General features: G+C 43.6%; 1 pseudogene; it reads left to right on the plus strand.

The window, feature by feature from the left end:
- Positions 1–51,487: 51,487 nt before the first annotated feature.
- LOC111187061 (mevalonate kinase pseudogene) lies at positions 51,488–52,696 on the plus strand (annotated as a pseudogene).
- The last annotated feature ends 91,483 nt before the right edge of the window (positions 52,697–144,179 follow it).

The following is a 144,179-nucleotide window of genomic DNA, read 5'->3' on the forward strand; positions in this document are numbered from 1 at the left end:
GACACAAATGAAAAAAACAACTCAGGCAGTATGGCTGGGAGACCTAAGAGACTCAATTGAACCCCATTACTGCACAATGTGGGTGGCTTGTTTCTGGCAAGGCTGCCACCATGCTAAATTCACCATGACAAGCTGTTGGCTGCGCTGTGCTGTGGTTCTTAGAAACAGCTGGAGGAGTGGAATGGACATGTCTAAATCAAAGATTCTGTCTCCCTACAAGCTGCAGAAGCCACACGTCACAGGACTTGGGGTTCTAAATTTGGTCCCTAATCCTCCACTGACCAACAAGGGGAGTGAAGACAGAACAAATGGCAAAGGAAGAAGAGCTTCAGACCAGAGGCATGCTGCTTTATATGAAAGCGTCAGAAACAGTGTTTCTACCCCAGTGGGGATGGCTTTAGCTGGACTTAGAGAATAAGGAGATGCAAGCACATTGAATGAGGGTAGAGGGATGTGGTGGCCTATCGTGCAAACTGAGTATCTAACAATCAGCAGCTGGAAAAATAAATGACAGTTCATGTTGTCAAGGGATTACCATGTAATCATTAAAACTAGTATCGTGGAACTACATGAATTGGCATGGAGAGAGGTTTATGATGGGTTCAGTGGGAAAAGCAGATTATAAAATGATCCGGGGGGACCTTCAAGATGGCAGAGGAATAAGACGTGGAGATCACCTTTCTCCCCACAGATACATCAAAAATACATCTACATGTGGAACAACTCCTACAGAACACCTATTGAATGCTGGCAGAAGACCTCAGACTTCCCAAAAGGCAAGAAACTCCCCACATACCTGCGTAGGGCAAAAGAAAAAAGGAAAAACAGAGACAAAAGAATAGGGACAGGACCTGCACCTCTGGAAGGGAGCTGTGAAGGAGGGAAAGTTTCCACACACTAGGAAGCCCCTTCACTGGTGGAGATGGGGGGTGGGCAGGGGGGGAGCTTCAGAGCCATGGAGGAGAGGGCAGCAACAAGGGTGCAAGGGCAAAGTGGAGACATTGCTGCACAGAGGATCAGTGCCCACCAGCACTCACCAGCCGGAGAGGCTTGTCTGCTCACCTGCGGGGGCAGGTGGGGGCTGAGAGCTGAGGCTCGGGCTTCAGAGGTCAGACCCCAGGGAGAGGACTGGGGTTGGCTGCGTGAACACAGCCTGAAGGGAGCTAGTGCACCACAGCTAGCCGGGAGGGAGTCCAGGAAAAAGTCTGGAACTGCCTAAGAGGCAAGGGACCATTGTTTCAGGGTGCGCGAGGAGAGGGGATTCAGAGCACCACCTAAACGAGCTCCAGAGATGGGCGCGAGCCGCGGTTACCAGTGTGGACACCAGAGATGGGCATGAGATGCCATTACTGCTGCTGCAGCCACCAAGAAGCCTGTGTGCAAGCACAGGTCACTATCCACACCTCCCTTCCCAGGAGGCTGTGCAGCCGCCACGGCCAGGGTCCCATGATCCAGGGGACAACTTCCCCGGGAGAACACAAGGCGTGCCTCAGGATGGTACAATGTCATGCTGGCATCTGCTGCCACAGGCTTCCCCCGCATTCTGTACCCCTCCCTCCCCCTGTCCTGAGTGAGCGAGACCCCCCAGTCAGCTGCTACTTTAACCCCCTCCTGTCGGGGGGGAACAGATGCCCTCAGGTGACCTACATGCAGAGGTGGGGCCAAATCCAAAGCTGAACCCCAGGAGCTGTGCGAACAAAGAAGAGAAAGGGAAATCTCTCCCCGCAGCCTCAGGAGCAGCGGATTAAATCCCCACAATGAACTTTATGTACCCTGCATCTGTGGAATACCTGAATCAACAATGAATCATCCCAAAACAGGCGGTGGACTTTGGGAACTACTGTAGACTTGGGGTTTCTTTCTGCATCTAGTTTGTTTCTAGCTTTATGTTTATTTTAGTTTATTATTTAGAGCTTATTATCATTGGTAGATTTGTTTATAGATTTGGTTGCTCTCTTCTTTTTTTATATATATATTTTTTTCCTTTTTCTCCTTTTGTGAGTGTGTATGTGTATGCTTCTCTGTGTGATTTTGTCTGTATAGCTTTGCTTTTACCATTTGTCCTAGGGTTCTGTCTGTCTGTTTTTTTGCTTTTTTTTTTTTCTGTGTGTAGTTTTTAGCACTTGTTATCATTGGTGGATTTGTTTTTTTGTTTGGTTGCTCTCTTCTTTCTTTGTTTTTATGACTTTTTAATTTTTTTATTTTTAATAGCATTATTTTAATTTTAATAACTTTTTTATTTTATTCTTTCTTTGTTTCTTTTTTTCCCTCCCTTTTCTTCTGAGCCAAGTGGCTGACAGGGTCTTGGTGCTCCGACTGGGTGTCAGGCCTGAGCCTCTGAGGTAGGAGAGCCAAGTTCAGGACAGTGGTCCACCAGAGACCTCCTAGCCCCATGTAATATTAAACGGCGAAAGCTCTCCCAGAGATCTCCATCACAATGCTAAGATCCGGCTCCACTCAACAGCCAGCAAGCTACAGTGCTGGACACCCTATGCAAAACAACTAGCAAGAGAGGAACACAACCCCACCCATTAGCAGAGAGGCTGCCTAAAGTCACACTAAGTTCACAGACACTCCAAAACACACCACTGGACATGGTCCTGCCCACCAGAAAGACAAGATTCAGCCTCATCCACCAGAACACAGGCACCAGTCTCCCCGCACCAGGACCTACACAATGCAGTGAACCAAACTTACCCACTGGGGGCAGACACCAAAAACAATAGGAACTACAAACCTGCAGCCTGTGAAAAGGGGACCCCAAACACAGTAAGTTAAGCAAAATGAGAAGACACAGAAACACACAGCAGATGAAGGAGCAAGGTAAAAACCCACCAGACCAAACAAATGAAGAGGAAATAGGCAGCCTACCTGAAAAAGAATTCAGAGTAATGATAGTAAAGATGATCCAAGATCTTGGAAATAGAATGGAGAAAATACAAGAAACATTTAACAAGGAACTAGAAGAACTAAAGAGCAAACAAACAATAATGAAAAACACAATAAATGAAATTAAAAATTCTCTAGAAGGAATCAATAGCAGAATAACTGAGGCAAAAAAACGGTAAGTGACATGGAAGATAAAATAGTGGATGTAACTACTGTAGAGCAGAATAAAGAAAAAACAATGAAAAGAACAGAGGAGAGTCTCAGAGACCTCTGGGACAACATTAAACACACCAACATTCACATTATAGGGGTACCAGAAGAAGAGAAAAAGAAAGGGACTGAGAAAATATTTGAAGAGATTATGTTGAAAACTTCTCTAATATGGGAAAGGAAATAGTCAATAAGTCCAGGAACCAGAGAGTCCCATACAGGATAAATCCAAGGAGAAACACACCAAGATACATATTTATCAAAGTATCAGAAATTAAATACAAAGAAAAAAATATTAAAAGCAGCAAGGGAAAAGCAAGAAATAACAGATAAGGGAATTCCCACAAGGTTAACAGCTGATCTTTCAGCAGAAACTTTGCAAGCCAGAAGGGACTGGCAAGACATATATAAAGTGATGAAAGCGAAAAACCTACAGCCAAGATTACTCTACCCAGCAAAGATCTCGATCAGATTTGATGGAGGAATTAAAACCTTTACAGACAAGCAAAAGCTAAGAGAATTCAGCCCCTCCAAAACAGCTTTACAACAAATGCTAAAGGAACTTCTCAAGAAGGAAACACAAGAGAAGGAAAAGACCTACGATAACAAACCCAAAACAATTAAGAAAAGGGTAAAAGGAACATACATATCAATAATTACCTTAAATGTAAGGATTACATGCTCCAACCAAAAGACACGGAGTGGCTGAATGGATACAAAAACAAGACCCACATATATGCTGTCTACAAGAGACCTAGGGACACATCCAAATACAGACTGAAAGTGGGGGGATGGAAAAAGATATTTCATGCAAATGGAAATCAAAAGAAAGCTGGAGTAGCAATTCTCATATCAGACAAAATAGACTTTAAAATAAACACTATTACAAGAGACAAAGAAGGACACTGCATAATGATCAAGGGATCAATCCAAGAAGAAGATATAACAATTGTAAATATTTATGCACCCAACATAGGAGCACCTCAATACATAAGGCAAATGCTAACAGCCATAAAAGGGGAAATCGACAATAACACAATCATAGTAGGGGACTATAACACCTCACTTTCACCAATGGACAGATCATCCAAAATGAAAATAAATAAGGAAACACAAGCTTGAAATGATACATTAAACAAGATGGACTTAATTGACACTTATAGGACATTCCATCCAAAAATAACAGAATACACTTTCTTCTCAAGTGCTCATGGAACATTCTCCAGGGTAGATCGTATCTTAGGTCACAAATCAAGCCTTGGTAAATTTGAGAAAAATTCAAATAATATCAAGTCACTTTTCCACCCACAACATGAAGAGACTAGATATCAATTACAGGAAAAAATCTGTAAAAAATACAAACACATGGAGGCTAAACAATACACTATTAAATAACCAAGAGATCACTGAAGAAATCAAAGAGGACATCAAAAAATACCCAGAAACAAATGACAATGAAAACACAACGACCCAAAACCTAAGGGATAGAGCAAAAGCAGTTCTAAGAGGGAAGTTTATAGCAATACAATTCTACCTCAAGAAACGAGAAACATCTCAAATAGACAACCTAACCTTACACCTAAAGGAATTAGAGAAAGAAGAAGAAAAAGAAAAGTTAGCAGAAGGAAAGAAATCATAAAGATCAGATCAGAAATAAATGAAAAAGAAATGAAGGAAACAGTAGCAAAGATCAATAAAACTAAAAGCTGGTTCTTTCTGAAGATAAACAAAACTGATAGACCATTAGCCAAACTCATCAAGAAAAAAAGGGAGAAGACTCAAATCAATAGAATTAGAAATGAAAAAGGAGAACTAACAACTGGCACTGCAGAAACACAAAGGATCATGAGAGATTACTACAAGCAACTCTACGCCAATAAAATGGACAACCTGGAAGAAATGGACAAATTCATAGAAAAGCACAAACTTCCAAAATGGAACCAGGAAGAAACAGAAAATACAAACAGACCAATTACAAGCACTGAAATTGAAACTGTGATTAAAAACCTTCTGACAAACAAAAGTCCAGGACCAGATGGCTTCACAGGTGAATTCTATCAAACATTTAGAGAAAAGCTAACACTTATCCTTCTCAAATTTTTCCAAAATATAGCAGAGGGAGAAGCACTCCCAAACTCATTCCACGAAGCCACCACCACCCTGATACCAGAACCAGACAAAGATGTCACAAAAAAAGAAAACTATAGGTCAATATCACTGATGAACATAGATGTAAAAATCCCCAACAAAATACTACCAAACAGAATCCAGCAGCACATTAAAGGTATCATACACCATACACCATGATCAAGTGGGGTTTATCCCATGAATGCAAGGATTCTTCAATATACGCAAATCAATCAATGTGATACACCATATTAACAAGTTGAAGAAGAAAAACCATATGATCATCTCAATAGATGCAGAAAAAGGTTTTGACAAAATTCAACACCTATTTTTCATAAACACCCTCCAGAAAGTAGGCATAGGGGAAACTTACCTCAACATAATAAAGGCCATATATGACAAACCCACAGCCAGCATGCTTCTCGATGGTGAAAACCTGAAACCACTTCCACTAAGATCAGGAACAAGACAAGGTTTCCCACTCTCACCACTATTATTCAACATAATTTTGGAAGTTTTAGCCACAGCAATCAGAGAAGAAAAAGAAGTAAAAGGAATCCAAATCGGAAAAGAAGAAGTAAAACTGTCACTGTTTGCAGATGACATGATACTATACATAGAGAATCCTAAAGTCGCTACCAGAAAACTACTAGAGCTAATCAATGAATTTTGTAAAGCCAAAAAGTTTTGGCATTTTTCACAGAACTGGAACAAAAAATTTCACAATTTGTATGGAAACACAAAAGGCCCCGAATACCAAAAGCAATCTTGAGAAAGAAAAATGGAGCTGGAGGAATCATACTCCCTGACTTCAGATTATATTACAAAGCTACAGTAATCAAGACAGTATGGTACTGGCACAAAAACAGAAATATAGATCAATGGAATAGGATAGAAAGCCCAGAGATAAACCCACGCACTTATGGTCACCTTATCTTTGATAAAGGTGGCAAGAATATACAATGGAGAAAAGACAGCCTCTTTAATAAGTGGTGCTGGGAAAACTGGACAGCTACACTTAAAAGAATGAAATTAGAACACTCCCTAACACCATACACAAAAATAAACTCAAAATGGATTAAAGACCTAAATGTAAGGCCAGACACTATAAAACTTTTAGAGAAGAAAAGCGTCGGCAGAACACTCTATGACATAAATCATAGCAAGATCCTTTTGACCCACCTCCTAGAGAAATGGAAATAAAAATAAACAAATGGGACCTAATGAAACTTCAAAGCTTTTGCACAGCCAAGGAAACCATAAACAAGACAAAAAGACAACCCTCAGAATGGCAGAAAATAGTTGCTAATGAAGCAACTGACAAAGGATTAATCTCCAAAATATACAAGCAGCACATGCAACTCAATATCAAAAAACAAACAACCCAATTCAAAAATGGGCAGAAGACCTAAACAGACATTTCTCCAAAGAAGACATACAGATTGCCAACAAACACGTGAAAGGATGTTCAACATCACTAATCATTAGAGAAATGCAAATCAAAACTACAACGAGGTATCACCTCACACCAGTCAGAATGGCCATCATCAAAAAATCTACAAACAATAAATGCTGGAGAGGGTGTGGAAAAAAGGGAACCCTCTTGCACTGTTGGTGGGAATGTAAATCGATACAGCCACTATGCAGAACAGTATGGAGGTTCCTTAAAGAACTAAAAACAGAACTACCATATGACCCAGCAATCCCACCACTGCTCATATACCCTGAGAAAACCATAATTCAAGAAGAGTCATGTATCACAAGGTTCACTGCAGCACTATTTACAATAGCCAGGACATGGAAGCAACCTAAGTGTCCATTGACAGATGCGTGGATAAAGAAGATGTGGCACATATATACAATGGAATATTAGCCATAAAAAGAAACGAAATTGAGTAATTTGCAGTGCGGTGGATGGACCTAGAGACTGTCATACAGAGTGAAGTAAGTCAGAAAGAGAAAAACAAATACCATATGCTAACACATATATATGGAATCTAAAAAAAAAAAAAAATGGTTCTGAAGAACCTAGGATCAGGACAGGAATAAAGACGCAGATGTAGAGAATGGACTTGAGGACACAGGGAGGGGAAGAGTAAGCTGGGACGAAGTGAGAGAGTGGCATAGACATATATACACTACCAAATGTAAAATAGACAGCTAGTGGGAAGCAGCCACATGGCACAGGGAGATCAGCTCGGTGCTTTGTGTCCACCTGGAGGGTTGGGACAGGGAGGATGGGAGGAAGACACAAGAGGGAGGAGAAATGGGAATATATGTATATATATAGCTGATTCACTTTGTTATAAAGCAGAAACTAACACACCGTTGTAAAGCAATTATACTCCAATAAAGATGTTTTAAAAATAAATAAATAAAATAAAATGATCCATACTATGTGATCCTATATTTGTTCAGAAAACATGTGTATATAAACAACAGACCCCCAAAGATTAACAGTAGTTACCTTCAGTTGATGGGGTTATAGGCAATTCACACACCTATTTTACTGTATTTTCTAAATATCCTACCACATGTATAATTTTGTCAAAAAGAGTCCAACATTCAGATATTAGGTTAATACGTGGAATGAAACCTACCCATGCATGGAACACACGTGGACCAGTGTGCTCAAACATGCAAACCCTCCACTCACTGCAGCACAGCCTGAACCACAATGAGCCTGGAGAGCCACATGCTCTGACCTCTGGAGCTGAGTTAGTACCTCTCAATAAAGGTCTTGCCCTTCCCAGCTTCCTTCCTCCCACCCCAAACTGCTGAAATCTCCATATGCCTTGGACCTGAGGCCACCCATGTTGGGACAGAAACCCCCCTGTCCAGCTCAGCTTCTTCTCCACCATGCCAAACTTCAGTTATCCCAAAGGCATACTTTTGTGCCTCCTCTCCTTTGCATGTGCTGGTTCCCTTGCCAGGGATGCTCCTTCCTTCCAAAGTTTACCTAGAAAACTCCTCTTCTTGCAACAAAACTCAGGTCAAATGATGCCTCCTCTATGAAGCCTTCCCAGATTCTCTCAGAGAAACACTTCCTAAGACCTTTGTAAATATTTATTTCTAGCCAAAGTGGACCTCAGACAGGCTGAAGCCTGAGCTTGCTGAGGGATGCTCCTAGGAAATGGTTTCCCTGCATCTCACAGTAAATATATTGGAGGTTTTTTGTCAGAAGATATTTGCATCTGATGAGTGAGCAGACACATAGCCAGAAACCTAGCTGTGGGGACAGGGGGTGAATAAGAGAGTCCAAAAGTCCCCATAAGAATAGCAGAAGAAACTTCTCACATCTGGCCAAATCCTTGCTTTGGGGCAGGTGATTTATCTTCAGCTATAAGTCCACAGGGGCATTAGGAAGACCTGGGTAGCTGTCTGTCCCTCCATCCAGGAGCACTCTGCGTTATTTCTGAAACCATGGCCTTTGGCATTAAAGAAACTGTACACCCTCAAATGCTGTCTTTGGCAAATTTTTGTCAATCACGACACAATTCCATGGTGGCAACCACGGACGCCGACAGCAGCAGGCTGTTGCTCTATCTGCCCTTCCATCAGACTAGGACCTCTTGCGAGACCAGAGATGCAGTTACACCTCCCGGTGTCACTGTAGAAGGAGCAAAAGAAGGTGTGTGTTGCGGGCGAAGGGGAATGCCAGGACGTTCTTTATAACTTTGTCAGGGCTCAGCCTGCAGGTATAAGAGGAAGAAACTTAAGATTGCTGTCTCTCTGTCATCTCTCACCTAATGAAAGCTTTAACAGAGCCTTATCATGCCCCCCACCCCCACCGCATGCTGCTCCCTGTAAGTGCTGAGGGCACAGAGCCTTCCCCCATCTTTGTCACCTGCCCAATAGGTGCCATTGGGGATGTCACCACAAGGCCAACTCTGCCTTCAGAACTTAATGCTTCAGACCAGTCCTTACTGGGTGAAGAAAGGGCAGCAAGCCAGGCCTCATCCCTTAATTACACAGAGCAGGCTGATAATCAAGGGGTAAATTGGATTGATGGCACTCTGTATTCTGATCAGGCACTAAATGCAACCAGTGAACGGTGAACTCTCTCTTCTGGCTGTGTTTTAACTCCACCAGTGGTAATCTGTAGCATTACGTATATAATCTAGGGGAAAAAAATAAACGCATCAAAGCCCGTCGACCAACAGCAACGACCACTAGAATGTTCAAACCCAGCACATTTAATTCGGAGTGTAAATGGCAAACGCCTTGTCAGTTGAAAAACAAAGAAGCAAATCGTCCGTGACCCAGCTCTGCACCTTTGAATCATGCCATTTGTTAAGTATACTCTGCACGCATAGAATTAATCCAATTTGGCTCCATGGAAAAGAAATCGTTTCCCTTAATGGTGCAATATTAGAATTAACCAATTCGGTCCTTATTTCACAGTCTCTCATTGCAGTCAGGCTGGATGAAGTCTCCCAGGAGCTCTCAGAAAGTTTTTGCAAAAGCACCGGGGTGGGGTGGGGCATGGGGGAGAAAAGGTTAGCTAAAAGGAAACACCCACATGGCTCCTGCTACATTTAAATTAGCTCGTGATCATGTACATTTCTTTTCCCTTTTGTGGTGTGAGTCCAGGTCTAGCTTTGCCATTATGTCCAGACACCTGATATAGGTTGTTTGGAAAATCAAGGCAAAAAGGAGCATTTATCTATTAGTCAGACAGGAGATTTATATTTAGATGACATTCTTAGTGGAGCTAATAACTCCATTCAGCAATCAGAGGCACACAATGGAAACACAGCCTTGCTGGGCCCAACGTCACTCCAGGTCAGGTTTTCCATGCTCATCCCCCTAAGTGAATCGCCCTGCCTGGATGGAAGAGAAAATCTGCTAGTTCCAGCTCCAGTGAAGAGTGAGCTGGGTTAATAGAGAACTAAACACTGCTTCCCAGGTTTACTACCCTTTACAAATTCTGAGTCTCCCTTGCGTGTGTTTGAGGAATGAAGAAGTAATGAGAAACTGCTTTTGCTAGGAGAGGATTTCAATTTCATCTGCTTTGCTTGACTTGGGCTTCTGGAAGCTCTGCCATGGCTGCTGTGATTAGGTATTAATCTAAACTTCCCAGCAGGCTGGGGAGAACTTGTGTGCTTCAAATTGCCTTCCAGTGGCTCTCCGTAGATTACACAATAAAATCGCAAGCTCTTTGGCAAGGCTTTTCACCAGCCTGTTTTAACAGCCTTATCCAGTATCTAACTTGGTACTTGCACAGCCAGGAGAAGGTGACCCCTGTAGCTCAGTCAGTTGGTGGGAAGGAATCAAGTCCTCAGTGTCAACAGAGCTGCCTTACTGTCTCCAGGAATTACACAGCATCCTCCATCCCTGGTTTGTGGAATTCAGAGCCTCTGCCACTTTGATTCCTGACCCCACTGGTCACCTAGCTGTGTATTCCCAGCGTTACCTCTCAGGTTAGAGACAAAATCAGTTGCCCATCTTGGCTCTCAAGTCCTGTCCTCTCCCACCTCTGGTTTTACTCATCCTCCCTCTGTAATCCTCCCCGTCCCTGGTTTCTCTTTTGGCTTTGTCTTGTGTTACTGGGCTTGTTTCCCCCTCTGATACGTTAGTGGCCCCAGGGGATTCTGAACAGTATGACATCTTCTGTGAAGTTCTTCCATTCATTCAACAAACGTCTTCATGTGCCAGGCACAGTGCTAGGCAGTGGGGAGGCTCAGGGTGGAGGTCCAGATGTGAGATAACACACAGCCCCTGGGGAGACTGCAAGTTGCTCGGTACACCCGGGGTGCAGAAAGCAGGGAAAGCAGGACGATGTGGTTAAAAGTCGAGGGCCGGGAGTCACACTGCCCCTGTCTGAAGCCGATCCAGCTCCAATTAGAGTTGTTGAGAGGATCCAACGAGATGATCCCCATAACGCATTTGGCACTTTGCATATGCTCAGTAAATGTCAGTTCTCATCATTATCAAGTTCACGGATATTTTCACTATCATTTCAAGCACGGGGGCAGAACACACAGGAGGCACATACACATTAAGGAGTTAGGGCGACATCAGGGAGGCACTGAGAGTCCATTGAAGGCGTCGAGCAGGGGTGGGATGGGGGATAACTATGATGGAAATTCAAAACAATCACTATGGTGGCAGCATGAAGAACAGATTGGAAATGGGCCAGACTGAGAGAGAGGGACAAGTTCAGGAGGCTGGGGCAGTGATTTCAGCAAGAGACAAGGAGAGGGCTTCCCTGGTGGCGCAGTGGTTGGGAGTCCGCCTGCCGATGCAGGGGACACGGGTTCACGCCCCGGTCTGGGAAGATCCCACATGCCGCGGAGCGGCTGCTCCCGTGAGCCATGGCCGCTGAGCCTGCGCGTCCGGAGCCTGTGCTCGGCAACAGGAGAGGCCCGCGTACCGCACAAAAAAAGAAAAAAGAAAAAGAAAAAGAAGAGACAAGGGGAGTCTGAGCTCATGGTGGGGATGGACAGAGGCTGGTGGACTCTATAGGCACGAAGGAGACAGAATGTGGGCAGTGTAGGCACAGGGGCTAAGAGCACAGGCTCTGGGTTTGAACCCTGACCCTGCCATCCCTATTCTATGTGAACTTGAGCAAGTAATTTGATCTTCTTATGCCTCCATGTTCCTATCTATGTCCTGAGAAGAATAAGGAATGTTATCAGCCTCACAGGGTTGATGTCAAAGTTAAGTTTGATATTGCATGCAATGCACTTAGGATGGTGTCAAACACTGAGAAAGCGCTCAACAAATGTGGTTTATCATTCTAAAAAATGACAAGACTTGGTGACCCATTAGACAGGCCAGAGAGGAGGAGTCTAAGAAGACCCCAAGGGAGTAGCAGGTTGGGCAGACCAAGGGAATAGAAGGTATCAATGATCATTAAGGACCACCAGCCATCAGATGTAATATACACGTTCCCAAGTTGGGAAATAATTTTGTTTGGAGAAAAAAGTTCGGCCCAGCAGTTCCCAGAGATGTTAGGTGTACAAAAGCGGTTTTGTTAAATAAGGACACCAAGTTTCTTTAGATTTTTCTCTCAATCTCAGAGACTCAAGAATTCCACTCTGTCAACGACACCCAGGAAGGAAGGCAAGCCTCACACCTGCTCCTTCATCCGACGTCTAAGCTGCCAATCCGCGTGCCCTTGAAGCAGAGTATCGAGAAACTTTCAGCAGTTCTTGAAATAAAAGTAGTGTTGAGAAATCAGCCACAATATCAAAACTACAACACGGGATGCATTGCCATGACAACCCAACTCCGTTATTTTCAAATCCTATAGCAAAAATCTAGCCGGCAACAGAACTGAAAGGAAAGCTCTCTGCCTTTTATTCTCAGGAAGGAAGACTGCATGTCCTAAAATGTATCTTCTCATTTTTCTTGAAAATTAGACAAGGCCAAAGCGGCATCTTCCCCATGCATTTCCAGAACAAAGAAAACCATTCTCTCTGCCTACACGAGATAATGAATTACGTCAGTACTGGTCACCTGCAAAATCCTCACTGAGCATCCTTCATCTGGCCAGAACTAGCCACTCTGTAAGAATCGGCTCATGAAGCCTCATTATGAGGAAGGAAACAAATTATTTGTTCTGGGAATCCTCCCTGTACTACTGATCAATTCTTTCTTTGCATATAATTATATCAACATAGAACCTTATTGAAGTCCACTTACTGATATACACGTGGTATTTGGACATACCTCTTCAGGTGCCTCCAAACCAACCCTATGAAGTAAATGACTAGTAATTACAAATAGATTATAAGCAAATAGTATTCAAGCCCTCCAATTAGGAGGGTTACAAGTTGGCACGCCAGGTAGCATGGAAAAGTCCTACAAATGGCTTTTCAACCAATTCCTGACATATCTATGAGGAAGGAAGGTATCACGTCTATTTTGAAGTCAGGAGAAAAAGCAGGCACAAAATAGATTAGAGGCTTGTATAAAGACATAAAGAAATCCGGGACCTTAAAATAAATATTCATTAACTGCCTACGGTGCAGCAGTTGCTGGGTCAAGAGGCAGAGCTGCTGGTTTAGAGGAGATCGTAAATTCAATTTTCCTGCATACATAAAACAGGTAGGTCCCCTTATACTTGTAAAACCTGCAAAGGCATTTTTTAGCATCCTGTCCTTAAATCTTTAGTAACTTGTGGCACCCTCATTCCTGCAATTCTTTACCCTAGTAATAAACACCCATCTGCCCAAGCTGGAGGAGAAGCAGTTACAACTCCAGGAAAATGGATAAACTGAGAGGTGTGTGCATGTGTGTGCACATGCCATGTAGATGTTGTTGGGTTTTTTTTTTTTCTTACTTTCTATCCCAAAACAAACCTTTGTAAACTACAGATAGGAGCAACCTTTGACAAAGGAAATATTTGAAGATAAATATATTTGAAGATAAATATTTGAAGAAATATTTGAAGATAAATGTCTTTAGTGACTGTAAAAAGTCAAAAGGGGTCTCCACAAATCAATAGCAGAAATGATAAACCTGTTTTGCTCTTTAACAAAACCCCAATGATAAAGAAGGGGGTCATGTCCCAGCTCTAATCTAGGTGGGCTTTGGGCAAACTCTCCTCTCAATCCCCAGAGCCTAACACAGAGGCAAGCCTGTGCAAGAATGCAGCTGGTCAACATCCAGCTGGCTGGCTGGACGTGCAGGGGGAGGTGATTAGATGGTAGACAAATTGGAGCTCCAGGATCCACCAGGATATAACACATCGTATCTAGGGCTGCAACGTGAGTAGGTCTCCGGCACACCCAGTCTGAAAAGCGCAATACTGGATCACTGGTAGAAACCTGTGCATAGCCATCAACCTTCCCATAGCTCCACCTCCTGCCAGAATGAAGCAGTGTGAGCGGCACTCACCTATGTGCAGTTTCCCAGACACCAGTTTTTACCATAAATAAAGAGTTGGGCCCCAAAGCTTGGAGAAAGACACCAGTACATGCTAAAAAGCTGTGCAAAGAGAGTTTGGGGAAAGAGAAGCTGCTCCAATGAGATTAGCAAGGCACACACTAAGCTTGGCAGTACCCTTGGCAGTACCCATGCCCCTCCAGGGAGCGCAGATTCTAGGAACATAATCTCATTTGGAGGAACCAGCTTTCCCACCATCTCCACAAAGACAGGAAATAAAGACAGGCAAAAACTGGCTCATTTGGGGTCCAGTGGAACTCACTGGTGCGTTCAACGTTTCTCTGTAAGTACCTCTTGGGAACCATGGTTCCTGGAATGAGGACTCAAAATTGCCTAGTCATCACTAGCCTTAGAGAGAGATGATTGGTATTGGGAAAAAAAAGATTGAAAAAAGGGAGATATTCAACACAATTAGTTGCATTAGCAGCCACTGCTTTTCCTTCTAGTATTTTGGTTACATATTTTAGTTTTAAAAATCCAAATGGTTATAATTATAAGTTAACTATCTGACAAGACAGCTGACTGTAGACTCGTGAAAAGCAATTATTTTGACACTGATTCCTTTCTACATAGGAGCAGAGTATTGTAATTGCAGTTTGCTAGAAGCTATTGCAACCTTCTCTGATGGGCTCCCAATTTGGCTGGAGTTAATTAATGGGTGTTGGGGGGAGGGGAGGGTGAAGCCAGCATGCAGCTTAACATACAAATTAATTGACATGAAATAAATTAATATGTTTAATTTAAATGTTATTAATTTACCGAACAGAGAGAAACAGGCACAGGGTTTGGGGAGCTACGGCATTAGCATCAGCTACAGAGGGATGTCACCGGGTTACCACGGCAACTGCCTCATTAGGCTTCCACGGGACGCCAGTGCATTGCATGGGGCTGAGGAGCAGTGGGCAGAGGATTCCAAACATCAAACGGGAAATCAGAAATACCAACTAGAACCAAGCAGTGCTTTGAGGATGGGATTCAGGGTAAGCTGTTTATCTGCAGGTGACCTGGGCTCCAGCCTGCAGACAAGAAAAGACAGCATTTGAAACCCAACACGCCATCCTTTAGATACGGTATTTGCCCTGGGAGAAGCAGGTGCACCATAGGATGTCAAGACATCCCCAGATGCCCCATCCTTGCTTGAGCCTCCCATTCTTTGCACATGCTGTTCCTTCTTCCTGGAATGCCCTTCCATTACTTCCTTTATCTACCTCACCTCCTATGCACTTCCTCCAGGAAGTGACAGTTGGCTGTCCCTTCACAAGCCCTACAGCACCTACTGTATCCTATCGGAGTAACTGTCACTCTGCAATGTCACTGTGAACTCCCTCCCCTCCACCCCCTGACTATGAGCTCCCTGACAGCAGGGCTGTGCTGCCCACCCTCCAACTGCTATTCTTGGACCAGTGGCCTTGGCATCTCCAGGAAGCTGGTTAGAAATGCAGGACCTCAGGCCCCACCTTAGACCTACTGAATCAGAATTTGCATTTTAACAAGATCCAAGCACATTAAAGGTGATGAAACACTGCTACATACCACTGCTTCCCTAGAGTGTGGCAAATGGCAGGCATTCAACAAATATTTTAAAATCAAGCCTTCCCTTTATATCGAAACTCTGCTCCTGCCTCAAGTAGCAGAGGTGAATCCAGGAGAAGCAGCAGATGGACCATCATTTATTAATGTGGTCAAACAGGCTGGGTATCCATGCATGATGCTGAGAGGGGATTTGGAGCCTCCACTGCAGGGGCTTAAATCCTTGCCCTGTCACTCTATGGCCTCAGGAAAATTACTTAACTGCTTTGTGCCTCAATTTTGTCATCTCTAAAATGGGGATAATAGTTCATCCATTTAACTGTTACTTAAGTATCTGCTGTGCGCCATTCACTGCCCCAAACGCTTGGGAATCAACAGTGGCCAAGAAGACAAAAACCTCTACCTTCTTGCTTTGAGGATTAAGTGAAATTGTGAATATAAAGAACTTAGCCTGGGACGTGGAGAAGGTTTAATACTTTATCATTCTTATTCTCTAAAGCTCTTTAAATATCCTTTTCCTCCATACAAACACTTTTCCTTGCTTGCTCAAATAGAGTTTTATAGTCATAATTGTGGGCTGTCTTGCTGGCATAAGCTGAGGGTGAACTCAGCTGGGGGGAGAGCGTGAGAATGGAGATCACTCCTCCCATAGTATAGCTCCACACTCTTTGCACCCAGGTGAAGAGTATAACTAAAGGGTGATTTGTTTCTTTCATTTCTTCCTTTTTTTCCTTCTTTCCTTCCTTCCTCCCTTCCTTTCCTTTCCTTTCTTCTTTTTTTGGAAATACAAGTAACCATAATGCAGAGGGTCCATTGGAGAGGTAAGATGAACCCAATTTTTAGAAGGATTTACAGCCATCCAGTATGGTAGCCATTGGTCATATATTAGCCATATGGGATATTTAAATTTAATATGATTAAATTTAAAATTCAGTTCCTCAGTCACACTAGCCACATTTCAAATGCTCGATGGCCATATGTGGCTAGCAGCTACCATATTGAACAGTACAGATATAGAAATTTCCATCATTGCAGAAAGTTTTATCGGATAGCACTGGTCTATAGCTGTGTTTCTCCAACTTTAATGTGCCTATGAAAATCCCGAGATCCTGTTAACATGCAGATTCTGATTGAGTAGGTTTGCAGGGGAGCCCAGAATTTTGCATTTCTGCTCCTACGTGATTGCTGCACTCTGAGTAGACAGGGTGAAGCCAGAGAGTCAGAAAGATCAGGAATTTCCAAATCTTACTGAGACAGGTCTGATTAGGGGTCCCTCATAGACTGTGACTTATTGGGCACTTGACCAGTGATCTTCTGTTGAGAAGTGGCGGAAACCAGGGTCTTCAGAGGAGCAGTAAGAATCTAATGATGACTGCTGAGTGAGATACATAATATTCATTTCTGGACCACCCCAATCTCTCCAAATTTAAATCCAGCCAATCTCTTCCCCTGTGGGCCAACTCACCAGTGGCCTGCTCTGCTCAGAATTCTGGAAGGAACTAAAGAAAATTTAGTGGAAGGACAGGGAAGTTATTCCAAATGATGTTAAACCTAAGACAAAGAGGATACGCTTTGATCTGACTTAATTTTCTTTTACTACGTCACCAAAATTCTCACTTGGGATATTTTCAAAGGTTATTATTTCCCTCTTTGGATCCTTGGCTTCAACCTCAGGTGTATATTTAATTATCTGGAAACACTGTTAAAAATATGCATTCCTCTGGGGGCATCCCTGGTGGCGCAGTGGTTGACAGTCTGCCTGCCGATGCAGGGGACACAGGTTCGTGCCCCAGTCCGGGAAGATCCCACATGCCGCGGAGAGGCTGGGCCCGTGAGCCATGGCCGCTGAGCCTGCGCGTCCGGAGCCTGTGCTCCGCAATGGGAGAGGCCACAACAGTGAGAGGCCGCATACCGAAAAAAAAAAAAAAAAGCATTCCTCTGGATAAAGAAGATGTGGTATATATACAATGGAATACTACTCAGCCATAAAAAAAGAAATAATGCCATTTGCAGCAACATGGATGGTTCTAGAGATTGTCATAACTTATTTACAAAACAGAAACAGACTCATAGATGCAGAAAACAAATTTATGGTTACCAAAGGGGAAGTGGGGGAGGGATAAATTAGGAGTTTGAGATTAGCAGATACAAACTACTATATATAAAATGGATAAACAACACGGTCCTACTGTATAGCACAGGGAACTGTATTCAATACCTTGTAATAAACCACAATGGAAAAGAATATGAAAAAGTATATATATATAAAGAATATGAAAATGTATATATATAAATCAATATATATCTGAATCACTTTGCTGTACACCAGAAACTAATACAACATTGTAAATCAACTATACTTCAATTTAAAAAAAAGTCACGTGCAAAAGAATTTTTTTAATGCTTTCCTTGTTGCCACTCCCAGTGATTGATTTACTTGATCAGGAGGAGAGCCCAGGAATCTGTGTTTTTAAGCACTATCCAGGTTATTCCAATGGGCAGCCAGGGTGGAGATCCCCAACTTTGAATGGCCAGCTTCTTCATACAAATGAACTGCTCCCTCCCCTGGGTATATCCCACACCTTCACTCATGCTCTGCTACCCTCCACACTGACAGCCTGGGGTCTAACTTGCTTTGAGCTTCATGCCTGCTCCAGGAAAGCCCTCCAGTATTCACCTTCCAGTTCTGTGCACCCTGACACCTGGTGAAAACACCTTCCCCCATCCCTGCCCCTGCCAGGTAATCACTGTCACAGGGAGAAGGACTGAATACATCCCTTGATTTTTCTAAATTAATGAAACAGACATGATACAAACTGGATTATTTTTAAAAGAAATAAATTGTCAATATCTTGACCACAGCCAAGGAATCTGCTGGGTTTTTTTCTGTTTCTTCTTAGTTCTTATGCATGAATACATGGGACCTTTCAAATACTTTTGATATTTTGAAAGTTTTCTATTAGCAATATCTCCCATGATGCTACATAGTTTTCATGGCCACCACTTTAAATGTCTGTGTAAACTTTCACTGAAATGATTTAATCATAATTTATTTCCATGTTGTTGTGTGTTTGGGTTGCCTCTCATTTGTCACTGTTGATAAACAAAGCTGCAGTGAAAGTCTTTCTGCATCGAACTTTTTCTGGGCCATGGGCTTTGAGTTTCTCTCTTGTCAGCCCATGTGAATTTCCAGCTTCAGTCATGCCACGCTTTCTCTCTGTCACCTGATCTATATCTCTAACATGACAAGCCAAAGCAGAATTTCCATTGATGTTTTTCAGTGGGCCGCTCTAGGCATTCGGGTGGAATGATGCTGTACTGTATGAGATTTCCCTATATTCTGTAGGAAGTTTGGCATCCCTGTCTCATCCATGAGGTATCAATCATGTCCCTCAGTTACTATGACAACCCAAAGCCCCCCAGCGGCCTGAGAAGCCAGGGTTTGTTGACCTCTGCACATTGCCCATTGGTTTGTCTTGATTTATCAGACCCTGATCAGAGTCCCTTAGGGGAGAATCTCAACAGAAGAGGCTTTAAGAGTCAGCCACACATACAGGATCAGCTCTAATCCCTACCCAGGCAGGCACCCTCATCCTCAACTCACCTGCCTCTCTTCACAACATCTTTGAGTTTGGCTTCTTGGCCACGCCATTCTACCCATACTTGCTTACTGAGAAGACCCTTTTCTTTTTACCTTTCCTTAATTTTCCCTCCACTAACATCTCCTGCATCTTCTCTTATGAACTCCACATGCAGGACACTTTCCAGCCAGTATTCACACAAGAGACGCAGCACAGCCTGTGGGTTAAGATCACAAACTCAGAGCCAGACCCTTGGGTTTGAATCCCTCCTGGGCCACTTTCTAGTTTGTCACCCTAGGCCAGGAGGGTATTTGAGGCCCAGGGAGACACATTTCCTCATCTGTAAGATGGAATGATGATATTAATAAAAACCTCATGGGATTTGGTTGACGAGTCTGCTTAGAAGTCATCAAGTTACCTCACGGTGGAAATGGGATGTAAACCCTAGGCAATTACAAGCAAAACATCAGTATGTTTCCACCAAACCAGCCCACCTCTCTTTCAAGAACATCTGGAAAGCTTTATTATCTTACACTGTCATTAACTACCTAAGCCATTTGGAAGAAGAACATGCAAGAATGGAAATGGTACAATCTTGGGAAATGTAAAGAGAACAGCTCTGTGCTTACACTATCAGTAAGGAGTGCTTGAAGCCTTTGGTCTTTAGCTACAAATACAATAATACAGAAATGCTATATTGCATGACATTTGAAATCCGCAGTGTGTCTGTCTGTTGCTTTAAATAAAAGAAAGAGTGCTATAATCCACTCTGCTATTTTCGAGACCTGTACTCTGCATAGGTCAGAGACTTCTTAATAGTCAAGATTGCTATCATTCATTCTGTCCTTGCAATTCTCTTATAATTGTAGCCTTCGGGCTAACATTTATACAAAGCTTACAATGGATTTGCAAAGGTGAAGTTATCGAAAAAGATTTTAAGCCACTCAGATTAGATATAAACACCGTGACTGAATTTAATGAACTGGAGAAAAAGAAAAGTCAATTTTTGTCACGTATAAAGAAAAGGCTAGAAAGAATGTGCTTTCACACAAGACGCACACACACACACACACCAAGATCCTAGTCATTAAGCAGTCTCACCTACCCCCACCATCACTCAACAAGATACGAAATCAATTGTCATTCTCTCTCTATTTACCAGGTGCAGCATGGGAAGTCTGGCTGACACTGATCCTTATCCAACACAGAACAGACAAGCGCATTGCACCTGAGGAATCTTTACCCAAAAAAAAAAGCATGTTTATTCACATCCCATTTCCTCTTGGAGAATATCAACCCCAGAGAAAACCATCTCCAGTTTGCATCTCATGCTTGCAAATACTTCTTGAATTTCTATTTGGATTGCAGCCCTTGGAGCGACTGGCTTTCCCCAGGGAATGTGAAGTCTATCTCCACCAAAGCTTGAGATGTGATAAGATGCTGAACATCAGGATACCTTGCTTGGGTCCCTCAACATGATTACTGCATCTAAAATTTCCCCTCCAGAATTTTAAAATAATATCCAGGCACTAACCTCAGCACAGAAGCTGGTTTATTTTCTGATCTTGTGGGTTTTATGGCAATGAGTCTCAAATGTTGGTCAGTATCAGATCACCTGGGGAACCTGGAAAAAAATGCAAAGAGCCAGGCTCTCTCCTACTTCAATGAGCCTGGCATCTGTGTTCTTCATTAGCTGTCAAGGTGATTTTGATATACATAGAAGTTTGAGAACTACCACTTTAACTCATTGAACTACTAAACTCCTCAAACTGTTTTGTGTATACAAATCACCTGGGAATTGCGACAAACTACAGATTGTAGTTTTGATTTGCATTTTTCTAATGATTAGTGATGTTGAGCATCCTTTCATGTGTTTGTTGGCAATCTGTATATCTTCTTTGGAGAAATGTCTATTTAAAAGTGTCTGCACTTTTAATCCTGTTTAAAAGCAACTTTAAAAAGTGGGCCAGGGACTAGCATACATGGTAGTGGTCTAGAAATCTGTGATAATCACTGAAACCCTTCTGCATTGTGTATTTGATGTTGGAGTGAAGAAGTGTACGTCTCCCACGCCACCCCCACTAGCTGTGTACGGACCTTTTTAAAAATGGCTCTTTTTCTGATTCAGTACTGTGACCTCTCCAATACAGTTTAATCTTTGGGGATCTGTAATAAAGGTTTCAAAGGTCTTCTGTCCATTTCTGGATTGGGTTGTTTGTTTTTTGATATTGAACTGTTCGTGCTGCTTGTATATTTTGGAGGTTAATCCTTTGTCAGTTGCTTCGTTTGCAAATATTTTCTCCCATTCTGAGGGTTGTCTTTTCGTCTCGTTTATGGTTTCCTTTGCTGGGCAAAAGCTTTTAAGTTTCATTAGGTCCCATTTGTTTACTTTTGTTTTTATTTCCATTTCTCTAGGAGGTGGGTCAAAAAGGATCTTGCTGTGATTTATGTCATAGAGTGTTCTGCCTCTATTTTCCTCTAAGAGTTTTATAGTGTCTGGCCTTACATTTAGGTCTTTAATCCATTTTGAGTTTATTTTGGGTATGGTGTCAGGGAGTGTTCTAATCTCATTCTTTTACATGTAGCTGTCCAGGTGGATGGACCTAGAATCTGTCATACAAAGTGAAGTAAGTCAGAAAGAGAAAAACAAATACCGTATGCTCACACATATATATGGAATCTAAAAAAAAGTAAATGGTTCTGAAGAACCTAGGGGCAAGACAGGAATAAAGACGCAGAGGTAGAGAATGGACTTGAGGACACGGGGAGGGGGAAGGTAAGCTGGGATGAAGTGAGAAAGTGGCATTGACATATATACACTACCAAATGTAAAATAGATAGCTAGTGGGAAGCAGCCACATAGCACAGGGAGATCAGCTCGGTGCTTTGTGTCCACCTAGAGGGGTGGGATACGGAGGGTGTGAGGGAGATGCGAGAGGGAGGGGATATGGGGATATATGTGTATGTATAGCTGATTCACTTTGTTATACAGCAGAAACTAACACAGCAATGTAAAGCAATTATACTCCAATAAAGATGTTTTAAAAAAATGCAGATTGTGGTCCAGTAGTTCTGCAGTAGGATTCCAGAGTCTGGACTTCTAATCACTCATGGGGGATGCAATGCTGCTGACCCACGGTCCACGGAGTAGCAAGGCTCTGGGACAGTGGCTCTGAGCTGTGGATGATTTTGCCCCCCAGTGGACATTTGGCAATGTTTGGAGACATTTTGGGTTGTCAGAATTGGTGGGGAGACTGGCATCTAGTGGAGACAGTAGGGATGCTGCTAAACATCCTACAATGCACAGGACACACACACCCCAGCCCCCATCCTGCCTAACCAAGAACTATCCAGCCCAAAAGATCAACAGAGTCAAGATTAAGAAACCCTACTGTAGGACACACACATTTAAAAAAAAAAAAAAAAAAAGATGGTGAGAAACCTGGCTCATATAAGAGCGTTAGAATGGCTTTATTAGAAGAAATGGTAAAATGAACATCCTTCTCTCAGAGCTGCAGCCACAGAAGGATTTGTGATGTACAGAATATAAAAAGAAACCTACATGTTTGCCCCTCAGGTTCTGAAGTCTCAGACACCTAAAGGAAAAGTGACAAGTGCTGCCAACCACCGGTATTCTTACAAACGTCCTGTTTTCGGATTCCAGATGATCTACATTTTTTACTTTCCACCCAGATACTGCAAAATCATGCACACTCACAGAGGAAACAGTCTCTGGGAAATCAGATTTTGAATGGTCCTGCTGACTCAATTAAGTAAACCCAAAATCTAAGGAAGGATAGGGACATGAAGGTGAATTACCTTGCTGTTCCTGAATTGTCTTAAGAAATAAATTGGACCTTCACGGTGTACATCCAGCATAGTATACCCAGACTCCACCGCTAAATTTCACAAAACAGTTGACAAGTCACCTTGACACATTTAGTCTTACGGCAGTTTTAGGGGGTCTGGGCTCCTCAACTGTTTTACAAAGAAATGATACTTTCTGGTCAGCCTGTCCAAATGTGGAAATGGGCTTTGTCTTATACAGGTCTGGGGTGGCGTAAAGTGAGGTGGGGAGAAAGAGAGTGGATGTCCAGCCAAAGATGTTCCAAGGAGTTCGTGCCCAGGCTGGCAAGGAGCCCAGAGCAAGGGATGGGTATCGACAGCTTTAGGACATAACACTCTGCTCTTGCCCTCACCCTGCTAGAATAATCTGAAGAAAAGATTTCATGGCAGCAGAGAAGACTCTGGAAAATATCTCCTAGTCAAGAGTAACGCAACCTGTCACCAAGGGATCGACCAGAGTGGAGACCACATTCACCTGCTCAGTGGTCCACACAGGTGAAGAGCTCTGAAGGAGAGTTCTCAACTACTGTGTGATGGATACGTGCTTGGCACCACCCATTGGCTGGTGGAGATCATGCTGGATGAAGTCATGGTGATCATGGTGGAAGAAAGGGAACCTTGGCTGAGGTGTGTCTGTAGAAGCTTAGGGGTAAGATAGGTGGATAGTTAATGAAGGGAGAATGGTCAGGAGAAGAAGATATATCACAAATATCCCCAGATGTGCTGTGCTCAGCCTTCAGGACCTGGTTTGAATGTCTCTATCTCCAAGAAGCCCCTGCTTACTTTCCCAAGAAGAAAGATTGTTTCCTTATTTGTGTTCCCAACAGGTCTTGGTACATGGCTGGATCATAGAGCTTATTGCAAGTACTGAAATTGTGTGTGTGTGTGTGTGTGTGTGTGTGTGTGTGTGTGTGTGTGTACAGACTGTGAGCTCTGGGTGGGAAAGGCCTGTGCCTTTACTCACCTTTGAACCTACCCTGGCACCCATCTCAATGGCCAATGTCCTACAAATATTTCAACATGATGGATGTCTCAGAGATAGGGGAAGGGGAGGGAACAAAGGTACAGAATCAGTCAGATCCAAGGGTCTAGTGACCCCATGGAGAAGTCATTTGTTTTCCAAGCCCAGCAACTATTCCTTCTTCCCTCTGATAACCCCACTCCTTCCTTAATTTTCTCGAGGAGCACCCAGCTCTCAGTTGATGTGGCCCAGGAGGGGAACTCCTTTCTCTCTATTTCTGAGAAATGGGTACATGATCCAAGCCTGGCCAATCAGGGCATTCTGTCCCCCCAAGGCTCAGGGATTCTTCAAATGTGGACCCGTAATCCAAGTCGATCAGTGAGACTTAAATCTGGGTTTTTTGGAAGCCCTCTTTCCACTGGGGTTGCTGTCTATGAGGGTGTCACTATGAGAGGTCTCCTCTAAGGAGAACATGCTCAAAGATGAAGATGAAGCCAGCATGGAGCAGGTCAGAGCCAAGACTGTGGAGAAACCAAGTCCTTAAGGCATTGGTGAGTCCCTGAAAACCACTTGCTCTCTCCAGAGACTTCTACTTACATGAGCCAATAACTTTCCTTTGAGCTACACTTACAATTAATACATCCCCGAGTAATATACTCCAGTTCAATGGGGTGCTTCTAAAGGACCCCAAAACAATGCAAGGCCTGGTTATTCTTCTCTCGCCATTGGCTACAGACTGCCATCAAAACCCTGAGCTAGGGGTTTCCCTGGTGGTGCAGTGGTTGAGAGTCCGCCTGCCGGGCTTCCCTGGTGGCGCAGTGGTTGAGAGTCCGCCTGCCGGTGCAGGGGACACAGGTTCGTGCCCCGGTCCGGGAAGATCCCACATGCCGCAGAGCGGCTGGGCCCGTGAGCCATGGCCGCTGGGCCTGCGCGTCCGGAACCTGTGCTCCGCAACGGGAGAGGCCACAGCAGTGAGAGGCCCGCGTACCGCAAAAAACAACAACAACAACAACAAAAAAAACCCTGAGCTACATGCAAATCAGCCAGGGATGTATATAATACAGGCACAGCACATACCCCCACCAAGGCCTCACACTGTCGTCTAAGGGTTTAGGAGCAATCGCCACTCCCTGACACACCAAGCCACCGAGTGCAACAGGCTTGACAGTTTTCTCCACTTGGTTACGTACTCAACCTATATCATAAGCAGTGGGTTCAGATAAGAGAAGATCAGAACTACCAGTTCCAACCTACTGGGATTTTCTTTTGCTGATACACTTCATGCTTTTGGCCAAAACAGACACACAAAGGCACAGCTTCTAATATTATTAAAACAACAGGCAGCCATTATCAGGAGAGGTGGCTCTAATTACACCAACACATCCGGAATATGGCAGCTAATAAACTGTTTGGGGGTGTATGGTATTTTTCAAGCAGCCAATATAAATTTTAAAACATGTTAAATAAAACAAGTCATTTCTAAGCCATAAGTATGCAAGTGAGAGTTAAGTTTCTCTTGGCCTTTTGTGGGCCAGTACTAATTAATCCTATATATGAGAAAAAAGCTTTTTAAAGTTAAAATGTCCCATATGCGCAAATTATCGTGACTATCAAATTATAGCTGTTATTGTTAGCTCTATAGTGTCGCCCAGAAGGGCTAAGATCCTCAAGTTTACATTTGAAGATTAATAAGCTCTGTCTTTCTGTCTTTCTTTTGCTTGTCAGTAAGTTTTGCCTAGAAGCAAATATCATTACATCATAACATCAACTCACCCACTGTGTGTTGGGCCATAAGCTATTGAAATAAACTTCACACAGCAGATAGGCACTACAAAAACCGGGAATAAAAGCCTGTAGTACAGCTAGATCAGACACATTAAAAAGCTTTTGTTTTATTCTGATTCAGAGGAGTCTCCCCATCTGCACCAAATCAGAATCCCTCTATTCCACATTGGAATGAGAGATCATGTGTAAGAGTGTGTGTGTGTGTGGGAGTGTGCAGGGCTTAAGTGATGGAAAGAAAGAAGAGAGAGATTTATTGCCCCAACCTCCTCCACAGGTAGAATTTTGTTCCTTTGTTAATAACCTGGGTAAACTGTTCAAAATTGGGCTTATCTGTTGAAATGAGTCTTCTCATTAATCCTTGGGGAAAATCTTCCTATAAGGCATTCATCTGGGTGATGAAATGAACCCCTCCCAATAACATAGCCTGTTTTGTTGTTAAAGAAAAATCTTGCAAACATAAATGTCAATATATGGTTTAAGCAAGCTCGTTTAGTTTTGTTTAGAGAATTTTTATTAGTGTTTGTTTTTGAGGTACTTTTGCTAATCAGTCAAAATCAACTGACAGGTAAGAAAATACATATGATCAAAAGGGATAGAAACATCTGTTAGGAAAATGCATGGCATTTTCCAAACAAATGCCACAAATCCAAAGGTGTGGCAGCTTGGCCAAGGTTGATGAAGGGAGAAAGAGAAATGGTTGGGAAGAAAGCGGGAAAGGGGAATCAAGTCCGGAAAGTTTCCTAAGAAAAGTGTTTTTTTGTTTCTTGGCCTTTTTGGCAAAAGGGGAACAGCTCCTTCCTCTATATTCCCACTTTCCTTGCCTCGTCTGTAACCTTCCTTTCTACTTTGCACAGTTACTTGCATGAAATTTACCATAATGGAGTGGCATGCTTATTTGTTTTTCTGGTTTTGGGTTTTGGGTTTTTTAAAATTTTTTATTGATTTTATTTTTGGCTGTGTTGGGTCTTTGTTCCTGCACACGGGCTTTTCTCTGGTTGCGGCGAGCGGGGGCTACTCTTCGTTGCGGTGCACAGGCTTCTCATTGCAGTGGCTTCTCTTGTGGAGCACGGGCTCTAGGCATGCAGGCTTCAGTAGCTGTGGCACGCGGGCTCAGTAGTTGTGGCTCGCGGGCTCTAGAGCGCAGGCTCGGTAGTTGTGGCGCACAGGCTCAGTTGCTCCGTGGCATGTGGGATCTTCCTGGACCAGGGATTGAACCTGCGTCCCCTGCATTGGCAGGCAGATTCTTAACCACTGCACCACCAGGGAAGCCCTGGCAAGCTTATTTGGACAAAAAGTTCCTGGAGAGCTGGGACCATGGCCATGGGAAGTACTCAGTGGATAAGCAATCATGTTCCTCTAGGGAGGAGCCATCTGGTCTCTCTCTCCACCCAAATCTGATGCTGGTACATTTCCTCCACAGGGTTTCCCATCATTGGAATTATTCATTTGTTCATTCATGCAGACAGCTTGGGCCTACTGAGTGCCAGGCACTGAACTTGGCCCAGACAGTGCCCGTAAAGTCACAATTGTTCCAGATAGAGGCAGCCTTCTTGCCTCCTCCAGATGCCCAGGGACAATAGATCAGTTGAATCAATTGGCCAGGGATCAAACAAAAACATAGAGGTTCTGGAGAACAATCCAAGTCAGCTGGTGAGTGGCTTCTCTCCTGTCTCTGTTCTACATGACTTCATTAATTCCACACTATTTACGGAACACCAACTATGTCCCAAACCTCCTTCTAGGCAGTGGGGATACAAGAGTGAACAAAACAAAAGCAAACTCCAAAACCCTGCCTTCACAGAGCTTACCTTCTAGAGGGGGAGAGAGAGAGAAATAAGAAAAGTATAGAGCAACTACACATTAGCCAGTGATAAGTGCTAACAACTTCTCTGAGCCTCAGTTTCCTCATCTGCCAAATGGGGATAATAATGTGATCACAGGGATGTTTGAAGGACTAAATGAGTTAACTCACATACAGCATTTTGATCTGTGCCTGGGGCACATATGCTCAATAGATGTCAGCCATTATTATTGTGATCATTATACTGGCTAGCATTCAGGTGGCGATAGCTTAGCAACATCATGTGGCTTCCGTGGAGTGCTGGCAAGGGTCCTTGGCGCCCACGTACCCAGGCATGACAGCTCTGGGTGAAGATAAATCACTCTTTGTTTGGGCTCGACAAGCGGAAACAGAATACCAACACAGTCTTCTCCCACGCTGGAAAAATTCCACACAGCGTGTGCAATGCCCTTTCAAATTAGAGGGGGAAAGGATTAGAACACAATGAAGGATTTTAGTCAAGAGGGCAAGAGCTACATTTAATCCAATAGAGCCTCTGAACCCAGGTGAGGCATCAGGGCAAAACAGAATTCACTCTGTGGTCAGATAGGCCTGCTTTACATCTTAGTTTACCACTTACTTGGTAAAGTGACTTAGGCAAGTCATTTTTCCCCTCCAGCCTATACAATGCAGGGGACACGGGTTCTAAGATTCCCTGGCCAGGGAACTAAGATTCCCACATGCCGCAGGGCAACTAAGCCCATGCACCACAACTACTGAACTCATGTGCCTCAACTAGAGCACACGTGATGCAAACTACAGAGCCCACTCACTCTGGAACCCGTGCGCCACAACTACGGAGGAACCCATGTACCCTGGAGCCTGAGTGCCAAAACTAGAGAAGAGAAAACCTGCACACCACAACTAGAGAGAAGCCCACGCACTGCAACCAAAGATCCTGCATGCCTCAATGAAGATCCCGCACGGCACGACTAAGACCCAATGCAGCCAAAAATTAAATAAATAAACAAACAAACAAATAAATAAATAAATAATAGGCTAAGAGAATGCATAGGTTCATAGTGAAAACAAATGCATGTGTCTGGAATACAGAAAGTGCTCAATTAATGTAGGTTGCCTTTCCACCTCTCCTAAGAAGGAGAAATGGTCAGTTTCTACAGTGGAATTGTAAATGTTGTACAAGTTACTTTCTGAACCTAAACTTGAATCAGAAGGTAAATGTTTACAGACACACGTTTGAGGCTATGTAGTCTTCTGTAGAGAAATAAGAATGAAACTAAGGAGTAAAGACATAAAAGCAGGTGCAAGCATCTTAAGGATGGAATTTGCAATGGCAGATTTCCAGGAAACAGCCCAAAAAGGTCCCCAAGCCTTTGCCTCTGATTGGCCAAACATTCTTGAGAGAAAGAAGAGATGTGATCTATTTTTGAAAATATACTACCTACCTCTGAGAAGGAGAAGAGAAGACACATGTTCTACTTGCCTTCTGCCAGACTGACAAGAAACTGACCAGAACTGCTGCCAACTCATCTCAAGAAAACATTTTTTTTGAAGAAACTATAAGAGACAAGCTTGATCAAGCTAAGCTAGTTCCAAAACTCTGCCAAAGCAGCAAAGGCATTTTCATTTATGTTAACTGCCCTAGAATTAACCCAGAAAAGAAAATCCCAAATGCACACATAAAGATTACTGCATTTACTTTCTAATGCAATAAGAGCAACATGAAGGCAAACTCCAGTTTCTCTGTTTTCTTTCTGGATCCTCAAGGAAACAGTAGGTTTTTGTGAGTTTTGTAAAATACACCCACTCATCGATACGCCAGCTCTGAGAGGCTAATGGGAAATAAAGGCCATTAACACAAGGACAAAGGTCTAGGGGAAGCAAAACCACAATAAAATCTGTTTGGGGAATAGCTGATAGAAGCCCGTAAAAGGAAAGTAGGAAAATTCATGCCAAGGGAGATGTCCTGACAATTCACAGAGGGTCCACAGTGGGACATGTACAACCTCACCAGTGAGCCCCAAACATTGACCTTCTGGGAGTCAGGAAGCCTGAGTTACACATGCGCCTTTGATCTCAGTTATGGAACCCCAGGTACATTACTTTAGTTGGCTGCTCCTCAGTTTCCTCACCTGTGAAATGGGTATAATATTTAACCCTGAGGGGCTTACATAGGATATTGTTCATGGAAATGCTCTGTGAGCCAGAGTGCTGTGTGAGTGAGGGTTAGATCACGCACAGGCAGGGAGATGTGCTTACATTTTCCTTACTGTAACATGGAGTATGTGTGAAGGGTTTGATACATACAGCAACGGTTCATCTCAGAGCCCCGAATTATCCTTTTTATTTAACACCAGGCTTTGGCAACACTTCCTGCATTGGGAGAGAAGAGATATGAACACCCCACCCCAAGATGTTCAGAACTGAGATATGCTCTGAGTAGCGTGCCTGGATACCCAGCTAGCCTAGCAACAAGACTCAGAACTGTCACATTCTTAAAGGGACATGGAATGCTCAGGTTTAAGGGCATGCAGCCCTACGTTTCAGGCCTCAACGGTCCCCACATCTCTGGTCACGTGGAGGTACCTTCTGGGGAGGCCCGGTGTCCCAGAGTGGTGGAAAGATCATGGTGCCCTGGAATCAGATAGCAGGGTCTGACCTCTCACCACCTCACATGGCAGCTGCTGGAGCTTGGGGGATGTGTTTCAACTTGATGAGCTTAATTCTCCTCTGTAACATCCCACCATGAATCTCACCTACCTCCCAGGGTTACATAAAATCACAGATGTAATGCACTTGGCCTCATTAAATAATGTAGGACAATAAGGAACTGCTAAAGGGTGTTACCAGCGACACCTAGGCCTGCAGAGTAAATGCAGGTCTTCGTTCCAGGGAGCTTTACAAAGCCCTTCCCAATAGACAGGGCCCTCACCAGGGCATTCCTGGACTCTTTGGCCCTCCCTTTAAGACAAAAGAAGATTAAGGAGAGAGAAAAGTCTTGCAACTCAAAAATGCATTTTTCTCTATCGGCACACACATAATATTGGCCAGCAGTAGTAAAATATAATTATCATAATGCATTTCCTCAAAGGTCGGTTTTTATATCTTCAACTGGGTTAAAAAGTGAATTTTGTCCAAATCAAGAAATAACTTGAGAGGTGTAAAAAAGGGAAAGAGATTATAGTAAAATCGATATTAGCAAGAGTGAAATTGCAAGACTAGAGGCAATAGAAACCTCTCCTAAGCCAAGGAAAGAGATCTCATCGTAAAATTATAATAAATTACTTTAGTTTTATCTCTGGGTAAATTGCTTGAATATTAGTATCACTGAGGCTACATTTCCTTTCAACCAAAGAATGCAGTTCAGCCTTGGCTCCAGTACAAATCAGATTAGGGCAGCATCATCCTGACAATGTTATCTTATTAACTTGTAAGGAGCTCATTATTTTAAACATGGCTCCACTTTCTCGCCTTCTCAGGCTTTCCTCCAAGATATCATTTTTATTTAGATGCTGCATCCTAGTCCTTCCAACCAGACTATTTATGGATATTGATTGTTGAATTTCACATCATTTTCATGTGTTACACAATATTACTCTTCCTTTGATTTTTTTTCCCCAACCATTTAAAAATGTAAAAATCTTTCTTAGCTTGCAGGCTAAAAGAAATAGGCAGTGAGCTGGATTGGACGCACCGGCCAGAGTCTGACTTGCTTTAATTCTTCTGGAATGGTCGCTGCTCTGACCTTGCAGAAGCAACGAGAGCTAAGTGCCCAGGCATCCTTTCGCTGTAACCCTGGGTCCTGGGACAGCTCAGCATCCTCCCACATCTCTGACACTTTGACAGGTGATTCTCTCTTGTCTGACTCAGAATGGTAACACTTCCAAGCTGTTGGTCCCACACCCTTGTCTAGATGACTCTGAGGTTCCTCAGTGTCTCAGGTTGTCCAGAAAATCCCAGATTATGTGGAAAAACTATAGTAGTCACAACATAGCACCCAGCCTTCCTCTGCTGTAAAATGCTACCGTTTCACTGCAGTGTAGTGAAAAAGACGTAGATGGCTGGCTGGCAGGGTAGAGAGTTGTCACGAGAAAGAAATGGAAAAATTACAAAAGGTACGTATGAAATAACCTTTCAAAGTGAAGCTCCCTGGAGCTATTTAATGCAAGGGCAGACAACTCACATTCCTGAGGCCCCAAGGGAGCCCTGCTATCACTGCCTTTGCTGGGTTGCAGGTGCCACATTTGAACCAGAATTCACTGGACCAATCCCAGGTCGGTGAAAGGCCCTGAAAACTCCAAAACCAACATCGTCAAGTTCTAGAGGCTTCCAGCAAATGTGGTGCCTGGTCAAATCAGCATCTTGCCTCTCTGGAAGGGACTCCAGAGTGAGAGGCCCACACCTGGTGTTGGTCCCTTGGCACAAGCTCACTGAGGGGCTGCCTCTGTTTCATCCAAGACAACAGAGGGGTCAGCATGGTTTCTGTTTGATGATGGTGTCAGAAAAGTATGGCAAGGACAGAGACTTGGTACTAAGGGTTCACATTTCCTAGCTTATTTTCACCCAAAGCCTTCATCTTTGGGACCTTTCTCTACATCAGCACAAATTCCATGATTTTGGAGTTTCACGTCCTATGGAACATCCTCTGACAAATGATGGTGTAAACCTGGCAGCAAAGTTCCTGGTACTGCCAAGGATAAACAGAGTGACACAACAGAAAACCTCTGTGGGTTGTCTGTCCTGCCCGATGGAACTTCGCACATCGACTACGGCACATAAGGCCCAGCTCCAGATCCAACTTTGTTTCTGCATATTTGAAAACAATCCTGCATACTTGAAAAATTAGCTCACCAGATTCTGTTTAGTTGGTTTCCTTTTGAAAGTGGCATTTAGAGAAACCAGAATGAACTTGGAGAGGGGCAGCCAGGAGAATGAGGAATCTTGAAACCACATCTTTAGAGAAAGACTTGAAGGAACTGGGGATATATATTCTGGAAAAGTGAAGACACAGAGAGAGGTGAGCAGATGAATGCTGTCACCATCTTCAAATATCTGAAGAGTTGTCACAGGGAAGAGAAATTAGGAAGCTGACCTCAGATTAACTGAGAGGTACCACAGGGCAGGGATGCTCAAGTCTATCAGACTCAAAGTCCTCTTTATAAAACATACAGGCAGACCTCGGAGATACCGCAGGTACAGTTCCAAACCACTGCAGTAAAGTGAGTCGCATGACGTTTTTTGTTTCCCAGTGCATGTAAGTCATGTTTTCACTGTAGTCTAGTCTATTAAGTGTGCACTAGCGTTACATCTAAAAGAAATTCCTTATGTATGTTAACGTACATACCTTAATTAAAACATATTTTGTTGCTAAAAAAATGCTAACCATCATCTGAGCCTTCAGTGAGTTACAATCATTTTGCTGGTGGAGGATATTGTGAGAATTGCCAAAATATGACACAAAGACAATGCTAGAATTCCCCTTTTACTACTTTAATTATAAAGGAGGGATAAAGTGAAATAAATAAATGGCAAAAATAATGTATATTTCAAAAAGTAAGTTCTCAGGGGCTTCTCTGGTGGTGCAGTGGTTGAGAATCCGCCTGCCGATGCAGGGGACGCGGGTTCGTGCCCCGGTCCGGGAAGATCCCACATGCTGCGGAGCAGCTGGGCCCGTGAGCCATGGCTGCTGGGCCTGCGTGTCCCGGAGCCTGTACCCCACAATGGGAGAGGCCACAAGGCCCTGCCTTTTAATTATTGATTTGTAAGGGTCTTTATATGTTATGGAAATGAGTCCTTTGGCAAATATATGCATTGCAAACATCTTCTTTCATCTCATGGACTGTGTTTTCACTCCCTGTGTGGTATCTGTTGAAGAACAGAAGCTCTTAATTTTAACATAGTCCAATCTACCAATTTTATTTTCTTGCTGGTTGAAGCTTTGTGTACCCTACTTAAAATGATTTTGCCCATCCCAAAATCATGAAGCTGTTCTCCCACATTTTCTTCTAGGAGAGTTTTGGGTTTTGGGGGTTTTTTGTTTTGTTTTTGCTTGCATTGCCTTTCTTAATTAGGTCTACAATCCACCTGTCATCTTTTTTTTCACGTGAATCATCCAACTGACCCCACAACATTCATTTTAAAAAATCATTCCACCACCATATTGCAGTGTCACCTATAGGTCAAGTGACTGTATACGTGCGAGTCTAGTTCTGGGTTCTCTGTTTTGTTCCATGGGTCTTTTTTGTCCATCCAGGTGTCAGTACTACACTGTCTTAATTACTATAGGTTTTAATAGGTCTTGGTATGTAGTAGTATAAGCCCTTTACCTATTTTTGCTTCTTCTAGATTGCCTTAACTAATCTTAGCCCTTTCCATTTTCACATAGAGTTTTAGAATCATCTCATCAATTTCTACCCCCAAAAAGGTGAGGGGTTTTTTTTTTTTTTTTTTTTTTTTTTTTAAAACCAATTTATTTATTTATTTTTTAGTTTTTTTTTTTTTGCGGTACGCGGGCCTCTCACTGCTGTGGCCTCTCCCGTTGCGGAGCACGGGCTCCGGGCGCGCAGGCTCAGCGGCCATGGCTCACGGGCCCAGCCGCTCCGCGGCATGTGAGATCTTCCCGGACCGGGGCACGAACCCGTGTCCCCTGCATCGGCAGGCGGACTCTCAACCACTGCGCCACCAGGGAAGCCCAGGTGAGGGGTTTTGACTGAGACTGCATTGAATCTATAGATGTAGGAAAAGTTGACGTCTTTACAGTACTGTATATTCTGATCCACAAACATGATGCATCCATCCACTTGTCTTTTTAAATTTCTCTCATTAATGTTTCACATTTTCAGAAGAACTCCTGTTAGATCTATTCCTAAGTATTCCACTTTTTATGCTATTGTAAATGCATCTTTATTAACTCTTTACTTCCTGTTTTCTTGCTGCTAGCATATAAAAAAACATTTTTTGTAGTATAGTTGATTTACAATGTTGTGTTAATTCCTGCTGTACAGCAAAGTGACTCAGTTATACTTATATACACATCCTTTTTTATGTGCTTTTCCATTATGGTTTATCTCAGGACATTGAATATAGTTCCCTGTACTATACAGTAAGACCTTGTTGTCCATCCATTCTAAACGTAAGAGTTTGCATCTACTAACATCAAATTCCCACTCCATTCCTCCCCCACACTCCCTCCCCCTTGGCAACAACTAGTCTGCTCTCTATGTCTGTGAGTCTGTTTCTGCTTCATAGATAGGTTCATTTGTGTCATATTTTAGATTCTACATACAAGTGACATCATACAGTATTTGTCTTTCTCTTTCTGACTTACTTCACTTAGTATGATAATCTCTAGGTCCATCCATGTTGCTGCAAATGGCATAATTTCATTCTTTTTTATGGCTGAATAGTATTCCACTATATATATGTACCACATCTTCTTTACCCATTCATCTGTCGATGGACATTTAGGTTGCTTCCATGTCTTGGCTATTGTGAATAGTGCTGCCATGAACATAGGGGTGCATGTATCTTTTTCAATTATAGCTTTGTCAGGATATATGCCCAGGGATGGGAATCACTGGATCATATGGTAATTCTATTTTTCGTTTTCTGAGGAACCTCCATACTGTTCTCCATAGTGGCTGCACCAGCCTACATTCCCACTGGCAGTATAGGAGGATTCCCTTTTCTCCACACCCTCTCCAGCATTTTAAAACAAATTTTTCATAGTGCCCTTGTATCCAATAACCTTGCCAAGTTTGTATATTAGTTCTAATAATTCACGGGTAGATTCTTTTGGATTTTCTACCTAGACAATCGTTTTCACCTGCAAATAGTAACAGGTCTTCTTTTTCCTAATCACCATGATTTTTATTTCTTTTTCTATCCTTATGACACTGTCTAGGACTTACAAAAAGTAGTTATGAGGGAAATCCTTGTTTTATTCCTGGTCTCAAAGGGAAAGGCTTTCACTATTTCACCATGAAGTATGATACCTGCTATAGGTTTCCTGAGGATCTTTACTGTATGCAGTGAGTGCCTTTCTATTACTAGGAAGCATGTTCTTTTCTAAAAGAAAATTCAGTTGTGTCACTCCTTCCTTTGAAGTTCTCACTGTGCCCACGACTGAGTCCCTCCCCTTAGAAATGTTGTGTCCCTGGCCCTCGGCTCTTCAATCTCAATTACCTTCAATTTCTTGAGCACACCACACTCCCATCACCAGAGTTCCTTTGTAGGTGCTCTGCCCCCTGCCTTGGAGCATCCTCTTTACATGTCCTTCTCCTTGTTAAAACTTACTCCTCTTTCAGACCTCCGCTGGAGGGCCATCTCCTCAGGGAGTTCTTCCCTGGCCACTGCCCCCCCCAGACCAGATCAGGCTATTTGGGGATAAGCAGAACTCATAGAACTATCTGTCTTTCCTTCACAGCTCTCACCTCCCCTAGACTCTCCACACTGTAAACTTCCTAGGAACAAAGACTATTTGTTTTGACACAGTCGTGTCCTCTCTTATCATCACAGGGTCCAGCTCAGTGTCCAGCTCCAAGTGACTTGGTGCTCAGTGAGTATTTGTTGAATGAATGAATGAACGAACCAACTCAGACAATTCATATTAATCTCTTTTGGTCTTAGTTCCCACAACTGTAAAATGATGATCTTTGTGTCTTTTAATTTTGACATTTTCTAATTCTCGTTGGAGAGTAGCATGGTTGTAAAAGATATGGGTTAACTTTTGATGGATGTGACCATTCTTCTCTCCTTTTCTGGTTTTGTTAGCTTTGTTGAATTTGAAAACATAAAAGCTAGTTGGTGTGCTTTTGTGACTGTGACCATCAGTACTGTGAGCTCACCTTAGCCTCGTTGGAGGCAGGTGGCAGACTCTGTCCACAGGGGAGCCCTGCTATCAGAAAATGGAATGTCCTGGATCAGAGCTTCATAGAACACGTGGGTCTCACGTTCTGGAAACAAATTAAAGTTAAGTGAGGCTTCCCTGGTGGCACAGTGGTTGAGAGTCCGTCTGCCGATGCAGGGGGCATGGGTTTGTGCCCCGGTCCGGGAGGATCCCACATGCCGTGGAGTGGCTGGGCCCGCGAGCCATGGCTGCTGAGCCTGCGTGTCCGGGACAAAAAAAAAAAAAAAAAAAATTAAAGTTAACTGCCCTGCCACGGGGTTTCCCCGGTTACTTCAGAAACCAAGTCCTTCCCAATGCCATCCAGGAAGAGCTCTCTTCGACCTGGAATGGAGTCACTTTTTTATATAGATTTATTTTTTTTAATTTATTTATCTATCTATCTATCTGTCTATTTCTTTATGTATTTATGGCTGCTGCCCATTGCTGTGCATGGACTTTCTCTAGTTGCAGCAAGGGGTGGGGGGCTACTCTTCACTGCGGTGCGTGGGCTTCTCATTACGGTGGCTTCTCCTGTTGCGGATCACGGGCTCTAGGTGTGTGGGCTCAGTAGTTGTGGCGCACGGGCTTAGTTGCTCCGCGGCATGTGGGATCCTCCCGGACCAGGGATCAAACCCGTGTCCCCTGCACCGGCAGGCAGATTCTTAACCACTGCGCCACCAGGGAAGTCCCTGGAATGGAGTCATTTTATGGATAAGATTCAGACTGAACTTCAGACAAATTGGGTGAATGTTTACAACACAAAAAGAATCATTTGTAAAATAAAATGGTTCTCAGCTTTAAATTCTCCCCTTCTTTTGGTAAAGGGATTTATGTAAAACTGTGACTCCATTAAAAAGAAAAAAAAGTCATTTGTACCTATCAGTTCAATTTCTCTGTAGTGTAAAGAGAGATACATCCACATGATGAACCCAAATGTTCTCGAGTGGCCCCATGCCCTTCCCTTGCCCTCACAGTTACTCCCTATTACTTTACTCTGCTTTACTGCTCTCGTAATCTAATCACTTTCAAAAATCACCATGTTTATATTTGGTCCTTTATTTTGTTTTTACTTGCCTAACCCAACAAAAGTGAAGGCTCTATGAGGACCAGGACTTGTCTGTTCTGTCCAGCACCTAACACAGTGTTTGGATGAGAGTAGACACTTGATACACACTCATTCAAAGAATGACCAGATCGGGAATTCCCTGACAGTCCAGTGCTTAGAACTCTGTGCTTCCACTGCAGGGGGCAGAGGTTTGAACCCTGGCCAGGGAACTAAGATCCCACAAGCTATAAAATAGATAACTAATAAGGACCTACTGTATAGCCCAGGGAACTCTAGTCAATACCGTATAATGGCCTATATGAGAAAGGAATCTAAAAAAGAGTAAAGATATATATATATATATATATATATATATATATATATGTATAACTGGTTCATTTTGCTGTACACCTGAAACTAATACTACATTGTAAATCAACTATACTCCAATAAAATTTTTTTTAAAAAAAGATCCCACAAGCTGTGCGGAGCAACCAAAAAAAAAAGAAATGACCACATCACCACACCAACTATTAATCAACTTACCTTTAGAAACAGAAAAGATAATGCCAGGTTAGAGCTAATTCATCAAGTGGAAATGTTTATTTATTATATAATAATTAATCTATCTCTAAACTAAACACTGAATAAGTTAATGTTGACTAAAGCTTTTTTTTTTTTAAGTTCCTTCCCTTCCTTTCTTTAGGAAATCTGGTAATCTGGAAATTCCTTTAACTGACTCTGTGTATCAATCAGCCTAAGATAGGATTTGCTGCAGTAACAAACAACCCCCACATCACAGGCACTTACAAGCATAAGGATATCATTCTCATTTATGTCACATGTCACCCCTAGCTCAACAACAGCTCCATCCCACGCTGCCTTCAATCTGAGACCCAGGCTGATGGCACAGCCTTCATTTGGGACACTGGCCCCTAAACCTTGGGCTCTGACGTGGCACAAGTTACTTCTACTCACGTTGCCTTGACCAAAGCAAATCACACGGTCAGGCCTGACATCACTGGAGCAGAGGAGCACCTCAGGAAGGGAACTATAATATTTGGTAGGCCTGTTACAGACCCTATCACACTGTGGTTTCAGCTTTGGGAGCTGAGGAGAGAGAGAATGATGGAGAATTCCAGGTCCAAACTCAAAAAGAAAAATAAATAAAAACCATCCTCATTTGACCCTTGAAAACCACCTGAGGACCACATGCTGCCAGTTCTGAACTTATACAGAAGTACAGAGGAGATGAGCTGATTTTTCTCCTCCCACATGCTCAGGAGAAGGCCTCTGATGACCATTTTGCCCACCTCCAATCAGGAGGCAGCTTCAGCAAACTAACTGCTCATTACTTCCCTGTTCTTCACCTTCCCCAAGAGCTCAGAGTCCTTCCTGGAGGTTTTCCTTTTACCTATTTGGACAATTTGTCTCTAATAGAGAGGCATAATTCTGGAAACTGCAATCTTTTAATTCCCAGCGACGTTATCTTAAGGCAGGTTGATTTGGCTAACAGCAGCCAGCTTTCAGGAATAACCTTTCAGTGAAAGGTGTGCTTCTGAGCCACCACTTTCAGGAAGTTATCTCTCCCCTCCTATGTCTCACTACTGAAGGGAAGAGAATTTCTTTTCAGAGACTAAGAATTGATACCCAAAGAAGAGAGTAAAGATAGGAGATTTTTGAGACTCCCAATTTCAGGCTGTGTAAATTGGAATGGCAGAGGCAACTTGGGAAGAGAATAACCTTGGTGAGAAAAAAATATTCTCAAATTCGGCAGTATTTATGGATCTCCTACTGTGTACAGTGACATGCTGTACTATGCCCTAGAAACAATTAAAAAGGACACAACCCAAGTATTTGGGGGTGTCTACAGTCTACTAGAGAGACAACAAATATTTTCCATGGAGTGTAGAAAGTGGGCTTGTTCTGAAACAAAAGTCCAGGCTGGGACAATTGGGAAGTTATCCTATAGGTGCTAAATTCATAGGTAAGAATGAATAGAAGTTGGCTGGGGAGAGTAGGAGTTAGCTGGTTGGTAGTAGGGAGGGTGGATATAATGGAAAAAAGGCATCCAGGAAGAGAGGACAGCCTGAGTAAGGCACAGAGGGGTGGGAATGAGATACACTGCTATCCGTGCCCATGGCTCACGTTGGTTGGGGCTGAGAGTACACACAGGAAAAAAAAAACCGGAAAGAGAAACAAGTCAACCATGGTATTTGCTGAAGGAAATTGGGGGAGGGGAGTTCCAGAAGAGAAAGTATCCCCACTGTCCCAGGTGTAAGCAATTAGCCATCACCTTTTCTCAGCCAAACCCCAAGAACAACTAGAGTAAGAAACAGGGCTTCCCTGGTGCCGCAGTGGTTGAGAGTCTGCCTGCCGATGCAGGGGGCGCGGGTTCGTGCCCCGGTCCGGGGGCGTTACATTTGCCGCGGAGCGGCTGCGCCCGTGGGCCATGGCCGCTGAACCTGCGCGTCCGGAGCCTGCGCTCTGCGGCGGGAGGGGCCACAGTGGTGAGAGACCCGCGTACCGAAAAAAAAAAAAAAAAAAAGGAACAGCTGACCTCTCAAAGTACAGGGGGAAAGAATATTTGCTCCACAATAAACACAACAAAATTCATCTCCCTGAGATGCCCAGTTGTATCCTGCTACTAGCAGGATCAGATGGTCCATTCCAAAATAAAATGTGGTACCACTATGGTTTTCCACCTTTCCAGGTACATGCTGTCAAGAGGTTGAAGAAACTCCTGTGACATCATGAAAACACAATTTCCTGCCATGGTTTGCTGGAGCCGGCTCTTACCAGATTGTAATTATTACATGTCCAAGAATTCTGTGAGTCCATAGTTAAACATAATGATATAAACTTGCAGTTTAAGAAATTACATCAAAACAAAGGTAATACATACTCAAAATGTATTACTTCCTAACTATTTTACTACATGTTACTGTTATCTTTGTTCTCGAGGTTATTTATCAATACATTTATTTTATCTGCGTGGTAAAAATGCAATTTCCCGGGCTTCCCTGGTGGCACAGTGGTTGAGAGTCCGCCTGCCGATGCAGGGGACACGGGTTCGTGCCCCGGTCTGGGAAGATGCCACATGCCGCGGAGCGGCTAGGCCGCTGAGCCATGGCTGCTGAGCCTGCACGTCCAGAGCCTATACTCCGCAATGGGAGAGGCCACAACAGTCAGAGGCCCGCACACCGTAAAAAAAAAAAAAAAAAAAAAAAAAGCAATTTCCTGACCCCATGTTCAGCAACATCACACTGGTAGCATAAAATCCATCACAGTGAGAGTATTTACAGCATGGAAATTGGCAAATGTTACCATTCAGGCCCTCCTCCTTCCCTACCCCCACCACTTCTCCCACCAAGAGTTGGTTGTTAACATTTACCAGCACACCAGTGATTTCATAGGATGTGTTAAATAAGCACGTTAACTAGTCTTCCCTGTTCTTGCTTCTTTACTCCCTCCCCTCCCGCATATACCATGAACACATGTATAGACACAAACCACATCTACCTGAGTCTCCCTTGTTCACTGGCACAACTTTACTCTGGAACACACTCTGCTCTTCCCCCTTTCTTCATGAATAAACTCCAGGATGTACAATTCAAACCCTATGTTGCTGAGCTTCCAGTAGTAACTGTGCTTCAGTTTTCCCATCTGTAAAATGGGAGGGTTAGATAGGAAAATCTCAAAGGTACTATAAAGAATTGGAAACCCTTCGTTTTAATATACTACCCCCCAAAACACTTCATAGCATCAAAGTAGTTAAAATCTTCTTTTATTGAGAATAAGGCAGGTGCCAACTTTGCCCTCACTGCCCAACTCTACCATGCCTATGGAATCTTGGGTGAGCTACCCGGCCATTCTCTGCCTCAGTTTCCACCCTGGTGAATCCATCACTGTCATTGCCATTACACTGTCCTCAGTACAGTCCACTGACTCACCTCAATTTTGAAGTTAACAGTATTACTCATTTTAAAGACTTCAAAATGAAAGGGTCAGAAAAGCAGCAAAAATATACACGAAATGCTAATTAAATGGGTGGTAATTATTTCTGAAATGTGATTTACCTTAAATGCAATAAAATCAACATTAAACAGATTAACAGAAATTGTAAATAACGATTTAGCAGAATGGGCGTTAACTCTTTGAAAGAACCTGCTACCCTTAAAGGGCACATAGAAGCAAAACTGTACATTCACTCAAGCTGAAAAATATACATATGGACCTACGGTTCAAAGGCTGAAGCAAGCAGGTACCTCTGAGCCATCCCCTGGATTAAGGTAACTCCACTTCTGAAGACAGTTCCATGAGTAGAGGTACTATATACTTAGTGTCCAAACCATGACACTGGGGAGGGAAATAACACGCTCACACTGGAATAAGTACAAACCAGCACAGTCCCAGGCAAACCTGAAGGTAAGGTCCGAGCACCTCTAAGCTATCCTCCAGTGCTTTGGTCTGAAACCAAAACTTATTCTAAGCCATGAGCCTGGAATAAAGCACTAGTAATTCAAACAGGAAAATTCACTACCTGAAGAAAGGAAATGCCCCCAATGAGGCAACCCAACTAGAAAAGGCATGAATTGTGTCTGATTGTGATGCTGTTAACATACTCTGATATAAGCCATAGACCTAGGGCAGAGAATGTATAGCTGACCTATAGCAAAGATAAATAAAATTATATTTTACTCTTATTCAGAGAAGAATCCAAGTTTGTGTTGTGTGAAACATATATAACTTGGAGGCCTTTGAAGGAAAAAGAATTTAAAATTACAAATTCAAATGAGATTAACAGTAAATATTTGTTTAGAACGAAAAAAGAAACCATAATAATTACAAACATTCTCAAAAGCTGGCAAATAACACAAATGTCACAAAGTCAGAAAAATCTGAAAAATGACATGATAATACTGTTATCAACTAACTTCCTAACATACCTCCATAATCATTTCATCCTATAGAGTGTGACTACGTTCTCTTTGACTAACTCCACATTTGACAGTAGTCTTATACTATCTTCATAATGAGAACACAAAAATAACACAATCTGTCCTACAAAAGAGCTGGTCCAAAAAATGTTGGTAGATTCAAGATGGCTGTGAATTTTTGTCACTCCTCCCATTGGGTGGACTCTATTTTCCCTCCCCTTGAATCAGGACGCAGCAAAAATTTACACTGTTTTCCAATCCAGGCCTCCTTCCTCCAGGGACTTCCCACTTGGAACCCATACTGTGAGGAAGGTCAGGTAGCCAGTTGGAGAGGTCCACATGGGGAGAACCAAGGCTGAGCTCCCATCTGATGGCCAGCCCCAATATCAGATAAATGAGACTATCCTGGACCTTCCAGCCATCTCAATAACCCAGCCAACATCTCATGAAGCAGTATAAATAACCATCTGATCAAACCACAGAACTGTGAGGAGTAATCATTGTTTTAAGTCACCAAGTCTCTGAATGGTTTATTATTTAGCAATAATAGTTTTCTTTCCAAAATTTTATTATGAAAATATTCAAACATACAAGTTGAAAGGATTGTAAACACTCATATACCCACCTCTTTGATTCCAGAATTAACATTTTACTATACTTGCTTCATCACATATCTATCTGTTTGTCCATCCATCTCCCTATTTTTTACACACTTCAAAGTTGCAGACATCAGTACACTTTACTCCCAACACTTCAGTATGCATGTCGTTAACTTGAGTTAAGGCCTTGTTTTTTTCTTTTGAGGTAAAATGTACATAAAATGAAATACACAAATCTTAAGTTTACCATCCTGAGTTCTGACAAATGCACACATCTGTGAAACCCAAACCCCTAACAAGATATAGAACATTACCGACTCAGAAAGTTCTCTCCAGTCCCTTCTCATCAATCCCTGCCCCCACTTCTCCAGATTTGTGCCCCCACAACTCTTTGAACTTTTTTTCTACCACAGATGAGCTTCACCAGTCCAGAGCGCGATAAACAGCAAATCATACAGTACATTTTCCTTTGCATCTGGCTTTTTTTCACTCAGAATGTTTATGAGATTTATTCACATTGTTGTCTGCATCAGGGATGTGTTTCCTCTCAGTACTGAGAAGCATTCCTTTGTATAAATACACCACAATTTGTTTATCCATTCTCTTGTTGATGGACACCTGAGCTGTTTCCAATTTGTGGCTGTTATGAAAAAAGCTTCCATAAACATTCTTACTCAAGTCTTTTTTGTAGACACATGTTTTCATTTTACTTGAGTGGATACCTAAGAGTGGAATTTCTGGGTCAAAGAGTAGATGCATGCTTAGTTTTACAAGAAACTTCCAAGGCCTTCATCTGAAGTGAACTTTGTTTTTTATTAATGATAGTTTAGAAAAGTTCCTTTCAGCTTCACATCTCATTATTGGCAATGTCATATCTGTAATGCCCTCTCTGTAGTTTCTCATTTGAGTGGTTTTTCTTACCAGGGAAAAGCCTCAGATGGTTCCAGTCATTTGATCTGGCAAGGCATGCCCAGCTTAGGGCTGGCCCAGCTCTGCCAGGTCCTCTCCAAGGATGGTGGCCAAAGTGGTCATGAAGTCTAGGTCAGCCATACTGGCCTCTAAGTAGGCAGTGTTGCCTTCTAATCCTTCTCCTTGGAATCAAAGATGAGTCTAAATGCTTGATGAGTTCACCAGCGGTCTATGGTTACTGGGTGACTTAAACTTTTATTTCTTTACTAGTATCTCCCCCTGGAGCCCCTGTCTTCCCAACTACAATGTAAGCTTCCCTGAGAACAGAATCTTGCTTCTCCTATTCACTGCTTCATCCTAACCACTTAAAATAGTGCCCAGAATAGAGTAGGAACTGAATAAACAAAGAAATGGATGAATGAATGAATGGCTGGTCTCATTTCTACTTTGTAACCCAACCCTGAAGAACTGCTTCTATATTGATCTACAGCTATGTACACTGATGCCTGAAGCCTCTGCAGAGCAGTTAGCATACCTGGTCTAGGTGATATGTCTTTCTCTGATTCCACCTGAGGAATGAGAGCCCCTCTAGGTCAGGTACTTCATCTAGTTTAGCAGTATGACCCCACAATACCCAGAAATGTGCTTTGTACATAGTAGGTACTCAAGAAATATCAACTTGATCTCTGCTTACCACATATACTAAGGGCTCTTCACCTGGGGACCCCCAACTTGCAGGAGTAGCCTTAATTCCTGATGTTGTCTGCAAAATGTTTTCATAAGTATACTTTTTAGGGTGGGGAGTTTAACACATTCTCAAAGGGGCTGGTGACCCAAAACACGCTAAGAATCACTGCAGTATACTTTGACAAAAGCTACTTTTGCTTTCTTTTATGAATAAAGGACTTCTGGCAGAGCCTGGCTACATGCTTACCAAGCCCATTTCCTTGCCATTTTAGCCACACAGCTGGACTGCATTTCCCAGTCTTCCTTGAAATTAGAGACCATATGACTAAGTTCTAGCCAATGGAATGTAGGGAGAAGTGAGGTCCCAACTTCCTGACTTGAGCCCTGAAACCTCCTGGGTGATGCTCCATGTGCTTTCTCTTCTTTCACTGTCTGCACATGCAGGGGATCCAGGGAGGTCCTAGAAAGGATTGCCTTGGAGTGAGCAGAGCCATAAGATGAAAGAAGCCCAGGCCCTGCATGACCACTGGGAAAGCTGCCTGTTGAACACCTATTTGGACTCTTGATTTAAGCAAGAAATAAAATCTTCATGTGTTAAAGAACCATGACTTTGGAGCTGTATGTAACAGCAGCTAGCATTACTCACCCTGACTAATACAGCAGCAAAAGGCATTTTTATCTCTAGTATTTCCTGCTGAAATATGAATAATTTGGCAGTCTGGTCTTTCTCCCCCCATACAAGAAACGACAATGTCCTTTCTTGCCAAATGCTTATGACTGTGACATTGCAATCTGGACTACATTGATACAAAAGTCAATGTAATTCTGCCTGCTGAGTGCCCAAGCACCCTTCTGTTGAGAGAAATCCCTCAGGAGATAGGAGGCAGGGGCACACCTAAGGCTGTGGAAGAACACTTCCTTTCTTCTATAGGTCAGCGGGCGATAGTCCTCTCCTGGCTTCCCAGCAGTTGTGGCATGGGTATGTGACCTAAGCTTGGTCAACTGACTGCTCCCAGGGCTGAGGAAAAAACCAAAGGGACATTAATCACAGGGCTGTAGCAAATTCACAAGTCCCATGACATGGCAGCATGAGTCTGCATGGGGAGAAACCCAGTGTCCCAGCAGTGCTGTCCAGATGTGAGGGCCCCAGTGGCCCACACTTTCCTCCTCTGTGGCGTACTGGTTCTACCTTCCTCCTTGGCTCGTTCTCCTCAGCTTGGATCTCCAGCCTTCTGCAAACCAGTCGACAGCCTTCCAGCACATTCCTTCTCTGCTTAACCACAGTTGATTTCTATTGTTCGCAGCCAAGAACCTTGACTGCTGTACACCCCCAACTGAGTCACTGAATCCTCCGGTCAACCAAAAACAGGAGGAGATGAATGCAATTCAATGCAAGCAACCCATCCTCGAGACAGTTTTTCCTCCTCTCTGATACAACTTCCTACTGACCAACACCATTTTGTAAAATATTTTTTCTTATTTTAAAAAAGCAACATTTGTTCATGGCAGCACATTAGAACATGTGACTATTCCAATGAAAATTTTAATCACTCCTAATCTCATCAAACCAGAAATAACCTATTATATTTCGTACAAGCTTTCTTCCTAACACAAATTTATAAAAGAAAAAAAAATACAATTATAGTACCTTTTATAATTTTATATCATGATCAATTTTCCATATTATTGTTTTATTCAACAAATATTTAGCGTATGGCAAGGATGTGGAGAAATTGGGAACACTCATACATTGCTGCTGGGAATGTAAGATGGTCCGGCCACTTTGGAAAACAGTTTGGTATTTCCCAAAAGTTGAAACAGAGTTACTGTATAACCTAAGAATTCCACTCCTAAAAATATATTCCAAGAGAAATAAAAACACATGTCCATACAAAAACTTGTACATGAATGTTCATAGCAGCATCATTCATATTAGCCAAAAAGCAGAAACAATGTGATATTATTTGGCAATAAAAAGGAATGAAATACTGATTTATGGTACCACACAGATGAAGCCTGAACACATTATGCTAACTGAAAGAAGCTAGTCACAAAGGATCACATATTGAATCATCCCACTTATATTAAATGTCCAGGATAGGCAAATCTATAGAGACAAAAAGCAGATTAGTTGCCTAGAACTTGGCAGTTAAAGGGAAATGGGGAGTAACTCTTATTAACGGATATAGGGTTTCATTCTGGAGTGAGGGAAATGTTCTAAAAGTGATTACTGACTGTAACTATGAATATGCGAAAAACTGTTGTATTCTTTAAACGGGTAAATTGTATGGTGTATGAATTAGATCTCAATGAGACTTTTACCAAAAAAATGTTTATTGTAGGCTTATTATATGCCATGCATTGTGGTGGTCATTGTGCATAAAAATAAGACAGACTCTATCCCTTCCTCGTATTTCCTATTATATTTTCACCACAATTATGTAACAAACTCTCCATAGTTGAAAGGTCAGACTGCTTCCACACTGGGATGAACATCCTTGCAAAATTTTATTTATCCACCTCTCTCATTCCTTTCTTAGAAGACATTTCAAGAAGCGGAATTATTTAGGTAAACGATGAATTTATTAATGCTCAAGCTGCTGTGACATGCTTCCGTCCTTGACGTGTGAGAGAAATACTGCCATTTCTGTTGGTGAGTCCAGTAAAGGACAGCCCATCGCCCATTTTCTTGAGGCTTACTGGGCTACCTGATATATATATCAGGCAGCCCAGGACAAGTCATTTCTACCATCACTCCCAAAATTTACTGAGGTTGGACCAAGCTTGAGTTGATAAGTATAAGAGCTTCCCTCTCCTTGCCACCCCCATCTTCTGCCCCCATGTCTTAGATCCACACTCCCCTTGACGTTTTGTAAAGGAAAGAAAGGGTCCAAAAATGAAAATGTGTTGCTTTTGAAATAAAAAATGAAAAGGCATGAGTTTTGTAAGGGCTGAGACAAAAGATAAATGAGCGTGCCAAGGTGTCAAGAGAAGAAAAGAAGGTACCCGTGAGATGGGCAATCCAAAACAGCCTGCCCTTAGTGGAAGCACATGCACAATCACCTAAGCAGAGCCCAAGGCTCTCTCCCTTAACAGGAGTCAGCCCTGGTTCACTGGAGTCCGCCCTTGTTCACTGGAGTCCCTCCAGGCTTTGGGTCTTTGCACAGCAACAACTGAGGTCAATCAGTTATTAACGATTCCTCTAATTATTCTCCAAGACATGGGAATTCACATTGAAGTGGTAACCTAGCAAAGCAGGGTGACAGCTCTCTGCCTCTGTGTGTGACAACAGCCAAGCTGCTTTCATTCTCAAGGTCATTCTTCTGATTTGTAAAATAAAAATGTCCTACCCAACAATGTTTAAGACAGGGATATTTGGGTCAGCAATAATGATGACACAGTCACAAATGCAACGTGTCACAGCATCTCCCAGTGTCTGTAAAAACCTCCAGAGTTACTGTATCCTTTCACGTGGGCCCACTCTGGACCACAGGGCTAGCAGTGGAGACTCTTAGCTGCCCTGACTCCCTCCTTCTCCGTACATGGGAGGTGAGCATTCTCATGTGCTATAAACAAGACCTCTTGCTTTGTCACAGGTTCAAGTTCACTCTGCCTTTCAACAGATTCCCTCTCCTCATTGTTCTGCTTAGTACAACTTTGCATTTGACAGAGCTCCGTAATTGCAGGAATCTGTAGAATGTCTACTCTGGCTGATTTAAATACGGCAGCAAATCCTCTGACATTCCTCCCCTTAAGAGATGGAGATCTGTGTCCCTCCCCTTGAATCTGGGCAGGTTTCTGACTGCCAACACCAACAGAGTACAGCTAACATGACACTATGGGACTTTTAAGGCCAGGGCCCTCTTTCTCAACCTTTTTTATTCATTATTTTCCCCCTAGAAAGCCTTTTTAGACATTTTATCCTACTTGCATTTCCAACTCCATAATATTTTAATTCCACAAATATAGTTCTGGTACTGTATGTATATCTGTGTTTTTTTACACAAAAAATAATGTTTTTCACACCTTTTCGTGAATCAACTTTCGACCCCAGAAAACAATATCACCTCTGTTGAAAATGCTTGGACTAGGCCATAAAAGGCCAGGTAGCTTCCCATGGGTTCTCTTGGAACTCTACTCTTGGAGCTTTTAGGTGCTATGTATTAAGTGTATATATAGTATATATATATATATATATATATATATATATAAAGACTACCCAGCAGCTGCCATGCTAGACAGACCATCTGGAAATACAACATATACAGAAAGATGCCCCATAAGCTCAGCTATTCCAACCATCAGTCATGGGAGTCTTCCCAGCCCAGGCTCCAGACATGTGAGTAAAGAATCCTTCAAGAGGGCCCCAGCTCCAGCTGCTGTCTGACTGTAATCGCATTAGAGATACCAAGCCAGATTTGCCCAGACTAGCCAATCCCCAGAACCAGAGAGATAATAACACATAATTTGATCACTATGCTCTGACATGGTTTATGACCCAACAGATAGCCAGAACACTTACAATGTACCAAAAGCTATCCTAAGAATTCCACACTTATTAATTCATTTTATCCTCACAATATCCTATGAACTAAGTATATACATTTCACATATGGATTCAATTCTGGCAACTCATCCAAGAAGAACTGTAGGACTGCACTCTGCTTGGGAACTACTGCTCCATGGCTTCTTCTAGCTGTAACGTTTTTTGGTTCTTCTACCCATCATAATACCTGTTTATACATTCTTTTATTCAACAAGCATTTATTAGTCATCACAAGCTAGGTACCATGCTAAGCATTAAGGATAACAAAATTAGTTAAAAGTCATAGCTCCTATACTTATGGAGATTGCAATCTAACAGAGAGATAAAAATGTTATCAATTCAGTTTGATAAAAATTATGATAAGTGTAAGGCCAGACTGCTATGGATACAAGTGGAGACCCAAACCAGAAGAGGGGCAGGGGGAGGACAGGGAAGCCTTTCTTGGAAAGAGTGGCCTTTGGAAAGAGTTTTAAGAGAGAAGAGACACATGAAGGGTCTGAGATGGTAGTATAGGAAAACCCTGAGCTCACCTCTTCCAACGGACACACTGAATCTACACCTACATGTAGAACAATTCCTCCAGAAGAAAACCTGAAGACTGACTGAATAGCTACTGCCTGTAGAAGGACCACATAGAAATGTGTAGGAAAGACAGAGAATGGTATCCACAGGAACCCCACTTCTGACTCAGTGACCTACAGTAAGGAGGGATATTGCTGAGGAGCTAAACTCAGACTCACCCACACTGGGACACTGAGAAAACAGCAGTTTAAAGGGCACCTAGACTAGAGGGGAAATAAATCCATTTACTAACCTTAGAGCTTCTGCCAAATGGGCAAGGAGCCTTCTCCAGGATTGGAGGTACCAGTGAGCACCATTGTTTGAGTCCCTCCAGGACTTCCCTTGGCCCACACCCACTCCAGCTCCAGCCTTCTGCCAAAGTGGCCTCAGGCACAGTGCCCCTAAGGGACTTCCCCTGGCACAGGCCCATTTCGGCCCCAGCCATACTGTCAAAGCCACCAGTTACAAGCAGTCTATACAGGGGACACTTCCTTACAAGGCCACTCCTTCAAGACCAGGAGAGTAGCTTTTTTGCCTAATTTATGGAAACATAAAATGAAGGTCAGACAAAATGAGAGGGCAGAGAAATATGCACTCTACATAGGAGCATCTAGACATAAAAAGTAAATATTATCAGAAATAAAGGGAGAAACTGATAACACAACAATAGTAGGGGACTTTAATACTCCACTTACATCAATGGATAGATTATCCAGACAGAAAATCAATAAGCAAACACTGGCCTTAAACAATACATTATATTAGATGGACTCCCTCTCTCCCTCTCTCCCTCTCTCCCTCTCTCTCTCTATATATATAACATTCCATTTAAAAGCTGCAGAATACATGTTCTTTTCAAATGCACATGGAACATTCTCCAGAATAGATCACATGCTAGGCCACAAAACAAGTCACCATAAATTTAAGAAGATTGAAATCTTCTCAAGCACCTCTTCCTATCACAATAGTATGAAGAAGAAAAAAAAAAATTATAGGCCAATGTCCCTGATGAATATAGATGCAAAAATTCTCATCAAAATATTTGCAAACCAAATTCAACAATACATTAAAAGGATCATATGTCATGATCAAGTGGGATTCATTCAAGAGATGCAAGAATGTTTTGACATCCATAAATAAATGTGATACACCACATTAACAAAACAAAGGATAACAATCATATGATCACCCCAATAGATGCAGAAAAGGGATTTGACAAATTTCAACATCCATTTATGATTTAAAAAAACTTTCAACAAGCAGGTATATAGAGAACAGAACTGAACCTAATAAAGGCCATATATGACAAACCCACAACTAATATAATAGTCAATGCTGAAAAGCTGAAAGCTTTTCCTCTAAGATCAGGAACAAGAAGACAAGGATGCCCACTCTCACCACTTTTATTAAACCTAGTATTGGAAGTCCTAGCCACAGCAATTAGGTATGAAAAAGAAATAAAAGGCATACAAATTGGAAAGGAAGAAGTAAAACTGTCACTATTTGCAGAAGATGTGATACTACATATAGAAAACCCCAAAGGTTTTACAAAAAACAATGAACTATCAGAAAGAGAAATTAAGAAAACAACCCCAGTCTTACCCCCCACTGCCCACGAGCTTGGGGATGGAGTCCTGGAGTAACTCGGGCTCAGGACCAGAGGGCCTGTGGCGACAGGACTCCCAGGAGCCATGTTGTCAGAAGTCCGCTAGTGTCTGCTCCAGGGAAAGTCATCCTTCATGGAGAGCATGCTGTGGTCCATGGCAAGGTAGCACTGGCTGTGGCCTTGAACTTGAGAACATTCCTCTGGCTTCAGCCCCACAGCAATGGGAAAGTGGGCCTCAACTTACCCAACATTGGCAGCAAGTGGGCCTGGGATGTGGCCAAGCTTCAGATGCTGGACACCAGCTTTCTGAAGCAAGGTGATGTCCCAGCACTCACCCCGGAGCAAGTGGAGAAGCTGAAGGAGATGGCGGGCTTCCCCAAGGACTGTGCCGACCATGAACACCTGGCTGTGCTGTCCTTTCTTTACTTGTACCTGTCCATCTGCCAGAGTCAGAGAGCCCTGCCCAGCCTGGATGTCACCGTGTGGTCGCAGCTGCCCACTGGGGCCAGCCTCGGCTCCAGTGCCACCTACTCCGTGTGTTTGGCGGCTGCCCTCCTGACAGCATGCAAGGAGATCCCAAACCCGCTGAAGGATGGCGAGGCCGCCAGCAGGTGGACCGAGGAGAACTTGGAACTAATTAACAAGTGGGCCTTCCAGCGGGGGAGGGTGATTCATGGGAACCCCTCCGGAGTGGACAACACTGGGGAGGAGTGCTCCGATACCAGCAAGGGAAGGAGTGCTCCGATACCAGCAAGGGAAGATTTCATCCTTAAAGAGGCCGCCAGCTCTGAAGATCCTGCTGATCAACACCAGAGTCCCTCAGAGCACCAAGGCCCTGGTGGCCGGCATCAGGAGCAGGCTGCTGAAGTTCCCAGAGATCATGGCTCCCTTCCTGACCTCCATGGACGCCATTTCCCTGGAATGCTAGCGGGTGCTGGGGGAGATGGCAGTGGCCCCGGCCCCAGAGCACTACCTCGTGCTGGAGGAGCTCATTGACATGAACCAGCACCATCTGAATGCCCTCGGTGTGGGCCATTCCTCGCTGGACCGGCTGTGCCAGGTGACCATGGCCCACGGACTGCACAGCAAGCTCACTGGCGCAGGTGGCAGGGGCTGTGGCATCACGCTTCTCAGGCCATATCTGGAGCATCCAGAGGTGGAGGCCATGAAGCAGGTGCTGACCAGCTGTGGGTTTGACTGCTGGGAAAACAGCATCGGTGCCCCTGGTGTCTCCATCCACATGGCCGCCTCCCTGGATGCCCCTGTCTGGCAAGCCCTGGATGGCCTCTGAGATGAAACCACCCCACCACGAAGCCCCTTCTCAGATTATTCTGGGCACTGGAGTTGGCCTCTGTGCCGGCCAGTGGGCACCCAGCTCCTGATGTTGACTGGGAGGCCCCCAGCCCCTCTGTGATGCCCCTCCCACTGGCCATGCCCCCAGTCCCTGGAGTGAGTCAGGCGGCCCAGAAGCTATGTCTGTGTTCTACAACATTCTCTTGAGCCAGCGGGCAGTGGGGCCATGTGGAGTCCTCTGAGACTCAAGGGCCTCTTTCTTGTCCTCCCTGAAGTGCCCACAGACCCACAAATTCCCTGGCAGAGCTGCTTGGATCCCAGACGCAGGGGTCTGGTTCCCAGAGCAGCAGACCTTCTCCCTCCCTCCACCTCTGCTCACCTCCCCCAGGAAGCCTTCCCAGGCTGTTCTCTCCAGCTAGACTGTGGGTACCCCTAGGGGGTGTCTGGGTGGTGGTCTTTGTCTTCTACCCTGCAGCCCAAGGGTTGGCCTACATCTAGAAGGGTGGATGTGCAGTTTCTTCCGGTCTGAACCCAAGGGGTTTGCAGAAAAGATGGCAAAGGGGGAATAAAAATATCTTGAGTTAAAAAAAAGATAAGAAAAGAAAAGAAAACAACCCCATTTACAATTGCATCAAAAATAATAAAATACCTAGGTATAAATCTAACCATGTACTCTGAAAACTGTAAGACACTGGGGAAATAAATAGAAAACAACACAAATAAATGAAAAGATGCACTGTGCTCAAGGATTTAAATAATCAGTATTGTTAAAATGTCCATTGTATCCAAAGCAATCTACAGATTCAAGAAATCCCTATCAAAATACCAATGGCATTTTTCACAGAACTACAAAAAATAATTCTAAAATTGGTATAGAACCATGAAAGACCCTGAATAGCCAAAGCAATCTTGAAAAGGAACAAAGCTGGAGATATCATGCTCCCAGACATAAAATTATACTACAAAGTTAAAGTAATCAAAACAGTATGGTACTGACACTAAAATAGACACATAGATGGAACTTCCATCGAACAGAGAGTCCAGAAATAAACCTATGTTCATATGGTCAATTAATCAATGACAAAGGAAGCAAGAATACACAATGAGGAAAAGACAGTCTATTCAATAAATGCTGTTGGGAAAATTAGACAACTATATGCAAAAGAATGAAACTAGACCATCTTCTTATGCCATATACAAAACTAAATTCAAAATGGATTAAAGACTTAAATGTAAGGCCTGAAACCGTAAAACTCCTTGAAGAAAACAAGTAACCTTGTAAAACAGGGTTTTGTTTTGACATCAGTCTTAGCAATACTTTTGTGGATATGTCTCCTCAGGAAAGGACAACAAAAGCAAAATAAACAAGGGGGACTACATTAAACTAGAAAGCTTTTTCACAGTGGGAAAAAAACACCAATCAAATGAAAAGGCAACATACCAAATGGGAGAAGATACAAACTATATCTGCAAACTGTACATCCACTAAGGGATTGATATGCAAAATATATAAAGAACTCATACAACTCAATAGCAAAAAACCCCAAACAATCCAATTAAAAAGTGGGCAGAAGATCTGAATAGGCATTTTCCCAAAGAAGACATACAGAGGTCCAAAAGTTATGTAAAAAGTTGCTCAACATCACTAATCATCAGGGAAATACAAGTCAAAGCCACAGTGAGATATCACCTCACACCTGTTAGAATGGCTATTATCAAAAAGACAAGAAGCAACAAGTGTTGGTGAGGATGTGGAGAAAAGGGAACCCTCATGGCTGGTTGGTGGGAATGTAAATTGGTGCAGCCACTATGGAAAATATTATAGAGGTTCTTCAAGAAATTAAAACTAGAACTACAATATAATCCAGCAATTTCACCTCTGGGTATTTATCCAAAGAAAACAAAAACACTAATTCAAAAAGATATTTGTACCCCTATGATCATTGCAGCACTATTTTCAATAAGCACGATATGGAAGCAACCTACATGTCCATCAATAGATGAATAGATAAAGAAGATATGGTGTATATATGCAATGGAATACTATTCAGCTATAAAAAGAATGAAATCTTCTCACTTACACTAACATGGATGGTCCTGGAGTGTATTACGCTAAGCAAAATAAGTCAGACAGAGAAAAATAAATACCACTGGATTTCATTTATATGTGGAATCTAAAAAAGAAAACAAAACAGAAACAGTCTCACAGATACAGAGAACAAATTGGTGGTTGCTGGGGTGGGTGGGGGAGGGAACAGATGAAATAGGCAAAGGGGACTAAGAGATACAAATTTCTAGCTATAAAATAATGTACACATAGAAAATATAAATAATATTGTAACAACTTTATATGGTGACGGACTTCATAATATATAAAAATACCAAATTACTACTTATACCTGAAACTAATATAATTTGTATGTTAATTATAACTCAATAATTCAATAAATGAATGCGAAAAAGAAGACTTAGCCAAGAAAAAAGACAGCGGCTGATATTCCAACAGAATTACAGTTGTGCAAAGTCAGGAGACAGTAAAGTATATTCAGGAAATTGTCAGTGACTTTCAGGAATTTGGGCATGAGTGAAGGGAGAAGACAGTGCAAGGTGAGCAACTCATCTGGTTTGCCTGAGACTTTCAGAATTTTAAAACTGAAAGCCTCACATCCTGTGAAGTCCCTCAGTCCTAAGAAACCAGGACAGTTGCTTTCCCCAGGCAGGCCAGAAGGGAGCACCGAATGGTATTAGTGAAGTAGAAATTGCTGAGTGGAGGCTACACAGTCGTGAACCATGTAAGCCATTCTTGGGCAGTTTTGACTTTATCCCCAGGACAAATACGGAGTCAATGAAGGATCTTAGGCAGGGCTAGAGATTTGATTATTTAACAGCAAACTGGGGTTGAGCCAGAGCTGAAATGAGAACTAACTCCATGTGCTTGGGGCACAATAGTCTCTTCACTTCTCTACCAGTGTTCAGAGAAGCTTTTCGACATCATGAGATGTTTGCAGACATGGAACTAGACGCCTACTTGCATTTCCAGTTGACACAGAGCCCAGAACCCTGGGGAAGAAACCATGAATCTAATCTACAACTCCCTCTCTACTACATACTGACACACTCCTGTATTTTAAAAAAAGGAAGAGAAGAGAACCCAGCAAAGACCATCCTTGACCCAATGTCCCCTCCAGCCACTATCCTATTTATCTACTCTCTTTTATGGAAAAACTGCTCTGAGAGTTGTTCATTCCTGTTCTCTCCAAATCCTCACCTTCCATTCTCTTTTGAATGTATGAGAATCAGTCTTTTACCCTGAAACTAACCTGTTACATTAAAAATGTTCATCCCAAGGTCACCACAAGTTCCACACTGTCAAACCCAATGGTTAACAATCCACATTTCACTCAACTCTCAACATCACTTAATACAGTTGAGGACTTCCTCCTTTTACAATTTTCTCCATAAAGTTTTATGGTTTTCCATGTAGATGTCTTATAATATCTTTGGCTATATTTATTCCTAGGTGTTGAATAGTTTATGCTACTTTAAAGGCACACTTTAAAGGAATTTTAAATTTTTATCTTATATTTGTTTCCACACTTTAAAGGAATTTTAAATTTTTATCTTATATTTGTTTCCAGTGTGTAAAAATAAAATTAATTTTTATATATTTAATTGTATCCAGCAAGCCAGCTAAATTCACTTATTAATTCTAATAGAGTACGTGTGGATTCTTTCGGTTTATCCACTTATACAATTATGTCTGCAAATTATAACCATTTTATTTATTTTTCTTACCCTACTTCATAGGCTAAAACTATCAGTAGAACATTTAATAGAAGTGGTGATAGTAGATATATTTGTTTTATTCCTGCCCTCAAAGGGAACACTTTCAGTATCTCCTCATTAAGTCAGATTCTTGCTATTGGTTTCAACAGATGTTCATTATCATATTAGGAACTTGCCTTCTAGTCCTAGTTTGCTGAGAGCTTTATTATGATTGAATGTTGAATCTTATAAAATGTCTTTTCTCCATCTATTTAAAGAATCATATAGTTTTTAATAATGTAATAAATTCATTGATTGATTTTAAAATGCTAAACCAACTTTTCATTTATGAGATAAACTTTACTTGGTCAGGATGTATTACCCTTTTTATATAGCACTCGATTCAGTTTGCTAATATTTTTAAGTTTTTCTTTTTTTCTTGATTACCCTTGCTGGGGGATTACCAATTACATTAATCTTTTTAAATAATCAATTTTGGGCTCTATAAATGTTTCTATTGTACATTTGCTTTCTATTTTACTGATTCGATTCTTTATTTTTATTATTTCCCTTCTCCAGTGTTTCTTGAGCTTAATATGCTGTTCTTTTTAGAGCTTCTTGAGATGAAGACTTGAGTTTTTCAACTTTTCTTCTTTTTCTAACATATGCATTCTGTGTTGTAAATTTCCTTCAAGCATTGTTTTAGTTGTATTTTAACAGGCTGAGTGTCATGATTTCATTATCATTCAGTTTAAAATATTTTAATTTTCATTATAATGTTTTTTCTGATTCATGGGTTATTTTGTAGTATATTGCTTAACTCTTAAACATTTGGGAATTTCTAGTTACCTTTTCATCACTGATTTCTTACTTAATTCCACTGTGGCCAGAGAATGTATTTTGGATAATTTCAATCCAGTGATATTTACTGATATTTGTCTCATGGACAATTATTTGTCCTATTTTGTAAAGGTTCTGTGTGTTCTTGAATGTATTTTCTGCAGTTGTTAGCTGCAGTATTCTACATGTGTCAATTAGGTCAACTTTATTCATTGTGTTTTTCAAATATTTTATATCTTTTTTCATTTTTTGTCCACTTATTCTATTGATTAATAGAAGTATCTTAAAATCCAGCTGTGATTGTATATTTATCTATTTCCCATTTTAATTATATCTATTTGGGATTTACATATTTCGAGGCTACGTTAGTAGGTGCATACAAATTTAGATTTGTTATACATTCTTGTTGAAAGGACACTTTTATCACTGTAAAATTTTCTTTTCATGTCTAGTAAATTTTTTTGTCTTAAAGTCTCCTTTGTCTGGTATTTTTATAACTACACTAAATTTCTCTTGGTTAGGATTCTCATGGTATAACTTTTTCCACCCTCTTACTTTTACCTTTTCAATGTCTTTATATTTAAGGTATATTTCTTATGAGCAGTATACAGTTATTGTCTTTAAATCTAGACTGGAAATATTTGATTTTAATTGAGCATTTGCTCCCTTTACACTTAGTGTAATTCTTGATATACTGGGGTTAAAACTACTTTTTCACTATTTGTTTTATATTTGCTTCCTCTGTTTATTGTTCAATTGTGCTTTCTTGCCTTCTTTCAAATATTCAAGTACTTTTTTATTATTTCACTTTCCTCCTTCCATCAAATTCTCACTTATATATTATTTTATTATTTTAGTGGTTACCCTAGAGATTGCAGTATGCATGCTTGGCTTATTAAAATCTACCTAAATTAGGACATTACCATTTTTTGGACAATGCCAGAACCTTCTACACTTTAACTCTATTTGCCCACCTCTTGCCTTTTGTAATTGCTTTAGTTTATTTTTTTTTTCTGTGTACATTTTAAGCCCTATAAGGCATTACTACTACTGTTTAAGTTGACAGATTTCAATTAGATTTACCAGATACAGACCCTTTCCAATCCTTCCTGAATAACCATGCTTCCATCTAGAAGCACTTTCCTTTTGCCTTAAGTATTCCTTTTAGTGCAGTTCAGTTTTTGTTTTCTAAACATTTCTTTATTTTAATTTTTGAAGAATTTTTTGCTGGATATAGATTGTAGGTTAGAATTTATTTCTTTCATTAATTTAAAGAGCTTTCATTGCCACTTGATTTCTATCATTTTTGCTGAGGAATTGGCTATTGGCCTTATTGTTACTTCTTTGAAGGTAATGTATCTTTTTTCTCTTGATGCCCTTAAGATGTCTTTTGTATTTGGCTGCCAACGTGCTTTCTTATGATGTGCCTAGACTGGTTTTCTTTGTATTTATCCTGAGGTTTTTAGAGTTTTTTGAATTTGGGGATTGATGCTTTTTGTGAGTAAAAAATGTTTTCAGTCATTATTTCTTCAAATATCGCTTCTGCTCCATGTGTTCTCACCTCTATTTCTGGGACTGTATTTGCACATATGTTTGACCTTTAAATCATGTCCCACATGTCTTTTAAATTAAACTTTAACATTTGTCCATCCTTTTTTTCTCTCTGCACTTCAATCTGGATATTTTCTATCCACCTATCTTCCAGTTTACTAATCCTCTTTTCTACTGTGTCTAATCTACTGTTAAACCTACCTACTGGATTTTTAATTTCAATTATTTTATCTCTAGGGTACAGTATTTCCGTGTAGTTTTTTTTTAATAGATTCAACTTCTTTGATAAAGTTCTTTTCTTCTATTTCCTTGAACAAATGAACCATAGTCATTTTGAAGTCTGTGTCTAAAAACTCCAGTATTTGGATCACCCATAGGTCTGTCTTTCTTGTTACTTCTAGTCATTTGGTCCTATTTCCTATCATATGCAGGAATTTATTAAAATGCCAGACATTGTGAATATAAAAACTATAGACACTCTATTTAACTGCTAAAACTTCTGCTTAGCACTTTAGTCACCTAGCAGCAGTTTTGTATTTGTTTGTTTTCTGAGTCTTGCCCCCACATATGTATAATTTAAGAACGTTCCAATTGCGTCAGTGTGAAATTGCACATAGACTTTTGGGCTCATTTTTCTGTGATTTCCTCCTTTCTAGGACATTAAGCCCCCCAAGTCCTAACTGTCTTGGCATCAACAAATTCTAACCCTTGCCTCCCCAAGCTATCAAGACTTCTGTAAGCTCCAGGTCATCTCTTTCTGCTCAGCCTTTATTCCCCTTCAGTGTGAATCAGCAAGCGCCTGAGGGAAGACAGCAGAGAGAAATGTGGGGCTCACACGAATGAAAATTTTCTTCTTGCCAGCATTTGGCCTCTCAAGTTCTGGTTACCTTGGTCACTCTCTGATATCTTTGGAGAGCTTTTTTTTCTATTTTTCATGTATTTTGTATGGTTTTATTATTGTTTTCAGAGGGAGGGGAGGGTTAGTCTATCCAAGCCCCAACAGAATCAAAAGTTCTACATCACTTCTTTTAAAACCTCAGACCAATTCTGTGCAATAGGTATAAATCTCCATTTTATAGGTGAGGAACTAGGGCACTGGAGATTTAAATTATTTCACAAGAAAAATCATCAGAATAGAAGAGCTGAGTTTTATTTTAAGTTCCATGTTCTTTCCAATCTACCACTGACACCTCACCACCAACTCTCTTTGGATAACATGTGGAACAAAAGAACTCAGCTGAAAAACAAGGATAAAGAATGATTTCTCTGTCACTTAGCTCTCCTCCCACACAGGCAGGCTCTTTCTACCTCCGCTCTGATCCTCACCAACAACGGAGAGCAGACCTGTTGAATAATTCATAAGACAAGGAGGGCTCCTAGCTCAATTCAACCTTGGATGAATTGTCTCCATGGCCCTACTGAAATGAAGAAAAATATTTTCCTTATGCAGTAAATGTGGTTCAAAGAGAGGATTCATTAAGTAAGATGCTATTTAAACGTATACATTTTCCTGACTAGTACCACACTTTTAATGGAAGGTGATGCTTAATAGACTAGAGATGCTTTAATCTCTCTTCATACTGACTTCCTAAATTTACAAAACACACGACATTTCTACTAACATTTTAAGGAAGATAGGTGAATGCTTCCATACACACTTCATTTTAAGTGTCTGCCCTTAAAAAGATATCTGTTATTGACTGTAATAGTGTGAGTCACAACAAAGGCATTTATATTCATGTAGATATAATCTACCCTGTAATAGTGTGAGTCACAACAAAGGCATTTATATTCATGTAGATATAATCTACACTTCCACAGGTGTCCAAGTGTAATGTACAGGTGCCTAATGAACCCATAAAATAAAATGTTGCCAACAAGAACTGTTTGCCTTTCCTATAAAGAAAATGAAACTCCATCAGGCTGGCAAGCATGAACTTCAGCATCCTAGATATTTTTAATATGATGGCTTTCTTACTACAATTTCTGCAGAGAATAATATATAGGAAAATAATGTTTCTCCTTTGTGATTGCATTACCATATGGGGTAATTTTTCTTGACTGGGAGGTCATTTTAATCATGAGCTCTTGAACGGTGAAATGGAAGCTTGGTTCTATGACAGCAAAGGACAGACTGACTTATTAAAACTGTTAATTATGGATTTTTACTAGTCCATTTCACGTTTGCCCCCTTGGAAGATCAAAAGCATGAATGCATTTGGAAAGTCCATCAGGAAACATTAAGGATAAAAATTAGACAGAATGGTCATTGTTACAAATGGGAAAATCATCTGGAAACTGAGATTCTAGAGGTAGACTCTAAGAAGTCTCGCAAAGACACAATTTGAAGAGCAGAGCAGATGGGGTATGTGTATTAATGTGGGAACAAGTCTCACAAGATCAAAAGCCAAAGTTTTAGAAAAATCACCCAGACATCTGGATTCAGGGCAGGCTGCAATGGATTGAACAAAATTAATTGTCTTGGACATCTAAAACCCAGAGGAAAAGTGGCCCAAATCTAGGAGAGACTTCCCAAGGACTCTGAGCAAGTTTTAAGTTTTCATCAAAACACCTTTCAAAAGCTGGATTTATTGTGCATGTGCTCATATTTATCCCTTCAGTTCATTCATTCATTCAGCAAGACTGACTGACCTCTCCTGTGCTAGGACCACAAAAATACTATGACATTATTGGTCCTCCCAAGGAGCTCATGGTCGCATGTGGGGACAGATGAATCGATGCCAATTTCCTGATGGTGCAGTAAGTCCTATAAAGAGGGAATGTGTGATTGATTCGTTCATTCATTCTCCAATATTTAATGAGTACCCACTATGTGCCAAGCTCTGTACTCAGCACCGGGGACATGAGTAGCTATAATTTTAGTAGGGAAAATTGATAAATAAATTCATAAACAAAGTCGATATTGTGGTTCAAACTTCAAGGAAGCACAGTGAAATTTCCAAATGCAACTCTTTCCTGAAGCCTTTGGTTCTGAGCCCAGAAGAAAGATTGGACCCTCTGAAGCATCACCCCTAAGCCCAATGTCATCTCAAGCTCCTTTCCGACTCCAAAGATGCTCTTCAAACAAAGAGACCTTTCTCATGTGCTTGGTCTGGGCTGTGATGAAGTAACCCTGGGTTCTGAATAGTGATCTCGAGGGGCCACACAATCAAAAGTCACTCTGCCTTCTGAGTAATGGCAGGAAGTAATGACACTGATCAAAATGCACTTGGAGGCAGGGCAGGGCAACTGACTCAGCCACCAGCCTGAAACATGCTGTGATCCATCTTCCTATTATAGCTCCCCACTGGAAAATCTGTAAGGAGAGAATTCCTGTCCATTTTTCTTATCACTGTACACCCAAAATGAGCAGAGTACCTAGAGCACAGAAAGTGATCAATACATATGTGTTAAATGAATGACCAGATTTGACAAAAACATAATTATGGTAAGAAAAGTGCTATAAAGATTAAAAAAAAATCAGGTGATGGCAAATAGCAATGTGGATAGTGGGGATGTAAAAGAGTTAATGCAAAAAAATTTAAAAAATAAAAAAAATTAAAAAAAGAGTTAACGCAGCAGGTTGAGACGGCTACCCTTAGAAAGGAGGGTTTGCAAGGTTGACTCTTGGCTGGTATATTAGCTTCCTAGGTCTGCCATAACCAATTACCACAAACTGGGAGGCTTAAAACAACAGCAGTCCATTCACTCACAGTTCTGGAAGCCAGAAGTCCCAAATCCAGCAGGGCTGCACTCCCTCTGCGAACGCTATGGGAGAATCTGCCCCTGGGCTCGTAAGCTTCTGGTGGCTCCAGGCATTCCTTGCCTTATAGCCGCATCCTTCCGATCTCTGCTTCCATGCCCATGCTACCTCCTCTTCTTCTGTCAAATCTTCTCTGTGTGTCTCTTATAAAGACACTTGTCATTGGATTTAGGGCCCACCCAGATCATCCAGGATGATAGTTTGTTTCATCTCAAGATCTTTAACTTAATTGCACCTGCAAAGACCCCTTTTCCAAATAAGGTCATATTCACAGGTTCTAGGAATTAGATGTGGACAGATCTGTAAAGAGGACCTCACTCAACCCACTATAGCTGCTATCTGCAAACTGGAATTGTAAACAGTTCCCTGTGCTGCTATAAAGCTTTCCCTAAATGGTAAGAGCAGCTCACTGTGCCTAGGCTATTTGTACAAAAAAAAATATGGTTTATTCTGAATACGTGCCTTCCTTCTGGGAGCCTGGAATTTTGATACGTGCGAGGCAGAGAATACCTACATAACCATCCCCCAATAAAACCCTGAGTCTCTGATGGGCTTCCCTGCTAGAAAACATTTCACACATGTCACAATTCAGTGCCGGGGGAGTTAAACACACCCTGTGTGACTCCGCCAGGAGGGACTCTTGGAAGTGTGTGCTTGGTTTTCCAACAGACACCACCCCATGCGCCTTTTCCCTGTGCTGATTTTGCCTTGGATCATTTAACTGTAAAAAGTCACAGGCATGAAACCTCCTAGTGAATCATCAAACCTGTGGGTGGTCTTGGGGACACCTGACACAGGAGCCTACTTAGGGCCCCCAGGGAAGGCTTCCCTGAAGATGTGCTATTTGAGCTGAGACCTAGGATGAAGATCACACAGCTCATGAGTGTCGGGGCCAGGACAGAAGCTGTTTTCGTACCTGCAAGACGGGGACGGGGGTATATCAGTCAAAGCCTGCAGGAAATCCATGGCACACTCCAACTGGGTTATTGGGGAAAGTTTTAAAAAGGAATTATACACAAAGGCATGGTCAGGATTTAAGGAAACCGACCAAGGAAAATACAGTACCCTTGGGCTAGCAACAGTGGGAAAGTGAACCACGCATAGGCCTGAAAGGCTAGTGGGAGGGAGTGGTTATCAGCACCCAGAGAAGGTAGCTATATGGAGGGACTGACCAGAGCCAGAGTCCGTGGTAAGCTAGTAAGAAGAGAGCCAGGTAAACAAATACTCTGACCTCACTCTCCTCTGATCCTCTGATCTTCTTTCAGTGTCTCTGTTGGCCGAACCCAACTGCAAGCCTGAGATTAGGGACACCAGTTGATAAGGTCCACAGGGTTGAGCCTCCTAGGCCATAAAGCAGGTTGGAAAAGGGTGGACAGTGAGTCTGGGGGCGGGGCAAAGGGAAAGCACCCCAGCACAGTGGCAATACTAGTCCCTACCACCACGAGGTTATCATGATAATTAAGCAAGATGGTACATGTGAAGGGAGAACTCAGCACATTGTCTGGTATGGTGGAAATGCCTAATCACTATTTTATCGATGGTGATGAAGGTGATGAAGGTGAAGGAGAGGAAGAGAAAAAGGAGGAGGAAGAGAAAGAAAAAAATACCCCTTTGAGAAAGGAGCTCCTTGACAACAAGAATTTCCTTATTACTGTCCTATCTGACATTGGTAGATACTAAGGAAATACATTAAATTAATGAATCAAGGGTTCTTACACTCAGATTCTAAACCCTGATTCAACACACAGGGACTTGACCTTAGAGACACAGAACAAGAGAACCTTAATTTTATAGGTGATAACTAGAGCCCAGAGAAGGAAAATGGCTTTCCCAAAGACACAGTAAGTCAATGAAAGAGATGAGAGCAGTATCCAGATGTTCTGATTCCAGTCCAGTTTCTTCAAATAAAACCAGGCTGCTTCTGGTGATGGCATCTGAGAACCCCACAAGGTATCTGACTTTGAGGATGAGAGAGGATGGTTCTCTCCTATCTTCAGGACAGTCTATCAGAGTGAAAGGCTCAGGATTTGCCTTCTGCGCACTCTAGCTGGTTAATCTTACTGTTTTTGCAAAGATCACGGGCCCCACAGTGGATCAGGGAACCTCCCGATGGTGTGGATTGTACCTGCCTGCGCTCAACCTTGACTGTTGGTCTAACAGCAGTTGACAGCTGAACTCCTTTTAATTAAACAAAAGTACTTGGGAGCATCCCCACATCTCTGTACATTTCAAAAGTAGGGTGGTGTTTTGCACAGGGATGTAAATTTTTAATTTATTGGAGGCTTCTTCAGTGGTTGCTGTCTTTTACTTCTCAATTTGTACTGTTCTCAATTTGTACTGTTTACTAAAATATTCTATTTCCCCTTTGCACATGCCTCATCCACTCTGATTTAACCCAAGACAACTCTCTGTGATGCCATATCTTTGGAAGCCATGCTCTGAAATTCTTCCCAGATAAGTCAAAATGAAATTCACAAGATATTCAAGTGGATGTGTGCTCCCTGAATCAGGGAAACAGGATGTGTCTTGGTCTGGCAACCAAGGTATATGAAAATGACCGGGAGGGTCATTCAAGCCCATGTTGAGAATGCATTCATGTGTAGCCATGAAATGTGGTAGACTGATTGTATTAGTGACCCCAATTATTGGACCCAATGAATCCATGCCCTCTGAGCTATACCTGTGGTCCCCGCCTCATACACACACCGTCTGATTCTAATTCTGCATTCAGCCCTATGACCTGCTGTGGCTTAAGCGGTGTTAGCAGATGAAGAAAGCAGAGACTTCAAAATCACATGCATGCTTCCGCTTGCTCTCTGTCACAATTAAGTTTGCTCACTATTACATCTCTGTTGGGCTGTGAGGACATGCCCAGTTGGCCTGGTGGAGGGGTGTGAGAATCAGTGGAGGAGACCTGAGTTGTCGTTCCAGCCGAGCCATCCTAGATCAGACACCAGCCAGCCAGCTCCCAGACATGTGGGTAGTCTAACAGAGGGCAGAAGAACCTCCCCACTGAGCCCGCCTAAGTTGCCCACCCAGAGTGAGCTGAGCAAACACTTATTGTTTCAAGGCAGTTTGGGGCTGGTTTGTGGCAATAGATAAATGATACACAGAATACATCCGTCTTCACTTTTACCCAAATCTATAATGAGATTTGAGTCAACACTGCCATCTCCAGTTCTCATTACAGTCATCACAACCAGAAAATCGGGATGCCGGAAGTTCTTTTCTTCATGACTGACTACTGTGATTGGCTTAGACAGAAGCCACAACCCCGTAAGGGAGCCGGGATGGCCTATTTTAGATAAAAAATTAGAAGAAGCAGGCGTGGAGGCCATGCCAGTAAGTCAGAGTAGAAGAACCAGGCAAAGTGCCACGCCTTTTGTCTCTCAAAGAAACGCATTAAGAATGGGCGTTGGTTCTGGAACAAAAGACATCTTGACGTTTTGGTCAAGGAAAATGGAACTCCCTTGAGGGAGAGTCATCTTAAGAGGTCATGTCACCCATCCCCCTGCCTCTGAGCAGATCCACACCTCATTCACTGTAGACAGTTAGTAACAGGTGCTCACGGTGGCCCAGAACCCACCTGCTTCATTATCAGTGAGTTAACTCTTGGGGGTCAGGCGCTCTGGATTTAAGCCCCTGCTATACCACATCCAAGCTGCATGAGCACAGGTGTGCAACTTCACTTCTGAGCCTAAGTCTCCTCACCTGTAAAGTGAGAATCATATCAGCATGTCCTTCCAGAGCTGTCATAAGATTAGGTGAGGTGTAGATGGGCAGAGCACATGGCCAGGCTCCTGGGACACCCTTGAAATATACGAGCTATTATCAGCCCTTGTCAGTGCTCTTTGCTAATATTTAATGCCTTAGTCATTCACTCACAGATATTATTTTCTCCATCAGAAGAGAGATCAGGACAGATGGTATTTGGAATATTCCTTCTGCTTAAAAAGCCAAGAATAAAATTATTTGACATTTTAGCCTTCATTATTCTAGACTAAATATTCCTGTAGTCTAGGACATGAGTGACAATTGAATAGGAACATTAATCCACTTAGCAAAGTGGAATTTTCCTTGGCATCAAATAAACCAAGGTTTACATCCATTTTTGGCATTTATCAGCTGTGTACCTTTAGGCAAGCTACTTAACCACTCTGGGCCTTGGTTTCCTCTTCTATAAAATGGGTTCTGCCTACATCCCAGGATCATATTAAGAATAATTATTAGCTATTATTGGTCATTGTATTTTAATCCAAAAGACAACGCAGTGCAAAGTTCTCAAATCACAGATGGAGTCCACCTGAAATTATTTATCTGGTGATGTGTAGCACAGGGCACCTGTCCTAGTCATCTGTCCTCCAAGTAAAGATTGACATCATATGAAACCTCAGCCTGGAGAACTGACCAGGTAGCAGGTGAGCCTAGGTTTGAATGATGCAAAGGATTAAGCCTCATGAAGCGCTGGGGAGATGTTCCAAGGACAGGGAATAGTGCAGGGAGCTGGAGGGACGAGCCAACTTGGCATGTTCACTGCCTGGCACGTCGGCCGAGGGGGCTGGAGCATAGGGGGTGGGGAGAAGAGTGACGGGTGATGCACTCAGAGGGGGGGGCAGGTAAGACCTGGCTGTTGCTCAGAGGGAGATGGGAAGGCTTCAGGGCTGGCGAGCAGAGGAGAGACATGATCTGATGTACCTTTAGTCAGGTTCACTCTGGTCGCTGCGTGGAGAATAGACTTGTGGGTGTGCCTGTGAAAGAACGGAAGCCAGGAGACAAGTGATGAGGCTTCTATAATAATCCAAGCAAAAGATGAGCATGGCTTAGAAAGGTGCTATCAGTGGAAGGAGCTGAATATTGGATCTATTTTGAACATAGGGCCAACGAGATTCACTGTTGGGCTGGATGTGGGCTATGAAGGAAGAAGAAGGAGCTACGATGCCTCCTGGGATTTTGGCTTGAGCCTAACTACACCTTCCCACCTTAGGGTGTTTGAACTTGCTCTTCCTTCTTACTTGAATATTCCTCTTGTGAATACTCACATGGCTCACTCCCTTTCCTCCTGCAGGTCCATGCTCCAGCATCACTCCATCAAGGAGGCTTTCTCTGACCACCAACTATAAAATAACCACCACTCCCCCCGACCCCAGGGCTTCCCAACTCCCTTGAAGTGCTTTGTTTTTCTCCATAACATATACCCCTGTTTGACATCCTGGATATTTACACTTGTTTGTATTGTTTGTCTCCCCTGTATGAGTTTGCCTGGGCTACTGTAACAAAGATCCACAAAATGAGTGGAAATCTATTGCCTCACAGTTCTGGAGACTGGAAGTTCGAGATCAAGGTAGAGGGTTGCTTCCTTCTGAGGGTTGTGAGAGGGAATCTATTCCTTGCCAGGGGAGACCCTGGCTCTTGGTGGTTTCCTGGCAATCTTTGGTGTTCCTTGGCTTGTAGAAACAGCACCCTGGTCTCTGCCTTCATTTTCACGTTGTATTCCCCCTCCATGCTTATCTGTGTCCAAATCTCCTCTTTTTATAAGGACACCAATCCTCCTGGATCGGGAGCCCACGTTACTCCAGTAGGACCTCATTTTGACTTAACTAATTAGATCTGCAAACCTATTTCCAAATAAGTTCACATTCTGAGGTACTGGGGATTAGGACTTCCATATACTAATTTTTCAGGGACATAGTTCAATCCATAACATCCCCCCCAACTAGAATATGAACCCCATGAGGGCAGGAACTTGTTTTTTGCTTACTGCCATATCTCAGGTACCTAGAAGACTCCCTAGTACATAGCATACGCTGAAGAAATACTTGTTGAATAAATGAATCACTAGAGAAGATTGGGGAGGAGAATTTTCACGGGTACAAGTCAAGTATCTCACTTTAGACTTGCTGTTTGAGATGCTTATTAGAAATCAAAGTAGAGATGTCAACCGTGTAATTGAATATGGAATCTTAGCAGGCAGGCTGTGGCTGCACTTGTAGATTTGGGAGTCATCAGCAAGTGCACAGCACTTAAAGCCATGAGACTGGATGAGATTAACTGGGGAGAGAGTATCCACAGAGTAGAAATCGAGAAACAGGAAATCTGGGTGGTCCAACCCTCAAAGTTCAAATGCAAGAGGAGGAACCAGAAAAGAAGACTGGGAAGAAGTGGTGAGGGTGGTGAGGAAAATAAAACAGAACAGTCTGGTGTCTCATAAGCCAGGAAAAGAAAGCATTTCAAGGAGGACATGATCACATGCTGATATGAGGTCACATGGAAGGACCAACCATGGACCTCGGCAAAATAAAGGTTATCAATGTCCTTGACGGTGGGGACAAGACCCATCTGGAAGGGGCTGGAGAGCAGACAATGAGGAAGTAGAGGCAAGGAGTACAGGGAAATCTCTTGAGGAGTTTGGCTGTGACGGACGAAGGGAAGGCAGAGCAGACTGCATCAAAGACAGACTTTTGGCAGCTAGGATTAGAAAGGGGGAAGCAGGAGACTTCCCTGGTGGTCCAGTGGTAAAGAATCTGCCTTCCAATGCAGGGGATGTGGGTTCTATCACTGGTCGGGGAACTAAGATCCCACATGCCACGGGGCAACAAAGCCTGCGCACCACAACTACTGAGCCCACGTGCTGCAAACTACAGAGCCCACGCGCCACAGCTACAGAGCCCATGCACTCTGGAGCCTGTGCGTCACAACTAGAGAGAGAAAACAACCCTGCATTCCACAACTAGAGAGAAGCTCGTGCCGCAACAAAAGATCCCGCATGCCGCAATGAAGATCCCGTGTGCTGCAACTAAGACCTGACGCAGGCAAAAAAAAAAAAAATGTTTTTAAATAAATAAGTGAATAGATATACTTAGGGGAAAAAAAAAGAAAGGGGGAAGGGGGTGGCTCTTCACGGCTTCTCACCCATTTTATATCTCAGGGATCCATGGTACAAGTTCCAAAGACCTGATTCTTCCCAGACCATCTCCCAAGCCTAGCAAGTCTGCCCCCCAGTTCAGGAAAAGTCAGAGGCCACTTGCTGGAAACCACCCTGGCTTAAACCATCCTTTCAGATGATCTCAGTTCCCTCGGCAATGGCCTTGCAGGTATCCTAAGAAGTGACTGTGAAGTCCCAGGATGCCCTAAAAGATGACACTTTCTCAGCTGCCTACACTGAATACATGCAGGGCAGCGGGCTCCCCAGTGCCTGGAACCACCACTTAGCAGTTTAGAACTGAGCTCTCAAATGAGTCATTTTCTCCACAAGAAACCACAGTGGGAAATGAATGCCCGGGGATAATGTTGCTTGAGGCAGGAGGAGGCCCCCAGGGACCTGCAAGTGCGGCAGCCCTTGGAGGATTGCGGCTCTGAGGTCGAGGGAGAGGAGCCTCCTGCCCTGTCTCCATGGTTTCCATGGTTTCCTTCCTTGCTGCCTTGGGGACCAGCGATGCCCTGCTCCTTCGCAGGAGAGCACAGGCAGGCCACGGTGCTCCCCAGCACGCCTGATTTCCTGCAGCTGCCAAGAGACACGTGCTTCAATGCCAACGTCACTGGCCCATCTGTGTTGGAGGCCATGTGGGGAAAAGCAGTGCCAGCCTTGGCAGGTGCAGGGTACTAGCTGTATCTGTTCTTGGCAACGGACAGCAGACCCGTCCCTGCAGAGTAAAGACCCTTCTCTGGTCTTAGGAAAGCAGGAACTGGAGGTCTGAACTGGGAACTCAGGGTCTGGCTGGCTGGGAAAGCCGGTACTCACTCCCCCACCACCATCCCCACCCGTGGAGTGGGTACGACACCCCTCTGCCTGCACTGTCTCAGTTCATCCAAATCGCCAGCCAGGAGGTAAAGCAGGGTCACTGGCTCCATTGAGAGGTAGGGAGAGTGAGGCCTGGGGAGTGAAGTGCAGTGGTCACCAGTCATAAGTGGTAAAGGCAGGACTGGACTCGGGCAGCCCACCCCAGGCCTCTCCATTTTCCCTGCAGTCCACAGTGTGTCTGTGTCTATACCACCTGACTCTGGCCAGCAGAGTGGCTTCCAGAGGGTCATCTAGGCATACTACTGGGGGCCAAAGGAGCTTCCAAAGCGCCACTGAGGTAATCTTCTCCACATTCAGGTTTCAACTCCGGAAACCTTGCATTCCTCGCAGGGTAGACAAGAGTGACACCTACTTAATGCATGCTTGAGTCAATCAACACACATTTGTCAAAAACCTCCTCTGTCAACTATGGATGTCACCCCAGGGAAGCCAGGTGAAGGGTGCCTGTAGCCCTCTGTACCAGTTTTGCAACTTCTGGAGAGTTTGCGATGCTTTCAAAATAAAAAGCAAGCAGAAACAAAAATCAAAACCTAGTCTGTGCCCCATCCCATCTAAGGTGCCAGGGAAAAGTTAAAAAGGTGGGTAAGCCCTGGGTCCTGTCTTTGAGAAGCTTCAAGTCTAGCTGGGGTGGAGTTGGGGGTGATGGGGGAGGGGAGCAGCTACACAGACACAGTATAAGGTGGTGATTGAAACCTAAGGTCTAGACCAGCACCCACCAGTAGAACTACAATAGAAGCCTACACGTGATTGTGAGTTTTAGTTGTCTGGTAGCCCATTAAAGAAAGTAAAGAGGAAAATAAGAAATTAACTTTAATAGACGTTATTTGACCTACTATATCCCCAAAATGATCCTGTCAGTAAGTAATCAGTATAAACAATTATTAATACAATATTCTACACCCTTTGGTGATCCTAACTCTTCAAAACCTCATCTCAGTTCAGCCTCGCCATTTTTCAAGTGCCCGACAGCTGCAGGTGGCACTGGTCTACACTGGAACTTTCTGGGTTCTGATACTCTCTTCACCGTTCTCCAACTGTGTGGCCCTGGAAAGGTCTTGTCGCGGCGCTAAGCCTAGACTTCCACCTCACGGATTCCTTGCCAGGATTGCGAGATAAGATTCACATGTCAATTACCATCGGACTCAGCATCTAGGAAGTGCTGTGAGTCAGGTCTGCTGCTATTAAAAGCAGACAGAAGCCAGGGCTAAGGGGAAGCCCAAGAAAAGAGTGTGAGATCCAAAGGGCTAGTCGGGTCCTACCCCCTGGCTCCATCACTGTCCCTGGAAAGATGGTCCTTCCCAGGGAGGCGGAAGGGTAAGCCGGGACGAAGTGAGCGAGTAGCATTGACATATACACACTACCAAACGTAAAATAGATAGCTAGTGGGAAGCAGCCTCATAGCACAGGGAGATCAGCTTGGTGCTTTGTGACCACCTAGAGGGGTGGGATAGGGAGGGTGGGAGGGAGACACGAGAGGGAGGAGATATGGGGATATATGTATACGTATAGCTGATTCACTTTGTTATACAGCAGAAACTAACACACCATTGTAAAGCAATTATACCCCAATAAAGATGTTAAAAAAAAAAAAAAAAGGAAAGACGGTCCTTCCCTGTGTCCTTTCCCGTTCCTGCTGCTATTTTCCTTCCTGGTCCCTGAGCAGCCTGTTACAGGGACAACAGCTCAGGTGTGCTGAGGGAACATCAGAGGGAGGAAAGGAAGAGGAGGGATGGGAGAGAAAGGCAGGAGAGAGGGGTGCAAGGGCAGAAGGAAGGGAGTGGGGAGGGGGAGGGGGAGAGGGAGAGGGGGGAGGGGGGAGGAGAGGAGGGGGAGAGGGGGAGGGGGAGAAGAGGAGGGGAAGAGGGGGAGGGGGAGAAGAGGAGGGGAGAGGGGGAGGGGGAGGAGAGGAGGGGGAGAGGGGGAGGGGGAGGAGAGGAGGGGGAGAGGGGGAGGGGGAGGAGAGGAGGGGGAGAGGGGGAGGGGGAGGAGAGGAGGGGGAGAGGCTCGGGAGACCTTGACCTTGCCTCAGCTCCTCTGGGCAGCTGCCCCCAGGGGGTCTGATTGAAAACGACAGAGGCTAGGACAGACGCCCTGACAGTGCAGCTCCTACGCAGGCACCCTTCTGCTATACTCTGCCTCCCTCTCCTGGGCTCAATAATCCTGTAAATCAGGAAGAAGGCCCAAGCCCCTCCTGCAGCTTGGTGGGAAACCAGCTGGAATCGCGAACACTGGGTGGCTCGTGAGGTCTTTCTAATTCAGAGGGAAACATTCTACCTTTAGGTGAAGACATGAAAACAGAGTAATGCAATCAGAGGGACCTACCGGCTGTGAGGGGCCTTTGCCCCGTGCAAACAGAAAATTAAGAGGTAGCTCCTGCCTCCTTGATTTCACAGCAGAGTGAATTCGCTCAACCCAGCCTCCAGGACCCGAGGCATCAGGTGTGGGGCTGGGAGCCAGGAATGCAGGTGAACACACAGTTCCCATCCTCAGGCTGCTCCAGTCTCTCAGGGGAGCAGCAATGCCAGGAGGTCGTTGCCACACTGACACGTCCAAAAGGGCAGAAAGGGATTCCTTCTGAAAGAATGACCATTAAATCTCCCAACCTCATAAAAACCACAGCCCTCGTCCAACTGTCGAATCCCGGCATCGACACAACCTCATCACAGCATCACTCAAGTCTCCAAACAGCCCTAGAAGGTCCCCGTCATGCCGAGGAGGTGGGCACTGTGACAGTCCCCGGCCTGAGCTGCCATCCTGTCCCTTGCATCCCGCTACGAGCTTCCAGGCAGGTCTCCCTTCTTTGACCCCTGCCCCCTACAATCTAGTCTCAACATGGGACCCAAAACCACACTTTGAAAATGCAAGTCAGGCCCTGTCCCTCCAGGGCCCCCCCACCACGTCACTCTGTGAAAGGTCCCTGGTGGTCTCTGTCCTCTTCTCTGGCCACTGTCCCACTGCCCTGCAGCCTCGCCCCCTGCCCCTCCTGATGACCCATGTATGCACCTGCCCCGGGGCCTTTGCTCTAGCTGTGCCCCCTGCCTGGGACACTCCTCTCCAGGCTCCCTGCCAAGTCTTAGTCCAAGTGTCACCTTCTCAGGGAGGCCACCCCATTTCATGCCGCAGCCTGCACCCTCCACAAGGAGGTAGACAGGCGGCACAAACGGCCACTGTGGTCTGTCCCTCCCTCCCCCACGTCCACACCTTTCACACTGTCACCCTCAGCTCCTTCCTTTAAGAGGTGGCCCATGGAGTGCAGCAGAGACGATGAGGTGCCTCCCAGTTGAGGCCGAGCATACATCTGCTCTCCCAAACCCCACTTCTGCCATGACAGCAATCCTGAGCTGGCCCCCTGGAGGAGAAGACACCACAGGGAATGGGACAGAGCTGTCCTAACTGAGGCTGTCCTAGACCAGCCAGCAACTATGGGCACACATGTGAGTACCTCCAAGACCAGAGGGGCACCCAGCAGAGCCCAAACTGCACAAATCGATACAACTATGGTCTCCACAGCAAGGCCATCAGGTTTGGTGACTGTTTGTTATGCAGCAGTAGCTGACTGCTATACCCACCCCAAACACTGCCAATCACCTTACCCCCTTGACATCTTTCTTTATTCCACAGTACTTATTACCTTCTAATAGACTGTAAAATATACTTATTTGTTGTGTATATTGTTTATTGTCTATCTCCCCCAACTAGACTATATAGAATTGTATCCCCTCAAGGGCAGACACATGTGTTTTGTTCACTGATGCCTCCCCAAGTGCCTAGGACAACATATGGCACATGATAGGTGCTCAAGAAATAACTGGAGAGTTAATAAACAAGTGGGTACATAATCATAACCATCCCACCACTATTGTTTGAGCACCTGCCAAACGACAGGCATTGTTCCAAGCTCCGTGGTCAGTGAGTTTATTTAACTCCCAAAACAGCATTCTGGGATAGCGTTCTCATCAGTAAAATGGGGATGAGAGCACCTAAGACTCAGAGGGGTTAAGCAACCAGCTCAAGGTTGCACAGCAAGTGAATGGCAGAGCTGGAAGGAGAACCCAGGTATCTGACTACAAAGCCCATCTAGGGTACTGTCCTGCCTCCCACCCCACTCCACAAATACACACACACACACACACACACACACACACAGCCCAGAGCAAAAGTGTTTAACCCCTTAAAAGAGCACAGAAGAGAGAGAGGGAGAAATGTTCATGGAGGAGATAGCAGTCGAACTAGGCTATGAAGCATGAAGAAGATTTTAAGAGAGATAAAAAGGGAGATAAGAGGTAGCTGTTATTTACTTAGAAAATTCTCTATTTGCCCAGATGATAGACTCATTCCTAAAGGAGCCAGAGGAATAACAATTAAAGCAACATCTTCCAACACAAAATGCTGCGTGTACAAAAGACGATGCTTGCTTAGGTTTGAAGAGGATAAGGCCTATTTGGAGACACCATGCATGTAAGGAAACCACAAAGGGGACAGTTAGGACAGGGCAACAAAAGCTGGGGAATTGCAATTCAAGGAGTGCTTCTCAAGTGTACTCCCCAAAATGCTGCATCCGCAAAGCTTCTAGAGAATAAAAGTTAAAAGCTAAAAGCTTCATACTCTTCCTTAACCTCTCTCTCTCGCTTTCAACTTCCAATGTTTCTAAATCCAGTTGTTTCTCTCTTGAAAATAGCCCTCCACCTATTTTAGATGGTCAGCAGCTTCCTCCTAGATTCTGGCCAAAATCTCCCGTCTGTCTCTCTGCCCCGTTCGCCCCACTGCCCACCTCTCTCTAGTTCATCACCAAAGCTGATATTAGAGTAATTTTTTAAAAAACAGACATTATCGTGTCCCTTCCTCCTTCAATATCTTGCTGAAATCAAGATGAAATCCCAACTTCCCGTTATCACACACAAGTGCCTGCAAAGGGGCCCCGACTTATCTCGTTAGCTTCATCCCACAGAGCCCCAGCGCCCAGCAAGACCTCTCCGTTGCCTGGATGTCTCCTAATCCCCCATTCATCATGCCTCTGTCCACCTAGAACTCTCTCCCCGGCTTCTCTGCACCTCATTTTTCTCATCTAGAAAATGGGTAAGATGTCGCTCATCACTCAAAGTTGTTGTAGAAATAAATGGAAATAATGTAAGTGAGAGCTTCTATCCAGGCCAAGCCCCAGAGAGCCCCAAATGTCGGGACAGCTGAGCCAGGAGCTGGTCTCATCGCTCCCTCCTCTGTGTGGGTAAAGTCACTCACCGTCCTGAAGAGGTGTTGCCCTTTTGGCCTTTTGGCCTTTGCAAGGCCAAAATCAGTCCCACCAACAGTATGGGCGATGCACCTTTAAAGCCCCATAGGACAGTTGCCCGCCTCCCCTCCCCCAACTCTCTGGACTCACCTTCTGTGCCCACTACCCTCACTCTCCTGAAACCACACCCCCTCCTTCCTCAAGTGCCCACCTCAGGGCCTTTGCATATGCTGTTTCCATTGCCCAGAATGTTCTTCCCAGATATACACGTGGTCCACTCTCCCCTTCCTGCAGATCCTTCTCCAGGGGTGAAGCACAGGAGGACAGAGGGGGATATATGCTCCTGCATGGAAAACACTCCAGCAGGGACATTCTCTTTTCAGTTTTATCCTGAGTAAACGGTTGACTATCAAACAAATAAAAAGACCACTGCATGTGTTAATTTCTGGATAATTCTAGGAGAGAGAGAGGAAAAAAGACAAAAAAGAGAGAACAAACAAATTGCACTGCCCCCAGGAGCCTTTTCCCTTCCTTAAATGTGCCTTATAAACAAGATCCCCAATCCACTGCATCAAATGGCCCCCGTCCTCCAACCCACGCTCCACCCACCTAACTGTGGGTCTAGTTCTCTCCGTGACATGTATCACCATCTGCTGGCTGTATGTCTCTCCCCACCAGAAAGTAAACACCATGAAAGCAGAATGCACGGGGCAGGGGTTGGTTTTGTGGTTTATTATCTTTATTTTCAATGGGGTAGAAGCTGGGCTCCTTTCCCTGAATGCACATACAGACTCTGTTCACACACAAACCCCAGGAATTAAATCATTATGCAAAATTATAAGTAGGAAGTGGGGGAGGAGGAAGGCAGGAATTTCATCTGTTTTATTGTCTGCTTTATTCTCAGCACCTAGAACATGCCCGGCACATAGTAGGTGCTCAATAAACATTTGGTCAAATGAATGAATAAGCTGGTCCTCTCTCAGCCAGGGGCACAGTGCCTGTGAAAGCTGTGACTATGTGAACCGGGCTGAGATAAACTCCCCAGGCCATAATCAGGCCTGGGGTTTTCCATAAGCTTGTACAGAACACAGGAGCATAGACTTCCCATGGCCCCCACCACGGCCCCATCCAATGTCCAATGCCTGAAAGTCCACCTTTAGAGACTTATCGTTCCACCTGTTCTCAGATGCACAGCACAGGTATGAGCCGGATGAGCCTCAGAAAATACAAACCGACTTCAGAAATAACCCAGAGGTTGGGTCTCCCCTCCACCCATGTGGCATATTCATGCTATCCCCACTGTGACCACAAGAGGTCACTGTGGCCACATGTAGCATTCGATATGGACCTGGTCAGGGAGTGCATTTGTTGGGATTTTCTCTAAGTCTTTGTGACCAGGGCAAGTGGGGAAATGCACTCCCTAAGAACAGCTTTGGGACTGATTCTAGAATTGCTAGAACATACATGACTTAGGTGCATCTTTATAAAAGCAACAGATACAATCAAAAGTGGGTTCTAACTAAGGTCAGGATACCTAGGTTAGAATCCAGCCCCACCTGCCTGTGTGATCTTGGGCAAAGCTCTGTGCCTCAGTTTCCCTTTCTGCAAAATGGGATAATAAAAATGCTTTCCTCTTAGGGATTTTGTGCGCATTAAATGAGTGATGCACATAGGACTCTCAGAGCAATACTGGCATGGACTCAGGAGTTGTAAAAGTTAACTTTATTATCACTTCTCCATATCTCTAAGCATGATTTATAACAATAAATTTTGTGACTATTAATAGCTTTTTTCCCCATGAGACTTTAACTTCCATGAAGGCAAGGATGGGGTTTAATATATATATATATATATTTTTTTAATAAATTTATTTAGTTTTGGCTGCATTGGGTCTTCGCTGCTGTGCGGGCTTTCTCTAGTTGCAGAGAGCGGGGGCTACTCTTCGTTGCGAAGAGCAGGCTCTAGGCGCGCGGGCTCAGTAGTTGTGGCACATGGGCTCAGTAGCTGTGGCACGCGGGCTCTAGAATGCAGGCTCAGTAGTTGTGGCGTGCGGACTTAGCTGCTCTGCAGCATGTGAGATCTTCCCAGACCAGGGCTCGAACCCGTGTCCTCTGCATTGGCAGGCGGATTCTTAACCATCGCGCCACCAGGGAAGACCCTAATATATTTTTTTAAACTTCTTATTAGAAAAATTTGAAATATACATGAATGTAGAAGGAATAGCCTGTGTCTGTTTCTACTCATCACAGACCCCTCCCCAGCTCCCAGCGCAGTGCCTGGAGCATAACAGGCCTTCAACAAATGATTTTCTAATGGCTATTTATTAGGTGCTATTATAAGCCAGATCGGTGTCAGGCACCAAGGCTAAGAGAGTGAATTAGACCCAGGTCCTGTGATAAAGGAGCTCACAGTCTAGTGAGAAAGGCTGATTGAATTTGTCAATCTCCCAGGGCAGGGATGAATGAATGGAGGGAATGGGGGCATCTCACCTAATCAGGAGAGATTGCCTGGAGGAAACCTCTATGTGTAGGACTGAAGGATACATAGGAGCTAACTCGTGAAGAGGAGTGGGGGAGGGGAAGAGCATCCCAGGCAGCGGGAACAGCAAGTGCAAAGGCCCTGAGGGTGCGAGAGGACACAGCCATGCTCAGCAGGATCAGCGGGACTGACCGCCAATGGATTCTTCAATGCGACTCTCACTCTATTGAAGCATTTTCCAGGCTGTTCTGGGGACTGTGGATAAAGAGAATTGGTCGTGAATACTGCCTGTTACTTCCTCCCTGCCATCCTGCAGTCCATCTCAGAGCCTCTCAGGGTGAGGTCAGCCACAGGCCTCAAGGTGGCCTCCTGCATGGTTGGTTTTCAAGCCACAAAGGGCCTACACCCAGCTCTGGAAGGACAGAAAGCTGAGTCAGAGATATCAGCCAGGAAACGTCTGCAGCCACCTGGACATGATTGGACCTGAGGCTGAGAATCACTGTGGTCCTGATGGAAACAAAGGCTGGGAGTGAGGCAGGACCAGAGGCAAGAACAACAAGGGGGCTTCCCTGGTGGCGCAGTGGTTGAGAGTCCACCGGCCGATGCAGGGGACACGGGTTCGTGCCCCGGTCCGGGAGGATCCCACGTGCCACGGAGCGGCTGGGCCCGTGAGCCATGGCCGCTGAGCCTGCGCGTCCGGAGCCTGTGCTCTGCAACAGGAGAGGCCACAATGGTGAAAGGCCCGCGTACCGCCAAAAAAAAAAAAAAAAAAACAAGGAACACATTAGCTGGGATGGATGGGTTGGACGGCAGACCTTACCGAACCATCTGGCCTCCTGCATCTTCCTCTAACCGTATCTCCATCTACCCCCTACGCCCTCGCTGCTCCAGCCACACGTGTGTCCTTTCTCTTCTGGAACCTGCCAAGCTCGTTTGCTCCTAGAGTCTCTCCACCCTCCCAAAGATTCATCTCTCTGCCAAGGGGGTCCTGCTCACACCATCACTTCTCCCAGGCCAGACAACTCCTACTTGCCCCTCAGGTCTCCCCTTAAATATGACCCCAGAGAGGTTCCCTGACCTTCCTCCAAAGCAGATCCCCCCCAGCCTGTTAATCTCTTTAATTAAATCTTGTGCTTCTCCTTAAGACTACTTACCAAAATTAGCAACTGACTTTCTACTTGTGCATGATTAACTTCTGTCTCCCCGGCTGCACTGTAAGCTCTGGGTGCACGTGCCATGGTTTCAGTGTTCCCCACAGTGTACCCAGTGCCCAAGCAGTGCCTGGCACATACAAGTGCTTAATAAACATTTGAATGAACGAACAGGGTCAGCATTAATGCACACGCCCATTCAACAGCCAGCAGGATTACTACTATCTGGTTCCCATCCCATCCTTAGACATCCAGCACTGACCAATCTTGTCCCCTGGGTATCACTGTCAGTCATCATTATCACCATCAGATTTATAATGACAGTAGCCAATGTAAACTATTAGAAACAAGGGTACCCAATTCAAAGTCTCTTCCCAGTCACTCCCTATCTCCTTACCCTCTTACTGGCTGAACAGCAGTATCACTGCCATAAATTATCTGAGTTATTGGCTTGCTTGGTTTTTTTCCGACTCCCTGCCCCAGAAGAGCGGAGACCTGGATCATCTTGGGCACTGTCCATATCCCCGGCATCGAGAGCAGTACTTGGCATCCAAGAAGCATTAACTCTCACCTTATAGTCCGTTTATATCATTTCATTTTGCATTTCCGCACACCTCTGTGATGCAGGTACAGTGAAGCCCACATTACAGGTGAGGGGGGCTGCAGTCCAGCGACTAAATCAGGGCTAGTTGGTGGCAAGCGGCAAGGACTGGAGCTCTGACTCTTTGATTCAGAGCTTTCTCTAAGTATCCTGGCAGCTCACAAGGCTCTGATACCGGGCAGGATTTCTCCTTCCACCTCCAACTCGTGGAGTTTCCCTACAAAACTCAGAGCATTCTTAAGCTTCTCCTTTTCCTTAAACGTGCCCATCCCTCCTGAAATTGGGCACCTAATCCATCTTTGAGCTGATCATTCTCATAGCTGCTAACTTAGTAAGTGTTTTTCTTTTAGAACCCCATCTTAATGAGCAATATGCCTCCTTGTATTATAAAATCTTTGAGTATGCATTAGAAAAAATTTTTTGTAGATTAGTAAAAGCGCATTCCCATTTTCACGTTACTTTATTCAAAGCTAATACGTGCTTTCCTTGGTTTTCTAGTAACTAGGTATAAAAATCATGTGTTGCAGCTTTACAGCTTTTAAAATACTTTAGAGATTCTTAAACTGGAAACCCTGTCAGATCACCAACACTGCACCTGGACTGATAACACTGACGCCCTCTCTTGCCTCCTGCCTCACTGCGTGCACACACGCCTCCTGTCCTTACCCTAACGATGTTCCCTGGGGTCTGTGAGGTTCTGTCAACCCCGTGCTCGTGCTAACGAAGTTCTGTACAACTTACCCACTGGCAAGAATACGAGCGTGGACCTTTCAACCACTAGAACAAACTTTTTTAAATTGACAGTTGCAGAATTGTGGAGTGTTTTTACCTTGATCTTTTGCTAATGCGATTAGCAGCATGTTTTGCATGTATGACTTAATAAACCCTTGAATCATGAAACAAACGAACAAACAAAAAACTCAGAGCAAAGGCAAGATCGTCCTGTAGGCAAGACCCACACTGGCTGTCCCCAACCTCAGGTCCTCACCCACTCACCAACCTAAAGACAAAAGCAAGGAGGAATTTTCCTAAGTCTGCACTCACAATCCAGGATGCCATAGCCTCACTTAGTAACCCGGACCTCTCAGGACCCTGAAAACATCCTTCCCTTCCTTGGGTCCTCATTGACTTACTAAGATACAAGAAGCAAAGAGCAGCTCTCTCAGTCTCTTCCTATATCTTTTCTGTGCATCCTTCAAGTCCTTGCTGGTTTTTCTTAAACCTGAAAGCAATAACTTGTTCCCCAACAACAAAACAGAGGGTACACATCACGCTCCAAGCATGTATGCAATCATATGAGCACAGACTTCCTGCCGGAGATGCAATAATTACCACAGCATTAGTGGGCCACACTCGGAGGATACAAACTTAGTGACAAGAGCCTTGGAGGGATGCCCAGAGAGAAAAGATGACCATGTGTGTATCGTAATACTTCCCAAGAAATACTTCTCCTAAAAGTTCCTTTCAAAACGTGAGCTGGCAAGGAACTGGAAGACAGTTTTGTGATGTGACAAAGATGTCTCCTGGGTAGAAGACTATAAACAGCAAATCAACTTAGAGAATCAGGGCTAGAACTGGGCTAATTTGACACTTTCACAAATGATCAAAAAAACCAGAAAGAAATGATGGAGTAACACTTACAGACATCATTAAAACTTCTTGCAGGGGCTTCCCTGGTGGCACAGTGGTTGAGAGTCTGCCTGACAATGCAGGGGACACGGGTTCGTGCCCCAGTCCTGGAAGATCCCACATGGGCCCGTGAGCCATGGCTGCTGAGCCTGCGTGTCCAGAGCCTGTGCTCCGCAATGGAAGAGGCCACAGCAGTGAGAGGCCCGTGTACAAAAAACAAAAACAAAAACAAATAAACAAACAAAAACTTCTTGCAGTGTTGACATGCCAAGCAAAGAAGAGTCAACCTGAAGATTGTACAATTTAGTGATAACAATAACAAAGAGAATGTCAACAAGGGAAAGTACCTATTAATGATCTAGAGGGAATTAGTACAAAACAACTTCAACTCAGTGAATAAAAATGGGAACATATTTTCCAGTTCCAATCGGGATTGATTATTGCAGTAATCGCTCATTCATTCAACTGTCTTTCTAGAATCTTTACCTTAGATCTCACTATATACTGGCATTATGGGCATTCGCCATATACAGGTGCCTATGATGGGTCCAACAGAAGAACACTTCCTCGTGGAACTGCTGGTATGACCCAGCAATCTGTGGACAGCATAGTTACAACTGCCAGGAGAAGATGTGCCTCATAACCATGGAGGGATATTAAAAAGATTCATGATTTAAAGAAAAAGAAAATACCCATGGACTTTCCTTAGTGCCCCTTCTTTAGTTTTTCTTTAAAGTTTGAAGTTAGGAAGGTTGTGTTCATGTAGTAGCAATATAGTTCCTCTTGAGATAAAATATTAGTCATATCAAGGTCTAAGATTAAAAGAGAATTTTCAGTGAATCCCAACAGGGTGGGAAACTTTCTAAAAAAGTAAGAGGACTTTAAGTGCTCACGCATCCATCTAACGTTTTCCCCACGTTCTTCTCCTTTCCAGATTCCTGAGTTGGAGAACAACTTTGTAAAACATGCATGGCTCCAGAACCTGAACTCAGGTACAGCACACCTACGACCTCTCAGGATGAAGGTACAAGGAGTGAGCTGTCTCCCCTGGTAAGTTCTCTGTGGCCTCCTGCCACCTCTCACAGGTCCTCCTAAGAGGACTTCCATGTTGTGTTGGCTGAGCTGTAATTAGTAGGAAGGTGACTTGGGAAGTTATGATCACTTGGGATCTTTTCATTTCTTTGTGAAAAACTAGCTCACGTTGACAGATTAAGAACGTGTGTGTACTGCTACCCACCCACCATGTCCATGTCCCCCAATCCTGTAAAATATACAGGAAATATTTTCTTAAAGAAAGAATTCATAAAACTCTGAAAGATAAAAACGAATTTCATCAGCAAGCCAAAATCTTTGGAAAGATTCTAAAAGAGAGGAAAAAAGAGAGGGTCAGATGAATAACAGAAACGAAAAGAGAAAACCACAATTCAAAACATATTCAGGTAAAGACCACCACAGAGGCAGGAGCAGTTCCATGGCACTCTAAGCCTAGACTCAGGGGAGACACGGGATGGGATGGGGCTTGGGAACAATCACTAAGTGAAAAGGGGGCAGCATACTTAGAATATTAGGGCAGGCAGCCCACACTCTCCCCTGCTTGTGCACAGCAAAGAAGAAAGCATTCCCAGCCTGAAGCTGTGAACGTGGGCCCTGGGGCCCGTGAACTAGGGAAGGACCAACAGAGAGTCCCACACCCAGACGATAAGCTACCAGTACGCCCACCCAACTGCATATCCCAAACATGTTTCACAATTTATGGACAGAGACCGTCATGAACAAAAAGAATACTCACGGAGAGAGAAGCAGGGAATCTTAACCATGAGGATAAGTACATAGTCAAACTCACGACACACTTCAGGGAAATTCACACCTTGGAAAAGCAGCTCCAAATTGAAAAGAGGAAGGAATTAACACCTGAAGAAGTAGAAATAACAAGCCAAACCATTTTTTTAAATAAGCATAATTAATATCCTCAAAGAGCCTATTAAATCTCTAAAACAAGAACCAACTATAATAATCACAAACAATTCGAGATGGTCAACATTTCAAAACATGACCATCCAAATGGAAAATTTAGTACAGGGTTAAATATGAGAGCAAACACAGTTGAAGATAAATTGTGTAAGACAGAAGACTGAGTCCAGAAATCCTCCAAAAGGCACTTCAAAGATTTTAGACACATAAAATATGAGAGAAAAAGAGATCAAAGATATAGAAAGTAAAAGAGAAAAGTTAAAAGACATTCAAGGAAAAACCCTAGAGTTTCCATAAGTGTCTGATACTCCACAGTCCAAAAGAAATACAAACCATAAATACCTGCCACATATGTGATTTTACATTTTCTAGTAGCTACTTAAAAAGTGCAAAGAAACAAGTGAGATTAACTTTAATAATTTTAATACATTACACACAAAATATCACCATTTAAACATGTAGTCAATGTTAAAATTAATGAGATATTTTCTTTTTAAAAAATAAATCTTAGGAGAGCCCTTCAAGATGGCAAAGGAGTAAGACATGGAGATCACCTTCCTCCCCACAAATACATCAAAAATACATCTACATGTGGAACGACTCCTACAGAACACCTACTGAACGCTGGCAGAAAACCTCAGACTTCCCAAAAGCCAAGAAAATCCCCATGTATCTGGGTAGGGCAAAAGAAAAAAAGAAAAAAACAGAGACAAAAGAATAGGGATGGGACCCACACCTCTGGGAGGGAGCTGTGAAGGAGGAAAAGTTTCCACACACTAGGGAGCCCCTTCACTGGTGGGGATGGGGGGTGGCCGGGGGGCGAAGCTTCGGAGCCACTAAGGAGAGCGCAGCAACAGGGGTGCAGAGGGCAAAGCAGAGAGATTCCCACACAGAGGATCAGTGCCCACCAGCACTCACCAGCCAGGGAGAGGACTGGGGTTGGCTGCATGAAGACAGCCTGAAGGGGGCTAGTGTGCCACAGCTAGCTGGAAGGGAGCCCGGAAAAAAGTCTGGACCTGCCGGAGAGGTAAGAGACCTTTGTTGTGGGGTGCGTGAGGAGAGGGGATTCCTTCCCAGTGTGCCCACAGAAGGCAGAGCATCACCTAAACGAGCTCCAGAGACAGGCACGAGCCACAACTATCAGCTCGGACCCCAGAGACCGGCATGAGCCATAAATGCTGCCGCCACTGCCACCAAGAATCCTGTGTGCAAGCGCAGATCACTACCCACACACACCCCAGGAGCCTGTGCAGCCCGTCACTGCCAGGGTCCCATGACCCAGGGACAACTTCCCCAGGAGAACACACAGCATGCCTCAGGCTGTTGCAATGTCGTGCCGGCCTCTGCAACCTCAGGTTCACCCTGTATTCCAATCATGACTACCGTACCCCTCCTTCTCCCAGCCTGAGAGAGCAAGAGAGCCCTAATCAGCCACTGCTTTAACCCCCTCCTTTCTGGGGGGGACACATTCCTGAGGGTGGCCTACACGCAGAGGCGGGGCCAAAACCAAAGCTGAACCCCAGGAGCTCTGCGGACAAAGAAGAGAAAGGGAAATTTCTCTGTGCAGCCTCAGGAGCAGCGGATTAAATCCTCACTATCAACTTGATAAACCCTACATCTGAAGAATATCTCAATAGACAACGAATGTTCCCAAAATTGAGGCAGTGGACTTTGGGAGCAACAGTAGACTTGGGGTTTGCTTTCTGTGTCTAGTTTGTTTCTGGTTTTATGTTTATCTTAGTTTAGTATTTAGAGCTTATTATCATTGGTGGATTTGTTTATTGGTTTGGTTGCTCTCTTCTTTATATATATATATTTTTTGCTTTTTCTCCTTTTGTGAGTGTGTATGTGTATGCTTTTTTGTGTGATTTTGTCTATATAGGTTTGCGTTTACCATTTGTCCTAGAGTTCCGTCTGTCCATTTTTTTGTTTTTGTTTTTGTTCTGTTATGTTTTTTCACCTTTTTTCCTTTTCTTCTGAGCTGTGTGGCTGGCAGGGTCTTGGTCCTCTGGCTGGGTGTTGGGTCTGAGGCTCCGACATGGAAGGGCTGAGTCCAGGACATTGGACCACCAGAAACATCCCAGCCCCACATAATATCAATCGGCAAGAGCTCTCCCAGAGAGCTCCGTCTCAACACTAAGACCCAGCTACACCCAATGGCCAGCAAGCTCCAGTGCTGGAAGCACCATGCCAAACAGCTAGCAGGACAGGAACACAACCCCACCCATTAGCAGAAAGGCTGCCTAAAGTCATATTAACTTCACAGACACTCCAAAACACACCACTGGATGGGGCCCTGCCCACCAGAAGGACAAGATACAGCCCCACCCACCAGAATTCAGGGCCCAGTCTCTTCCACCAGGAAGCATACACAAGCCACTGAAACAACCTCACCCACAGGAGGCAGACACCAAAAATAACAGGAACTACGAACCTGCAGCCTGTGAAAAGGAGACCCCTAACATAATAAGTTAAACAAAATGAGAAAACAGAAATATGCAGCAGATGAAGGAGCAAGGTAAAAACTCACCAGACCAAACAAATGAAGAGAAAATAGGCAGTTTCCCTGAAAAAGAATTCAGAGTAATGATAGTAAAGATGATCCAAAATCTCACAATTAAAATGGAGAAAATACAAGAAACGCTTAACAAGGACCTAGAAGAACAAAAGAGCAAACAAACAATGATGAACAACACAATAAATGAAAGTTAAAATTCTCTAGAAGGAATCAATAGCAGAATAACTGAGGCAGAAAAACAGGTAAGTGACCTGGAAGATAAAATAGTGGAAATAACTACTGCAGAGCAGAATAAAGAAAAAAGAATGAAAAGAACTAAGTACAGTCTCAGAGACTTCTGGGACAACATTAAACACATCAACATTCGAATTATAGGGGTCCCATAAGAAGAAGAGAAACAGAAAGGGTCTGAGAAAATATTTGAAGAGATTATAGTTGTAAACTTCCCTAACATGGGAAAGGAAATAGTCAATCAAGTCTAGTAAGCGCAGACAGTCCGATACAGGATAAATCCAAGGAGAGACAGGCCAAGACATATATTAATTAAACTATCAAAACTTAAATTCAAAGAAAAAATATTAAAAGCAGCAAGGGAAAAGCAACAAATAACATACAAGGGAAACCCCATAAGGTTAACAGCTGATCTTTCAACAGAAACTCTGCAAGCCAGAAGGGAGTGGCAAGACTTATTTAAAATGATGAAGGGAAAAACTACAACCAAGATTACTCTACCCAGCAAGGATCTCATTCAGATTCAATGGAGAAATTAAAACCTTTACAGACAAGCAAAAGCTAAGAGAATTCAGCACCACCAAACCAGCTTTACAACAAATGCTAAAGGAACTTCTCTAGGCATGAAACACAAGAGATAGAAAAGATCTACAAAAACAAACCCAAAACAATTAAGAAAATGGTAATAGGAACACACACATCAATAATTACCTTAAAAGTAAATGGATTAAATGCTCCAACCAAAAGACACAGAGTGGCTGAATGGATACAAAAACAAGACCCATATATATGCTGTCTACAAGAGACCCACTTCATACCCACATACAGACTGAAAGTGAGGGGATGGAAAAAGATATTCCATGCAAATGGAAATCAAAAGAAAGCTGGCGTAGCAATTCTCATATCAGACAAAATAAACTTTAAAATAAAGACTATTACAAGAGAAAAAGAAGGACACTGCATAATGATCAAGGGATCAATCCAAGAAGAAGATATAACAATTGTAAATATTTATGCACCCAACATAGGAGCACCTCAATACATAAGGCAAATGCTAACAGCCATAAAAGGGGAAATCACCAGTAACACAAAAATAGTAGGGGACTATAACACCCCACTTTCACCCATGGACAGATCATCCAAAATGAAAATAAATAAGGAAACACAAGCGTTAAATGACACATTAAACAAGATGGACTTAATTGATATTTATAGAACATTCCATACAAAAACAACAGAGTACACTTTCTTCTCAAGTGCTCATGGAACATTCTCCAGGATAGATCATATTTTGGGTCACAAGTCAAGCCTTGGTAAATTTAAGAAAATTGAGATTGTATCAAGTATCTTTTCTGACCACAGTGCTATGAGACTAGGTATCAATTACAGGAAAAAAACTGTAAAAAATACAAACACATGGAGGCTAAACAATACACTACTAAATAACCAACAGATCACTGAAGAAATCAAAGAGGAAATCAAAAAATACTTAGACACAAATGACAATGAAAACATGATGACCCAAAACCTATGGGATGCAGCAAAAGCAGTTCTAAGAGGAAAGTTTATAGCAACACAATCCTACCTCAAGAAACAAGAAACATCTCAAATAAACAGCCTAACCTTACACCTAAAGCAATTACAGAAAGATGAACGAAAAAAACCCCAAAGTTAGCAGAAGGAAAGAAATCATAAAGGTCAGATCAGAAATAAATGGAAAAGAAATGAAGGAAACAGTAGCAAAGATCAATAAAACTAAAAGCTGGTTCTTTGAAAAGATAAACAAAGTTGATAAACCATTAGCCAGACTTATCAAGAAAAAAAGGGAGAAGACTCAAATCAATAGAATTAGAAATGAGAAAGGAAAAGTAATAACTAGCACTGCAGAAATACAAAGGATCATGAGAGATTACTACGAGCAACTCTATGCCAATAAAATGGGCAACCTGGAAGAAATGGACAAATTCGTAGGAAAGCACAACCTTCCAAAACTGAACCAGGAAGAAATAGAAAACATGAACAGGCCAATCACAAGCACTGAAATTGAAACTGTGATTCAATTTCAACAAACAAAATCTTCCAACAAACAAAAGCCCAGGACCAGATGGCTTCACAGGCGAATTCTATCAAACATTTAGAGAAGAACTAACACCTAACCTTCTCAAACTCTCCCAAAATATAGCAGAGGGAGGAACACTCCCAAATGCATTCCACAAGGCCATAATCACCCTGATACCAAAACCAGACAGAGATGCCACAAAAAAAGAAAACTACAGGCCAATATCACTGCTGAGCATAGATGCAAAAATCCTCAACAAAATACTAGCAAACAGAATCCAAAAGCATATTAAAAGGATCATACACTGTGATCAAGTGGGGTTTATCCCAGGAATGCAAAGATTCTTCAGTATATGCAAATCAATCAATGTGCTAAACCATATTAACAAATTGAAGGAGAAAAACCATATGCTCTTCTCAATAGATGCAGAAAAAGCTTTCAAAAAAATACAACACCAATTTATGATAAAAACCCTCAAGAAAGTACACATAGAGGGAACTTACTTCAACATAATAAAGGCCATATATGACAAACCCACAGCCAGCATCGTTCTAAATGGTGAAAAACTGAAACCATTTCCTCTAAGATCAGGAAAAAGACAAGGTTGCCCACTATCACCACTATAATTCAACTTAGTTTTGGAAGTTTTAGCTGCAGCAATCAGAGAAGAAAAAGAAATAAAAGGAATCAAAACTGGAAAAGAAGAAGTAAAACTGTCATTGTTTGCAGATGACAAGATACTATACATAGAAAATCTGAAAGACACTACCAGAAAACTACTAGAGCTAATCAATGAATTTTGTAAAGTAGCAGGATACAAAATTAATGCACAGAAATCTCTGGCATTCTTATACACTAATGATGAAAAATCTGAAAGAGAAATTAAGGAAACACTCCCATTTACCATTGCAACATGAAGAATAAAATACCTAGGAATAAACCTACCTAAGGAGACAAAAGACCTGTATGCAGAAAACTATAAGACACTGATGAAAGTAATTAAAGATGATACAAATAGATGGAGAGATATACCATGTTCTTGGATTGGAAGAATCAATATTGTGAAAATGCCTATACTACCCAAAGCAATCTACAGATTCAATGCAATCCCTATCAAACCACCACTGGCATTTTTCACAGAACAAGAACAAAAAGTTTCACAATTTGTATGGCAAAACAAAAGACCCCAAATAGCCAAAGCAATCTTGAGAAAGAAAAACAGAGCTGGAGGGATCAGGCTCCCCGACTTCAGACTATATTACAAAGCTACAGTAATCAAGACAGTATGGTACTGGCACAAAAACAGAAATATAGATCAATGGAACAAGATAGAAAGCCCAGAGATAAACCCACACACATATAGTAACCTTATCTTTGATAAAGGAGGCAAGAATATACAATGGATAAAAGACAGCCTCTTCAATAAGTGGTGCTGGGAAAACTCAACAGCTGCATGTAAAAGAATGAAATTAGAACACTCCCTAACACCATACACAAAAATAAACTCCAAATGGATTAAAGACCTAGATGTAAGGCCAGACACTATAAAACTCTTAGAGGAAAACACAGGCAGAACACTCCATGACATAAATCACAGCAAAATCCTTTTTGACCCACCTCCTGGATAAATGGAAATAAAAACAAACAAATGGGACCTAATGAAACTTCAAAGCTTTTGCACAGCAAAGGAAACCATAAACAAGACGAAAAGACAGCCCTCAGAATGGGAGAAAATATTTGCTAATGAAGCAACTGACAACAGATTAATCTCTAAAATATACAAGCAGCACATGCAGCTCAATATCAAAAAAACAAACAACCCAATCCAAAAATGGGCAGAGACCTAAATAGACATTTCTCCAAAGAAGATATACAGATGGCCAACAAACACACGAAAGGATGTTCAACATCACTAATCATTAGAGAAATGCAAATCAAAACTACAATGAGGTATCACCTCACACCGGTCAGAATGGCCATCGTCAGAAAATCTACAAACAATAAATGCTGGAGAGGGTGTGGAGAAAAGGGAACCCTCTTGCACTGTTGGTGGGAATGTAAATTGATACAGCTACTGTGGAGAACAGTATGGAGGTTCCTTAAAAAACTACAAATAGAACTACCATATGATCCAGCAATCCCACTACTGGGCATATACCCTGAGAAAACCATAATTCAAAAAGAGTCATGTACCACAATGTTCATTGCAGCTCTATTTACAATAGCCAGGACACGGAAGTGTCCATCAACAGATGAATGGATAAAGAAGATATGGCACATATATACAGTGGAATATTACTCAGCCATAAAAAGAAACGAAATTGGGTTATTTGTAACAAGGTGGATGGACCTAGAGTCAGTCATACAGAGTGAAGTAAGTCAGAAAGAGAAAAACAAATACCGTATGCTAACACATATATATGAAATCTTAAAAAAAATAACAAATGGTTCTGAAGAACCTAGGGGCAGGTCAGGAATAAAGACACAGACATAGAAAATGGACTTGAGGACAGGCAGAAGGGGAAGGATAAGCTGGGATGAAGTGAGAGAGTGGCATGGACATATATACACTACCAAATGTAAAATAGATAGCTAGTGGGAAGCAGCCACATAGCACAGGGAGATCAGCTCGGTGCTTTGTGACCACCTAGAGGGGTGGGATAGGGAGGGTGGGAGGGAGAAGCAAGAGGGAGGGGATATGGGGATATATGTATACATGTAACTGATTCCCTTTGTTATACAGCAGAAACTAACACAACACTGTAAAGCAATTATACTCCAATAAAGACGTTAAAAAATAAATAAAAATAAATTAAGAAAAATAAATAAATAAATCTTCAAAACCTGAAGTGTATTTTAAGCTTAAAGCATGTCTCAGTTCAGACTAATCACACCTCAAATGATTAACAGCCGTATGTGTCTGGTGGCTACCCTATTGTTCAACACAGATGTAACCGGGACTTGAGAACAATTAAAGAACAATCGGGATGTAAGAGAGGAAATAGGAGATAAGAGGAAGATGTGAATCCGCCCCCCACCAAGTTCATGAAAATAGACCCACAATTAGAAATACAATAGTGAACTTTCATAACAGAATAAAGAGAACCCTAAAAGATTCCAGAAAAGAAAAAAAGATTATCAAGGTAGGAATGAAAAATCAAATTGAGATCAGGCTTGTCGTTGGCAAGACCAAACGCTGGAAGAAAAAGGGTTAATTTCTGCAGGAAATTTATTTGGGATCAGGAATTCTCTGCTCAGACAAATCATCACCTGATGTTGAGGTGAAAATAAAACTGAGTCACTTTCTGAAGTCTTTGCAAAACTAACCCTCTCCCATAGTCAGGTTTGGCCTGGATCCAAGCTTGACTTTTACAGCACTAAGTACTCTGCTGGCCAAAAAAATCTCTCCAGATTCTAAGAGCTAAGTGTCAATTTAGACCATTCTAGCAAGGCCCCTACAAGTAGCCATAATTCCTCCATGAACTGAAAACCCACCCCAGCACATGAGGTTGTGAGAGAAGAGAAATGAGATAGTCCCAGGAAGAATCATGGCAGCTCTGAGCCACCCAGACCAATTGCCCACTGAAGTCAGGAAGACTTTCTATAGTCTCCCCTTCAGACTGTTCTGCTTGAATGCCTCCAACCTCTCACTACTCCTGAGACAGGCTGCTCCACTGTCTGTTGGGCAGTCTTGCCTATTGGAAAGCCCTTTGTGTTGAGCTAGAAATTTATTTCCCTATATCTTAGGAATAAAAGAATTATATAATTAGGAGGGAAGTCAAAATCACCTTAGTTCATTCAATTTCCTCATTTAAAAGATGAAGAAGTGGAGGCCCAGAGACGGAAAGTGATATCCCCAAAGTCACCCACCACAGGTGTGGTCCAGCTGGCACTACTGGTATTTGATCTGTGCTTATAGGCTGGCCAGTGACCTTCCAACATGGGGAGCTTTCCATGATGATGGAGCGGAGAGATTTTTCAGGGTCATGGTCAAAGCAATAAAATTGGGACATCATCTCTGTACTGTGGTCCAGAGGCTGGCTTTATAAAATAAAGTGCTCTGAACTGAAGGTTCTGCCCCAGAAAGGAACCTACAGATTTATATCTGTTCCTGAAGACACCGCCCCAGCTTGGTGCTGTCCGTTCTGTCTTTCCACTGAAAAGTCCAGCACCAGGTATTTGCAGCACAAGAAGGCAGGTCAGGAGGAAAAAAAAAAAAAAAAAAGTCAGGAGCTGTAAGGAGCCCTGAATCCCTTTTTCTCATTCAAACAAGGAGCTGCCGGAAAGAAGATGACACATCAAACAGTCCTCAAACAATCAGCAGCTCCCATAGGTCTGCAGGAATCTGGGTTAACACACCACCCTTACTTACAGCTGACAGGCCTGACCTGGTTCAAGGTTTCCCTGGGAAACAATCACCAAAACTGCCTTGCTGAGAATAAACAGCAGAGCTGCCCAAGGCAAGATAGCCAACAGAGCCATGGGTCATGCCTTCCTCCCAGGAGGTCTGAGGGTTTGGGGCATCATATTCTTTTTTTTTTTTTTTTTTTTTTTGCGGTACGCGGGCCTCTCACTGTTGTGGCCTCTCCCGTTGCGGAGCAGAGGCTCCGGACGCGCAGGCTCAGCGGCCATGGCTCACGGGCCCAGCTGCTCCGCGGCATGTGGGATCTTCCCGGACCGGGGCACAAACCCACGTCCCCTGCATTGGCAGGCAGACTCTCAACCACTGCGCCACCAAGGAAGCCCTAGGGGCATCATATTCTTCATAATGCATTCACTTTAAAGGTTTGTATGAATGCAGACTGGACGGTAAGGGCGTCAGGGGGCCCATCCAAGTCCACATGGCTTACCTGGACTCAGAGCCTGAACCACAGACGGCATCACCATAATTGAGACCAACCATACACTAGCCATCCTGCATCATCCCATCATCCCCGAATCAGTCCAACAAAACTGGTATTATTGTTATGTTCATTTCTGAGCTAAGACTCAGGGCAGTTAAGTAGCTTGGCTGAACATTCGGCATTAATAACATCTTATCGTGTGTAAGGTCATATGAGTTATCTCCAGATCAGAACCTCTTTGGGAGTGAAGGGATACAATAATTATGCCAGGATTACAGGCATACTTCAGGGCTGTCCAGAGCTCACCAGGAAGTGTGGTCACTCACCTATGTTATGTGCCATGCATGCTTCTAAATTCTTTGTATGTATTAGCTCATCACATCCTCATATACCATTATCCCCATTTCACAGATAAAAATGTCAAGGCACACAGCTCTGAAGTGGTAGACCCAGGATTTGAACCTGAGCCACCAAGCTCCTAGTCCCATGCTCTAACCATTATGCAATACTGCCTCTCCTGGACCCAGGATGCATACTCAAATGGGGCTGATCTGTCCACACCACCATATTCCCTCCTCTCTGCTCAACAATGCTAGTTTATAGCCTGCTAATTCAACATGTTATGGTTCATACAGGGCTGGGTATTAGCATGAAAGGCTGAAACTAAGAGAAATCCTATGGAGCCCAGGCAAGGTCTTCTCAATAAAACCAGCAACATCCAGTTCTATCTTCTCCTTCAATTCCAGTTCCCAGAGAACCACAACACCGTCACATCTCTTGGGAAGGCCATTCATTCCTTCCCACATCGATATAACACAGTTCTGGATAGACACTTCACCTCTGATGTACCCCGGGAGGTAGGCCTGTGCCAACTGCATCAGTGGGCTCCCTTGTTCTATGGCTGCTTGGTGGGCTTAGCCAATGGGAATTGAGTCAAGAGGACAGAGAACAAGAGATGGGTGAGGTAGGGTCCTCATTCCTCTGCTCTCTCCTGCAGGTGGCCAGGGGCTGGCCCCAGCTCCTGCCAGGCAGCCCTCTCCATGCTCTAGCAGCCCCTCCCTCCCCTGGCCGCTCAGGCCCGGGGGTTCTAATACCTCCCTTCTGGCACTAGCCCACAGTACTGCCCTACCCCATGTGGTTTCTTTCCATCCTGCCCCCACCTTTGTATACTGTACCTTTATTAGCACCAATAGACCAGTATGAACAGGCCAACAACTTCATGCCGGTCTATTGAGGAAACCAACAAGAAAGCGGACAATTCACTCATTCAAAAAATACCTTGAATTTGAACTATGGGCCCGGTAGTGTGCTGAGGCCTGGGGATTGACTATAAAAAATAAACAAACAAAACCAAAACCAGACACAATTAATAGCCTTCCAGGTCTTACAGTCTGGTAGGAGCAACAATCAAATCCCAGAGACAGGTGCAAAATGTCAGCTGTAAGCACTGCAGGGGAGCAATGCAGGATGCCAGGAGAGGTGACCTTGGAGGGCACTGCCCTGGCCGGGAGGTCAGGAAGACATAAAGGACATCCTGATGGCACCGTACAAGGCCACTGGGAGGACAGGGAGAAGGTCTTGGTACCTGACTCAGCCCAAGGGTGGAGGAAGGGCAGCCCCAACAAGGCAAAGGCACATGGAAGAGCAAAGTCAGAGGCCTGGGAGAGATAGGTGCTCAAGGAGCTCAGCCACAGGGTGGGTGGGGGGTGGAGGGAGGAGATGTGTAAAACGAGGCTGAACAGCAAGGCAGGGATGAGACCAGCAAGGCCCCTGTGGGCCATTCAAAGGCTTGTGGACCTTACCTGGTCCCAGCGCCTCGAAATCTTAGCCAGGAAGACCGTGCTAATGTCAAACCCAGTCTTGCAGTGAAAGGCTGCAGGAGGAGTTCTCCCAAACCTGCAACTGAGTGTTGTCTTGGCTGCATTTGGGGCAGCAGCTCCCTAAATGCCTCTGACCTTAGAGGCTGGAGGCTGAAGCGGGCTCTGGGGTCAGCCCATGTGGGTTTAGATCCTGTTCCCACCTACCAACTGGGTCAACTTCTTGGTGACCTAGAGTCCTTGCCTGTAAAGTAGAGATGGTAACAGTCCATGCCTCGTAGGACACTGTGAGGTTGGAAAATGATGCAGTTCAAGGAGTGCTTAGCATCCTGCCTAGCATGGGGAAAGGGCTTGGTAAGTGAGAGCTATTATGATCATCATTATGAAACTCCATGCAAGGGCTTGGAAAAAATCCCAGCCAAAAAAATGCCTCCTCAAACAGAGATGCTCATGAAAAGCCATGCAGAGGTTATTAAATGTTTGATAAGGACCACTGCCTGTTGCTTAGAGTCTTATCTTTTTTTTTAAGCCCTGGGTGATCTAATTAGTAATGGTTTTCAAAGCAAGTTGTCCTTGAATCTCTCCTGCTGCCATTTAAACAGGAGGCATTGCTGCTGGCCCAGGGCCTCTGCAGAAATTGTATCTCCAAGTACAAGAGCTCACGGGGAGTCCTTGGGAATGATTCAGGAACAAAACGGCATTTTGTGCGGGCAGATGTTTTGCAGTAATTAAGTGTAGTCCCTGGACATAAAAATTAGAGCTGCTGAAAATAAAAATCTTGAGAGGAACTGCAATTTCTGGGACAGCTACTCCCTTTGCGGGGAAGAAAATGATGTCTTTACTAAAATGTTGGCTGAAATAAATAATAGACTAGATCCAGAAGAGCTGGGTTTGAGTTCTTATTCAGCATTTACTAAAATATTTATTGAACATCTAGTACATGCTAGGTACTGGGACACATTAAACCAGAGAGGCAGCGCACGTATCACTAAAGAGCTAGGACATCTGAGTCACGCATCAAGTCCAATCTTGATTTTGCCTTTTGCTGCTTGAGTGACCTTGGGCAACCTCTTAGCTCTCTCAGCCTCCATTTTCCATCTGTGAAATGGGAAGGGGCCTTGGGCAGAACGTTGAGCCACACCTTCATTTCCAAAAACAGCAGCCTAACGAACAGGAGGCAGCAGAGCTTCTGAGAAGATGCTTCCAGAGATGTAGAAGGGAAACCAGGAGACCATGGGAGGTAGCACTGAAACAGGAAACAGGTTGGTTCCAAAAAGAAGAAATATTCCATGATGTCAAAGGCAACAGAGAGGTTTGGGGGGTAAGGCTTGAAAAGCCAACACTGGATTTCAGTACAGGAAGGTTCCATCTTGCAGAAAATGTCCCAACCGCCCTCCTTCCCCAAGCAGGACAGCTTTCAATCACCTGACATTGCCATAGTCCTTTGCTCTTTCCACTCCCTGCCTGTAGGAAGCACAATAAGGGCCGCCCAAAGAAATCAGTCCTTAGTCCCGGGAACCTGTCAATGGTACCTGATATGGGAAAGTGGTCTTTGCAGGTGTAAAGTTAAGGATCTTGAGATGAAGAAGATTATCCTGGATTACCTAGGTAAGTAATAAATACCATCACAAGTGTCCTTATGAGAGGCAGCGGGATTCTTGACACATACACACAGAGGAGAAAGAGGCAATGTGACCGCAGAGGCAGAGGTTGGAGTGACGCAACCACAGCCAAGAAATGCCTGGAGCCACCAAAAGCTGGAAGAGGCCAGGAACAGATGCTCCCCTGGAGCCTCAGAAGAGAACGCTGCCCTGTGGACACGTGGATTTCGGACTTCTGACCTCCAGAACTAGGAGACAATACATTTCTGCTGTTTTAAGCCACCACGTTTACGGTAATTTGTTACAGCAGCTCTAGAAAACTAATACATCACCTTATTTTAAAATATGAAACATGTTTAGTAGGGGCCAGTTACAGCCCTAGCATATAGGGTTATGGATTAAGACAGATGAAGAAAGTGTTATATTACCTTCAGGAGTATAAAGCCTTGGCCAGTTAGGAGCTTTGACATGTACTGTGGAGCACAGAGGCAGAGATCATGGGTCTTTTGGAATATTGATTCCACAACTGTTGAGACCTTACTAGATGCCAAGAATTATCCTCAGTACTACAGGGATAAGTGAAACAATCCCAATTTTCTACAGTGAGTATAAGCATAAGTAATACTGTTGATCACTATATTGGCAGACTTGTGTTCATGATCTCTCTTAATCCTCAGAACTACTAATTTTATCCCCATTTTATGGATAGGGAAAAGGAGAGGTAATTTACCCAAGGTTCCACAGCTAAGAGGAGCATCCTGCTTTGGAATCTGGACTCTTCACCACTCCATTATGCATTTTATGATTGAGGAAATAAAAACCTTGTGTTCAAAGAGATTTCTGCTCTTCTATCAATAAAACTGTGGTAAGCAGATTAAAGGCGCTTAAATCATGACATGAGGGATTCAGGTTAGCCAAAAGAATGTTCTTCTTGATAGAAAAGCACCAGAAACTGCTGATTAGGGAAAGAATACAGAAAGGCTAACTCTGGATTTATTTAAAAATAGGAGAGTTTCATCTGTCTGAGTGACTTTCCCCAAGGAGGCAGGAGCCCAGATGGTCTGTCCACTACCATGTGACCCCTCTGGCTGCTGGAGACAGGCCTTCCATGGAAATACCCAAGACCTGTCACTGTGCTTCCTCAGGGGTCAGATATGGGTGATCCAGCAGAGGGGGGGCCAAAGCAAGCCCAGGAACCATCACCAATGTCTGTGGACCATATCATCACCTCCTTCCCCAACTCAGGTGGCCTTTGCCATTAGCATTCTGGTTCCCAATATCTCAGCTCACCCCACACACTGGGTCCATAAAATAAATCTCTCTCTCTCTCTCTCTCTCTCTCCCCCCCCCTCTCTCACCCTCCCTCTCTCTCTCTCTCTCTCTCTCTCTCCCTCTCTCTCTCTCCCTCTCTCTCTCTCCCTCTCTCTCTCTCTGTCTCTCTCTCTCTCTCTCCCTCTCTCTCTCCCTCTCTCTCTCTCTCCCCCTCTCCCTCTCTCTCTCTCCCTCTCTCTCTCTCCCTCTCTCTCTCTCCCTCTCTCTCTCTCTCTCTCTCTCGCACACACACGCACACACACACACACACAGACCACAACACTGAAGGCAAATGTTGTTTAAAAAAAATCATACTGAGGCACAGTTGTGTTAAAAAAAACAAACATCCCCACTACGATTGTGAATATGCTTTTAGTTCAATCATATATTGCTGTATATATTGTGAGGGGATGTTAGTAGGTGCATATGAATTGTTTTATTTCTTTCAGATTTTCTCTTTTGGGTAGATTGAGACTGTCTTTGCTATTACTATGAAACGTTTCACCTTATATTTAGTAATGTCTTTTGTCTTAAGGTCTACATTGTCTTATATTAACAAAATGACACTAGCTGTCTTTTGGTTAGTATTTCCATGGTATACCCTTTTCTATCATTTTACTGTAAATCTTTCTGTACCTTATATTTAAGGTATATCTCTTATAAAAGCATAGCATTAGATTTTCTTTTTCTGTTGTTGTTAATTAGAATATCTTATCTATTTACATATACAATGTACTTATTAATATATCTGTTTAAATCAATTATCTTCCTATTTGTTTTCTATTGGTCAAACTGTTTTCTATTTCTTATTCTATGTTTTCTTGCCTTCTTTTTGATTTATCAAGTATTTCTTATTATATTTATTCCTCTATTAGCTTTTTAGTTACATTTTCACTCTTTTATTAGTATTTACCATAGAGATGATGATATGCATCCTTGACTTACTAGAGTCTAATATAAATTATTCCTTTTAACCCTTTGTGGACAATTCAAGATATTTATAACATTAAATCCCTTTGACTTCACTAACTTTTGTGTAAACATGGGTATGTATTTTAATTTTACATATAAACAACTTTACTGAGGTACATTTTACATATCATAAAATTCACCAATCTACAACTCAATGATTTTTAGTAAGCTTTTACAAGTGGTAAAACCATCATAAATTAGCTTCAGAGCACTTTATTCCCCCGATAAAATCCTCCATGTCCACTTACAATGAATCCTCATTCCTATCCTTAGTTCTAGGCAACCACTGATCTACTTTCTGTCTTCTGTCTCTATGAATTTGCCTTTTCTGGACATTTCACATAAATGGAATCACAATATGTGGTCTCTTGTGTCTGGCTTCCGTCATAATGTTTTTGAGGTTTATTCGTGATATAGCACACGCCAATAGTTCATTCTTTTTTATTGCCAAATAGTATTCCATTGTGTGATACACCACATGTTGTCTATCCATTCACCAGCTAATGGACATTTACGTTGTTTCTACTTTTTGACTGTTCTGAACAGTCAAAATGCTGCAATAAACATCCACATAAAGGTTTTCGTGTGGCCACTTGGTTTCATTTCTCTTGGGTAGATACACAGAAGTGAAATTGTTGGGTCACGTGATAGTTTTATCTTTAACTTTTTGAGAAACTGTCAAATTATTTTCCAAAGTGGCTGCACCGATTTACATTCTGACCAGCAACGTATAAAGGTGTTCACCTCTCCAGATCCTTATCGACATTTTTTATCATCTGTCTTATTTATTACAGCCATTCATTGGGAAATAGTGTCTCATGTTGACTTGAATTGGCATTTCCCTAAGGACTAATGATGCTGAGTATCTTTTCACATGCTTATTAGCCATTTGTATATCTCCTTCTATATACCATATAGGCTTCTTTTTTTATTGCGTTATCTTTGCATATATTATTTTATAAAATCAGCATGTATTTAGATTTCCCCATAACTTCCCTTTGTATTGCTCTTCATCCCTTCCTGCATTTCTGCTCTTCTTTCTGGGATCATGTTTCTTCTGCCTGAACACTCTCTTTGTTAATATGTCTTTTAGTATGGTCTGCTGGCAACAAATTCTCTAGATTGCTGTTTATCTGAGCACACCTTTATTTCACCATGGTGTTGTAAGGTTATTTTCTCTAGATGTGGAGCTCTAAGTAGCTATAATTTTCTTTCTGTGCTTTAAAGATATTGTTCCAGTATCTTCTGACTTTCGCCATGTCTTTAGAGAAGTCAGCTGTTTGCGTTGTTGTTCATTGGAAGATTCTGACTTCCTCTTTGTCTTTGGCTTTCTTTAGTTGTAGAAAAATGAATCTAGGGTAGTCTTTTTGTTTACTCTGCTTGGGATGTATGGGGCTTCTTGGGTCTATTGCTTGATATTGCTTACCAGTTTGGAAAATTCTTGGCTGGTATCTCTTCAAATACAGCTTCTGCTCCACTGTCTCTCTCTTCTCATTTCAAGACTTCAATTTTATATATTAGATCTTTTCACCATGTCCCGTATGCTTCTTATACTCTTCTCTGTATTTTCCATCAGTTTTTCTCCTTATGCTTCAGTGTGTGCATTATCTATTGATCTTCCAGGTGACTAATCTCTTCTGCTGTGTCTAATCTGTTGTTATACCCATATTGAGTTAATTTCAGCTAAAATATTTTTCAGCTCTTCATCAGTTGTCATATGACTTTTTTTTTAAGAGATTCTAGTTCTCTGATAAAATTCTCCAACTTTTATTTTATTAGGCATATTAATCATAGTTATTTTAAAGTCCATGTCTAAATAACCCCAAGTCTTTGTTTTGGATTTTGGTCGTTTGTCCCTGTTTCCTAGCATTCCTGGAATTTTTTATTGAATGAAAAATATTGTGTATGAAACACAATGAATACAATTTGAGGCTCTGGTGAAGTACAGGTTCCTTCAGAAAGGAATTACTTCACTTTGGAGTAAAGCAGAGGCAAATCACCTGAATTCAGCTGAGGACTGAGGAGTTTGAAGCCAGGCTTCAATCTCTTCTGAGGGCTGCTCTATTTTAAATTTACTCGAGTTCCTACTATATCACTATTCCAGGACACCATCTGGAAATCCGAGTGTTGACCAGAGACCCTCTTCCTTGGCAGACCCAGATTTCAATATTTCTCTTCCAGACCCAGGAGACTGCCAAAATTCCTGCTTGGTCTTCCAGCCTTTTGACTATTGCTTTCTGCTCAGCTTCTTATCCTCTCAGCTTTATGCAACTGTCAAACACCTTTAAGAGGAAGACACAGCCGAATACTGGACTAACATCATTGGGCTTCTCCTCTCTCCAGGACCCTGGGTCCCTAAGTTCTAGCTGTTTTGGTAGCTCTTTGATGTTCTCAAATGCATGAATTTGGTTGTAGATGGTGATGGTGATGGTGATGGTGATAGTGATGGTGGGGTAGTGGTGGTGGTGGGTTTTATTTTTATTTGGGATCTATATTTCTAGTTGTTCTCAGTGGGAGCATCTGTCTGCAACAAGTTTCTTTTCCATTACTGGTAAGAAAATCTGAAACACAGCTGTGCTCATTCTAAAGTTCCATTTGCTGCCAAAATTCCAGAACACAGAGCCCCCAGGAGAGGATGCTTCCTGGGAAAGCATCCGCAAATCCCCTTTGCTTTACCTAGGCACTTGCCAAAGAATCACTGTCCCTGACTTGGCAAGGTTTAGGGCTGCTGGTATGAGGGCTGAGCAGAGAGGAGGCCTGTCTAATCTAAACATGAATCTTAGTGTGGGTGAACATGTACATTTGAGGACCACCAGTCTCCTAAGCTGTGTCCTATTCATCTCCAGCACTCAGCAAATATCTGACAAAGGCAAGTGGTGGGGAGGGGGGTTGAAAGAGTGTGTAAGTATGAAAGAGCCCAGTCTTCCCTATGTAGTAACAGTTGACCATGCAGATTTTCCCCACTTAACATCACAGATGCATCTCAGACCTTTGGGGCATAAATAAAATTCATACTAATCTGATATTTCAGGTGAAGTCCATTTAAGAATCTTTTTAACAACTCATTCTGCAAAATTTTTTTTAAATTGAACCCAAATAATCCCCCATTAAGAATAGCAGCTAAAATTTTTTCAACTCCAATCACATGTAAGGTGCCACATATTTTTTTTTCTAGTAATCTTTCAGGTCACTAATCCTCTCTTCTGCTGTGTCTAACCCATATACTGAGTTCATTTCACTTACAGTATTTTTCAACTGTAGAGTTATCATTTATTCTTTTTTATAGATTCTAATTCTCTGACAAATTATCTGATATGTATATATTATCAGAGAACTAGAATGTATATATATATATATATATATATATATATGTTATTGAATCTTCACAATTTTGCGAAAGATGTATAAGTAATTATCCCCATTCTAGAGTTGAGGAAACTGGGGCTCAGAGATGTGAAGTGGCTTGCCCAAAGCTGCAGTCAGTAGTGTCATGGTCAGCTATTAAATTCAACTCTGTCTAACTCCAAAGTTCATATTTCATCTACTATCCCATGCTGTAAATTCTGATACGTATATCCTGGGTTTTCTTAATTCAGGGTACAACTACCCATTTGTTTGGGACCTACAGACCAGCTGGTACTCTCTACTAGAAATGCAACTTCCCAAAAAGGAGCTGGAGCTCAGTGCACCAGCTCCCCAACCTGTTCACACCTCTCTCCCACAGGTCTAAGCCACAGAATGACATCCCCAAAGGTAAACTTCTTGGACAAAGTCCGGTAAATTCTCTTGAGTTGATTGGTGGTAGCACAGAGCAGCAGTTAAGGGTACAAACTCTGTTGCCAGACTGCCTGGATTTGAAATCTCAGTTTCTATTCTTGCTAGCTCTGGCACCTTGCACAAGTCTCTTGCACCCTTAAAGTCTCACTTTCTGATAAGAAAATGAGAATTAAAATAGTTCAACATGTTGGGAGGAATAAATAACCTAATATATAAAATGCTTATCATATGTAAGTACTGAAGGATTATTACTATACTAATTCAATTCCATTTCCTCTCAAAGTGAAAACGGTCATTGAACATCTGCTAAGATCAGCCCTCCTGGGCTGGCTTGCGGGACAAGATTGTTGAGGAAGACCCAGTTTCCATTTTCAAGGAGCTCTCAGTCGCTCAAAGGAGATAGATGAGTGAACACAAAGAGAGAGTGAGGCTGGCTCAAGGACTGAATACAATGTCTGGGAGCCCAGTGGTGAGAGTAACTCCTTCCAGTTTCAGGTCTTAGAAGACAGAAAGGATTTCAAAAGGAAAAAAAGAAAAAAGAGAGGGAGACAGCAAACAAAATGCACAGTCACACAAAACTGCATATCTGGACAGGCCAATGAGAGTCTGGCATGACTGGGGGGTAGGATTTAAAGAGAAAAAACAGGATCCATGGAGGGAGGTTTGCCCAGATGTGTGAACCACCTGCTCACTTATCCTACAGGAATGTCATGGACTTTGGCAAAAGCACAACTGACATTAAATTTATAGGTAATGACTTTCTGCTACCTGAGTTGCAGACTTCTCTTTCCCACCACCATTTCTAGGCAGCACTTTCTGGAAGCTTCCTCCAAGAGTGAAGTCTCGAGGTGGTGGCTCCACCCACACACACACAACCATGCTTCTGTGAGTCTAGAGATAATTCATTGCTGCTTATCTTCTAGGCATCTATACAGAGAAACACCTACACTATTTAAAAGGATTGGTACAGACTATGTCCATGTATTCAAAGACGGGTGGGATGGGGGGTATTCCTGGTAATTTTATTTTCCTTCTTTTGACCTCAGACTAGCTCCCTCTTGGTATCCACCACATCTTTGGCCTCAGATTGCATTAAGAATTCATTCATTCACTTCCATGCAGTGGTTAAGGGCATCAGCCTTATAGTCACGCAGACGTGGGGTAAAAGGGTTTATTTGCCATTAACCAGGTGTGCGACTTTGGGAAAGTTACTCACCTTTCTGAACATCAGTCACCTCCCAGGGTCACATCAGTCAAATGAGCCTGCCACTTTGCGAACACTCATTCTCATCATTAAAAGGTCTTTCAACAAACATCAGCATGTTAGCCCTGGGAGGGCAAGATCGGGTTTGTTCAGCTGTGCTTCAATGCCAGAACTGAGTCAGGCACAAAGCCGCGTTTAGCAAACGCTTGCCAAATGAATGAATGAGCATTTACTACATGCTAGACCCTGCCAGACTCCACGGGTAATTTTTTAATTAAAAAAAAATGCTATTTGGGGTCAAGATGGGACCCTGGAGGAGAAACAATATACTGATGGAAAAACTGATGAAATCCAAATGAAGCCTCGAGTTTACTTAGTGCTGGACCAGTGCTGGTTGCTTAGTTTTGACAAAGCACCACAGTCGTGTAAGATGACGTCAGAGGAAGTAGAATGAGGGCTGTATGAAGACTCTCTGTACTATCTTTGCACCTTTTCTGTAAAACTAAAGTTATTCCAAAATAAAATATTTATTTTAAAGAAAAGTATCCTTTCCCACTATCTTTTTTCAAATAAACTTCTTATTTTGGAATACACTGATAAAATGACTAAGTGAGGCTCCACCATAATGATTATGTCAGAATGAAAGGACTCAAATAGGATCAGAAATTGGATATATGGCACCATCCTTCCCAGGTATTAGAACAGTCCAGTCCTGATGTCAAACACTTATCAACAAACACATACTGCTGGTGATTACGAGCTCAGGCACTGGAGACAAACTGCCTGGGTTTGAATCCTGGCTCTCCCGTTTACTACCAGTGTTACTATGGCCAAGTAACTCATACCCACCCTCTGGGCCTCCGTTTCCTCATCCATGAAATGGAGATCAAAACGGTGCCTATCATGAGGATAATAGGAGAATCATTCAGTTAATACATTTAAAATACCGGGAATCATGTCTGGTACATATAAGTGAAGATAAACTAGTTAATAATCTTATTCCTTCTTTTATAAATGAGTTGTTAGATGTAAAACAATCTGTACATCTCTGTAAGATGTTTCATATAAATACATTTACCAATCAGAAAATTTAACTGTGAGAATTTGCATCCTGATTTTTGGTTCTGAAATAGCTCAGTCTAAGCCACACATAATACGCCAGGAGCTAAACACACACACACACACACACATACACACAGAACAGTCATTAGCGATTGTCCATGTTTTTGATTATCCACGCCCTTGATCTTGTCTCATTAGTTTGGATAATGGGGAAGTGGGGATGCTGCCTTAGGGCATGATTGCTTCCAGTTTAAGCTTCTCTGAGACATCAATGCTAAGCCTCAATCCAGCACCTTTCAAGAAAGAGACAGGTATCCGTGTGCACACAAACATGCACACGCATGCCCCTCTTGCTGAAAACATCAGCGATTCCCAAAGAAGCAATTTGCTCCAGTCACACCCAGCCAGGTTTTCCTGCACCACAAAGCACAGCAATTAAAACATGTCAGGAAAGCTGCAGTGGTACTGAACCATTAGAGTCATGTAATAAAAATATGGTGACTGCTTTTATTTTGCAGAAACAATCATTTCCTTAAATTTTGCAATTCACTACATTAACTGGCAAAATTGAATTCTTCTAGCATGAACAGAGATAAATGGCCCTTCGTTATTTAATCAGGAGAAAACCAAAGATCCTGTACACAGATGTTCCGACCACAGGATTTTACTGGAAACCTGCAGAAGCTGCTTCTTGCTTCACTGAAGTCCAGACAAAGAAAGGAGGTTTTGCAGGGTGGGGAAGGCACTAAAAGATCAAGCACAAGGCCTTGGAGTAGATCTGTGGGATTTATCTTGGCTGGCTGGAGAAGGGGGCGGGGTGGGCAGTCCAGGACTCCCTAAGGACCACCAGAGTTTTCTCTTTCCAACCTATCACTGGGTGTCTGTCATGTACCAGGCCCCAGGGACGCAGAGACTATTAAATAAAGCACTTCCTTTGTTCTAGAATAGCAGTTCTGGCAAACTCCTATAAATCCTGCAAAGCCCAGGCCAAATGTTACCACCGAGGTAAAACCTTCCCCAAACTCCTAGGCTGAGTCGATGACCGTCACACTTTGCTTGTGCTTCAAGTATAGCACATTAATTCATCTGCCTATCAACAAACTCCCCCACAAGACTGGGACCTATGAGGGCAGGGACTCACAGTGTGTCTGTCTTCCCCAAGCCTAGCACAGCACCTGTCACATAGTAGGTATTCAATGGAAGAGGGGGCAAGAAAAAGGAAAGAAGGGAGAGAAAGAAAATGATTTAGCAGACCCCACTGTATCAGTCAACTATTGCTAAGATAATGCCATGTAACGACCCCCAAAACCAGTGACTTAACAAGCAGCATTTATTTCTCACTTGTGGATTTGTACGCGGGCTGTGTACTGCTGCTGTGGCTCAGTTAAGCTGCTGGCTGCAGGCTGAGTTTAGATCAAATGCACGGAGAAACAGCTTCCAAGGGCATGCTCTTGTCATGGCACGTAGCAGAAAGGTGAGAATCCAGCCCCTGAAAGTCTCTGCTTGAATCCCTTCCACCAATATTTCATTGACCAAACAAAGTCACATGGCCGAGTCCAACATCAAATAGTTGGTGGGGGCGGACATTCCCTCTTCTGTATTGGGAGGCATAGCAAAGTCACATGTTAAAGACTGTGAATGTATGATATACAGGAACAGCAGAGGGGAATAATTAAGAGTTAGACTCCAAAATCAGATTGCCTGAGTTCAAATCCCGGCTCCACACCCCTGAGACTGTAACCCTATGGGAGTGACTCAAACAGTTAGTGCCTCAGCTTCCCCATCTGTCAAACTGACACAACAATAATACCTAATTCTGAGGGCTGCCATGAGGATTTAATGCAACAGTCCATGCAAAGCATTTAGCACGGGATCTAGTCATGGCAAGGGCCCAACGTTAGCCATTAGTTTAATCCTCTCTCTTCTCCACATTGGATCTTCTCCCAGAAAATAGAAAACACCAGCCCCCAGCCCTCACCTATGCCAAGCCTCCTGTGGCCAGACTCCCCAGTTTCCCCTAATTGGCCCACATATTTTAACTCATGAATACAATCCCTTTATTAACCATAAGGAAATCTTTAGTAGCTGCTCAAAGTACCCTAGGTCATCGGGCTCACATCAGGCACCATCGCCCGGGGCTGACATTGATGCAAGCGTCACCAAAGTCATTCTGCCCATAAAGAAGGTGTCCCAGTGATGGATGGCTGCAGGCTTCTGAGCTGCAGTGTGCCTCCAGGACAATCCATCTCTTCCTTGGAAGCCAGAATGCAGTCATGAAGATAAAGAGCTCACGGTGGGAGTCAACTTCACTCCTAAATGAATGCATGGGCTATGTCTGCAGCCTGCGTTTGTAACTGCATTGAATCGAGGCAAAGACATTCAAGATAAAATGTGGGCAGGTGCCTCGCAGGTACCACTCCTGGGGCCCCTTAATTAGAATTAAAGAGTGTTGAAGCTGAGCCTACCTCCGTCATCATTGACCCAGACCTAGTAGACAATCCAGAAAGCTAATTACCAGGAGAAGTGTCTACAATCACACAGCTAGTTTGAAGGCAGAAAAAAAGGATTTGAATCTATCCCCGGTTAGGGCTCTTTTGCAAAAATTAGATATCAAGAGAAAAAGAAGAAGAAAGATTTCCTCAAATGGAGCTTTTTTTGCCCCAAAGCATCTACTCATTCAAAAATTAAAGGTCACGGGCTTCCCTGGTGGCACAGTGGTTGAGAGTCCGCCTGCCGATGCAGGGGACACGGGTTCGTGCCCTGGTCCGGGAAGATCCCACGTGCTGCGGAGCGGCTGGGCCCGTGAGCCATGGCTCCGCAGCGGGAGAGGCCACAGCAGTGAGAGGCCCGCGTACCGGGAAAAAAAAAAAAAAAAAAAAAATTAAAGGTCACAATATCTTATTAGAGAGTGATGCTTAGCTTACTTTGAAGAAGTCTCCTAACTGGAAGGCCACCCCTCCAAAAACAGATGCCCACATATGCCCTCAGCTGTCACCACCACACAGAGCCTTGCTGGATGAATATTTTACTCAGGACAAGAATCATGTTTTCTAATATTTTAAATTATATTAGTCACGCATAGTACTGACACTGGCGTCCTGGACATGGTGAGTTTCTAAACTCTACTTCCAAACTTGTTTTTTCCTGATTTGCAGTTCAGAAAACTAGCAGCAAGCATGGTCCTAGGAGCAGTACTGATGCTGTGTGACCCTGGGCAAGTCATGTACCCTCTCTAATCTCAGTGTCATCAGAACAATAGGGGAAGAGAAATCGTTCCCAACTAGTAGGGATTCAAGATGGCGCACTACGCGTTGAGTACACAACAGTCCTCAGTTTAAGCTGTGATATGCGATTATCGTCATCATCCGTGACCCCAACAGGACCCAACACAAGACGTGACACAACAGGGTCTCCACTCAGGTTAACAACATGGGAACGCCCTTCCAGAAGCAGCACAGGTGCTGCAGTTGATAGAGCCACAGGCAGCTATTTTGCAGAAAGCTGATCTTCCCCAGTGGCCTGAGCCACGCAACCTCTGACCCCTCCATGCGAACATGCTCTCTGGTTCCTCCCAGTGTGTGCAGTTCAGCTCTGTGGCTGAGAGTCGAACCCTGAGCACCCCAGGCCACTTCCCACCACGGCGACTTTGCGTTCCCTCTGCCCCTGCTGGGCGCCCTCCCCCTGAATCTTTATGGGACTGGATCCCTCTCATCGTTCATGCTTCAGCCTAAATGTTTACCCTCGTAAAGCAGCCGCTGAGCACCCTGTACACAGCAGTCCCTTCCACCCACCCACATCCAGTCTGCTCTCAATCACCCTGTTTTATCTGCTGCATAACCTTCTAAATATCTGAATATGGGTTTCCTTTTGGCTTCCACACTCAGATGCAAGCTCCGGGAGGGCAGAGACCTCCTCTGTCCTGTATCCACTGTATTCCTCATGCCTAGAAGAGTGCCTGGCTTGAGGCAGACCCTCAATCAAGATTTGCTGAATGAAACAGCGATGTTGGGACTTGACACAGGTCTGTCTGATGCAAAGACCAAATGCTTAACCCACCCACCCCAGTTCTTTTTCCAGCTGTTCTTACCTAGCCTCCTGATGTGATGCACAGAACAAATTACTCCCCTCTGCTAGAAACCTATCAGGTGTCTGCAAACAGCTCCCAGGCCCCGTTTTACATTTTCTCTGCAATGCCCCACCCTACTCAGCTGTGTCCGACACAGAAAGGTTTCCAGACCTGCCTCTAGGTCCCTGTGTGACCCTCCACTTCCCAAGGGTCCTTCTCCTCCAATGGCACAAGGACTAGATTGATCCCAGGGAAGGTGGCCTGACCTTCCCGTTAGCAATGCACCCTGACATTATCCTTCTATTAATGAAACTCAAAACTGAAGCGTTGCTTGATCTTATAGGGCTTCCGAAAGGGCTTTACGGAACACGGCAGTTGGGTCACATACAGAAGTTAGAATCCAGCTTAAAGACACTGAAAATATGGCATTACTTTGTCAACATCACTGTCACGCTACAAGACACAACCATACCAGAGGGTTTCTGTGGAAAGTAAAGGGTTAAGTGACATGGATTTCACTTTTAGCTGCTTTAAAACAAATGTATATTTAAAACATATTTTTGTGGGGGTTTTTTTCTTTAAGTACAACAGCAATATTAACCTTTTAAAGGAAGTGGAAAACTTAAATAATAAATGTTTGTCTCCCTAGCTATTCCTTTTGAAGCCCTAACTTGGAAAAATAGCAAATGAAGAGGGTGCTATCTCCACTGTCACCTCAATATTAAATATAATCTGTCACTCTAGCCAGCCTTTTGTCACCTTAAAATACTGAGTTGTGCTCAGGGAAATTTACAGCCATTTATTTCAGTAATGCACTGAAGTTCCCGAGAGATTTTTAACTCTTAAAACAAAGATAAATCTTCCTCTCTCATTTTCAGTGTCTGGTTATTTTTACTCATTAATAACAGGGAGCTGTCAATTTCACTTTAATCATTACCCAATGTCACTACCCGTGTGTGCACACCTTTGCCCAAAGGGGAATAGAAAATAGGAAAAGTCTGGGGAAATGTAGAAGGAAGTTATTGGGAGACCCAGAAACACAACTGGGGATTGTACATTGTTTCATTCTTGTCCTAAACATTAAATGGGAGACTTCGGAGTGAGAAAAGGAAGGACCTTCATGTCTGTAGGGAAGGATGCCACCAAACTAATGGTGAGTATCCCCTATGCTCCCAGTGGGGATGTACAGTGTTCACTGGCGGTCCCGGCCAGCACAGGGCAGAGGGTCATCCCTGGCCTGCCCATCTGTGCAATAACAGCACTGTAACAGCACTGTAAGGTCAAGCCATAAGGGAAGTACAAGCAGGTACCCTAAACCCAGTGTCGGGGGAACTGGTGACATCTTCCCAGGAGAAATGACTTGTAAGGAGAGACCAAACTAGCAATTGTAATACTACATAGACGCTGGGTCAGAACCATACTCTACGGAGAAGTGAACGTTGAAAAACAACGTTATCAAAACCAAATCACTGGGACTTCCCTGGTGGTGCAGTGGTTAAGAATCAGCCTGCCAATGCAGGGGACACGGGTTCGAGCCCTGGTCCGGGAAGATCCCACATGCCGCGGAGCAACTAAGCCCGCGAGCCACAACTACTGAGCCCTTGTGCCACAACTACTGAAGCCTGCACGCCTAGAGCCCGTGCTCAGCAACAAGAGAAGCCACTGCAACGAGAAGCCCGCGCACCGCAACAAAGAGTAGCCCCCGCTCGCCGCAACTAGAGAAAGCCCACGCGCAGCAACGAAGACCCAACGCAGCCAAAAATAAATAAATAAATAAACCTTAAAAAAAAAAAAATCACTGATCTTTCCCCTCAACCCTCACCTGCCTTTCTCAAGTCTCTACCATGTCAGACAACAGCCACTCCATTCTACTGGCCACTCAGAGAAGACCCTTAAAGCCAGCATCACCTCTTCTGTTGTTCTCACACCCCTACATTCGATCCATCAGCAAATCCTGTGAGTCCTGTCTCATCTCCCTGTGCTGGAATCCAAGCCATGGTCACACTCACTCTTTCCAAACTGGACTCCCTGCCTCTGCCCTCCAGTCCTTATGGTCCATCACCAACACTATGGCCAGAGGGGCCCTTGAACTTGAATGTCAGGAAAGCTGCTGCTCTGTTCAAAGCCTTCTCGTGGCTTCCCAGTTCACCCAGAAGAAACGCCAAATGCCTTCAACAGTCTACAAGGTCCTAAGTGATCTCCAGTCCCCACCCCACCCCAATACCTCTTCTCCTGTTCTCTCCCTCCCTCACTCCTCACTGCCTCCTTGACATTCCTTGAACCATCCCGACATGCCTCTATCTCAGGTCTTTACTCTGGATCACCTTCTCCTAGGTATTCACACCTCTTTCAGTCTTTGCCCTAAGAGCACCTCTACACTGAGACTGTCCCCGACCACTCAATTTACAACTAAACCTGATCCCCTGCACTCCTCGTGCGCCTCCCTGCAATATGTAGCTCCTGCAGGTAAGAAAATTCTTCCAATACAACCACAATAGAATATCTTGCCAGGTTGGGAAATTTCTTAACTACAGAAAAGCATAAAGAACTATCCCAGCCATAGAAAGAAATGAAGCACTGACATGGAACGACATGGATGAATCTTGAAAACATGGTGTTCAATGAAAGAAACCAGATGCAAAGGACCATATAGTATATGATTTCATTCATATGAAATGTCCAGAATATGTAAATATATGGAGACAGAAAGAAGATTAGCAGTTGACTTAGGGCTGACAGGGGAGGAGGGGTGTGGAATGGGTGTGGGGAGGGGAGAGGGGAGTGATGTCTAGAGTGTATGGGGTTTTTGTGGGGTGATAAAAATGCTCCAAAATTGACTTTGGTGATGGTTGCACAAACCTGTGGGTATACTAAAAACCACTGAATTGTACACTTTAAGTGGGTGAACTGTATAGAATTAAATCTCCATAAAGCTGTCTTCTGACAAAAAAGAATACACTATCACCCAGAATTAGTAAATGACCACTTTGCTATATTCGCTTTACAGTTATTTTTTTTAACAAGAGAATATATTATTGAAATTGAAGTCTCCTTCATACCCTCTCCCCAACTTAAATTTTGTTACTTTAAGGAAACTTATTTCTAAAGTTTTTAATTGCAGTTTTAATACAAAATTCCAAAATACTTTCAATCCCACCACCTGTGTTCACTTTGAGATTTTAGTCCCCATCTTCGTGGATTTACTTTGAGGGGCCCTTTCCAGTTTCAGCCGGCTTTGGATGGCAGATAGTAACTGAGATGGTGCATGCAGAGAGCGTGGCAGGGTCTGGGATGCAGTGGACACCAGGAAATTTAGCTACTGCCATTCCAGGTGCTCTGTTCTCACTCCTCCAGGCTGTCCACCTGGCTAGCCCACCAACCACACTAGTTAGATCTGAAGTCTTTGAGCGACTACAAGGTGCTCACCAAATGGTACAGCTTTAAAAACACAACCAAAAGTGAAAGAAAACATTCCAAGGGAGCCCAATTTCTAACCCGAGCTGGGAAGTCCTGGAACGTGGTCCTGTTGCTGACTCTGAGGACGGAGAGCCAGCCCAGGCTGCCAGGTGTCCTTGTGCCAGAGGCCCCAAATGACCCCTATCAGCCTCCGGGGCTGTGATCTGCTGAGTCACTTCTTCTCAGGGTGACCAGCCACTCTGTGCGTGAAGCTGTAAATCACGGAGAGAAGGTCACCGCAGGCTATGCTGAGTCAGGTTCTCTTCCTCCCCACTCAGGGTCAGACAACAGCAAAACTCAAATCGCAGAGGGCTGGAGCAGCTCTGCCAGGTGGTGCTGAAAGAGTGGTCCCCAATAAACCCTCCTCTTGGAAGCCGGGTGCAGAGTGCTGCCATTCTAAAAGAAACGTGATCCCAAGAGGTGTTACCAAGGGATTTCCAGTGAGAAACAGAAATAGCAGGTCCTTCTCCTTTGGTTGGTCCAGTCATTCATTCAAAGGCTCATGGATTCCATATATATGTGTTAGCACACGGTATTTGTCTTTCTCTTTCTGACTTCACTCTGTATGACAGACTCTAGGTCCATCCACCTCACCACAAATAACTCAGTTTCGTTTCTTTTTATGGCTGAGTAATATTCCATGACAAAGTGAGAGAGTGGCATGGACATATATACACTACCAAACGTAAAATAGATAGCTAGTGGGAAGCAGCCACATAGCACAGGGAGATCAGCTCGGGGCTCTGTGACCACCTAGAGAGGTGGGATACGGAGGGTGGGAGGGAGGGAGACGCAAGAGGGAAGAGGTATGGGAACATATGTATATGTATAACTGATTCACTTTGTTGTAAAGCAGAAACTAACACACCATTGTAAAGCAATTATACTCCAATAAAGATGTAAAAAAAAAAAAAAAGAGGAGAATGGATAAAGGAATTGGGAGTACATTCATACAATGGAATACTGCTCAATAACAAAAAGGAACAGACTGACGATACAACAGCATGGATGAACGGATGTATCTCAAAACCTGCATGTTGAATGAAGACGCCAGACACACACACACACACACACACACACACACACACAAAGGCTCATGGAGTGCCATGTTAGGACCCAGGAGATCAATAAATGCAGGCTGGCTCTCCGGTGGCTCCAAATCTAATATATACATGTTCCTTCTGTATGCCCAAAGGACCTGAGTGCCAGACCTTGCATACAGCACCACGGGGATAAAAAGAAATGGAAAAAACCTAGTCCCTGGTCTCAAATGGCTCATGAACCAATCAGAGACTCCAATAAAAATACAAACAATTATTGCGCAAGGCAGGACAGAACTATGAGGAGGGGATTATAAGGTGTGGTTAAAGGTAATAGGACATGGTTCCCAGACTTCCGGATTTCACAGAGCAAGAAGGTATGAAAGAACCTGGAGATGTTCATGGGTTAGAACAAGAGTCAGCAAGCTGCAGTCTATGGCTAAATCTGGCCCACTGCCTCTTTTTATAAATAAAGTTTTATTGGAACACAGCTACACTCATTCATTTGTATATTATAGATCTATTTCTGCTCTTATTCTACAATGGCAGAATTGAGTAGTTTCAACAGACACTGTCTGTCCCACAAGGCCTATTTTCTATCAGAATCTTTACAGAAAAAGTTCACCAAACCACTGCATTAAAAGATTCAATATTGAAAACATATCTATTCTCCTCAAATTGATCATAAATCAATAAAATGCCAATCAAACAACATCAGGGTTTCATTGTGAACATTGATGAACTGATTATAAAATGTATTATGGAATGCACAGGGCCAAGAACAACCAAGGCAACTGAACTTTGAGGGAGCTTTTCCAATAGCAGCCATCCTTGGATGACAGAGACCTCAAAGAATAACTGACATGGTGCGTGTAGAGGACTCAGCACGAGTCTGCATGCAGGAGAGTTAGCTTTCACCATTTCAGATGCGTTATTCGCATTCCTGAGCTGTACCACTTGACCTGTCCACCCGGCTTGCCCATCAAGCTCACTAGTCAGATTCCAAGCAAAGCTGGAGGATTCACACTCTTAGACAGTAAGACTCATATGCCACAGTAACTAAGATGGAATGATGTGACAGCAAGAATAGACAAACGGATTAATAAAACAGAATCGAGAGCCCAAAGCAGATCACACATATATGGATACTTGATTCATGGCAAAGAGAGCATTGCAGAGCATGGGGGAAAGGATGATCTTTTCAATAAATTGTACTGGATCAACAGGATACTCATATTGGAAAAGAAGAATCTTGACCCCTAACTCAACTAGACATCCTGCCTCTTCTGGATGCCCTGAAACACCTTGTCTTGGAGGAAAGCTTAGATGTTTTTTAAAAAAAAATTTATTGAACTACAGTTGATTTACAGTGTTGTGTTATTTCCACTGTACAGCAAAGTGATTCAGTTATAACACACGTATACATTCTTTTTTATATTCTTTTCCATTATGATTTATCACAGGATACAAATATAGTTCCCTGTGCTATACAGTAGGAGCTTGTTGTTTATCCATGCTAAATGTAACAGTTTGCATTTGCTAATCCCAAAGTCCCAATCCATCCATCCTTCACCCCCCTCCCCCTTGGCAACCACAAGTCTGTCCTCTATGTCTGTGAGTCTGTTTCTGTTTCATAGACAAGTTTATTTGTGTCATATTTTAGATTCCACACATAAGTGATATCATATGGTATTTGTCTTTCCCTTTCTGACTTAACTTCACTTAGTATGATAATCTCTAGTTGCATCCATTTGCTGCTACAAACGCCGTTATTTCATTCTTTTTTATGGTTGGGTAGTATTCCATTGTGTGTGTGTGTGTGTGTGTGTGTGTGTGTGTGTGTGTGTGTGTGTGTGTGTGTGTGTGTGTGTATACCACACCTTCTTTATCCATTCATGGACAGATGACAGTCTTAGGCTGTTTCCATGTCTTGGCTATTGTGAATAGTGCTGTCGTGAACATATGGGTGCATGTATCATTTTGAATTAGTGTTTTTTCCAGATATATGCCCAGGATTGGGATTGCTGGATCATACGTCAACTCTATTTTTAAAAACTTAGGTGCTTAATGAGTGCCTCTGACAGTTCCAATTACAGAAGTTTCCAGTACCCTCACCTCAGCCCCCCTATGAGTGGGATGGTAAGGGAGAGCTCCAATTCCATTTTAAGCCAATGCTTTCCAGACCTCTCTAAGAACACAACGCCTGGACCCAGCCAGGCTCTCCTTTGGTTTCTCTCTGTGAGGCACAGCCAGGAGGTAAATCTTGGATGGAATGATAGAATTTGTCTTGGACAGGATTTCGTTGCCACAGATGTGGAAACTCTCGTCAGCCCTTCAACAATTTGATCATCTGATTTTTTTTTTTCAATGCATGTCTTCATTTCCCCCTTTAGACAACAGAAGATCCTGTGGCTGTTAACACCAGTCTCTTTCTCGGTCTCAGCCCCGCCCTCCAGACCTGAGAGGAGAAGGAGCTCAGCCCTGGCGCTGACCCTGGTCCTAGAAGTTGAAGTGTTGGGAAGATATTAAATGACATGTTTATTCTGTCAAGTCACAGTTTAAAGTAGCCTTTTGAAAGCATGTGCTCCCATACAAATTGGGCAAATCACCAACTCTGCAGCCACCAAAGCGGCCCCAATAAATGAGAATTTCAATGAGGAACTGTAGTGAGCTTCTTAGGCCTGGGAGGAAGAGTGGAATTCTCCTCCGACCTGAGAACTGAAGCACTAGGTGCTCACCAAAATTCAGACTCCATCTGTGTGCGCTGGGCGGCGGGGGCCGCTCAGAGAGAAGCCTAGCGCTCCAAGACCTCCACTCCAAGGCTGCCTTTGGTTGGTGACAGTGGTCTCTGTGCTACTCCAAGTTCATGGTCCTCTAACACTTTCCATCACTTTTATATCTTCCTTGCTGTTGCTACCTTACGGAAATGCCATCACCATTTTACACAAAAAGCTGTGGTTTCGAGAGGTTTAAAATAATAACAATGGGGGAGAAATAACTTGTCCGAAGTCACACCATCAATAAATAGCAGAGCACAACTTGAACTCCGATCTGGCACCAAACCCTTGCCTTTAATGTCCATGCTCTTGTGGAATCACCTAGAAAGGTTTCCTAAGGGTCCAAAACCAACCCCGACTCCCGGCAGATAACAGTAGTCATCCGTCACTTTTTCCCCTTTTGCAGAGCAGTGTCATGCTTTGTAAACTTTTTGAGGACATAGCCTTCTACTCAAAATGCTTCTGCCTGGGCCTACAAGGTACTGGATGTCGTGGGATGGATTTTTAAATGAGATTTTCAAAGTGGTAGAATTATTACAGCTCTTGGGAAAAGCAATGTTCTCCTTTGATATCAGAAAGTAAGAGAACTCCAACACTTATGAGTCAGCCAGGAAGGATTATAATCTTTTCTCATTATTGCAAAGCCCCCAGACATTGGGTGGGAATTTGTGCCCATTTAAAGTGGCTGGACCAGTGTCCACCTTTCCCAACTCACAGGAATGAGGCTGACAACCATCATCTGGGTTTAAATGAGGACTCCATACACCTCAACATTTGAATTGACTTTCATGAAGCCAGCCCCGAAAACAGGACCCAGAGCCGCCTCTGCTCTCCCTTTGACATTCCCATCCCTGCAATTTCCACCCCCCATTTTTCTCACAGGGTTTAGCTCAGACTGAATCTTTCAATAAGGCTGACAGAACTATTTTCCTCCCCTCATAAATGCTTAATTAGTCCCACTACATTTTCAAACCAGGCTTTAATCATACGAGGCCAAGAAAGACATTTTATCCTGAATAAGCCCAAGTACCGAATATTGATTTGTGATTCTCTGAAGAAAGTGTGGGCGGAGTAACAGGTGGGCAATAAAGCAGGGTGCAAGAAGACCATTTACGGGGAAAGAACCTGACTGAGCTAGAACAGACCTAGGAAGATTCTCCCTCGTTCACAACCTTTCCATCCTCCAAGGCTAGACTCGGCTCTCTCCCCACTCACCTGGAAAGAGAGGGAAAACTGTACCCCCCTCCTTATCCTCCTGCCCAGGAAAGCAGCACACAGCCTTTTGCAGATTTACAGACGTTTTTATGGTCAGGCATCCCAGGAGGAAGAGACACCCGAACAAAGAGTCATTAGTTGAAATTACTCGCATGTTGCCTGGACTGTAATTTTCTTTGCAGATACATACTTTGTTGTCATCAAGGAACCAGTGCAATTAAATGGTGTGTCAACAAACTCACAAGTCAAGGCAGGATGCTAGGATTCTCGCTCACCGAGTGGTTGCGTAAGAAACCTTTACGCCTACACTTCATCCAAGTGCCCATCTTTTCTTCCATAGAGAGATTTCGTAGGAGAAGAAAGCACCTGCTGAATCGGTAGATTTCATCTGTCTACAGATCAGAAGAACCAGAAGTACAAGCTCAAGAAGGCATCCCAAGCAGTGGCCTTGTCCTTTCTCTCTTTGGTCTTGAAATACAAGTGTTAATTTTATGTTCTGCTCACAGACGTCCTTAGAGACTCTGTCATTATGCTGTTTGGGGCGAGCATAGGTCCTGCCACGAGAGATTTCTGCAAACACAACAAATTCTATGGCTCGACATCCTGGGCTCTGGCCTGTTTCACCACTTGAGAAGTTTATGACTCTTGAAAGTGAAGTGCAGGCCTCACGATTCTTTAGTCAACCAAGAAACAAGATAAGAGCAAAGGTTCTTCTTGTGTCGTGCTGGGATCCTTTATCAGTGGCAAACCAAGAAACACTGTAAAGGCTCCCCCAGCTGCCTTGTGGCCTCCACATGGCTCCAAGGTTCTATTCCCAAGTGTCAGTGGCCACAAAGGAACTTTTGTTTAAATTGGGGACAACCAGGGTCATACCACCTGACAAACTGGATTTTTAATGAACACTTAGTACCCAGGGGAATGAGCTATTTCAGCGGGAGCTTTCTTAGCCAAAGAGCTACACTTGGGCCTACAGCAATGGGCTTTGTGCAAGAAAGCATGTCCTCCTTTGAAAACCTTCAACTTTCTCATGACCTTTCTCACTACCCTCAAAGGCAACTGGCTGGTCCTTCATGCTAGAGCAGGCAAGGGAGTCTTTCTAGGTCACAAGACAACATGATGATGGGGGCTGTATTTCACTAGCAGGCCAGCTTTCTGAGCTACCCACCTGACAGCCTCCCTGATGGGCCTAAAAATAAACTATGTCTCCATGTAAAACAAAGTCCAGAAATTCTGTTTCAAGCAGAAAAATTGACCAGCTGCTAAAATGTGCCTGGGGCTTTCTTTAATCTAAATTATTCAGTTTCTGCAGGTCAGCTGAGAATAAAAGCTCTTTGCCTGGCCCTCTACTCCTTCTGCTTCCACTACCGCAAATCTGTATTATAAATTTGCTTATGGGTATCAGATCCCAAAGATTCTTCTAGAGAATCAACTCGAGTTGAGGATGAGCACCATCTCTTTTTCTCTATGAACTACACAGTCTTGTAATCTCACCCAGCTTGGGCACTCGAATTACCATCTAAGTCAAAAAATGTTACCATTGGAGAAGCGACTCCCAGCCCCATTTAGAAACTTCTCACTGGGAGACTGAGCTTCCCCCAGAATCCAACCTGAAGGCTGCCAGACCAATTCAGCCTTGTTTCTGGGAAAACATTATGAAACTGGGTGAGGACAGCAAAAGCTTGGATTGTTTTGTGAAAGGGCTGCTGGACGAGGAGATACCATCACCGGTTCTGGGGACTGGTTACCTTTAGCATCTCCTCTCAGAGAGGAGGGCCTGGACCTGAGGGCAGCAGGGACCCAGGTGATGTCAGCATAGGTCATTCCAGGAACCTCTGACCCCCCTACCCCCCTACCCCGCTGCAACACACAAACACAGGCTCCTCGACACACACACCCTTTAGAAGGCTTGCCCCAAATCCTGCCACTGTTCTTGCCATGCCTGGGCCTGGAGCCCTGGGCAGGGGTCTTCTCTGCCAGTGCCCGCTGGGTTAACACTGAACTTAGGCCCTAGACCCCACCCTGCCAAACTCCTGGCACAGCTCCCACGGCGGTTTCCTCAGGGGTCACTCAATTTCAATGCGGGGAGCCATAGACAATTAACCCCTAATACTGATGGAAGACACGTACAGTACATCTCCGGCCTGGAGAGGGTGCCCTGTGGTCTATTTCATGATGGAGATGACCTCTCGGGAGGAACTCCAGCTGTAAAAACATTCTTCATCAAGGTTTAGCCACAAACTTAGGGTAGGAACACGACTTCAAGAGAGGGGGGAACAAAAGCCACCCACGCAGGCTATGTCTTCCCTCTGAGTGTATGGAGCCAGAAAGCTCACCATAACTACTCCATTCATTACCTAAGGGGACAGGGTGTTTCGCTTTGCAAGTGCCCTCACACAGCTGGTTAAGTCTTACTTTCCGAAGAGTCACAAGTAGCATGACATACACTTTTGGCTAGTTTGCCTGACTGTCCCTAGGAATGAAGATTTGCATCAGGAGAGAATTTTCAGGCATGCATTCAGCTCTCTCCTGTGCGTGAGATACCTTGAGCTGCAGAGGAGGCATACTCTGAAATAATGCTCAGTTCTGGTCCCGCCTGGCTCTGGTTTTGGTGATGCCCAACTGACACAGAGTGAGTTCCCAAGACACTCCAGGGCACATGCCTTGTCCAGTCACTAAAGCAAAGGGGATAACAAAGAACAGACTCAAGGTCTGTTACTGGCTGCCAGAATGGAGTACGCTAAGACTCAGGTGGGAGCAGAAACTGGGATCAGTTGCACACATATGAAAGCCAAGAGGCAAAGTCCGGACTGGGCCAAAGAGAACCAAAGACTGGGGAGAGGTGGGCCAGGGGAGCTCGGGCCATTCTAGCCATTGCAGAGAGCAGCATCCTGTTAGCGTGAGCTAAGCCCAGCCTTTTGCCCCACAGGGTTTCAGAAGTGCATCCCTAGCACAAGTGAGCACCTACACCTTAACATCTTCATCCTCTGGCCCTCTGGGCAACTGCCCACCACAGTGGGTTGTGCATTTCTCTCTCCAGCCTTGAGGTTATTTGGTGTCTTTCTTTTCCAGGGAATACAGTGGACTAGAAAAAAAAAATGCTACAAAACATTTGGAAATATAATAAGCATCCTTATAACTACAAAGCTGAGGGATTTCCCTGGTGGTCCAGAGGTGGAGAGTCTGCCTTACAACGCAGGGGACGCAGGTTCGATCCTTGGTCAGGAAACCGAGATCCCACGGGCAGCGGGGCGGCTGAGCCCCCACGCCACAGCTACTGAGCTCGCATGCCTCAACTAGAGTCCGTGTGCCACAAACTACAGAGCCCACGCGCCCTGGAGCCTGCACGCCACAACTGAAGAAGAGAAAACCCACGCGCCGCAACTAGAGAGAGGCCTGCGCACCACAAATAAGACCCAACACAGCCAAAAATAAATTAAATAAATAAATCTTTTAAAAAATAAATAAATAAATACAAAGCTGAGCTCTCAAAGTTTGGGCAATCTACTGTGGAAGGCTGGAAATGGACCCCCAGGAGATCTCTGGAATTCGTAACTGTTATTTGGGAAAAAAAGCTCTCTGCAGATCTGATAAAGTTAAGGATGTTGAGATGAGAGAATATTCTGGATTACCCAGGCGGGCCCTAAATGCCACCGCAAGTGTCATTATAAGAGAAAGAGAGAGAGAGAGAGATCTCACACACAGAAAAGAAGGAGTAATGTACCCATGGGGGCAGACAGTGGAATGATGTGGCCACAATTTCAAGGAATGTCAGCAGCCACAGGACCCTGGAAGAGACAAGGAACAGATTCTCCCCTGGAGTCTGTAGAGAGTGCAGCCCTGTGACACCTTGATTTCAGCCCAGTGATACAGATTTCAGACTCCTGGCTTCCAGAACAGTGAGAGCATAAATTTGTGTTGTTTAAGCCACCAAGCCTGTAGTCATTTGTCACAGCAGCCACAGGAAACTAATACATCCACAAACCAACAAGGAAATATAAAATTGAAAACCAGAGTGATAGCATGCACTGGCACTTGGGCTGCTCAGAGGCATCTGCTGCTCTTGTAAAGTGGATGCTAGAGTTGTATTGGCACATGGGGCAGGTCACACAGGCTCAGGTTATGCTGGCGTAGAGGAGTTAGAACTGCAACACACATACATATACTCACAAGCCAGCCTTAGAGGGCTTCACCATCAGGGAATGAGCGGACCTGGATAAAGGTCCTACACACAAGCAAAGGGAGACAGGGTCTGAGTCCTGGATTGAGACGGCTGAGAACGTGATCTCCTTAATAGCTCATTACCCCAAGCCTGCTCTCAAATGGGTTTGGGTTCAAATTTATACCACCTGGGCTGCAGGGCATCGAGGAAGTCCCCAGCTCAAAAATTCACATTACCTGTGGTAACGGTATCTCACAGATAAAACCCAAAACGTGAGCTCAAAATCCAAATGTACAAAGTACATGAGGTAGCAAAGGGACCTCTTCTCAATACTCTGTAATGACCAATATGGGAAAAGAATTTTAAAAAGAGTGGATATATGTATATGTATAACTGATTCACTTCACTGTACAGCAGAAACTAACACATTTTAAATCAACTATAATTCAATAAAAATTTTTAAAAATAAAATATTGTAGTTAAAAAAAATAAAGTACATGAGGTAATAAGCTATTCTGGACGTGAGTCAAGAGAAAAACAGAAGAACTACACCCAAGAGTGCCAGAAATGGATTATAAAATTCCTTTTCAGAAAAACATGATTTTAAATGGTTAAATTAATTAAATATAAAATCAAGAGCAAGCAAGACAAGAGATTACTTTAAAAAAAAAAAAAGAAAAGAGTACCTGGAAGATTTGAAAACTGCTCAAATAGAACATCTAGAAGTTAAAAAAAAAAAAAGACATTAAATGAAACTGATTGCCTCAGTTAGGCTGAAGATTAGACACAGCTAGAAAGAAAATTAATGAACCAGAAGATAATTTTAAGTCATTATTCAGAATACAGCCAAAAGACAAAAATGGAAAATATGAAAAAGAGGTCAGATTGAGAAGTCCAATTCAGGTCTCCAAGGATTTTCTAAGGGGAGTGGGAGTGGGGCATAGAAAGAATGGGAGAGAATCAGTGTTCAAAGAAATAAATGGCTTAACATTTTCCAGAAATGAGACATCAATCTTCAGATCTGAGAAGCACAAATCCCAAATAGGATGAATAAAATTAGATCCATCCCCAGACATGTTGTAGTAAAACTACATAGCTTCCAGGACTAATATTTTAAAAGCAAATTCACAGAGGGCAGGTCACCTACAGAGAAATGACCCAAAAATCAATAGAGGCTGACAGTAACAGTAGAAGCCAGAAGAATGTCATCCCCAAAATGCTGAGAGAAAAATAAGCCAACCTAGAAATCTATATCCAGCTGATCTCACTCAGTAACACTGGACACAATGAAACTAGAAAATGTGGAGATCCTTCTACAGAGTCCTTTCTGTAGACTGGTCCCAACCATTTCTGACCATCTCAGCTGTCACTGGCCTGGTCTCTAGAATCCAACTCTTCATACCCTGGTGCTCTCCCTTCAATATTCCCTGCTTAACTGGCAGTGGAGGTGCTGACCATTGGAGGCTGGGAGGAGGTGTGAGGGTTCCCTTCCTAAAGTACTATTTCCTTTTTCACCCATCTCCATGCTGTAGACTTCCTCTGTGCTGACAAAGGTGTGTGCTGGCACGCTAGATGTGCCTCTAGCATCCCAGGGCATGTCCCAGCTCTGTCTCCTGCTTGCCCCGCCTCTGCTCCTCTGGCTAGACCAAATCCTAATTCCTGCACGCAGCCCTTTGGAGGCTTCATTTGGAGCTCTGATCAGGTGGTAGACCCCGCCTCGTACCCAAACAGACCTTTCTGTTTTCCCTGGTAGAGTCTGGGTCTCCCACAGCCTTGACGGGTAGCCCACATGTCTCTTATGATCAAAGCCAGGGAGCTCTGACCACTTCCTGAAGTCCTGTCTCCCCTGGGGCTCCTGACCAGGGCTGCAGTCACTGCAGACATTCAGAGGAACCCACCCACATAAATTCCTTCTTAGATTCACTTCTCACCTAGGAATCAAGGCCAAGACACTCCCTTTCCCCATAATTGGCTCTCTTCCCATGCCTCATCACCCCTCTTCTAGTTCCCTGGACCAGCAGGGATGGAAACAATCTCCTCCCTTCTTCCTTTACCTCTTGTTCTCTAACCAGTCTTCTCTTCAAGTGTCCTAACTTGTCCTCACTATGGGTAACTGATAATGACTTCAGGAAGATCAAAGAGAAGATTTCAAGTTTCAGGAAGTCCTGAAATGCAAGTGGAGCCCGGCCTGGGCACTTGGCTGCTTTTGCAGTTTTGTCTTCTTAGATGGGAACCCGCTGGACTGATCTCCCCACTGGTGTGTGAGGCTGTGTCTCCCTCCTAATGGCACTGACACTAGACCTGTAGATTAAAATAGAAGTAAATAGCTCTAGAGAGGATAGCTGATACAAAGCACCAATGAAAGCACATTGACCTTTCTGGAAAAAACCAAGACTATATCTGTTTCATCTAGTTTATTCCTTACATCCTTAGAAAAGCTGGTGAGGTTGGAATTGGTCAAAGGAGCTGATGTCTAAAAGAAAGATGTGGTTTAAGACTATAACAAAACCAGAAATGGGTTATCTGTCAAGGTCCAAATGTCACCACTATGAAAGGTGGGGGTGGGAATGGGAAGGTGAGAATCCTAGTACATCACTGGTCTATTATTTTGACATGTTCACAGTCTTTTACAGCAGGACTTTTACAGTCTCTCCTACTCCAAACATCACAGTGTCAGTTTTAAGTCTTCAAGTAATCCTTACTGCTTTGAGGTTTTCCAGCATGGAAACCCTCCTTACTTTTTGCTGTCTGGCAATTCTCACTGTGGCAGGGCTTCACTCACCCACCAGCCACATCAGAGGAGGACCATCACGGAAGACTGTTTTCCTTCAGGTATTTTACACCTAAAGCCACGCCATTTCATTTGGGGAGAGGCAGAGGAATATTGCCTGGTTAAGGGCTTTGCCCTCAATTTAAAGGTTTATCTGGTAGAAGGTTTGGGATCGCAGACGAGAAGAATCAACGCTTTAAGTTTTCCAGAAGCTGGAACAAGTAACCACATAGGACCTAATGAGAACATGTCCAAAAATGAGATCGAGTATGAAAGCTAAGTATGCCCTGGGCAAGAAAGAGCACCTTCACAGTCCCCCTGCTTGGTGGGCTTTTCCCACCTAAGTCACCTTCCAATGAGAAACCCACCAGTCATTTAATCCCAGCGCTTTCTGAAGGGCACACGGAGGGCACAGTGGGGTCTCTAATATATTCTACAAATGGGCCATTTCCCTTCTTACTCAGCTATGCCCACGAACTCACCAAATCTCAGATGCCCCCCTTTTCCTTCTGTGCCACCATCAAGAGCAGAGAGCCAGCTCTGTTCCTGACCCCCCGGGGCTGCTTGGGAACAGTGCATTAATGGTCTGGCTAAGACCTTCCATTTCGTGGTGGCTCCCGCCTGCCCACTCTGGATGGGCATAACCTCACATCCAAAATTGGAACATCTTGGAGCCTCCAGATTACGTTCCTTCTGTTTATTTCTATTCTCTATCCGCAGCCAAGTCTTCTCCAGGTTCCCACGAGTAAGATGAGGGAGGAAACACCCATAGCTCAAGTAAAGCATATTTATCGAAGTGTAGGCTATCTCATGAACAAGTGGTCTGAAGCCCCCGGGCCTGGGGCACTCCTTGGCCCCAGCAAGACCACATTTGCTGTGCAATGGAATATGGACAAGAACCAGGGTGGGGACCTCAATATACAGCTCTTTTGTTACTCAAGGAAAGGTAGGGGATGGGACAGCAAACAGTAGGCCTACCACTCACGCCAGAAGGAGCCTACAAACTGGAATGAGAGCCCTGTTGACGAGAACAGATGGCTTGAACCAGAGACTGTAAACTGGTGGTCCAGGGTCAGGACGGGACACAGAGTCTGACCCTCCAGAATCCAGAATCATGCATTTGGTAATACACATTCAAGAACTGAGAGGTTTTATAGGAACATCGGGACTCTAGGTTGGAGAATAAGATCTGGTGACATCGGCAGCCCTCCTAGAACTGCTGAGAAGTGGCGCTCAGCTCACCTGACCTGTCTGGCCCCTGTTCCAAACCAAACATTCACTTCTTCCACTGACTGTCTTTTAACCTTGTATGGCCTCCTCCAAGATCAGATGCTCCACATTTCATTTAAGTAACACTTGAATTTTATTTATTCAGCTGGCCCTTATTAAGACTGACCATATAATTTATCATGCAAATGAGGACATGCTTGAGAATGAATGTAGGTGCTGTTAATAATTATAACAGGAAGAAAGACATGAACTGTCCCAGGTACACTGGGCCCATTGAGGACCTTCTGTAAACAAACTGTTTGGTGATTGGTGGGTGGAAGTTCTCATAGATCTGTTGATTCCTGACCTTGGGAGTCAAAGAAAGAACTATCATTGAGTGTGTGTGTTTTATAACTGTAATGACTAGCCAAGGGGGAAAAGTAGCAACTTTTTACTAGTCTGAAAGACATGACCACAAAGAATGTTTTAATTTAATTTTAAACTTTGTCTCACTAAGCAAGATACAGCAGATGTGCTAACAAGAAATATCAATAATGACAGTGTTGTGAACTGTCTGTGTCCTCCCAAAATTCATATGTTGGTGATGGTATTAGGAGATGGAGTCTTTGGGAGGTGATGAGGTCATGATGGTGCAGCCATCATGAATGGGATTAGCGCCTTTCTAAGAAGAGACAGGAGAGCCTGTTTCTCTCTCTGCTCTCAGCCATGTGAGGACACAGCAAGAAGACAGCTGTCTGCAAACCAGGAAGAGGACCCTCACCAGACACCACACATGATGGCACCCTGATCTTGGACTCCTCAGCCTCCAGAACTGTAAGAAAAAAATGTTTTTTTGTTTAAGTCACTCAGTCAACAGCATTTTGTTATAACAGCCTGAGCCAACTAAGACAGACAGCAGAGGTTTATACATTATGCATTCTGTGCCAGGCGCTGTGATAGACATTTCATACATATCAACTCATCGTCAGACCCACACAACCCCATGAAGTAGGTAAACCATTATCTTCATTTTACAGATGAGGAAACCAGGGCACAGAGAGGTTAAGGTACTTGCCTAAGGTCACACAGTTAATGAACAGTAGAACCGGGTTCTGAACCCAAACAATTGAGCTCTTAAGTCTATACTAATAAGAAGTCCCTGCTTATTCCAAGGCTGTAAGGATCCAGCTTGCTCCTGTTGCCTTCCCCTCAAACAAGCACCATCGGTGGGAACTCCTGAGGTCAAGGTATGGTCCAGGGATGTCGCTGATGTCGCTGATAGTACCTACATCCTAAGGAGATCACCAGGATGCTGAGAAAACCGTATCTTTGGACTGAGAATGGAAGATTAGGCAGAGAGGAGACACTGAACAGGACAATGAGCCGCAGGTGCCACCACTTGTCCCCTCTGCCCAACAAGTAGACCACTTTCCCTTTAAGAGCCTAGAGTTAAAAGTACTCAGTTTGATCAGCCCAAGGGACTATTGGGATAAATGGTTTTCCCCACTGCCCTTGATTCTGCAAGCTAACCTGAGGGCTATGAAGAATTAGTCTTGAGAAAGAGAATGAACATAACCATAATTTTCTTTTGCCAGATTCCACAAACACCATTCTATTGTGCCAACAGCTTCTCATGGGGATGACAGCCATCTTGTAAAAGGACAAAGGATTTGGTGTAAAACAGACATGTGAACGTCTTACTGATGGAAACGCCATCCGAGGTCTGGAGGACTCTAAGACAACCAAGACAACAGTTCCCGACCGCAGGAAGCTGAGAGCCTAATAAGGAAGCCACTGATGAACGGGAATCACAACACAACACATTTTGAATAGTACTGTGAAAACACAGAAGACATAGGTCACTCCCACTTTAAGCTACAAACTCCTGGAGGACGGAGAGTACCTTCAGTACCTCTAGTTACTGCAGATTCCACATTCGTTCAGCAGACGTTCATTTGCTGGCACAGATGTTCAACAAACATTTCTGGAGATGAATTCCTGGAGGAGATGGGAAATGTGACAGGGTCTGGATGGAGGAACAGGAATAAGTAGACACTTGGAATCCAGATGCCTGAATTCGAATCCTGGATCAACTGCTAACTAGTTAAGAGAAATACTTTCCTTTATGGGCCTTAGTTTCCTCATCTAAAAAATGGGGATGATTTCATTTGCTTTATGAGGATGTGACAAAGATGTAACATGTAAGCACATAGCATAATGACCATCCCAGAATAAGCACCCAATCAGCGTCAGCTGTGGTTATACTTGATTGCCAGCAGTCACTATGGTAATTCCTTGTCTTGAATGTCAAAACGTACTGTTCCCACTGGAGGAACAGCCAGGCAGGTCCTAGGCGACCACTCCTTGGGGATCTAAAAGGAAACCTTAAAACTGTGTTCCCATTCCCATAGGTGAAAAGATAGGAAACAGAGCTCTTTCCTCTTTGCTCAGTCATCTTTATCTGTTTAGCTTTTGCAAAACCCCCAACATGTTCGCCTCACAGCAGATGCAATAAAGCAGTTCTCTCTTCTCTTGCTTATAACCATGGCAAGTAGCTTCCAAATACATGCAGGTTACGTATCCATATAGATTCCTATATTGTTCGAAAGGCAGGAAAGGGGGCTCAGCTGACAGCCTTCAGAAGCAACAAGGTAATAAAGTCAAAAGATGACCAGACCCTGGCTCCAGGTACCGGCCTGGCTTATGAGACAGACAGACAGACATGACTTGCATTTGTTTGAGTTCCTACATGGTAAGGAGCTGAGGACTGATCCATAACTAATGATAAAAATGGAGAACATTACCCAGAGGTAATGCAGAACAGCAGCTGTCCAGGTGCTCAAGTCTTGTCACCCTCCTGTCCTCTCCTCCCTTCCACCCTCCCCCTTGAGCTGGGCCTGGATGCCTGCAGCGTCAGCAGGACATACTGGCCAGAATGACTTTAACCCTTCTGGTCAAGCAAAGTAACCCTGTGGAAATGCTCTCTACCCAAATGGGGCAGGTCGGAAATCAACTAGGATGACACAGGGGCAACTTAGCAAGTCCCAGCAAGAGATGAAGTTGTCAGCAGCCATGGCCTGCCAGCTGGGGTCCCCCAAACAACAGACTGTCAGGCTGAGGGGTGAGTCAAGAGCCCTCGGCAGAGACACGACCAGACACCAGGTCAGAGTGGCACCCTGGTCAAACATGTTGGGGCCCATGGGGGCTACATGGAGAAGAAGAGTACGCCAGCCTGAGTCTATACAGCTCATCACCTCGGAGTTTCTCCCAATATCCTGAGTAAAATGCTAGAAACAGCTGGAAACCGGAGTGATGCAGGATACCGTGAGGGCAACCAGCGGCCTGCCTGGTAATGTGGCCTTAGGCTCTCACCTGAAGAAGGTGAGGTAGGAAGACTAGAGAATGGCAGCCGCCATCAGTCATGCTTTGCATAGACAGGCTAACACCTCACCTTCCATTTGGGGGCCAAAGGAAAGGGGAAGAAATTTGGGTTAGGGGGTTAGAAAGAGAAGAGAATTAATGCCACAGGACTACCCATTCTGAAGTGGGGCAAAGGGCCATGGAGAGGGACAAGGGTGGGCAACAGAATCAAAGCCAATGAAAGAGCTGAAACGTTGCTCTCTCCTCCGAATCCTTGAGAAAGACAAGACACATTTCTTTAAAAACCCTTTGCAGAGGCCACAGGATTGCCTTTTTTGGGTACGGGCTTTGGGGTTGGCTGCCTAAGGTTTAAGTCCCACCTCTGCCAACATCTAAACTTCACCCATTAAGTAGGAAACTCACCATCTCCCTGCCAGGTGGCCATGAAAAGGAGGCAGGTGTGATCTTGCCCAGTTCAGGTGCTACGGATCTGGACACACAGTGGGAACTCTCCTCTTCCTCAGACTTTCAGATCTACTCTAAACGCTTCCTGAAGCAACCTCTACTATATGTGTGTATGGTGCAGTGAGGGAGGATATGAAAAAACCAAGGCACCACGTAGCATCAGAAGTGCCAGCAAGGAAGCATGTGTCAGAGCCAAAGTCTCAGGCTTGAGCCCTTTTACCTTGTCCCCCACCCCAAATTCTGTCTACCCCGATCCTGTGCTACAGATGTTTGCCTAGAGCAGGGATCAGCACACTTTCTTCTGTAAAGGGTAAGGTAGTAAATATTTTCGGCTTTGCAGGCCACATGGTCTGGGTCAGAGCTACTCAACTCTACTGTAGTAGCACAAAAGTAGCCAGACAAAATGTACATGAATGGACATGGTTGTGTACCAATAAAACTTTATTTACCAAAGCAAGCTGTGGGCCAGATTTGGCCTCAGGACTGTAGTTTGCCAACCCCTAGTCCAGGGCTTTGGGGTTTATCAGGTTCACACACCAGCAAAACAGCTGAATTGGGATTGAGTGGGAAAGAACGCCATACTCTTTCCACGGCCCCACTGTGGCCTTCACAATCCCATTACTGCTAACTGGGTCAGAGTTCTCATTGGACCCACCCATGCCCAATCACACCCTTACTGCCAGGGGTCTACCCCTGCCGCCCTAAATTCAATGTGCCCTTTTATGCCCATTTCCCCCACCTCCAACCCACTAAGCATCTTGGACTGTTCCATCTCTCAGGAATCAAGTTCTCCTAAAACACGAGATACTTACAGATACAAAAGATTAATCCAAGTCATCACCCAGAGGGGACCACATGCTGTAGAAGTTAAAGGCACAGGGATGGGCATCAGACCAGGGTTCACCTTCCCCTTTGCTACTTTCCTGCTGCATGAACATGGGCATGTAGGTAACCCCTGAGCATTTCCTTTGCCTATGGAAATTGTTTAGGGGCTTTGAAAATTAAGTAAGAGAGTTTATATAAAATATATAGCAAGGGCTGTTCAGAAATGGAATCATTAAAAAGTCAAATCCTGCATAATTCTCTTTCCTTCAGTGTGCTTTACATTTACGACCAACTAGAACATCTTCTCCTTGAGGAAAGGCTATGACTTACTCTTTGGATTCTGCGGTTCCAGGCACCAGGCAGAGAAAGCACCTAGTAGGTGCTCAGTGAATACATGTGCCTCTCACTCGGGAACAGACATGATGAACACAGGCTGTGATCCCCTGAAGTCGTGGAATCGCTTTCACATTCATTTAAGATCTCATTTGTGATACCAACCGGACTACAAACACCTGGCTGGAGACATCTCAGTGTTTGCTCTCAATCCCCTTGACCTAACTGAGTGAAGGCTTTTGACGTAGAGGTTAATTATTCCTCTTTTCATTTCTTCAAGGAGAGAGTTCTCCCTTGAGACTGCTGGTCATTACTATTCTGTGTTGCACTGCTCTCCTGACATAAAGGATTTTTTTAAAAAGAGACAGAGGATTTCATGACCTGATTTAGGCTTGGGTACCTCCAAAAGCTTAGATATAAAGCCACAGGGGACAACACTCAGGGCACTTTAGAAATCCAATCTGCCCTCCCACAGTAACTCCAGAGAAGTAGAAAGGTGTATGAAACTTCAGTCCAGGAAAACCCCGCAAGCCCTCCTCCTTATGTAGAAGTAGAGGCACTTAAGCTATTGTAGGTCAAATATTCCTCATGTATACGCAGTGGGAGATTCTCAAACTTCTGGACAAACCAGAATCAAATTGAAGGTGGAGAGAGGTGTGATCAGTGTTTTGATCTTCTAGAACCACAGGCAGCTATGCTCTCTGCAAACAGAGATGCCTTGACCGGGCCCTGGAAGGATGCCTGCCCAATGTCCCCCACATCTCCTAGAAACACTAACAAACACTTGACACTAAAACAGTGCTGGCTAGGCACCAGGCACAGTTCTAAGGCTTCCCATGTATTAACATGTTGAATCTTTGCAATGACTCTATGAGGCAGTGCCTGCTATCCCCATTTTAAAAGATGAGGAAGCTGAGGTGCAGAGAAGCTAAGTAACTTGCCTGAGGTCACACAGCTTGTAACAGGTGAAGCTGGGACTCAAATCCAGGCAGTACGTCTCAGAGCCCTCATCCACTTAGTCCATGAGCCTCCACCTTGTGCAAACACAGCCCATCCTTAAAAACTGCTCGAGTTTGTTTTCTCCATTGCACTAGGCTCCTCTAAGTTCACAGAATCTAAGGCCTGGATGGAACAGGCAGACTCAAGTCCAGTTCTCTTGTTTTACAGCTAGAGACAGATTCCCAAGGGAAAGGGGTAGGGTCTTCAATTACCACCTCAAGCCCCCAGGCTCCTGAAGGCAGTGCTCTCTCCTCACCACCTTCCAGAGACTCACAGCCAAAATGCACAATTAACACTTTCATACCCAGGAAACCACTGGAGAAACACATGGCTCTTTTCCCAATGACAGGAATGAACTCTGAGAAAGTGGGGAAGCAGGCATCCTGTGTCTTGTGTGACTCCAACATAATCGTAAGCACAGATCAAGTCTGTGGGCTCCACCACGGTGACCATTTGCACCCAGCCATTCCCCCAACCTGGTTTTCTCTGTGACCAAATGCACATCCTAGCAAGATGGCTGGCACAGGGTAAGGCTGCAGCCCATGCCAAGTTTTCCACTCCGCATAAAATGTGAGTTTTTTGGAAGAGCCAAGGCTAGTGAGGAATGCCCACAGCAGAGCAAAGGGCTGGGAGACGCTGATCGGGGTGGACCCTTTCATGAGCGTCAAAGTTACTCCAATGGTGACTGGAGTGGCACAGCTTAACCCCCACTCTTAGCAGAGAGGCAAGATGACAGAGAGGCAACTACATAGTCTAGGATTGGCTGTTGCCCCCAAACGATGACCACATCCACCATGTCATCAGGTCCCTCCTGACGCCCCTTCCCACATCCTCCGGGTAACCACAGAGAAAAGAGGTGGCGAGACCAAAAGGCGCCCTCACTTACCCAGCCCAGGCGGCACATTCAGTCCTGTGGCACATCCTAGAAACTTTAAAGTGAATGTGCTGGGCAAGCACGTCACTGGTTAGCTGAACCTCACGTTCCAAATCACATCGCGGCAGAGACGAGACAGACAGGCACACAGGCCTCTGCCTCTGGGGACCCTGGAGCGCCCCGCTTCCCACAGGACACACTTCCTACCTGCTTCCATAAGTTGGCACTGCTGACCGAAGACGTGGGAGAAGGTGACCGGGCCGGTGGCAGAACTGGATGTCGCCAGCGTAGATTCCATGGCTCTCCTGGGGTCTTTGGTGTTGGTCATGGAGCAGCGTCCAGACCCTTCAGAGTGTCTGAACGGGGGATGACGTCACTGGCCCAGGCACTGTAGGTCCGAGGCTACTTGTCGCTTCCAAGAAAATGTCCCCGCCCCCAAAGTTTATAAGGTTCTTCCTCTCACTCCAGGCCCTGCAGTTTTTCTCAAACACTAGTCAAGTGCAAGATGAAACCTTATACGGTTCCGCAGAGCTCGCACAGCTACAGGAGTTAGGTGCAAAAGCAAAATCTAAGTTTTCTCCCACAGGCGTTGTTTCCTCTTAGCCGGGGTCGGGATGACTGGGTCACCTGGAGGGGGCCGAGTCCAGGGAGCCGCTCAGCCCGGCGGCCGCTGGGGAGAGCTCGGCCCCAGCCGCGTCCCAACGCCCGCTGCTGCAGGAAAAGCGCTGCCGGCTCCGCGGCGGCTCCTGCCGGGGGGGAGGACTAGAGCGAGGCTGCCTCAGGCTCCCCGGGGCGCTGGTCTCGCAGGCCCGCGGCTCCTGCGGCTCCGGCCCCGGTCTCTGTCCTCCGTGAGCCCAAGTGCCGCTGTCCGGGGTCCGCGCGCCCCTGGGCGGCCAGACGCAGGCGGGGAGCGCGCAGGAAGCGGACGCAGCGCGGGCACTCTGCAGCTCTAGACCACCGACGTGCCCGCGGTTCATCCTTCACTCCAGATGGACGCCTTTCCCTTCGGCGTCCCCCTCCACGCCGGGCTCTGGGGAGGGGAGGGAGACGTGGTTAAAGAGCCTGCTCCGACCTACTGCAGCGGGCCTCCCCCCAGCCCACCCCGCCACCCCTTTTCTGGATGCAGAGGGAAGTGCTAACTCAGCCCAGCAGGCACCCGGCTGCTGTAACCTCTTCATGCTCACAGCCCAGGAAGTATCAGACACAGGAGAGGAGAATGCCAGCAATAAAATCCAAAGATCAAGAAGAGAAGGGATGGAAAATGCCCTACATCCCCCATGGCGCTCCGGTGACAAAGAGATGGTCTGGGTGCTTCATCTTTGCCAAACCAGACCTATTCTGTGTGTAGAACAACCAGTCCCCTGTTCCAACCCAAAAGGGCAGTTTCTCTGGAAAGGGAGGAAGGGAGAGATAAATGCCTTTCCCAGGGTTACAACAGCTGTTTCAGTGGGTGCTGTGCCTTTATTCTGCTATCCCATTTGCTGATCACAAAGCTGCCAACTTTAGAGAGAGACGCAGCAGCATCTCCGGCCACCATTTTGGATACTTTCACTGGGGATCAGGCCGCAACCCTGGCAGGACCCTGGCAGCACCACCTCCTCCAGGAGAGAGAGAATGTGACAGCACAGCAGCAGCAAAGCACCCATGTCTGTTTCCCCAGGAGGACTTTGGTTGAAAAGCCATTTGTCTGCTCTGTATTTAAGACACAGAAGGTAAAGTTCCAATGGACTTGTGGGCCAGGAGGGCTCTCAAACAGGAGCCTTTTCCATCAGAGCTCTCTGCCACCAACGATGTACAGCTCAGTGATGTTAGAAGGTTACCCGGAATGGTTAAGGCAAAGCAGAGGAAGCCTTGAAATAAACAGTTAAATGAGCCTACTTTGTGTTTATGGTTTAGGGTAGCTTGAACCATTGAGGATCCCTTTTCTCACACAGAAGAGGTTCTTCTCCAGGTCATGAAAGTAGAAGCCATCAGAGCCCATGCTCTCTGACAACTGAGGTCTAAGACAACCAAGGGCTAAGGTCAGAAGAAGACCAGAAACCACACACAGGATGGGAAATGGATCAGCTTCCCAAGTCTGGCAGCTATGTAAGTTTCAGCGCAGCCCAGCAATGCCACCACTAGAAAAATATCCAAGCTGAGCTGTGGGGAGGGGAGGGGTGACCGGGAAGAGCACAGACGATTTTTAGGGCAGTGAAAATTCTCTGTATCATACCATAGTGGTGCATACATGTCATTTCACATTTGTCCAAACCCACAGAACGTACACCGCCAAGAGTGAACCCTAATGTAAACGATAAACTTTGGGTGATAATGATGTGTCAGTGTAGGTTCATCAGCTGTAACACATGTACCATTCTGGTGGGGGATGTTGATTATGGGAGGAGGCTGTGCATGTGTGGTGGGAAGGGATATATGGGAAGTCTCTGTACGTTCCTCTTACTGTTGCTGTGAACCTAGAACTGCTCTAAAAAAAACAAAAAAAAACAAAAAAAACCCTGTCTTTAAAAAAAGAATCCAAGGTAAAACTTTATACACTTAATTCAACCTGCAGATGCCTCTTGTTTGGAAAACCATGTTTTTGCCCTCCCTTCTCTGTACGCCTACTCCATTCCTTCTCGCTGCTACGTGGCATTTCGTATACTAAATCTACACACTTCCTCTGTCTGCTCCCAAAGTACCAGGCACCTGAGTTGCCTCCTAAGCCCTGCTACTGTAAACCACACAGTAATGATGCCACCTAATGGTTAGTGGCAATAGATCATCCAAGTCAGGACACTTTGAGAGTGCATGAATGGAACTACCATTGGTATTTACACCAGAGTAAGTGGCATAAACTGGGAGGGATGGATCTGTGCAAGAACTTCCCTGGCTTACATACCCACGAATGGACTTACTCAAAGATGCATGCAAATTTGATTTCATTCAATGCTGCCAAACACTACTTCAGAATGGCTCTGCCGGTTTACACTCTTTATAGATTCCCACTTCCCTACATCTTTGCCCATAACTGTTGTTGGCAAGAATTAGGAAGATGGGTGATCTAACGGGTATAAAGTTATAGGTCACTGGTTTGATTTGATGCCCTTAATTATTAGTAAGTTGATCACTTTATGAAAAGATTATTAACCAATGAGGTTTCCTCTTCAGGAAATTGCCTATTCATAGCCTTTGCCCATTTTTCTAGTTGTTTTTCTATTTCTGACTTTCTTATTGATTTGCACAACAGGTTCCTTCACTTTGCAAGGTGCCTATTGAGACCTTGCCCATATCTTCTCCCAATCAGTCATCAACTGATAACTTTGTTCACAGTGTCTTTTCTTGACAAGAAATACTTCATTTTAATGTGGTCAAATCCATTGCTCTTCTGACTTATCTGTTTTGAGGGTCTTGCTTAAAATATCCTTCCTTACTCCTTGGCTACGAAGTCAGCCTCCTTCATAGTTTTACCTTTTGCATTTAGTCCTTGTCTATCTAGGGCCTACTTTTATATTTCGTATAAGGTAGGGTCCAGCTTTGTTTGTTTTCAAGATTGTGAATCAGTTCCCAGAAACATATTTTCCCACCCCATCCTTTCCCTGCTGTGGCACCACTATCATTATCTATCAAATTTCCATACACATGAGTCTATTCTTGAGCTCTCTCCTGTTCTATTTATCCCCCCATACTATGCTGTCAATGTTAACATATTAGAGTTACCGGCCAACATTTTACGGAGTCTGGATTTCAAATGTTTCAAGACAGGCTTCCCTGGTGGCGCAGTGGTTGAGAGTCCGCCTGCCGATGCAGGGGACGCGGGTTCGTGCCCCGGTCCGGGAAGATCCCACATGCCGCGGAGCGGCTGGGCCCGTGAGCCGTGGCCGCTGAGCCTGCGCGTCCGGAGCCTGTGCTCCACAACGGGAGAGGCCACAACGGTAAGAGGCCCGCGTACCGCCAAAAAAAAAAAAACAAAAACAGATGTCTCAAGACAAGTCAGATTTGATGGTATTGTGCCTGTATGTCTCATGCTGGCAATCAGCTGGAGCAGCCGATCCCCCTTTATACGGGATATATGCCTTCCTGCTGCATAAGCCTGGCTTGCATTCATTGACAGTATAAGTCTATTCCTCATAGAGATGTGTTCAGGTATCAAAAACATCTCCAAAGATAAAAGGCAAAAGAAAGCCACACTAGAAAAGACATTAACTGACTTACAGGATTTTTGTTACCTCTGTGCCGATAAAGATGATTTATTCAATATCTCTTTGATATCTGATGGTATGCTAGCCACAAGTAGATGGAATAGGAGTGGGGCATGGAAAGTGGTGGAGGGGAGGGAAGAGGAGACAGTGTGAGAAGCAACACAGAATATCCATGTATGTGATAAACACAAAGAATAATTAACCAAACAACTGGGAACACATACCACATTGCGAATTATGGATCATGAAAGGTCTTGCCATTACGTATAGGTGAGGGCTAGCACTTTCTGGGGGACCTTTATGGGAGAGAGTATTAGAGCAGGGATCTAAGGAGAGAAGTGCCATTTACAGCAGGAAAAGGAAAAGAATTGGGTTGGGGGAGGGGATTTTGGCAAATACAAGTCATTTGGGCAAGACTATTTTATCTTATTTTATTTTATTTTATTTTATTTTTTGCCAAGACTATTTTAAATGCCATGTTATATTGGAAAGGTTTCAAAGTCCACTTAGGGCTCTTTAGATTAGGAAAGGTATAAATTTACTCCACTTCAAATCAATGGGCCCATCTATATTTTTAAGATTTCCCCTGGTACCTTTTCAATTCTACATACTAAATTGTCCTCCCTCAGAGGACTCCCCAACTTTGTTCAGACTCATACTCCCAGAGGAGTTAAGAGCCAATTCTCTGACAGATCAGGCTCACCCCATCAGCTGTGATCACCCACAGCTCCCAAAAGGTACAGAGTACCACATCAACCATTATAGAAAGGGAGGGGCACAGTGAAGGGCAATTTAGGAAAATGTGACACTGAGCTCAGAGCTACTTGTTTTATGATGCTTCTTGTCTCGTAGCAAAATACCACTAAGTAGAAGCTGCTGTGTGCCATGAGACGTACTATGAGCTCCACAGACATTCTCATTTAATAACAGATACCAGCATGTCCCCATCCCAGAGGAGGAAACGTGGTCTTAGGGAAATTCAAGTGCTTTGCCCAAGATTACACATCCAGAAAAAATACAGCCATTAATAGGTAATCTACGTGATGAATAATTCTACTGGTTCTCTGCTTTGTAACTAACTACTACCTATTTCATTGAAAAGTTGTGCTCTTAGCTCATATTCCCGAAAGCTTCCATGTTGACTCAAGTTCCCAGCAAGTCACAATAAGTATCTTCCATTTTACAAAGTTTTTAAACTGTTTCATTGGAATATAATCCACATGCCATGTAATTCACCCATCTAAAATGTTCAATTCATTGGCTTTAGTATATGCACAAATATGTACAACCATCAACACAGTCAAGATTAGAATATTTTCCTCACCTCAAAAAACCCCAGAAACTTTAGCTATTACTCCCTACACACCTCTTCCCCCCTCAACCTAAGCCTCCACTAATCTTTCTTTCCATCTCTATAAATTTTCCTATTCTGGACATAGGAATGGAATTGGAATATGCAGACTTTTGCATCTAGCTTCTTTCACTTAACATATTGTTTCTAAGGCTTGTCCAACTTCTAACAAGTATCAGTACTCCATTCCTTTTTATGGCTGAATAATATTCCATTGTATGGATATACCACATTTATTTAACCCTTCATCCACCGAATTACATTTGAGTTGTTTCTACATCTTGGCTTTACGAAAATGCTGCTATAAACATTGTGTACAATTTTTTATATGGGCACTTGCTTTCGTTCCTCTTGGATATGTATCTAAGAGCAGAATTGCTGAGTCATGTGATAACTCATGTTTAATCATTTGAGGAATTACCAGACTGTTTTCCAAAGTGGCTAGGTGGCTACACCATTTTACATTCCCACCAACAGTGTATGAGGGTTCTCAGTTCTTCACAAAACCTGTTATACAATCATGTTTTGATGCAGTACTAGGTACTAAGTTATCCTCGTAACCTTAATGGTGGCAAAGGTTAAAATGGTAATTGGCTCAAAAGGGACTTAATTAAGTTTCTAAACAGACTCATTCAGAAGGATAATCCTTTCTTTTGTTACAGAAGCCACTGATGAGTAAATCCAGGCCAGAAAGAGATAATATCTTCCCTTTATTCTGTCACAACAGAACTTGTAGAAGTAAATAATGTTTCTCTGGAGCAATACCATCATCACCATCAACCCTAGGTCTTATATTATTTCTATAATTCCATATATACTTTCAAGGACTGAATCAAAAACAACCAGGTATCTATTTTCCTTCCTCCCTTTCTGAATAATTCCATTCAATCCAAAAGATAGGACAAAGGACTTCCCTGGTGGCGCAGTGGATAAGATTCTGTGCTCCCAACCCAGGGGGCCCGGGTTTGATCCCTGGTCAGGAAACTAGATCCCACATGCATGCTGCAACTAAGAGTTTGCATGCCACAACTAAGGAGCCTGCCTGCCACAACTAAGGAACCAGCAAGCCACAACTAAGGAGCCCTGGAGCCGCAACTAAGGAGCCCTGGAGCCACAACAAAGACCTGGTGCAACCAAATAAATAAATTCTTTCAAAAGATAGGACAAGACAGAGAGAAAGAAATCCATGCCAAGGTGTGAGTGGTGGAACTCAGTGCTGAGTCAGAACCCAAGCAAGATGAGAGGGCATTTGTAAGGTAAGGAGAGACAGCAGGAGGGACAGAGGCCAAGTGAGGTAAGGAAGGCCTCCACACACAGAGCAGCAGTAGCATCAAAAGACTGGTTACATGTGGGGCGGGGGGGGCGGAGTGGGGGAGGAGAGAGATTGAGCAAATAAGTAAACATATTTAAGATAATGGGAGTCAGATTTCTCACTGTTAGAGAAGAGAGAAAAGCTAGAATCAAATTTACGGTGTTAAATAGGAATTGTAAGTATTGGTGTGAACTCATGATTACAGATATATGTTTTTTATATATATATGTATAAACAGAAGTTACTCTGGATTTAGATGTGTATATGTATGTAGTATGTCAGTTTATACGTGCTGTATTTCCTAATTCTGTCCACTGGGAGGGCCTGGGAGCAGTGACACTCCATAGAAACCAAGATCTAGGCTCTAAATATCATTCTTCCCTAAAAGGAACCGGAGCTGGTTGATTCCAGGGCTGGGGCAAGGAAAACACAGGAAGAGTCTGACATCCCGCTCAGCCAGAAAGTAAGGAAATACTCAAGGACGGATGGAGACATTCCATAAAGAAACAGAAGTCAGCTTAAAGGGGCGTTCACTGTCCAAATCAAGGATAATTTGAGCATAAAAATTGTTCATAATGAATTTAACCCCAATGAACAGAAACCTATCAGTCCTATGGATAAATGGATGGATGGATAAATAAATACACACATACATGTATACATACATAAATACATGTATACAGAGATAGTTAAGAGAGAAAGCTCTTCTTTACAGCAAAATACCGACCACTAAATGTATTCAAAATTATGTAATTGGAAAAGTGTCACTTGAGAGCCATTCATAGTTATATCCAGGCAAGTAACATCAAAGACTGCTAAAATTAATGGATGAAAAACAGTAGACTTACAGTCTCAAACTATGTCGCCACAACATATTTATTAATTGCAAAGAGAAAAGAGGAGAGACCTTACATTGGGGAAAACTTGATTAAGACACCATCTTAATCAAGTGACCAAAGTTCACATCATTAGTAATAGGATAAATCAAAATCATGTACCATCAAATAGGATGCAACGGACAAACTCAGCATCGCTTCTCCAATAATATCAACAAAGATGCATTACGTGAATCTAAACACGAGGAAATTAGATAAACCCAAATTGAGGAACATTCTACAAAATAACTGTCCTGTAATTTTCAAAAGCGGCAAGGTCACAAAAGTTAAGGAAAACCTGATGAACTATTCCAGATCTAAAGCAACTAAAGAGGCAGGGCAACCAAATGCAACCTGTGATCCTGAATTGTTCTAATAAAACTTGAGTGCATTCTATGGATTATACGGTAATGATGGATCGATGTTAATTCCTTGAGTGTGATGGTTATACTGTGGTTCGATGGAGAATGTCCTTGATGTGTAGGAAGTGCACCCTAAAATACCTGGGAGTGATGAAGCATCGTGTCTGCAACATACTCCCAAATGGTGTGTGAGGGAAAAGTTCTTTGTACTATTCTTGCAACTTTTCTGTAGGTTTGAGAAAAATAACGAGACATAACAAAGAAAACACGATCATAAAGCACAGGAAAGAGATAATAGAGAACCACAGGTATTTCACATAACTCCAGTATTAGATTCAGATCATAACAAGTTTGCTTAATACGGACAGAAATGGGGCAAGGTGAAGAATTTTGGCAAAGAAATGGAAACCATAAAAAGGTACCTGGGGCTTCCCTGGTGGCGCAGTGGTTGAGAGTCCGCCTGCCGATGCAGGGGACACAGGTTCGTGCCCCGGTCTGGGAGGATCCCACATGCTGCGGAGCAGCTGGGCCTCTGAGCCATGGCCGCAGGGCTCGCGCGTCCAGAGCCTGTGCTCCACAACGGGAGGGGCCACAGCAGTGGGGGGCCCGTGTACCGCAAAAAAAAAAAAAAAAAAGGTACCAAATTGAAAAAAGAAGTAACCAAATTGATATTAGAAACAGGTAGAAAGAATCAGTGAGCTGAAGAAACAGAAGAAAGTCAGAATGCCGTACAGAGGAAACAAAAGGATGGGAAAGATAGAGGAAAGAATGAGACATGGGGATTCAGTTGTTTAAAGGTCTAACATGGGCTTAACTGTCATCCCAGAAAGAGAGAAAAGAGAAAATGGGATAGAATTGCTATCAGAAGAGATCATTGATAATATCTGAAAAAACTGACTAAATTAAAATTTAAAAAGCTCAATGAACCCTGAGCAGGATAAATAAAAAGAAAACCACACGTAGGCATGTCACAGGAATGCACTGAAAACCAGTAACAGAGAAAGTCTTAAAAGCAGCTGGAAGTGGGGGTAAGGAGAGAATAGATAACCTTCAAAGGTGTGGCAGAGGACAGCATCTGCCTTCAACACAAACTAGGGAAGCCAGGAGCTGATGGCATGGTACCTCCAAAGTGCCAAAAGAAAATAATGGCCACATGGAATTCTACACCCATGGAAAATATCCTTCAAGAATGAAGGTGACATAAAGACACCTTCAGACTAAAGAAATCTAGGAAAATTTATCACCAGCAGACCTAGTCAAAAAAAAAAGAAAATACTAAAGGAAATTCCTTCAGGAAAAGGAAAAGTAAGGCAGGAAAAAAGAGCAGTGAAAAGGTTAATTGTAGCTAAATCTAAATTACATACAAATTAATATTAACGTGTAATATTAATATACTATCATACAAATTTATCATTATTAATGATTAATAATTTATTGAATATTAATATATAAAAATGCACTATAGGGTTTACAGTATACACTGAAATAAAATACAGAGCAAAAATAGCTTAGAAATTGAGACAGGGTAAATGGAATTAGAAAGTTCTAAGATTCTTGCATTGTCCAGGAAAAAATAGGACTTATTTTCCATTAAAACTTGATAAGTCAAGAATATATGTTGTGATCTCTAGTGTAACCACTGAAAGTATGTATAGTAAAAGAACAGACAATCAGACTAATAGAGGGAGAAAATGAACATAAAAGTAATCAACCCAAAAGATATCAGGAAAAAAAGGAACTAAAAAGAAGACTGGTGTATCTCTGTTACTCTCAGACCAAATAGGCTTAAAGAACAAAAAAGCAGTTCTAACAACCAAAAATATCTTTCATAATAATAAAATAAGCAATTCAATATGCCGCAAAACGTAAGGCAAAAAACTGATGAACTGTAAGGAAAAATTTTAAAACCCACAATGAGTGAAAAATAGAAAAACTGAATAAAAAGCAGAAAATACAGAAAAATTGAGCATAATTAACATATTTCCCAATGGACTTATATAGATCATTATGCCCAACAACTGCCAAATATATATTCTTTTAAAAAAAAATACGTTAACATCACAAAAATTGTCCCTATGCCAGACTTTATTTCAATTCTCAAAAAATTGTCGAAGGAGGGCTTCCCTGGTGGCGCAGTGGTTGAGAGCCCGCCTGCCGATGCAGGGGACACGGGTTCGTGCCCCGGTCTGGGGAGATCCCACATGCCGCAGAGCGGCTGGGCCTGTGAGCCATGGCTGCTGAGCCTGCGCGTCCGGAGCCTGTGCTCCGCAATGGGAGAGGCTACAACGGTGAGAGGCCCACGTACCGCAAAAAAAAAAAAAAAAAAGAAAAAAAAATTGTCCAAGGAATAAAAAGAAAGTTCCTTTACCTGATAAAGAGTATTAAAAAGCCTATAGAGAGGGATGAATAGTCAGAGCACAGAGGGTTTTCAGGGCAATGAAAATACTCTGTAAGACACTGTAATTGTGAATATATGTCATTATAAAGTTGTCCAAATCCATAGAATGTACAACACCAAGAGTGAACCTTAACGTAAACTATGGACTCTGGGTGATAATGATGTGTCAGCGTAGGTTCATCAGTTGTAACAAATGTAAATGTACGGCTTTGGTGCAGGATATTGATAATGGAGAGACTCTACATGTAGGGGTCAGAGGGCACAACGGAAATCTCTGTAACTTCCTCTCAATTTTTCTGTGAACCTAAAACTGCTCTAAAATATAGTCTATTTTTAAAAAAATCTAACCAGTCTCCTCACAGCCAGGATATGGACAGAAATAGCCAAATAACAAAAAAGGGAAGAAATTCAACTCAAAAAAAAAAAGCCCATAGAAAACATTATTCATAATGGTAAAATACTGGTGACCAGGAATGAGATAAGAATGGCTACTATCATCAATTCTATTCAACATTACACTGGAAGTAAAAAAAAGAGATTTGAGGTTTGAAATAGAAAAATAAAATTGTCCCTATTTGCACATGACATGATAGTTGTAGAAAATCCAAAAACAAGTCTACAGAAAAATTACTAGAATAAATTCAGCAAGGTTGTTAGATTTAAGGTATATATAAAAGAATAAATTATATTTCTATATATGAAATAAAACAAATTTTTAAAATATAATAGCACTGAAACATATCAAATAACTAGGAATAAAATATAATGAAAAACACTCAAGACAACTCTACAGAAAATTATAAACAATGGAGAGAAAGTAAAGAAACCTAGCAAATGAAGAAATGCGTCCAACTGAGCCATGGATTTAATGATTTGATGTCGTAAAAGCTTCAGTTCTCCCCAAAATGATCTACAGATTTAATCTGATTAAAATGTGAACAGATTCTGTGAAAATTGACAAAATGACTCCAAGATTTAATTGGAATGGCAAAGGGCCAAAATCTCTTGAAGAAGACCACCAAAAATGAGAGGACTTGCTCTACCAGGTTATCCAGATGGATATTAAGCTTCAGTGATTAAGAAAGCATGATATTGGCCCAATATATATATATATATATGATATAAGACCAATAGGTGAGAATAAAGGGTCCAAACGGTGATTCACTATGGCAGAGCAGTGGAGATGCTCAATGGTACTCAATCAATTAGAAAACTGTATGGGAAAAAAAAATAATTAAACTTGGCCCTGACCTCACACCATACAAAAAAGTCAGTTTCCAGATG

Source organism: Delphinapterus leucas, chromosome 1 (assembly GCF_059928025.1).
Source record: "Delphinapterus leucas isolate spDelLeu-1000000601 "Yukka" chromosome 1, BTC_Dleu_Yukka2, whole genome shotgun sequence".
Lineage (NCBI taxonomy): Eukaryota > Metazoa > Chordata > Mammalia > Artiodactyla > Monodontidae > Delphinapterus > Delphinapterus leucas.